The 144179-nt window shown below is 43.6% G+C and overlaps 2 protein-coding genes across 3 annotated transcripts; both read right to left on the minus strand.

Annotated features, from left to right (window-relative positions):
- Positions 1 to 4075: 4075 nt before the first annotated feature.
- Positions 4076 to 44855, minus strand: LOC124551319. Of its 2 annotated transcripts, none has more exons than XM_047126330.1 (4): positions 44622 to 44855; positions 20561 to 20647; positions 7925 to 8160; positions 4076 to 5655 (listed from the first exon to the last, which is right to left on the minus strand). In XM_047126330.1, exons 1-4 carry the CDS (start codon positions 44751 to 44753, stop codon positions 5028 to 5030), a joined length of 1083 nt encoding a protein of 360 aa, XP_046982286.1. In that variant the 5' UTR covers positions 44754 to 44855; the 3' UTR covers positions 4076 to 5027. The 2 variants fall into 2 exon arrangements, with proteins under 2 accessions (XP_046982286.1, XP_046982285.1); XM_047126329.1 differs by lacking the exon at positions 44622 to 44855 and adding an exon at positions 30753 to 30941.
- LOC124550731 lies at positions 44771 to 100449 on the minus strand. Its single transcript, XM_047125452.1, has 4 exons — positions 100397 to 100449; positions 48270 to 48320; positions 44877 to 45615; positions 44771 to 44779 (listed from the first exon to the last, which is right to left on the minus strand). Exons 2-4 carry the CDS (start codon positions 48317 to 48319, stop codon positions 44771 to 44773), a joined length of 798 nt encoding a protein of 265 aa, XP_046981408.1. The 5' UTR covers position 48320; positions 100397 to 100449.
- Between the last annotated feature and the right edge of the window lie 43730 nt (positions 100450 to 144179).

Here is a 144179-nt window from a genome sequence, read left to right on the forward strand (position 1 = left end):
CAAAATCATTGAACGCTTCTCTCATTGCTCTCCTTACGCTCATTTTCGCTTCGTTCAGCTTTTGTTTGTCAGCTAGGTTTTTACTTCTCTTGAATTTGAGATGAAGTTCTCTTTGTGTACGTAGCGCTTTTCTAACACGGCTATTAAACCATGATGAATTTTCTCCATCCCTTAAAACCTTACCGGGATATACTTGTCTAGAGCATATTGAAGGACACCTTTGAATCATTTTCCGTTTGTTCTCCACATCTTCGTCCTCATCACAGAATATTTGATGCTGACTGCTGAGATATTCTGAAATTTGTATCCCATCCGTCATAGATATTGCCACAGCCTTACGAACACTGATACCTTCCTCTGTCTTAACTGATTCGATACGTTCAGGTCTGTTTGTTGCCAGGAGGTCTAAGACGTCACCCTCACGAGTTGGTTCTCTATCTGCTCAAGGTAATTTTCAGACAAGACATCCAGAACAATGCCAGACGAATCCCTGTCTCTGCCACCAGTTTTGAAAGTATAACACTCCCAATCTATACCGGGCAAGTTGAAGTCCCCCCCCCCCCCTCCCCCCTATTACAACGACCTGATCAGGAAAATTACTAATGCTATTCTGCAAGTTCTGTCTGAAGCGCTCTACAACTATACTACCTGACACTGGTGGTCTATAAAAGCATCCGATCACCATTTTTGACCGTTCTTTGATACTCAGTTTCAGCCAGATTACATCGCATTCCGTATCCGTGATAATTTCGCTAGATTTTTTCGAATATTTTTACTGCAATAAACACGCCGCCACCATTGGCGACTAACCTATCCTTACGATAAATATTCCAATCCAAACTTAGAATTTCGTTGTCATTGACGTCTAGTTTAAACCATCTTTCTGTTCCCAATACTATCTGTGCATTATAACCTTCAGTAAGCGATACTAATTCTGGGACCTTTCCTTGGATGCTCCTGCAGTTTACTAAAACCATAATAATCTTTTCTATCTCTGATCTGCGAGGACCAAGATTCTCTGAGGTCACTATGGGTGATTTAACAGGCAAATCGTCTTTGATCCCAAGGGAGGAGTTCTGTAACCTTTCATAAGCCACTTAAGGTCCACCCTAGACTACACCTAATGCAAAAGAAACAACTAATTTACTCAAATTGCCTGGATTGGATGATGTGTGCAATGTGTAAATTTTGACCTTGTACTGCAGGACAGATACAGTAAACCCATTCTTCCAATAGGTAGACAAATGATCATGAGACCAAGGACTATCTAAATTACTTAACTCATTATTTCTGTGCCCAACAGAACCTGACATATGACGCTCTGCAAAATCTCGTTTTAGCTGGTGGCTTTTTGGAACATATTGATAACGTGTGCTATTGTGCACCGACTGATGAAATGAATCACAGCAGTAAAAGGAGACCTGTAACAACCAGAGGTAGCACAACCGCGAAAACAAGAATTTGGGGTAGAATATTCAGGAATGAGCAGTTATCCAGGAAGTAAAACCAAAGACGACTTAAACTACTTGCTCATGCTGAAGAAGTGACTGTAATATGGTGGCAAGGAAAGGGCAAAAGACAATTCAGTAAGGTCTAAACGTGAATAATAATAATGACAAAACTGTCTTCAGTCGTTACATGTTTATTGTTGCCACTATTTAAAATGAGCTAAGCTACGTTTTCAGCTTTACTGTATTCGTTCAGGTGAACTGGCTTTCGAACCTCCCACTAATTTAAAAATATAATAACTTTCGTCAAGGAATTCAAAGCTACCATTGGAGAATGACAGCTGATGGGTGTCGCCAAGGTTAGTTTACGGAACCGTAATTTCGCAATACTAAAAGGACCAACGAGCAACAGACAATGTAGTTTTCTACACTTGCACTGACAAGCCACTACGAGACTGATTGCTGACTGGTGGCGTTTTACAAGTGAAACACAGTAAGGAAAGTATATGAGAAGAATAGTGACGAACGAGGATTCATTCCATCGATGAAAGCGATGGAATCTTCCATCCTAAACCTCAACATTCACAATTATGCTTCTCTAACCACTGCAGCGCGATTTTTGCCTTGTGACATGAGATAATGAATGTTGACATTTTGGCCACCAAATTCGTTCACTCTGAAGTCGGTGGAACACATATGGGGTGGTATTGGACGCCAGCTCCACACCCACAGAGCACTGGCTCTTAATTTTGCGTAATTCGTGACTAGATATTTGGTGCCACGTTGTTGTCGTTGTGATCTTTCTCCTGTAGCACCACTTTTCAAAAGCTCTCACTCCGTTCTCCTCTGAACTGCTTATCTAACTAGTTTCACTTCTGCACAAGGCTACAGTCCAGACAAATACCTTCAGAAAAGACTTCCTAACACTTATCCCTTTCAGACTCACTGATGCAATTGTGTAGATTAAATTTTGCTGTCTCTTCGTTGCAACAGAATAATTTTTTTCCTACGTGGAAACCTCACTAACACTTTTGTGAATGTTCAGTCTTTTTATCATGTACAAGTACTGCCAACTATTGGTCTTCACTGTAAAAATCTCAACAACGCACCGTAGTAGTGCACAGCAACTTGTGGCCGCCAGAATACACAGACGTGTTTTGTTACTTGTGTTCTACAGTGTAAATGAATATTATTATTGTTATTTTGCATGGTAATTCTTGAATGATCAGTTTATTTATTACAGCAGTGAATATTTCAAAATTAGTTATTTTAGTACATAAAAAGAAGAAGTGACAAAGTACTTTTTGGAAGTGGATACATAATTTTGTATAAATCTTGCATCTAAAATGACTGAAAGATCACCTAAGAGCGTTACAGCATAAAGAAATTTTTTCTTCGTCCAGAAGAAATACAGGTGTGAAAGGTTTAAGCTGATATTAGATGTTAATAAACTCCCCTTTTTTTATAATACTTCTCTTGCTATTGCCAGTCAAAATTTTGTATCCTCTCTATTTCGGCCACCATCAGTTATGTTACGACCCATAGCGCAAAAATTCTTCTACTATTTCTAGCGTCTCATTTCGAAATCTCATTCCCTCACCATTCGATCACAATCCTTTACCCTTGTTTTGCTTTAATTCATGTTCATCTTATATACTTTCAAGACACTGTTTATTCCGTTGAAATGCTCCTCCAAGCCCACTTCTGTCTCTGGCAGAATTCCGGTGTCATCGTCAAACGGCAGAGATTTCATTCCTTCTCCCTGAACTCTAATTCTCTTCCTGTATATCTCCTTCGTTTGCTTCACTGCTTGCTCGATGTGCAGATTGAATAATATTGGAGATACCTACGATCCTGTCTCACTATCTTCTGAATCACTCCTTGCCTTTCATGCACCTCACCTCTTATAGATGCGGACGGATTTCTGTACAAGTTATAGATACCATTTCACTCCCTGTATTTTATTCCTACTCTCTTCAAAATTTCAAAGATTATAGGGCACTTAACATTGTCAAAAGCTTTCTCTAAATCTATAAATGCTATAAACATAGGTTTTTCTTTCTTCAATCTATCTTCTTGGATAAGTGGTACGATCAGGCATCTGTGTTCCTGTATTTCTCTGAAACCCAAACTGATTTTCCACATTGTTGCCTTTTACCAGTTCTTCCACTCTTGTGTAAATAGCTTGTGTCAGTATTTTGCATTGATGACTTATTAAACTAATGGTTCGATATAATTCACAACTCAGAGCGACTGCCTTATTTGGAATTGCAATTATTACGTTTTTCCTTAAGTGTGAGTGAGTGTATTTCCCCAGTATCATATATCTTGCACACCAGATGCAATAATTTTGTCGTGGTTAGCTCTCGCGCCGGCCTCAGTGACCGAGCGGTTGTAGGCGCTTCAGTCTGGAACCGCGTGACCGCTACGGTTGCAGATTCGAATCCTGCCTCGGGTATGGATGTGTGTGATGTCCTTAGGTTAGTTAGGTTTAAGTAGTTCTAAGTTCTAGGGGTCTGACGACCACAGATGTTAAGTCCCATAGTGCTCAGAGCCATTTGAACCATTTTTGAAGTTTCCCTTGTATAGACATTCTATATGTTCCTTCCGCCTTTCATTGTCTCCTTTGCTTAGTACCTGCAAAACTCTTGATATTCACACAGTCGCTTCTATTTTCTTCAGAGGTCTCATCCGTCCCCTAGTTCTGCATACCATTCCTGCTTACCTGTTCTGCACTTTCTGTCAATTCATATTTTATACATTTGTATTCTCTTGCTGCATTTTTATATTTTCTCCTTTCATCATTTAAACTCAGTTATTCAGGGACTTCTACTAGGTCTTGCTTTTTTACCTATGTGATCGTGTGCTGCCTTTACTATTTCATCTCTGAAAGCTATGCATCCAACTTCAATCGTATTCCTTTCACCTGTTACAGTCCAGTGTTTCGCGATGTTCTCTCTGAAACTTTCCTTCAGCCACATAGTCTGGAAAACTACCAAACAATTATCGAACGCATGTCAAGCACATTCGCAGCTGTATTGCGTTCCAATAGTGGAGGAACACGCTATTAAGCACATGGTAATTATGTTTTGGCTCAGCAGTATATGCATTTGCTACAACAAAGCATTTCTGGGTTAGCATCTGATGCTGATTTCAATTGTTTTGATGGTGGCCAATGGTGCCTAATTGTACTTAATGATGCAAAATATTTTCTGAGATCACATAAAAAAATTTGTACAATTCAAAAAATTAACTCTTTCATACCCAGCAGCGAAGAACCTGTCCATAGCTACCAAGGTGTGCGTTTTGTGAGCCAGTCTTTGGTGAGTCAGTAGCAGAGAGAACCACCGTTCCCATTTCTGGAGGCTTCATCTTTGCTGAGTTACAGAACTCTATTTAACCCGAAACAACAGCCACACTGCAATACTCACGTCTGGTGGTCACCATTCTTCACTCAGTCTCTTTCCTGGTGTATTCAACTACAAGTGTCCAACAATTGCTCCAGCCACTCGTCAAACACACACACTATTTGTACATCCAAGACATGAGGTCATCACACATATCTTACCAGATGGATCCTCACAGGTTACCTGCGCCCAACAAATGTTCCAGCTCTCTGTAAATGTCGCCCAATATTTTCACATAATCCCTCTGATTACACAATAGGTAGAAATTCTCCACAAAGCTTATGTCCTCATGGACTGCCTTCCACACCCGTTCGTTTTTAGGGTTGAGCTTGTACAGGTCACCACCAGCCTCTAGCAGCTCCAGACCTGGGACACTGCCCACATCCTGGCGCTGAAACAAGCTGAGGCTACTGTCATCGAGGCAGATGTTCGTCAGCAAGACGCATGTGACTCTGCCGTTCACCAGTGACTTGTTAATTTTTCTGTAGGAGGTGCAGTACTTGCTGAGACTGAAGTAACCGCCGGAAGTCTGGGTCAGCCACATGCGCCTGGCGATGGTCATCCTCCTAGCGGTTATGCGTCTGACCTGGACGAGCAGGGCGTGCACCTCAGAATGTTCCTCGCGTCGCCACACCAGCACCACATCGCCGAACTTGCCTGCATCGCGATTGTTGGGAGACAACTGGAAGAGAAGCCCACGCCTCAGGCAGCGGAGGAGGACCAGGGCCAGCACACGCTTCTTGTACGATCCTCCAAATTCTGCAGTGAGTGCTCCCTTCTTGTACTCCATAGCAGCAGACCTACAACAAGCAGGATGATGATGATGATGATGATGATGACAGTGGTGGTGGTGATGTTGGTTTTCGGGTACTCAAGTGCGAGGGTAGCAGCACCGTTTCTGAATATGAATGTACTTATTTAGTACGAAAGTAAGTCAAAAAGTATCTACACAACACCTTTCTAATATATTAGAACACCATTATAAAATCTACAATGGCACAATTTCGCAACATAGACACCGTACCCTGCCTGCCAACATCTTCTCTCTATCGCTGCATCAGTTTTCCAGTACCTTTAGAAACAAGTTTCTCAGTTGAGCAGCATGGGATGTACTCGCCACTCCCTTCCAAAATCTCTTTCTTCACTGGAGGAGAACTGACATCCTTTTAAACTAGAGGTGCTGTCTGGGCTCCAACAGGGTGGGCAGCTCCGTCAAAAATTTAAAATTAATACCAATAGTTTGGTGTGGGGTTCCTTACAATCTTGCAAGACGAAGACTTAATTATTTTGAATGGACTGCTTGTGCTAAACACATTCACTTTTCAAACTTCTCTCTCCATCAGGACAAACTCCGAGTGGTTCCCAGACAAACGAATCGTACATGAATTAGCATAACCAAAAGACTTTTAAAAGAAGTTTTAAATGACATTCAGATGAGTTGGTATCCAGCGAAAGTCGATTTCTTCCGTTCCTCATTTCATCCCAAAGTTGGCTCCATAAGGCATCAAACATTGTTCCCCTAATATCACTGCTGTGAAATGACGTACTTACCCCTTATAATCGCAAAGAACAGTGGAAAATTGAAATATATCAGAAGACGGATTCGAACCTTCATATTATAACACAAGGCTCAACGATTTGACACCACTGAGTAATGAAAGTGACGTCTCAAAACAACTAAGTTAACAAGGTATTATAAGAAGCTTGATGAGAACAACGAAGTAAAACAATCGATTCAGTGGTTTGTTAGAAAACATTCGACTTACTCGTATTTGGTTGTAGTTTGATGTATCGATTGAATGCTTCATTCATCCTTTTGAGTGAAACCAGTCTACGGAGACAACTGAAAGGAAATAATTGATTTAGCTAGCTGCTGTTTTATGGCCATTCATTTCTTTTGAGAGAAACCAGAAACCGAATGAAAACAGGGGGTACATTCTGTTGTAGTTATACATATTGACTAAGTTATTCGTTCTTTCTTTTCAAGTGAAACTATTCTGTAGTCTTTCTGTTGGCCACCCGTTAGATTAACTGTTGTTTACCTGTTCATTCTTTTGAGAGCAGTCAGTCTGTGGTACTTCTATTTGTTGAACCAAAGAACTGGTATACATCGGGCATATCTGTGGTACGAAAACATCTCGGGTGGAGAGGGGGGGCGGCGGGGGGGGGGGTGGGGGGGGGAGGAGTGCGGGGGGTTGGGGCGGCCGGCCGTGGCTGGAGGTACACAAAAGTTAAAATACGATATTGCAGTGCCTGTAGCGTTCAAAAGTACGATGCATAGTTCCTTCAGACTTGCATGCATGATCGAAGAAACAGGTGTTGTAGCGACTACAGCCGTTATGAAAACCACCAGCTGTATATGGGAATGATGACAATGAAAATTTATGCCTGACCAGGACTCGAGCCCGAATTTCTCGTTTTATGTGTGTGGTCGCCGTAGCTGCTTTGGCTATCTGTGTACGACACATGGCCAGAACCAAACTTCCATATGTTGTCGTTTCTGTCGCAAAATATATTCATACACACATTATGTAACTCCCATACCGGGGAGGACATTTTAATTGAAAGTTGCTGCCTGGTATCGGTGGATAAACACACTATTACAGTGTCCGTGTTGTCAAGAATGACACATTCATCCTTTGGATATGCATGCATATTCAAGAAGCGATGGTAGAGGAGATGAATAGAAAGGAAAGAGGAAGAACGGCAAGATCAAGGCATTTAGTGACAGAGATGTGACATGTGGTGAGAGCTGTAGAACCCCGCCACAAGAAGAAGAAGAAGAAGAAGAAATATTATGAGTGATGGATGAAAACTAGCGAAAAACGATACAAAGAATTTCAAAAATTCAAATCAAAAAGTAGTTGTTCATATATTCTAAGTGCAAATTTACAACGGAGAAACTTTGACGTCAGCCGAATATTGATATGTAACGGCAGAAGTACGAAAAAATATTTTTAAGTAAATGAATAAGTGAGACAGTTTAGACCTATAGCTTTTTTACATCTCTTTGAAATGAGATACATTACTTGTGCCTTAAAATTGTCATAATAATGTAGTAACGAGTACCTGGTGCCCTCGTCGCTATCCAGCCAGTGCTCATGCCACTTCGCTGCTTGCCCACAGCCACTGGAGCCTGCTGGAGACCCCACCTGATCCTCTGGCAGGGGTGTGGTGCACCCATCTGCAACGTCAGTGGCACGACAGGGGCTGCTGCTGCTATTGCTGCCATTTCCTCTCTTCTCGCGAAGATAGCTCAAAACTCCTACTGTTCTGAAGTTGTGAGGGTCAATGAAAATGGGCACCTGAAAAATAACACCTGTCTTTAGAATATAATCGCAACAAAGTGATAACGTAATAAGAACAGTAACTGTTTTGTGCTGTCTGCAGTACTAGGCACCCATGCCATGCCTAATTCTCAGGAAAGGAGAAGTATTATAGTGTAGTCAGCTGTTTTTCTTTCGAGGAAATGATTTACATATCGGTATTACGGAGGTTTTTAACATAGTCGGAACTGGAACTTTTTTTATGGCTACTTACAAGTCACCATTCACCTTCCAAAATGCACGTTAAGACAAAAAAAAGTACCACAAAGGAACCATCCGACTGGGATAGAAATGGGTAGTTGTGATGTGCATATACAGCCAAACAAGTGATTGCAATTTCAGGAAAATTGGGTGATATATTCAAGAGAAAGATCTTCACAAATTGGGCAAGTCAGTAAATCGTTGGTCCACCTCTGACCCTTATGCAAGCAGCTTCTCGTCGTGGCTTTGGTTGACAGAGTTGTTGTATGCCCTCCTGACGGGTACTGTCCCAAGCCTGTCCAACTGGCGCTTTAGACACTCAAAATCCCGAGTTGGTTCCTTCCAGTAACGCTAATCTTCTCAATTGGGGAGAGATGTGGCGACCTTGTTGGCCATGATAGGGGTTGAAAGGCACGAAGACAGGCAGCATAAACACTCGCTGTGTGTGGTTAGTCATTATCTTGCTGAAATGTAAGCCCAGGATGGCTTGCTATGGAGGACAACAAGCCTGGCCATAGAACATCGTCGACATATCGACATACCGCTGTGCTTTAAAGGCAGCTCAGTTGTCAACCAAAAAGGTCCTGCTATGAAACGAAATGGCATCCCAGATCATCATTCCTGGTTGTTGGGTGACAGTCAGGTTGGTATCCCACCACTGTCTGGGGCGTTCAAATGGCTCTAAGCACTATGGGACTTAACATCTGAGGTCATCAGTAGAACTACTTAAACCTAACTAATCTAAGGTCATCACACATATCCATGCCTGAGGCAGGATTCGAATCTGTGACAGTAGCAGCAGTGCGGTTCCAGACTGAAGCACCTAGAACCGCTCGTCCACAGCGGCCGGCGTCTGGAGCGTCTCCAGACACGTCTGCGCTGGTCATTGGGGTTCTATTCGAAGCAGGATTCATTACTGAATTTTACTCCAATCAATGATATTCCGGGCCAAATGTGCCCGACACCACTGAAAACGGGCTTGTTCACTTGTGGGTGTAGAGAGGTCAATGGTAGTTGATGCAAGAGACGCCGTGAGCTTAGTCTCCTTTCTGTGAGCTGCGTATTAATGGTCTCTGTGGGTACTGAAGCATCTATTGTACGTACGATGGATGAGAATGGTGAACACAGGGCTATGAGTACCTCTTGACGATTGCTTGGTCGACACATTCTGTCATCTTTCTAGGTCGACCACTTTCTTCCTGGTATTATATTCGACCATAGTTCACTCATTCCTGCAAACGTCGTCGAATAGTTACATCAGGCCCATTCAAATGTCGAGCAAATTACCTATTACTCCAATTGGCTTCTTTGAACTCAACTACACACCTTCTCTCAAACGCAGACATCTGTGTGTATTGCTCATGTATCTGTCTGTGGGGCATAATCACTGTGCATATGAATATACGGAACGAAATTTGGAAAAACTTTATGCCCTGGTATCGACACGACTGTTGTTTACTATCCTTGCCAGCTGTGAGGTGAAACCGCTCTGCAACATCACACATCCATCCATCGGCCGCCAAAGTTTATAAATTTGATTTTCTGTCGATACCTTCATGATTTACAATTTGTGACCAACTTGTATAACTCTGTATCGTTTTCTTTTTCTTAAGAGTGGATTAAAAGTACTCCGTATCACCTGGTTATCCCCCCCCCCTCCCCGTACAAAGTAACGTATGGGCACACTTCGGTACTATAACCCAAAAAAAAGTAATAAGTTTGCATAATCTATATACTGACTGGTTATAGTTAAACTTACCCTATTTAACACGTTATAGGACAGAAACTAATTACCGTACAAGTACCAAACTTGGTAGCATTAATCTCCGGAAAATTAAGTTCACAATTTCCATGCATCACAGCGCCACCGTCCAGTTCCAGCTGTGGCCACCAGGTGTCATGATCAGTCATTGTGGTTCACAGTCTCACAAACCTGACCAGCCGCAGTGCACTTGACATGTCAACATGGCCTTGGACAAAAGGAGCAGGGCATTATTGGTGAAGCTCTATTATCAAAACAACAGCAATGCTGCAGCTGCACTTCGGGAATATTGCTGGCTGAAAGGATTACGGAAGGGTGTTCTTCATCCACGTGCTGTGTGGAGCATTTTGAAGAAGTTTGAATCAACTGGAGAACCGGGCGTCGCTGCGGGAAGAGGCCAACGACCGCTTGCACCACGGGTTGTTGATGAAACCGCTGTTGCTATGGCAGACAAGGCAGCTCAAAATTCTCGATCGTCAGGCAGTACACGTGCTCTGCCACGACAGTTGAACATCCCGTGGTCCACTGTACGGAAGGCGCTTCGAATCATTCTCAAATGGTGTCCATACAAGATCCATATCGTACAGCAGCTTGCACCTCAGGACGCACGACAGCATGCCGATGTCGCTCTCCACTTTCGCGTAAGGATTGAAGTTGACGAGGGCTCGCCCTGGACCATCTTATGGACAGACGAAGCTAATTTTTCTCTGACGGATGAGGCGAACACACAGAATTGCCGAGGGTGGGAATCTTCACCACAATTCATTGTGCAGGAAGTTCCTCTGTATGGTGAACGTGTCAGCACATGGTGTGGCTTCACAGCTACGTTCATCATTGGCCCATTCTTTTTTGAAGAGACTGGCGCTACAGGATGAAAGACGTGCAGTGTGACTGGCCAGCGTTACTGCAATATGCTTCTCCAGGATGTCATACCCGCTCTGCACTAGAGAGACGCCTTGAACTCAACAGTTTTCATGCAGCATGTGACCCCACCGCACATCGCTCGTGAAGTTCACCTGCTTTTCCGAAACACAGTTGGAAACGATCGAATTGTCAGCCCGTCGTTTCCAAATGCTTGATCGGCACCATCACTTGATCTCACTCTCTCTGACTTCTGGTTGTGGGGCTTATCAGTAGGACAGGGTTTACCAGGGGAACATTCACACATGTGCTGGTCTGATGTGCAGCATATCAAGAGAGGTAGCCACCATACCGATGGACATGCTTCGTTCTGCCGTCCAAAATGCAATCCTGCGCTTTCAGACTCTTCTGGACACTGATCGGCGCCATATTGAACAGCTTTTGTAGCAGTCATGATACTGGTTTGTAATGGCATGATGTACCGTAGCAGCGTATTAAAAGTGTTTCAATTGAATTGATTCTGCATTATTTCTCTTCCTTAACATTAATGCCACCAACTTTGGTGTTTGTAGGGTAATTAGTTTTCATGTTATAACGTGTTAAACAGGGAAAGTTCAATTGTAACTATCCGGTATATAAAAAAGAGTGTTCGTTTGATTATTTGTTTGTAATTCAAAAAAACTACAGTTTTATTCCGACCTTCATGATATTTTTCGTACTTTATCTTCAAGACAAGAGGAAGATCATTTCCAACATAAGATTTCTGACTATAAATATATACATGTGTAATCTATAAAGGGGAAAGGTGGTTACCAAAAATCTCTAAAAAGTTTTTGGCCGATTTACTTCAAATTTCGTAACGATACTCTAGTGAACATGTGAGCGGACATAGACTACCCCTCTCTCTCTCTCTCTCTCCATAAGTATACAAGTTGAGTCAGGAGGTAAGGTACGTGCTTTGACGGGCGATACTACTGGTGATTCTGAATAAGAAAACTTCTAATAAATATATGGCATTTTCTTAACCGTCTCTGGGTATACCAATGAAAACAAAATGGTTCAAATGGCTCTGAGCACTATGGGACTCAACTGCTGAGGTCATTAGTCCCCTAGAACTTAGAACTAGTTAAACCTAACTAACCTAAGGACATCACAAACATCCATGCCCGAGGCAGGATTCGAACCTGCGACCGTAGCGGTCTTGCGGTTCCAGACTGCAACGCCTTTAACCGCACGGCCACTTCGGCCGGCCCAATGAAAACAGCTAGGAGCAGAAAAGGTGCAGGTGACGGAAAATTAAGACACTTTTATGTTATGGTTTGTTTAATTGTGTACGTTTCCTCACAGAAGATGTTCAAACAGTCCATCGTCAAATTCAGTGCATGATGCTGCTCTTGTAGACAGGTGTTGCGTCGACGATCGGAGCTCAGATTCGCTTTCCTTTACCTGGGCACAAGCACGTAAAATACGAGCTAGAAGTTCCTCTCTTGTGTCCACTCTGCTCTTGTAGACTTCACTCTTCAGCCAGCCCCACAAACAGTAATCCAATGGGGTAAGATCGGGTGACCTCGGTGGCCAAGCAATGACTCCACGGTGACAGATCCAACGACCAGGATACGTTGTGTTGAGATACTGTGTCACTGGCAGTACGGAATGTGTAGGAGCTCCGTCATGCTGAAAGTACACATGGGCTCGTGTTGCCACAGGAATATCCTCCACGCATTCAGATAACACATTTTGAAGAAACTCAAGATACCGTGTCCCAGTAAGACAGTTATCTAAAACAACTGGACCCATGAGTTGGTCATCAATAAAACGGCATCACACGTTGACTGAGAAACGTCGTTGAAATCTCGTTTCCACAGCAGCGTGCAAATTTTAATTTGCCCATACATGATAGTTGCGCGTGTTGTTGATTCCGTTGCGGGTAAATACTGACGTATCAGTGAACTGAATACGTGGAATTAATCGATCGTTGGCAATGATCCATTTACAGAATTCTTGCCGGGCGGCAGCATCATCTTCATGCAGATGTTGTACACTCTGCCGATGAAAGGGATACAAACTGTGCTCGTGTACTGTGCGTATCACTCGTGTCTGTGGAATACCAAGCTGGGTAGCAATTCTTCTAGAGCTAGTAGTAGGGTTGCGTTCCACTAATGAAGAATGTTTTCAGCTACATTAAGAGTTTGTTGTACGGGACGTTGAGAGACAACATTTACGCTGGGAAGCGTACCACGCTCACGGAATCCGTGAAACACCCAGCTAAACCCCCTGCTATCTGGCCCTCTGCGATTCGGAAATCGTTGTTGGTATTCTCGCACATCACCTCTTTAATTCCCATTGGACAAACCACAGACAAACAACATGTCAGCATACTCTGCATGTGTGAAGATCCGTGGCATTTTCACCACACAAAACTGTATTCGTTGTTCACGCAACAACACTGTAGTACCTTTCACTACGACAAGCACTGTCGGACTGAGACTTGAGGTAAACAAATGCACTATGCACAAGTGAACTGCGTACTGACATAGTAAGGATGACGCTACACGTTTCCCTTTCCTAGTAGTTTTCATTGGTTTACTCGGAAACGATTACGAAAAGGGCACATGTTTATTAGAAGTTTTTTGTTCAGAATCACCACTTGAATCACCCCTCAAAGCATGTACCTTTACTCCTGACTCACTCTGTATATACACTCATCAAAAAAAGTTTTGCATCACCTCGGTTCCGAGAGTTCCGGAACCTGTACAGAAAATTGGAATGCAGATCCACATAAACATCATTGCACGCCTGTATTCGTTGTGGCATACTATCCACAAGTTCATCAAAGCGCTTTTGGTCCAGATTTTCCCACTCCTCAACGGCGATTCGGCGTAGATCCTCAGAGTGGTTGGTGGGTCACGTCATCCATAAACAGCCCTTTTCAATCTTTCCCAGGCATGTTCGATAGGGTTCATGTCTGGAGAACATGCCGGCCACTTTACTCGAGCAATGTCGTTGTCCTGAAGGAAGTTATTCAAAAGATATGCACGATGGGGGCGCGAATTGTTGCTCTTGAAGACGAATGCCTCACCAATATTCTGACGATATGGTTTTACTATCGGTCGGAGGATGGCATTCACGTATTGTACAGCCGTTACGGCACTTTCCATGACCACCAGCGGCGTTCGTCGGCCCTACATAATGCCACCCCAAAACAGCAGGAAACGTCCACATTGCTGCATTCGCTGGACAGTGTGTTTAAGGCGTTCAGCCTGACCAGATTCCCTCCAAACACATCTCCGACGATTCTCTGGTTAAAGGCATATGCGACAGTCATCAGTGAAGAGAACGTGATGCCACTCCTGAGCGGTCCATTCGGCATGTTGTTGGGCCCATCTGTACCGCACTGCATGGTGTTGTAGTTGCAAAGATGGACCTCGCCATGGATGTCGGGAGTGCAGTTGTGCATCATGCAGCCTATTGCGCAAAGTTTGAGTCTTAACGCGATGTCCTGTGGCTGCGCGAATAGCATTATTCAACTTGATAGCATTGGTGTCAGGGTCCCTCCGAGCTATAATCCGTAGGTAGCGACCATCCACTGCAGTAGTAACACGTGGTCGCCACGAGCGAGGCATGTCATCAAGAGTTCCTGTCTCTCTGTATCTCCTCCATGTCTGAACAACATCGCTTTGGTTCAGTCTGAGATGCCTCGACACTTCCCTTGTTGAGAGCCTCTCCTGGCACAAAGCAACAATACGGACGCGATCGAACTTCGGTATTGACCATATAGGCATGGCTGAACTACAGACAACACGAGCTGTGTACCTGCTCCCTGGTGGAATGACTGGAACTGATAGGCTGTCAGGCCACCTCCGTCTAATAGGCGCTGCTCATGCAAGGTTGTTTACATCTCTGGGCAGGTTTAGTGACATCTCTGAATAGTCAACAGGACTGCGTTGTGATACAATATCCATAGTCAACGTCTATCTTCAGGGGTTATGGGAACTGGGGTGATGCAAAACTTTTTTTGATGTGTGTGTATAGCCGATTTACTTCAAATTTCTACATGCAGATGAAATACATTATCTGATGATGACTCAATGTGGCACAAGCCCAATCACTCTATGTGGTAGTGACAACCGCACACGTATGAAGCCATCTAAAAAGGATATTATGGAGCTGATTCCCCATCGAAAATGATCATACTCCTTCAGCGCAGCATGACTGCGATATTCGCTCCTGCCAAGTTGTTCGAGGTGCCTGCAGGCAGACAACCCCTCGACACACCTTCTCATTCACATGCCTACCTGTAGACGCCTAGGAATACTTGACAGGTTGAAACTTCCTGGCAGGTTAAAATTGTGTGCCGGACCAAGACTCGAACTCGGGGCTTTGCCTTTCGCGGGCAAGTGCTCTACCATCTGAGCTACCCAAGCACAACTCACACCCCATCCTCACAGCTTTACTTCTGCCAGTACCTCGTCTCCTACCTTCCTGCGAGTTCGAGTCTCGGTCCAGTCCACAGTTTTATTCTTCCAGGAAGTATCATATCAGCGCACACTCCGCTGCAAAGTGAAAATCTCATTCTGAATACTTCACAGGTTGTTTCAGTACATTTTCACGTGTAACATTCTCGGTAAAGATAGGTAGGTGGATTTCGTGAACCGAAGACTCTTAGAGGAATCCTTTGCCGCTCTGTTCACATGTGTGTTAATGTTGCACCCCCTCATCACCAAGCTACAGGAGGATGCGAAACAGGAGGTTTAAAAATCATAAGCACCTTCTGCTGCTTCGAGTCACGTTCAGATTCCATCGAATGGTACTGAGGGGTCCCTAGTGGTTGGTTGGGTTGTTTTGGGGAAGGAGACCAGACAGTGAAGTCATCGGTCTCATCGGATTAGGGAAGGACGGGGAAGGAAGTCGGCCGTGCCCTTTGAAAGGAACCATCCCGGCATTTGCCTGGAGCGATTTAGGGAAATCACGGAAAACCTAAATCAGGATGGCCGGACGCGGGATTGAACCGTCGGGTCCCTAGTGGTGCGAACCTCTACACGAGAGTAAAATTGCCGATCGCGCTGCATTCCGAATGAATGCCATCACGTTCATTAGAGGTGCAACCCCCAGTGTGCTCAGGGAAGGCTTGAAACGTCGAGGGTTGTCAGTAGTGTCGAAGGCTGTGAAGAACTTCGTCCTGTTGCTCATCGCATTCTGAACTGTGTGGATATCAACGCCCCAGGGAAAATGGTGGTTCCATTTATGAACCCCCCCCCCCCCCCCCCCCCCGTAGCCCTTTCGTGTGGATCCTGAGCGGCTGTGTGTGTGAAACGTTTCCCTCGGGCACCCGTAAACAAACCACGTGACTTCAACGCTGGCGTCGCGGTTCTGACCTCCACAGCAGAGGCGTCAAGAGAAGGGGTGAAATGTGGGTAAGAAGGGTTGCGACGACCTTCCTACCGTGTGACACGTCGACGGCGGTGTTGGGAAGAGTTGTAGTGGAATTTGGTGCCAATGTGACACCATTAACCCACCTCACATGAAGTTCTGAGCTTTGGCCTTTTCTTCACATGCGTCGACACGTTGCTGTTTGAAACGCCACAAGGCAAATGCTGGTTGTCACCTTTTAGCCAAATTTCAACCCCGCCTCCGTAGCGCAGCGGTAGTGTTACCGCCTACAGCGCTAGGGGGCCCGGGTTCGATTCCCAGCAAGGGGCTGGGTGTTGTGTGTCCTTCACCATCATTTTCATCATCACTGACACGCAAGTCGCCGAAGTGGTGTCAACTACAAAGACTTGCAATACGGCGGCCGAACCCCGAAGGGGATACCCCGGCCAATAAATGCCATACGCTCATCTCATTTTCAACCCTTTGCATCGCAATTGGGAATAACTGCGGAATGAGGGGATTTCGAAAAAAATAATCCTATAATTCTGTTGCGCAGCGCGCAATATTAGCCAGAGACTTTACCACTTGTAAATAGTTAGGTCAGTAAAAGCTAATTACAGTCCATTTGTCAGTATATTGTACACCGTATTAGGCAACCTTCAATATCATCTTAAGACGGTCATTATTATTGTGCAATATGAAATATTGCGCAGTATGGTCGCCAGTCTATGGGCCACTTAAGGTACGTTTCACATGTAGCGTAGATGAGCTAAAGAGAAATTCCATTGGCTAATTATGTGATTGTCTTTCAGTAATCGTATTAATTCAGTTAAGGACTTGCTGCGTCAAGATTGATTGTTAGATCCACAGTAAAGCAGTAGGTATTTCTAGGCAATCAGCGAGTACTCATGATCATATGTGCTTCTTCTTCAACACTCTGGAGTCATTCATTGTGAGCTAAGAAGGGTTTCACTTACTGGCTAAGATAGTACATTTTTTCAGTGGATGGCTTCAGTCGTGTCGAAGAAGTGACTTCTGTCGTATCGGGATACGTGACTGAATACGAGTTTGCACATTTCATCTGATACTTACACATTTTTTTCGAATGCGCCCTCCTCAGCTGACATGGCCCTTCACTGCCCCAAACTTTTGCCTACTATATTCCTGATTAATATTCTTCAGTCCCAATTTTCACATGCATATGTTGAGTATAAGTGATTTATAGATGCCCGTTTTTGTTTTTCTATATATACATTTGCTCTTTAGGATACCACACAAGGCATAAAATATTTCATGTACGTTTTCAATCCTAATTTTACGTTGTGGGCTTCATTTACGAATCCTCCATCTCACATATTAACACTTCATTTATTTCTTCAACTGTTTCGGTTTGGATGTTTATAATTCTTATTATCTTTGGCAGTATAAGTGAGCACAGAATAATTTGTTTTGTTGCTGATATTGTTGAAGGTAAAGCTAAAAAACTGAAATTTGGATCTTCGGTAACACTTGAACATTTTAAGTGTCAAATTCCTTAAAAAAAACATAAATACAAGGGGAAGTCAGAAAGTAAAGAGATTTTTGAGAAAAAGAAGCCGGCCGGGGTGGCCGAGTGGCTCTAGTCGCGAAGTCCCGAACTGCGCGACTGCTACGGTCGCATGTTCGAATCCTGCCTAGGGCATGGATGTGTGTGATGTCCTTGGGTTAGTTAGGTTTAAGTAGTTCCCAAGTTTTAGGGGACTGATGACGTCAGATGTTAAGTCCCATAGCGCTCAGAGCCATTTGAGAAGAAAAATATTTATTCTGATGACAGAAAATTGAAACACACATTATTTTTCTACACACCCTCCCTGGACTTCAACACACTTTATCCAACGTTTCACAAGTTTTTTGATTCCGTCGGAAAAAAGCTTCCTGGTTGTGCCTGTAAACAATTTTGCACCGCATCAACGACGTCTACATCGGTTTGCGAATCTTCTTCCCCTGAGCGCTTCCTTCACTGGTCCAAACATAGAAACCAGTTGGAGCCAGGCCTCGACTGTATGGCGGGTGTTCCAGCAATTCGAATCCCAACTTCTTTACTGTTCCAGCCCTCCGTTTGGAAGAATGTGGCCGAGCGTTTTCTTGCTGCAGGGTAACAACTTTTCGCAGTTTTCCGCGATGATAACGAGTCAAATTTTTACGAGAAATGACCATCCTTTGCGTCTTACTCTACGCTGGAAGTTATTCGGTACCCATCTTGCACATACTTTCCCAAAGTTTAGCCTGTCGTATAAGATGGAATGTGCTGAACCATGGCTGATATGTAAAGTACTGGCGATTTCGTCCACTGTGTTTTCCATCACCACTCCCTCAACGACTTCCAAATTGTCCACAGTTGTTGACGTCGATGACCTGCCCGATCTTTCCTCGCCATTCCTTGTTTCAAGCGCTCTGTTCATTCGTAGATCTTGCTACGCTATAAATAGCTGTCACCACACTACACTCGTATTCGACGAATAATTTTCACAGGTTTAACGTCTTCGGCAAACAAAGAGCGCAAGACTGCCCTTATATCCTCCTTGGTGCAGATTGACAATGGAGCTGCCATGTTCCACGGTCTGCTACAATACACAACTAGCGCGAGAATAAGACTGACACGTTGTGTAGAACTGTTCCAGACGACACACTTCAGCCCTGGATACTAGCAGTGTTACCAAGCCCTTCGGTGGCAAACTGCAAAAGTCCCTTTACTTTTTGATTCCTCCTCGTTGTTGCCGAAAGATTTACAGTGAAGCGCCAAAGAAATTGGTATAGGCATGCGTAATATGGAGATTTGTAAACAGGCAGTATATGGCGCTCCAGTCGGCAATCCCTATATAAGACAAGCGTCTGGCGCAGTTGTTAGATCGGTTACTGCCACTAAAATGGCAAAATATCAAGATTTAAGTGAGTTTGAACGTGGTGTTATAGTCAGCGCACAAGGGATGAGACACAGCATCTCCGAGGTGGCGATGAAGTGGGGATTTTCCCGTACGACCATTTCACAAATGGACCTTGAAATCAGGAATCCGGTAAAACACCAAATCTCCGACATCGCTCGGTCGGAAAAAGATCCTGCAAGAACGGGACCAACGACGACAGAGGAGAATCGTTCAGTGAGACAGAAGTGCAGCCCTTCCGCAAACTGCTGCAGATTTCAATCCTGGGCCATCAACAAGTGTCAGTGTGCGAACCACTCAACGAAACATCATCGATATGGACTTTCGGAGCCGAAGGCCCACTCGTGTACTCTTGATGACTGCACGACACAAAGCTGTACGCCTTGCCTGGGCCCCTCGACACCAACATTGGACTGTTGATGACTGGAAACATGTTGCCTGGTCGGACAAGTCTCGTTTCAAATTGTATCAAGCGGATGGACGTGTACGGATATGGAGACAACCTCATGAATCCATGGACCCTGGATGTCAGCAGGAGACTGTACAAGCTCGTGGAGGCTCTGTATTGGTGTGAGGTGTGTGCAGTTGTATTGATATGGGACCTCTGATACGTCTAGATACGCCTCTAACATATGACATGCACGTAAGCATCCTGTTTGATCACCAGCATCCACTCAAGTCCATTGTGCGTTCCGACGGACTTGGGCAATTTCAGCTGGACAATGCGACACCCCACACCTCCAGAATTGCTACAGAATGGCTTTAGAAACACTCTTCTGAGTTTGAACACTTCCGCTGGCCACCAGACTCCCCAGACATGAACATTATTGACCATTTCTGGGGTGCCTTGCAACGTGTTGTTCAGAAGAAATCTCCACCCCTTGTACTCTTACGGCTTTACGAACAGCCCTGCAGGATTCATGGTGTCAATTCCCTCCAGGACTATTTCAGACATTAGTCAAGTCCATGGCACGTCGTGTTGTGGGACTTCTGTGCGCTCGCTGGGGCCGTAGATGATACTATGCAGGTGCACCAGTTTCTTCAGCGTATTTTCGAAAGGAAATCTTATAGTTCTACTCAAACCAAATACTTAAATTTGCAATAGGCGTGAACCACTGAACAATCGAATTACAATATCATAGTGCAATAACGCAATCAGAACACCTCCAAATATTTTCATTCAGAAAAATTTCACAGACCTTAATGTGACACCTCCCTCATAGATAAAGCATCAGTTGTTATTAAAAAAAATCATCATACTTACCCATACGTGTCCTTGCTCCCAGGCCTTTTCGGCGATGAGACTGAGACACTGTCTTGGGATATCTTCATACATCAGGTTTACAGCAGACTGAAACGTGAGACTATGTCAGTAGGGATTCTATTTTTAATGATCTTACTTGTGATAAAACAAAACAATAATCACTAAGAAGTTATTGAGTTTTTCGATATGACTACATTTTGTGTCACATTGAAAATACTCTTTCGTCCCAATCTTGTCACAAAGCACTCCTGAACTATTAGTGTCGGCCGCGTTTGTACGGTAAACATCGTAGAGTTCTGGATGGTAAAGTGACCAGTGTGATTTTTTACATTAACTACAGCAGCGCAGATACATCGAAAATGATGTAACATATTCACATGTTAACCTTGTCAAAGTGTGTGTACTGTTCCATAGCTCTGTATTTTAATCACTTCACTCAAATTCCACATTTGCACTTCGATAATGAATAAAGGAAGCACCTACAGAAACACATCACCTTCTGTTTTGGGAAACATGAGTCTATAAGCAAGTGGTAACATACAATGTTTCGAGCAAATGCTGGGCTTTTTGCCAAGTAATAACTCATTTATGACTCTTGTGAATCTGATGGATATATTAGTTATCCATTACACTGTAGTGTGTATTTTGTATTGAACCAGGGACCTACAAACGACGGAGAGGCTTCGTCTCGCCGTAGCTCTCAGTGGGTTACAATCCCCCAAAAGGCCACAGCAGTCCATCCACCCCACCGCCGCCCCACACCGAACCCAGGGTTATTGTGCGGTTCGACCCCCAGTGGATCCCTCATGGAAACGTCTCATACCAGACGAGTGTACCCAAGAAATTTGCGTGGTAGAGTAATCATGGTGTACGCGTACGTGGAGACAGTGTTTGTGCAGCAATCACTGACATAGTGTAACTGAGGCGGAGTAAGGGGAACCAGCCCGCATTCGCCGAGGCAGATGGAAAACTGCCTAAAAACCATGCACAGACTGGCCGGCACACCGGACCTCGACACTAATCCGCCGGTCGGATTTGTGCCAGGGACCGGCACGTCTTCCCGCTCGGGAAGCAGCGTGTTAGACTGCGTGACTAGCCAGGCAGGCCAGCTACATGTCCTTCTGTAGTCTTTACGACCATTAAGAGAAATTTGTGGCACAACTTGACTAGAAGAAGGGATCGGTTGGTAGGGCATATTCTGAGGCATCAAGGGATCACCAATTTAGTACTGGAGGGCAGCGTGGATGGCAAATATCGTAGAGGGAGACCAAAAGATGAATACACTAAACTGATTCAGAAGGATGTAGGTTGCAGTAGGTACTGGGAGATGAAGAACCTTGCACAGGATAGAGTAGCATGGAGAGCTGCATCAAACCAGTCTCTGCAGTGAAGACCACAAAAGCAACAACTTCCAAGCATTGACTGCACATATAAACTGAGTTTGAAAGTTAAATGATCTTGATAGGTCGCAGAACTGATTCGTCTTAGAATTTTAGAGGTACTTTTATTCGACTGCAGCCGTTCGTCACAGGGTGCTTCTCTTGTTGTAAATAAAAGGCGGTAACGTGGAAAAGCGAAATATGTTTGTAGAAAATGAAAAAAGTCGCTAAATATTTTTTCTGATGAATGTACAATTTTCTCTCATCGAAGGCGATTATATTCCGAATATCCCTCGAATGTCGCCAACAATACTGAAATGAAACTGCATACAAAAACCTAAAACTGCAAGGTCCATACTATATTTCACTAGTCAAGGTAAGAACTGAAGTAAATTGCCACATTATTATATAAATTAAAAAGGGAGTTAGACTATGAGCTACACAGGAATGGCATACCGTATCTGATAGTTAATGACATGTATACATGTTGCCGTTCTTAGGAGTCGTCAGTCGCGTTTTCTGTGGCATTTCGCTAGTTATTTGCAAATTTCTTTTTTTCCAATGTGTAGCTGGAGTCAGCACAGACAAATGCTGCTCATCACTTTTGTAAGCGACGCCAAACGTCAATGGAAAGCGTAAGTTTATTTGCCATTACAAATAAAGTTTTATGTGCCCAATCGGCAGAGCGGTAGAAAATTAGTCTAGTGTGATATTCCTTTTATCGATGTGTATTAACGGGGGCAGTAAAACACGAAGAATAGCCAGTACCCCAGCACCGCTATGGCCCACTGCGTTTGCTACTGCGTGCAGCAGCACTTCTTAGTCGCTGCTGTAGTACTGGTTAATCTTCGTGTTTAACTGTTGCTGTTACGAGAGTCACTCCAAAAGAAATGCGCACTATTTTCCTAAAAATACAGTTTTCATTCTGCATGTGTGAAAGTTTCACAGTGTGTAGATACGTCATTCCCGCTTGTTTTCAAACTTAGTTCAACCTGCTCCCGTGAGTGGCGCCGTCACGGCATGTCTTCAAGATGGCTGCTACACTTGACGTTCGTCAGAAGCAATGTGCTGGCATAGAATTCCTGTGCTGTCAAAACGAGACAGTGGGAAACATCCACAAGAGGCCGAGAAAGGTGTATGGAGATGCTTCTGTCGATCGCAGTACAGTTAGTCGGTGGGCAAGCCGGTTACGTGATGAAAGCGGGCACGGCAATATTTAGGATTGTCCTCGCAGTGGCAGGCCTCGTACTGCACACACTCCAAACAATGTGCAGAGAGTTAACGAATTGGTGACTGCTGACAGACGCATCACAGTGAACGAATTGTCACGCTACATCTGGATAGGGGAAGGAAATGTTTGCAGAATACTGAAAGTGTTAGCGTTATAAAAGATTTGTGCCAGGTGGGTTCCCAGGATGTTGATAGTGGCTCACAAAGAAACAAGAAAAACGGCATGCAGCGAACTTTTAGAACAGTACGAGAATGGTGGAGATGAATTTCTTGGAAGAATTGTGACAGGTGATGAAACATGGCTCTATCATTTTTCACCAGAGACGAAGAGGCAATCAATGGAGTGGCATCATGCAAATTCGCCCAAAAAAAAAAAAAAAAAAAAAAAAATTTCAAAACTACACCTTCTGCTGGAAAAGTTACGGCTACGGTGTTTTTCGATTCTGAAGGACTCTTGCTTGTGGATATCGTGCCAAGTGGAACCACCATAAATTCTGATGCATATGTGACGACACTGAAGAAACGTCAAGCTCGACTGAGTCGTGTTCGACCACATCGGCAAAAGCAGGATGTTTTGCTGTTGCACGACAATGCACGGCCACATGTCAGTCAAAAAACCATGGAAGTGATCACAAAACTCGGATGGACAACACTGAAACACCCGCCTTACAGTCCTGACCTGGCTCCATGTGACTATCATCTCTTTGGGAAACTGAAAGACTCTCTTCATGGAACAAGATTTGAAGATGATGACTCCCTTGTGCACACTGCCAAACAGTGGCTCCAACAGGTTGGTCTAGAATTTTACCGTGCGGGTATACAAACGCTGGTTCCAAGATGGCGTAAGGCCGTTGAGAGGGATGGAAATTATGTGGAGAAATGAAAATATTGTTCCTAAAGGATGTATCTACACACTGTAAAACTTTCAAACATGTAGAGTAATAGATGGCTTTAAAAAAAATAGTGTGCATTTCTTTTGGAGTGACCATCGTAATATGCACGAATAAAGCAGTAGACTACTCTAGGTCACGTAAAATTTCATTTTAAAGTCATTCCATTTGTAACAGGAAACAAACCTACGCCCCCCGTCGACGCTGGCCATCGCGTGAGACACTTGATGAGCAGCATTTGTCTGGGCTCACTCCGGCTATACCTTGCAAAAACTAAACTTCAAATTCCTGTCGCAACAAGAGAGAAATAGCGCCTGATGAACCATGGGAGACACATCCAATATGCGGGGTGTAAACGGTATAAGCTGCCAAAAACTCATGGCAGTAGATCACAAGTAATTAATTTAAAAGTCTAGTAACATGATTGTCCCTTTCCTGCGGTGGTCCCAGGTCACTGTTTTTGGACATGTTGACATTGGACAGCGCACCCGGATTAGATGTGACTTGTGGAAACATGACGCACCGCGGTCCGCCTGCTTAGCTGCGTGGTAACGTGCCTGCCTCCCATGCAGCGGGCTTGGGTTCGATTCCCGGGATTGGTTGGAGATTTTTCTCCACTCCTCACCATCGTTTCATCCTCATCACCGGCACACAAGTTGCCCAATGTCGCGTCGACTGAAATAAGACTTGCACTTCGTGGCTGAACTTCCCCGGTTGGGGCCTCCCGGCCAACAATGCCTTACGATCATTTCATTTTTTCTTTATGCACAACAGACTGGGAGAGTTCATTAAACAGGATCAAACCTTTACGAGATTGCCTGCTCCACCCCCTCCTCCAACACAGCCGCACTTATGTACGCATCGGTTCGTGCGAAATAAATTGCTCACCTTCTAGCAGTAATTTATCGTAGATCGCTTGAGCCACGAAAGGTTCGTAACGACAGGAAAAAAAACGCAGGTCATTCCCGTTTTTAAGAAAGGCCGTAAGACAGATCCACATGATTATAGACTTATATCGCTGACGTCAGTCTGTTGTAAAATTAGGTAACATGGTTCATGCTCAAGAATCTACATCTATATCCATACTCCGCAAGCCACCTGACGGTGTGTGGCGGAGGGTACCCTGAGTACCTCTATCGGTTCTCCCTTCTATTCCAGTCTCGTATTGTTCGTGGAAAGAAGGATTGTCGGTATGCTTCTGTGTGGGCTCTAATCTCTCTGATTTTATCCTCATGGTCTCTTCGCGAGATATACGTAGGAGGGAGCAATATACTGCTTGACTCCTCGGTGAAGGTATGTTCTCGAAACTTTAACAAAAGCCCGTACCGAGCTACTGAGCGTCTCTCCTGCAGAGTCTTCCACTGGAGTTTATCTATCATCTCCGTAACGCTTTCGCGATTATTAAATGATCCTGTAACGAAGCGCGCTGCTCTCCGTTGGATCTTCTCTATCTCTTCTATCAATACTATCTGGTACGGATCCCACACTGTTGATCAGTATTCAAGCAGTGGGCGAACAAGTGTACTGTAACCTACTTCCTTTGTTTTCGGATTGCATTTCCTTAGGATTCTTCCAATGAATCTCAGTCTGGCATCCGCTTTGCCGACCATCAACTTTATATGATCATTCCATTTTAAATCACTCCTAATGCGTGCTCCCAGATAATTTATGGAATTAACTGCTTCCAGTTGCTGACCTGCTATTTTGTAGTTAAATGATAAGGGAACTATCTTTCTATGTATTCGCAGCACATTACACTTGTCTACATTGAGACTCAATTGCCACTCCCTGCACCATGCGTCTATTCGCTGCAGATCCTCCTGCATTTCAGTAAAATTTTCCATTGTTACAACCTCTCGATACACCACAGCATCATCTGCAAAAAGCCTCAGTGAACTTCCGATGTCATCCACATGGTCATTTATGTATATTGTGAATAGCAACGGTTCTATGACACTCCCCTGCGGCACACCTGAAATCACTCTTACTTCGGAAGACTTCTCTCCATTGAGAATGACATGCTGCGTTCTGTTATCTAGGAACTCTTCAATCCAATCACACAATTGGTCTGATAGTCCATATGCTCTTACTTTGTTCATTAAACGACTGTGGGGAACTGTGGTGGTGGTGGTGGTTAGTGTTTAACGTCCCGTCGACAACGAGGTCATTAGAGACGGAGCGCATGCTCGGGTTCGGGAAGGATTGGGAAGGAAATCGGCCGTGCCCTTTCAAAGGAACCATCCCGGCATTTACCTGAAACGATTTAGGGAAATCACGGAAAACCTAAATCAGGATGGCCGGAGACGGGATTGAACCGTCGTCCTCCCGAATGCGTGGGGAACTGTATCGAACGCCTTGCGGAAGTCAAGAAACACGGCATCTACCTGTGAACCCGTGTCTATGGCTCTCTGAGTCTCGTGGAGCAATAGCGCGAGCTGGGTTTCACACGACCGTCTTTTTCGAATCCCATGGTGATTCCTACAGAGTAGATTTCCAGTCTCCAGAAAAGTCATTATACTCCAACATAATACGTGTTCCAGAATTCTACAACTGATCGACGTTAGAGATATAGGTCGATAGTTCTGCACATCTGTTGACGTCCCTTCTTGAAAACGGGGATGACCTGTGCCCTTTTCCAATCCTTTGGAACGCTACGCTCTTCTAGAGACCTACGGTACACCGCTGCAAGAAGGGGGGCAAGTTCCTTCGCGTACTCTGTGTAAAATCGAACTGGTATCCCATCAGGTCCAGCGGCCTTTCCTCTTTTGAGCGATTTTAATTGTTTCTCTATCCCTCTGTCGTCTATTTCGAATTATGATGTTTTTGCAAAATGAACATTTCCTCTATAAAAATGAAAATGGATTCCGCAAACAGAGACCCTGCGAAACTAAGCTCGCTCTGTTCCTCCATGAGATCCACAGCGCAGTGGACAACGACGCTTAGGATGAGGCCGTGTTCCTTGATTTCAGTAAGGCATTTGACACCGTCCCGCATTGCTGTTTAATGAAAAGAATACGAGCTTACGAAGTATCGGAGCAGACCTGCGACTGGATTCAAGACTTTCTTGCAGATAGAACTCAACACGTTGCTCTTAACGGAACTAAATCGACAGATGTAAAGGTAATATCCGGAGTACCACAGGGAAGTGTGATAAGACCGTTGCTGTTTACAATATATATAAATGATCTAGTAGAAAGCGTCGGCTGCTCTTTAAGGCTATTCGTAGATGATGCAGTTGTCTATGCCAAAGTAGCAACGCCAGAAGTTAGTTAGAATTTGCAGAACGAGCTGCAAAGAATTGATGAATGGCGCAGGCTCTGGCAGTTGACCCTGAACGTAAATAAATGTAACATATTCCGCATACATAGGAAAAGAAATCCACTATTGTACAGCTACATTATTGATGATGAACAGCGGGGGACAGCGTTTGCCGTAAAATATGTAGGAGTAACTCTCCAGAGCGACATTAAGTGGTACGACCATATAAAACATATAGTGGGAAAAGCAGATACCAGACTCAAACTCATAGGAAGAATCTTAAGGAAATGTAACTCATCCGCGAAAGGAGTGGCTTATAAGGCGCTTGTTCTCCCGATTCCTGAGTATTGTTCATTTGTCTGTGATACTTATCAGGTAGGACTGATAGACGACATAGAGAAGATCCAACGAAGAGCGGCGCGTTTCGTCACGGGATCGTTTAGCTGGCGAGAGAGCGTTACGGAGATCGAAACTAACTCCAGTGGCAGACGTTACAAGAGAGGCGTTGTGCATCACGGAGAGATTTACTATTGAAATTTCGGGACAGCACTTTGCACGAGGAGTAAGACAACATATTACTTCCCCTTACATACATCTCGCATATTGACCACAAGGAGGTAGTTCGAGAAATTAGAGCCAATACAGAGGCTTACCGACAACCATTCTTCCTTCCCCCGCACTGTTTGCGAGTGGTCAGTGTTGGAGGGATCAGATAGTGGTACCGAAAGCACCCTCTGCCACACACCATTAAGTGGCTCGCGGAGTATGATGTAGGTGGAGATTTTCCGCTGCGCGTGTTGAAATCGCGAGCGTGAGCCGCAAACATGTAGGCAACGACGGCCTGCGTGGTTGAGTCACTGCAATGCTCCAATCCTGGGCAGTCGCCATGTTACCTGTGTTGACGTTATTTCAGCTCTGTTAAGGGGGGAAACCACATTAGTAGGTTAAAAATATACGATTTTTTAAAATTGCATAAATCGGAAGGTTAACTATCTAAGAATACCTGTCAAAATTTCAAAGCGAAATTCGCATTCGTTTAGATTTTCTGAGCATAGAACCGAGTGCACATCGGGTCCAGAAGGAAATTCTTCCAATATATTAAGATTTAGCAAGGGATGAATTACTGGAGAGATGTTTAGGTGGCCACACTTCAACTGCGAATGAAAGTTTTAATTCTACCTCCTAAACACTTGCACTCCGGACTGAAAGTCGTTGAATTGGCATCGTATGTAGCAGCGGGCTTATTCAATGAAGGAAATTCATCCCTTCTGATGGTCATGAACGAGGCAGGAATTGTAGTAGGCACACGAAGCTTCAGTTATGCCGAACAAATGGATAACCAGCGCGTGAGCCGGCAGAATCGACGTAGTTAGATGGAATCGAAGGAAGGTCGGAAAGCTCGAAAGCACTGCTGCAAGTGCAAAACGAAGCCTATCACGAAGACGAAGGATTGGTATATGATGCTGGACTCGCAAATTAATCGATAAGCATTTTACCCTATTGTTAACTTCTTTGAATTTCTAGTTTCCGCGAATTTATTTTTCAAACGCGTTTATCTCGAAATGACTTTTTTCACATTTGCGTGCAGTCTAACTCAAAAAGTGTAGAACGGATCATCATGAAAATAGATAGTATGATTCTTTACAAAATTACGAATTATATGAACTAAATCTGAGATGATATCATGATTTTAAGGGTATTTTTATTTGTATACTTAGAAAAAATATAGCGAAAATCGAAGTAAACTATTCCAACGCCTGCAAAATGTTTAATTTTCATTATTTTCACCTGAATTGAGGTTCATATTCTTAGAAAATAAGTAATTAATGTAAACTCAAAACCTTTTTGATTTCAGATGAAAATCGGAATGACTATACGGCACGCAATTGAAGAACTATACTCACAGCCTTCAGCGGACATCACAACGTAACTTTGTTATTTTTGACTGGAATTATTGAGAAAATTCGCAAAAACTGTTCGAAATATGAATAAAATGATGTCAAAATTTGATTAAATTCTAATTAATTCTTACTATCCAAAAAAATCCCAAAAAATCTGTGTCAAACAGCCGCCTAATGTGGTTAGGGTGGAAGGGAGATTTACTGTCACTGAACCATGCAACATTTATTTAATTTATGGCGAGTTAAAAGTGTTGCGAGGGCAGCTATACGAGATTGTCGAGAACGCTCCCCACGACGAAGAGTTCCCGCACGATTGTTATTTGTTGATATGCACCAAAGGTTTATATCATCATGAATCTCTACTTTTAGTCGATTATTTTGGTTGGTTGGTTGATTTGGTAGAGAGGAGCAAACGGTGCTTTAGGATTAGGAAAGGGGAAGGAAATCGGCTGTGGCCTTTCAAGGAAGCCATCCCGGCATTTGCCTGAAGCGATTTAAGTAAATCACTGAAAATCTAAATGAGGATGGCCGGATGCGGGACTGAACCGTCGTCCTCCCGAATGCGAGTCCAGTATGCCAAAAACTGCGCCACTTCGCTCGGTCGATTATTTTGCAATTCATTGGTAACACAGTACACCTGTTATCAAACTGCCCGTTGGCTTCTGTCTCTGGTTCTGCGGCCTTTGTTTGTTTGATGATTTTTCTGGCGTTTCGCAAGCTCTAATGGCTGGCATTGTCTGAGCTTCATCCTCCATTTCTGGTGGTGGACAGAAGCCAACAGACAGTTTGTCAACAAGAGGTCACAAAAACTGTAACAATTTTGTACAGTAGTTATCTTTACTTTTTCATATTTAAGTCTGTACGCGAAACCGATTGTCTGCTCTGATATGCTTCCGTTTTATTATCAAATAAATAATCACAGAATACAACTTATAGTACCTACTTAATTTGTGTAGATTGAGAGATGCTGCTTTTTACTACCCCACGCAGAAGGCAGAGGCCCACAACGCGAAGAACGTACGTTGGAGGCTGAGGAACAAATTCTCGACTGCATCCACGAAGATCATACTCAGGGTATTAGAAGCACAGACAAATATTCTTATGTACTGAGCTACCGAGGCACGACTTCCAAACCACTCTCACAACAACACTTCGTCTCTCCTACTTTCTCAGCTTCACAGAAGACATTCTGCATAACTTTTGGAACTAGTGCTCCTGGGAGAAACGAAGGCAGAACACACTTCGCTGCAGAGTGAAAATTCACTTTGGAAACAATCTCCTCAGCTGGGGTAAGCCATTTTTTGGCAATATACTTTCTTCCGAGAGTGCTGATCCCTGGTATGCTTCCAAACTTCAGTGGAGTTTGGAAAGTAGGGGAGAGTACTGTCGGAAGTAAGGCTAGGAGGGTGGGGTGCGAGTCATGCACACCTGAGTCGGTAATAGCATTTGTCTGCAAAGGCTGAGGTTCCAAATAAGGTTCATAGCCGGCAGTACTGGATTAGTTACATGTAATGCACGGTACATCTTAATTTACCTCTAATTCTTCTCCCACCATACAGATGTTGGTGTCATTCTGTAAGCGACGTTTCACCTCCACGATGTTCCGGTACAGGGCCCGGCATCCGCCCTGCTCGAACACGGCCTGCAGTTGTACGGGGTCGTGCTGCCCCGCCTTCACGACCCCCAGGTGGCTGAATTCACTTCCCGCCATCAGCAGCACTTCCACAGCAGACCAGCATTTGCTCTCCCAGGCGTACCTCACCGGCGTCCACCCGAGCAGGCCGTCCTCTGCAGACAGTGTGCCCTCCCCCGCGCGTCTGCACAGTTGCCGCAGCAGAGGGAGCGACCCGTGGGCCACCGCCAGGTGCAGCGCGTTGCGCCCACACGCGTCTGTCTGCCTCCAGTCGGCACCCCCGGCCAGCAGCGCCCTCATCTCGCCCTCGTCGCCACTCGACAGGGCCTCCAGCACCGCCTCCAGCAGTGGCCGGCCCCTCACTGCCCTGCGGTCGAAGGACTCTCGAAAGAAATCCAGTCTCTCGTTGAGGTAGGCCTTACGGCACACCACCGCACGGCTCCGATCTCCGTATCCGAGGAAGCACCACTTGGCGAGGAAGTGTTCGGCGAACGTCCTGTGCAGGAACTGCGGTCTGTGGATGTACTCGTACACGATTCCGGCTTTCACGAAGTCACCCCTATCGTACCATGACATTCCCCGTACGTCTCCGATGTGCAACAGAACCCACGCCGCGAGGAGCATCAGCTGTTCTTCGTGCTTCTCCTGCGCCTTCTCGACCTCTCTCCTCTTCCCGGGAGCGGAAAAGTTGTCACCCCATTTTTCCTCGTACAGCCTCCTAAATTTATTTCGGAAGAAAGCTTCGTACAGAGTCACAACGTCATACGCCTCATCAATTTCCTGCGACAGATTTACAAACATTTCAGCAAACAGGGGGATCCTCAGAAGATTCCTCAAGTTCTTGTTGAGAACACTGACGGCTGGGATGTTTCCCTTCGAGGAATGGCTCGTGAAGAAATATTCTAGCTCCGATTCACTGAAAGGCTCCAGCGTGAGTGCCGACTTTCTCCTCCGAGCCTGTAAGAAAAACACCGGTTGTGGCCTCGTCGTCACCAGTAGCTTTCCCTTGCGTGGAGACAGCAGAGGCAGCACCTCGAGGCACTTGTGGAAATAGTCCGGGCACACCTCGTCGAAGCCGTCCACGAGACAAACGACTTGCGTGGACTGCAGCAGGCAGTGTCTAAGCAGGGTGTACTCCAGTTCACCTAGAACGCCCTCGTTAAACACTGTCCGCCTCAAGATGTCTTCCGCAGCACTCACACCGTTCTTACTGTGGTCTAAAACTGCGTAAAACTTAAATAGATTAACTCGCAATAGCCAGCAGGAAGGGACCTTCTCTTTTATTTTTTCCGCCACGTGTGACAGCATCTTCGACTTGCCCACTCCGGGCTTCCCCTTCACAATTATTGTGTTGCTGCCGGTACCTTTGGAGTGCTCTTTCTCTCGCATCTTAACCAGAGTGGAGAAAAACTCTTCCGTCAACACCCGCTGGTCCACGAGCTTCCTGGGCACGTAGTGCGCGGGCAGTGTTTCCAGCTCCTGGCCCATCCTCAGAGGCTGCGACAGCTGCGCCAGAGCCAGCAAGAGTGCCGGCTCGCCGTCCAGCAGTGACTGGAGGGCGTCGACGTCCGCCACCAGGTCCTGCAGGCGGCATCCGTAGCGGTCCCCGTTTAACGCGACACTAATGTTCAGGAAGTTGTTCCAGCTGTCGCCGCTGATGTCAGCTGTGCGGCAAGTGTCGCTGAAGCAGTGGCTGCCCCTCCACGACACAACGACGAAGCGGCGATGACTTCGGTGTTCACTTTGCATCTCGTTCGTAAGCTCATCCAGAATCGCAGAGCTATCTTCAGTCTCATCATCTACAATCACCTGAATATAGTTGAAACAGATCAGTTAGACACAAATATATTCAAAAATGAAACTTCCTGGCAGATTAAAATTGTGTGAAGGTAGGAGGCGAGGTACTGGCAGAAGTAAAGCTGTGAGGACGGGACGTGAGTCGTGCATGGGTGGCTCAGTTGGTAGAGCACTTGCCCGCGAAAGGCAAAGGTCCAGATTTCGAGTCTCGGTTCGGCACACAGTTTTAATCTGCCAGGAAGTTTCATATCAGCGCACACTCCGTTGCAGAGTGAAAATCTCAATCTCTATATTCAAATATCTTTTTTTTTAAAATACGGCTTGCATAATTATTTCAGAATTTTCGCGTACTGAAATTTACACTACTTATTCACAACATAAAACAGCTTTAAACGTCTTGTTTCTCTTCAGAAGAATCAATTTACACATTTTTGTTCTATCTCTATATGATTCCATTTTCACTTCGTAGTAATTAAACTTGATAAGATCTATTGGCACTAAGAACCACCATTACTCCCAGGGAACTAATACACTATGTGGTCAAAAGTATACGGACAAAAACATACATTTTTCATGTTAGGTGCATTGGGCTGCCACCTGTTGCCAGGTACTCCATATCTGAGACCTCAGTAGGCATTAGACATCGTCAGAGAGCAGAATGGGGCGCTCTGCGGAACTCACGAACTTTGAACGCGGTCAGGTGATTGTCACTTGTGTCATACATCTGTAAGCGAGATATCCACACTCCGTAACATCCCTAGGTCCACTGTATGCGATGTCAGTGAAGTGCAGATGTTGTGTACATAGTTCCGCGTAGTCAGCGCGTACACAACTTTCCCACTAGAGCGAGCGCTGCTAATCACAACAGCGCAGGCGCAGCGCTCGTCCGTCTCCGCACTACGAGATGGCGCTGTCTGAGAGACGGACCAACTTCTGCTTCCGCCGATCCGCGTATTAATACGTAACGCAGCCAGTGAGATTGCTGCTAACGTAGAACCTTTTCTCCTTGCAGATCACACTCGCGCAGTGATACATGAACGCGCGAGGTATTATAACGAGTGTACAGACCTCCAATTAGTCAGTCTGCATTTGTCTGCCCCTGTCTGTACCAGTCTGCGTTAGTCTGTACCAGTCTATAGTAAAGTTTCAGTCTGCGCCTAATAAGATTACCATATTCCTGTACATAGCCATGAACATACAGGGCTATTAGAAATGACTGAAGCGATTTCATAAATTCACTGTAGCTCCATTCATTGACATATGGTCACGACACACTACAGATACGTAGAAAAACTCATAAAGTTTTGTTCGGCTGAAGCCGCACTTCAGGTTTCTACTGCCAGAGCGCAGTGAGACAAAATGGCGACAGGAGCCGAGAAAGCGTATGTCGTGCTTGAAATGCGCTCACATCAGTCAGTCATAACAGTGCAACGACACTTCAGAACGAAGTTCAACAAAGATCCTCCAACTGCTAACTCCATTCGGCGATGGTATGCACAGTTTAAAGCTTCTGGATGCCTCTGTAAGGGGAAATCAACGGGTCGACCTGCAGTGAGCGCCGAGTGTGGGAGGAACTTGATTATCGGCTTTATGTCTGCCGAATCACTAAAGGGGCACATATCGAACATTTGTGAATGCCTAAAAAAACATTTTGAGTTTTTGTATGTGTGTGCAAAGCATTGTGAAAATATCTCAAATAATAAAGTTATTGTAGAGCTGTGAAATCGCTTCAATCATTTGTAGTAACTCTGTAAATGTATAGATATATGTATGTATCAGATATATATGTGAGAATAGGATTAACGTACCAATACCAAAGGAACTTCAGATTGTCAATTGTAAATAGCATCCAGAACCAAGTTAAGTAATTTTTATGCTTGTTATTATTTTAATAAATGTGTGTGAAAATTAATCAAGTTCTGTTTAAAGTTGGTCACCGTCAATCTGCTACTCTAAGCGTGCAAGTGGCATTTATATCGTCTGATCTAACGGCAGAAGATAAACACGCCACGATAAGACCACGAGACATATTGCTGACACTCCTCTACTTCGTTAGAGCGACAAGTCAAATAATCTGATGGTGTGTGTAGTGAAGGCCTTACAGTACGCACACCACAGGAGACGTGAAGGGACACGTACAGAACAAACGCGTATAGCCCACCCTGACAGAGGCCGCCGACAATTCAAGAGGGTTGGAATGTGTAATAAGCAGAAATCTATACAGACCATCACACAGGAATTCCAAACTGCATCTGGATCCACTGCAAGTACTATGTCAGTCAGGCGGGAGGCGAGAAAACTTGTATTTCATGGTCGAGCGGCTGCTCTTATACCACACATCACACCGGTAAATGCCAAACGACGCCTCGCTTGGTGTATGGAGCGTAAAACATTGGACTAATGAAAAGTGGAAAAACGTTGTGTGGAGAGACGAATAACGGTGCACAATGTGGCGATCCGATGGCAGGGTGTGGGTATGGCGAATGCCCGGTGAACGTCATCTGCCAGCGTGTGTAGTGCCAACAGTAAAATTCGGAGGCGGTGATGTTATGGTGTGGTCGTGTTTTCCATGGAGGGGGCTTGTACCCCTTGTTGTTTTGCATGGCACTATCACAGCACAGGCCTACATTGATGTTTTAAGCATCTTCTTGCTTCCCACTGTTGAAGAGCAATTCGGCGATGGCGATTGCATCTTTCAACACGATCGAGCACCTGTTTATAACGCACGGCCTGTGGCGGAGTGGTTACACGACAATAACATTCCTGTAATGGACTAGCCTGCACAGAGTCCTGACCTGAATACTATAGAACACCTTTGGGATGTTTCGGAACGCCGACTTCGTGCCAGGCCCCACCGACCGACGTCGATACCTCTCCTCAGTGCAGCACTCAGTGAAGGATGGGCTGCTATTTCCCAAAAAACCTTCGAGCACCTGATTGAACGTATGCCTGCGAGAGTGGAAGCTGTCATCAAGTTTAAGGGTGAGCCAACACCAAACTGAATTCCAGCATTACCGATGGAGGCCGCCACGAACTTGTAAGTCATTTTTAGTCAGGTGCCCAGATACTTTTGATCACATAGTGTAGATTTTGTGGGGGACAAAAGCACTGAAATAGTCTGTGTTAGGCGAAACAGTTTATTGTAGAAATATTCCATTCAACACCTATTTTAGTAATACTGTATGTTTCTAGCACTAGTGCTGTTATAACACTCCATAAAATCAGTATCTTGTAAACGTGATTTAAATGTTCAAGGAAGTCGTATTCTGTGACTCAATAAACGACGCAAAAATATCTTACACTGTTTCAGTGCTAACTACAATGATCGTTTCACTGTGTAGTATTTAATAATAGTAAACAAGAAAACAGCTCTGCTTCGTGGGCCATAGACAACAGTAATGCTAAAACAACTTCGGTAAATATGAAGCAGTTGGAGGTCAAAGACATACTGCCCAGAATATATTCGTTTTGAATCTATTACTCAGAAATCAAAAATGTATCCTAGGCGATTAGTTTTCACCTTCGTAGACTTTAAATAAGCTTATGACCCAGTGGACCGTAACAGCCCCTTCAAAATTCTAAAGGAGTTAGGCCTAGACCTCAAAGTCAGTGCACTTATTAGACAAATAGATTGTGCAAAATCTAACGTAAGGTTCAGGGAAAATTTTCAGCATACAGGAATATGACAACATGGTGGAGTGCCTCCATTAATTTCCGTCTGTCTCTCTCAAAAATTATCGAAAACTTGAACAAATCAAAGGTTAAAATGGAACAAAGACTCTGGTTAAGAAGAGCCATTACCATGGTAGTCAGATCAGCTCTTGCATAATAACCTATCATTCTGATTTGATACATTCCAACAGATCAAAGCGAGTACATATTCTTAAAGAAACAAAAGAAAGGGAAAGAATCCATACCTCGTCATAAAAGGAAATGTAAGTGTTTGGCATCCAAAAAAAAGAGAGAGCTTCTCTATTTTTTGGCGAAATCATTTAAGACACTAGCATATAAAATATTGTTTATGAAATTCAGTACCACAAAAACTGAAACAGCACTTAGACTTACAGAAGATATTTACGATAAAAGATGCATCGGAGAATGCACAAAGCTAAGAGGTTGTAATATGATAATCAAATACTAGTGTTTTATGGAGCTGAAACGTTCATTTTAAACAGATGCACTGAATAAATCCAAAAACATCTGGGGAAGCTGTGGAGTTCTGCAAAACTCGCAACAAAGCTAAATCTGGAACAATGTTATTGATCACTGCAGTAAAAGAGGCCTGTAAGAAGAAGAGGTGACACAACGGGAAAGAAAATTTTGTAGCAGAAAATTCATGGCCACGTAGTCAGATAGTCGTTAGGTGTTTATTGCCTAATTTTCAGCTTTCCCGTGTTTATTTCCAGATGAGATGGCCTTTGGAGACCTTCAGTAATTTAAGACTGTAGTAATTTTCATTAAGGAATTCAGTGCTACAGATGGAGAGTTCGCTTAAGGAGCTGTAATGTGACAACATTATGAGGAGCGATGAATTACAGACTATACAAGATGGTCAGAAAGAATCTGAGAAACTTTTCAGGGTGTTGCATGGTAAGGTGTGCTGAAAAATTATTGTTAAGAAAAAAATTCGATACATTGCGACGTTTCAAAATTAATTAGCATTTAAGTTAGCAACCCGTTGCTTGTGCAAAGCCAAACGACCCGCCATAGACGGTGTTGCCAAATGTGTTCTTCGTTTCGTTTCCTAAAACCAAACAAGAGAGCGATACAAAATTTGGACATGACGATATTAAGGGCCGAACCAGAGCCAAATGCTGAGCTATCGCGTGCGCTATCACCAACAATATGAGAATAACTGACACTAAGCGTAAATGACGGGGTGCCTGAACTTCCGCTCAGCTTTCTGGTTGGCTAACTTCAATGCTGATTGACTCGGATACGACGCGACGTATCCAAGTTTTTTCTTGGCAGTTATTTCGGATCGCACCTACCCTTACAAGCTTTACAGACTGTTCCTGACCGCCCTCCGTATGAGTCAAAACATTATGACCATTGCCCACAGCGAGACTGAACGCCGAATGATGACGCTGCAGTCATATGACAGGCTGAGCAAAGTATACTAGTGCAACAGAGACTAATGGGGAACTATCATATCGACGATACAAACGGCAGTTGAGGTAATCCACAGATGTAAGCGACCCTGACAAATAGCATGTTGCTATGGCCCAGCATCTGGGAACGTGTATCTCGGAAATAGCGAAACTTGGCTATTCGTAACTGCATCTATGGAAAATGGTTAAACGGCGGTGGAACCACGAGCAGGCGCCAAGCTGACTGACCTCCACGCCTCGTCACAGAACGTGGAGGGCAAAGGCTTGACCACCCAGGACAGAAATGATGACAGAGTACAAGGCTGGTGCAGGCACAAGTGTTTGGAAGCTCACCATTCAGCCACGTTTTTGAACACGGAGCTTCGCAGCACAGGACCCCTATGTGTTATCTGCATCTACACTACTGGCAATTAAAATTGCTACACCGAGAAGAAATGCAGACGATAAATGAGTATTCATTGGACAATTTGGGTGCATAGGTCCTGTGAAATCAGTACCCAGAACAACCATTGGGCATTGAGTCAAACAGAGCTTGGATGGCGTGTACAGGTACAGCTGCCCATGCAGCGTCAACACGATACCACAGTTCATCGAGAGTAGTGACAGGCTTATTGTGAAGAGTCAGTTGCTCGGCTACCATTGACCAGACGTTTTCAATTGATGATAGATCTGGAGAATGTGCTGGCCAGGACAGCAGTAGAACATTTTCTGTATCCAGAAATGCCCGTACAGGATCTGCAACATGCAGTCGTGCATTATCCTGCTGAAATGTAGGGTTTCGAAGGGATCGAATGAAGAGTAGAGCCACGTCCAATGTTCAAAGTGCCGTCAATACGAACAAGAGGTGACCGAGACGTGTAACCGATGGCACCCCATACCATCACGGGGGGGGGGGGGGGATACGCCAATATGGCGATGACGAATACACGCTTCCAATGTGCGTTCACCGCGATGACGCCAAACACGGATGCGACCATCATGATGCTGTAAACAGAACCTGGATTCATCCGAAAAAATTACGTTTTGCCATTCGTGCACCTAGGTTCGTTGTTCAGTACACTACCTCAGGCGCTCCTGTCTGTGATGCAGCGTCAAGGGTAACCGCAGCCTTGGTCCCCGACCTGATAGTCCATGAAGCTGCAAACGTCGTCAAACTGTTCGTGTAGATGGTTGTTGTCTTGACTCAGGGATCGAGACGTGGCTGCACGATCCGTTACAACCATGCGGATAAGATGCCTGTCACATCGACTGCTAGTGATAGGAGGCCGTTGGGATCCAGCACGGCGTTCCGTATTGCCCTCCTGAAACCACCGATTCCATATTCTGCTAACAGTCATTGGATCTCGACCAACGCGACCAGCAATGTCGCGATACGATAAACCGCAATCGAGATAGGCCTCAATCCGACCTTTATCAAAGTCGGAAACGTGACGGTACGCATTTCTCCTCCGTACACGAGGCATCACAACAACTTTTCACCAGGCAACGCCGGTCAACAGCTGTTTGTGTAAGAGAACTCGGTTGGAAACTTTCCTCATGTCAGCACGTTATAGGTGTCGCCACCGGCGCCAATCTTTTGTGAATGCTCTGAAAAGCTAATCATTTGCATATCACAGCATCTTTTCCCTGTCGGTTAAATTTCGCTTCTGTGGTGTAGCAATTTTAATGGCCAGTAGTGTATATCTACATGATACTCCACAATCCGCCATAATGCGCGTGGCAGAGGGTGCCCCATACCACTACTAGTCATTTTCCTTCCTGTTTCACTCGCAAACAGAGGGAGGGAAAAACGACTGTATATGTTTCCGTATCAGCCCTAATTACTCGCATCTCATCTTCGTGGTTCTTACACGCAATGTGTGTTGGAGGCGGGAGAATCGTTCTCCAGTTAGCTTCAAATGCCGGTTATCTATTCTCAATAGTGTTCCTCATAAAGAATGTCCTTCCTTCCAGGGATTCCCATTGGAGTTCCCGAAGAACCTCCGTACATTTTCATGTTGTTCAAATCTATCAGTCACAAATCTAGCAACTTACCTCTGAACTTATCTGATGTCTTCCTTTAGTCTGACCTGGTACAGATACCGAATGCTCGAGGTCATCATGATGACTCAACGACATCATCAGTTATGATTCAGTGGTCACAGGGTCACTTAGACTTGACCGTGGGTCAGTCGAAACGTATCTCCTGGTCAGATGAATCTCGCTCCTCACTACACACAATCGGTGGTCATGTCCAGAGATGCCGGCATTCAAGCGAATGCCTGTGCGAAACATTCGCTGTGCCATGCTAGGACGCTGGTAGTGGCAGTATTGTGCTATGATAGAGGTTCCTCTGGACTTCCAGGGGACCTCTGGTGGTAATCCAAACCACTATGAGACCTGTGGACTAGTTACTATTGTGGACCACCTGCATTCCTTCGTGCTACATGTCCTCCCCGAGGGCCGTGACATCTCCAGCAGAATATCGGTTCCTGTCACAAGGACAGAATTGTGCTGCAGTGGTATTAGGAGCGTGTTAGTTAACTCATGTAGATGTTTTGGCAACAAAATGCACCAGTTCTGAAGTAAGTCGATGGGACACATACGAGACGCTATGGGGTGCCAATATATATACATCAAAAAAAGTTTTGCATCACCTCGGTTCCGAGAGTTCCGGAACCTATACAGAAAATTGGAATAGAGATCAACATAAACATCATTGCCGCACTTTTTATTGTTTATGAAAACCACACATTGAATGTTGTACCACCATACAGCGAGACCTTCAGAGGTGGTGGTCCAGATTGCTGTACACACCGGCACCTCTACTAACCAATAGCACGTCCTCTTACACTGATGCATGCCTGTATTCGTCATGGCATACTATCTACAAGTTCATCAAGGCACTGTTGGTCCAGATTGTCTCACTTCTCAACGGCGATTCGGCATAGATGCCTCAGAGTGGTTGGTGGGTCGCGTCGTACATAAACACCCATTTTCAATCTATCCCAGGCATGTTCGATAGGGTTCATATCTGGAGAACATGCTAGCCACTCTAGTTAAGCGATGCCGTTATCCGGAAGTAAGTCATTCACAAGATGTGCGCACGATGGGGGCGCGAATTGTTGCCCATGAAGACGAATGCCTCCCAAATATGCTGCCGATATGGTCGCAATATCGGTCAGAGGATGTCATTCACATATCGTACAGCTGATATGGCACCTTCCATGACCACCAGCGGCGTACGTCGGCCCCACATAATGCGACCCCATAACAGCAGGGAACGTCCACCTTGCTGCACTCGCTGGGCAGTGTATCTAAGGCGTTCAGTCTGACCGTGTTGCCTCCAAACACGTCTCCGACGATTGTCTGGTTGAAGGCATATGCGACAGTCATCAGTGAAGAGAACTTGATGCCAATACTGAGCGGTCCATTCGGCATGTTGTTGGGCCCATCTGTACCGCACTACATGGTGTCGTGGTCGCAAAGATGGATCACGCCATGGACGTCGGGAGTGAAGTTGCGCATCATGCAGCGTATTGCGCACAGTTTAAGTCGTAACACGGTGTCCTGTTGCTGCACGACAAGCATTATTCAACATGATGGCGTTGCTGTCAGGGTTCCTCCGAGCCATAAGCCGTAGGTAGCGGTCATCCACTGCAGTAGTAGCCCTTGGACGGCTTGAACTAGGCATGTAATCAACAGTTCCAGTCTCTCTGTATCTACTCCATCTCCAAGCAAAATCGCTTTGGTTCACTCCGAGATGCATGGACACTTCCCTTGTTGAGAGCCCTTCCTGGCGCAAAGTAACAATACGGACGCGATCGAACCGCGGTAATGAGCGTCTAGGCATGGTTGAACTACAGACAACAAGAATCATGTACCTACTTCCTGGTGGAATGGTTGGAACTGATCGGCCGTCGGACTCCCTCCGTCTAATAGGTGCTGCTGATGGATGGTTGTTTACATCTTTGGGCCGGTTTAGTGATATCTCTGAACGGTCATAGGAACTGTGTCTGTGATACAATATCCACAGTCAACGTCTATCTTCAGGAGTTCTGGGAACTGGGGTGATGCAAAACTTTTTTTGGTGTATAGAGGGAGAGAGAGAGAGAGACACACGTACACACTCATAAGTCATGCTCAGCCTACAGGCGTCACTGAATGCGGATATGGAGGGGCCTGTGGTCAAAGCAACTTATCTCGATGGATTTCTCCATTTACAGCCCATATATTTGCTAGGATGATCCCCTGTCCGTGTCTATTTACATACTTTTGTTACCAAGTCACGCGCTCGCAACACCATTAGGTGGCATCCTACGTCATGTGGTCAGCACACCGCTCTCCTGGCTGTATGTCAGTTTCCAAGATTGAAGCCACTACTTTTCTATCAAGTAGCACTTCAGGTTGCCTTACAAGGGCGGAGTGCACTCAGTTTGCCAACAGTGCATGGCAAACCGAATGGTCAGCCATCTAAGCTTTTTCCAAACTGTTGGATCGGATGCAGAGGACCTGTACCTTGACTGGCCCATTCCCTGGATTTGACGCCTGTAGACTTTATTCTGCGGGGAAAGCTGAAAGATGTAGTCTACAAGGACATACCAGCTACACCCGATCATATGCAATGATATATTACTACAAGCCTGCTGAAATGCTAGCATGTGTGCAGAAGTTTTTCCATACCAGACTGGAAGCAGTATTGCCACTGATAGTGTCGTTTTGAACACAACCTTTGATGGTCAATTGTCTCAATACTGGTCATAATCCACATAACTAGTGTACACACTTGTCTCGTTTAGTGTGTGCTACCACAGGTATCGTACAAGTGTTGGTATGGGGACTTCGCAAAATACGATATCTCATAAACGACTCTAACTAAAATCCTGCAACAAACACCACTGACATTCTGATTTACACTGCTTTTAGTTTGTTAATGTCAATAGGCACTGTTCCATTCAAAACGTACATGTTTGCACAAAAAATTTACTTTCTAAGTAACATTAAAACAGGTTTACTGGCTAGCAATACAAGCCCCTGACTAGCAATACATTCTGTGAAACCCACACATCAATAGCACTTTCCAATTCCGCAATATTTGTGGTGCAAATTTTAGGTGATACATCCTGTATACAGGGTGTTACAAATATGTACGGCCACACTTTCGCGAAACATTCCTCACACACAAAGAAAGAAAATATGTTATGTGGACATGTGTCCAGAAACGCTTACTTTCCATGTTAGAGCCCATTTTATTACTACTCTTCAAATTATATTAATCATGGAATGGAAACACACAGCAACAGAACGTACCAGCGGGACTTCAAACACTTTGGTACAGGAAATGTTCAAAATGTCCTCCGTTAGCGAGGATACATGCATCCACCCTCCGTCGCATGGAAACCCTGATGCGCTGATGCAGCCCTGGAGAATGGCCTATTGTATCACAGCCGTCCACAATACGAGCACGAAGAGTCTCTACATTTGGAACCGGTGTTGCGTAGACAAGAGCTTTCAAATGCCCCCATAAATGAAAGTCAAGACGGTTGAGGTCAGGAGAGCGTGGAGGCCATGGAATTGGTCCGCCTCTACCTATCCATCGGTCACTGAATCTGTTGTTGAGGAGCGTGCGAACACTTCGACTGAAATGTGCAGGAGCTCCATCGTGCATGAACCACATGTTGTGTCGTACTTGTAAAGGCACATGTTCTAGTAGCACAGGTAGAGTATCCCGTATGAAATCATGATAACGTGCTCCATTGAGCGTAGGTGGAAGAACATGGGGACCAATCAAGACATCACCAAACGTTCACAGAAAATCTGTGTTGATGACTTGATTGCACAATTGCGTGCGGATTCTCGTCAGCCCGCACATGTTGAGCGTGAAAATTTACAATTTGATCACGTTGGAATGAAGCCTCATCCGTAAAGAGAACATTTGCACTGAAATGAGGATTGACACATTGTTGGATGAACCATTCGCAGAAGTGTACCCGTGGAGGCCAATCAGCTGCTGATAGTGCCTGCACACGCTGTACATGGTACGGAAACAACTGGTTCTCTCGTAGCACTCTCCATACAGTGACGTGGTCAACGTTACATTGTACAGCAGCAACTTCTCTGGCGCTGACATTAGAGTTATCGTCAACTGCACGAAGAATTGCCTTGTCCTTTGCAGGTGTCCTCGTCGTTCTAGATCTTCCCCAGTCGTGAGTCATAGGCTAGAATATTCCGTGCTCCCTAAGACGCCGATCAATTGCTTCGAACGTCTTCCTGTCGAGACACCTTCGTTCTGCAAAATTTGTCTCGATACAAACGTGCTCCGCCACGGCTATTGCCCCGTGCTAATCCATACATCAAATGGGCATCTGCCAACTCCGCATTTGTAAATATTGCACTGACTGCAAAACCACGTTCGTGATGAACACTAACCTGTTGATGCTACGTACTGATGTGCTTGATGCTAGCTAGTACTGTAGAGCAATGAGTCGCATGTCAACACAAGCACCGAAGTCAACATTGCCTTCCCTCAATTGGGCCAACTGGCGGTGAATCGAGGAAGTACAGTACATACTGACGAAACTAAAATGAGCTCTAACATGGAAATTAAGCGTTTCCGGACACATGTCCAGATAACATCTTTTCTTTATTTATGTGTGTGAGGAATGTTTCCTGAATGTTTGGCCGTACCTTTTTGTAACACCCTGTATATGTATTCCATCTGATAAAGTATTAGTTGATTACCATCTCACACTATTTTCAATCTTTTTGATGATGACCAATAGTTGCTGACAGTGGTTAGTAAAATAAAATATGTTCTTTGATTGCATCAAATGTCAAGTTAAAATAACAATTTTTTACTAGCTTCCATCACTCTGAAACTTACCAGCCATCGGCAGTACGGTCCCCAACAGCGGAGAATCCGGTGTCGCAGCAATCTGAATCGGTCCACAGCCACCATGATGTGCGTTTCATTAGCCAGTGCCTGGTGAATCTTCGTAGCAGAGAGAGCCTCCATTTGCCTTCCTGGAGGCCTCAACCACGCTGGGTTACACGACTCCACGTAGCTCCGAACATTTTCCACATTGCAGTACTCCAGTCTGGTGGTAACTACTCTGCACTCGGTCACTTGCTTCCTGACGTATTCGTCCACGAGTGCCTGCCATGTGCTCCAAGCACTCGTCAAACACGCGCTCTGGTTGTTCATCCAGTCCCTGATGCTCTTGCACAAGCTGTCACACAAGGTTTCGCATAGGTCACCGGCGCCCAGCAATTCTTCCAGCTCCCTGCAAATGTCGCCTACAATGTTATTAGAACTGCTCTGCTGGCACAGCAGGTAGAAATTCTCCACAAAGCTGATGTCCTCATGGACTGCCTTCCAAACCTGTTCGCTGTTCGGTTTGAGCTTGTACAGGTGGCCACCAGTCTCTAGCAGCTCCAGACCTGGGAAGGTGCCCTCATACTGGCGCTCAAGTATGTCGAGGCTACTGTCGCCCAGACAGGCGTTCGTCAACAGGGCGAATGTGGCTCTGTTCGTATCCAGTGTCTGGCTAATTTCTCTGTAAGAGGTGCAGTACATCCTGAGCCCGAAGTCGCATTTCGTGGCCTTTGACAGCCACGCGCCACTGTGTACGGTCATGGCCGTCGAGGAGGTCTTGTGCTTGAGCTGGACGAGCAGGGTGTTCACCTCATTTTGTCCCTCAGGTCGCCATACCAACACCACGTCATCGAACTTCCCAGCATCGCCATTGTTGGCACACAACTGAAAGTGTAGCCCATACCGCACGCAGCGGAGGAAGACCAGGGCCAGCAGGCGCTCCTCGTACCGGTCCCCCTCTCCTGTAGAGTGTGGTCCTTTATTGTATTCCAGAGCAGCAGACCTACAACAAGCAAGATGATAACGATGATGATGATGATAGTGATTATGACGATGGTTTTCGTGTGCTCAAGGGCGAGGGTAAAACACCCTTGCTGTATATGAATGTATGCATATACGAGGGTAATCCCAAAAGTAAGGCCTCCTATTTTTTCATAAGTACATAGACCTGTTTATTTCTACAATGGCTTACGTCAGTTTACAGCTTGGACATTTAGTTATTTTTCGACCTAATCAGCATTCCTGTCGATGTATTTTTGTAGACGCTGTGGCAGGTTTTGTTTGCCCATGTCGTACCAGCTCGCCGCCGTGCTGTTCAGAAAGTTATGAACCTTTTCTTTCACCTCGTCATCGGAGCTGAATCGCTGGGACCACAGTTAACACTGGCAGGTACTGTGAGACTCTGAAAAAACTCAAACGGGCAATTCAGAACCCGAGAAGAGGAATGTTGAGCAACGGCGCACACATTCTCCGACAACGCTCGCCCACACATAGCTCGGCAAACCGTTGCTCTCCTGCAACAGTTTCAGTGGAACATAATCACCCACCCACCCTATAGTCCTGACTTGGCGCCAGTGACTATCACCTGTTCCCTAGGTTAAAAGAACGTTTGGCCGGAAAGCGATTCAGCTCCGACGACGAAGTGAAAGAAGAGGTTCGCAACTTTCTGAACAGCATGGCGGCGAGGTGGTATGACATGGGCATACAAAAACTGCCACAGCATCTACAAAAATGCATCGGCAGAAATGGTGATTATGTCGAAAAATAGCTAAATGTTCAAGCTGTAAACTGATGCAAAACATTGTAGAAACAAACAGGTCTATGTGCGTATAAAAAAATAGGAGGCTTTACTTTTGGGATTACCCTCGTAGCTCAAAGTAACATGAAAAAGTATAGTTTACAGATTTATCATAACAGTATTAAATTTACAATGGTACCATTTTTCTAGATAGGAAGCCTGCTTGTCAGTGCAATCGGTCGATCATTGCACAAGTTTTCCGATACCATTAGAAAAGTAGAAACAAGTTTTTCATTTCAGCAGCAAATGATGTACGAACCACTCACTTGTTCCACCTCTCCCTTCACTGGAGGTAACTGGATGGCCTCTTAAATGACGGCTGCTATCTAGTCTGCAACCTAATGGCTAGCGCCATCAAAATTTAAAATTAAATATTCTGTTGTGTCATCTCCCTTACAGTCGTGCATGACGGAGATGTAAATGGCTTGTTTGGCTGAATCACCTGATGGACAGCTGCGATGAGTTAAGGCAACATTCATCTCTCAGACTTCGATCTCTATCACATCAAACTCGCAGTAGGATCCATAGAAACGCGTGGCGCTTGAGTTGGCAAGACCGCAACAGTTTTAAAAGAATGGTTAACGGAATTTTGGCTGTTTTATATTATTCATTGTACGTTTCATATTAGTTCGATTCCACGAAAAGACGATTTTTACCGCAACTCACTTCATCCCAGTCAGCACCAATAAGACATCAAACATTGATTTCCTAATCCTGGACACACTCTAAGAACATCACTTATGATCACAAAGAACAACTGCAAAATGGCAGTTTCATATTTGAAGTTGAACAAAAAATGGCTTTGAATCCTCTTCTTAGAAGACAAGTTTCAACGATTTGGGATTTTTAATTATTGAAAGTGATGTTTAAGGGCAACTGTGTCAAGAAGATACTATGAATCACTTCCGGAGCTGCGTCATAGTCGCGAATTAAAACAGTGATCCGGGAAGTGAAGAATAAATTCCTTTTTCTTTTATTTTCGTCAATGATCACAAGACTTTTGCCCAGAAATGATCATTTTTATAGCTTCAAAAAATGAAATACAACTAACAGATTACATCTTAAAACAATAAAATTTTCCATAATGAAAAATTATTACTGTCATACATGTGGAAACATGAGCTTAAAATATGACGAAGCATACCTATTTTCTCACATATACTACTATATAAAAAAAAAGCCGTAAAATGTTCACAAAATCAGGTTAGCTTGTCACACATTTAAAATACGGTGTAAACCAACCCACAGTTCCGGCGGAGTCATGCTACCAATAGCGCTGCTTTTCATAACACACTGCAGTACAGTAGCACAACATATGTTTGTCCCATAAGCTCGTTAGCTGTCGCTACTGTACGTCTACAAAGCCTATAAAATTGTAGAGAATGCATTAAGTAAATAGTGCAACAGGTAAAGTCTACAGCAGACTTGCCAAGTGCGTAACTTATTAAAGTGATAAAATGTAATAATTAAAACATGAATAAAGGTAAATTTAAAATTGTTGAAAAGGAAATAATTAATAATATGCGATTCAGAAACGATCTCGTTGTCATTTTAAAGAAGTGCCTGGTGATTAGAACCTGTACACCGCCACCTCACTTTATTAGCCAAATGTTTATTATGGAGATTTCTTCCGCTACCAGTGTATGAATTGGCTCTCTCTGAGCCAAGTGCCACAGCACAACAGCGCCGTACCAGCATTGTCCACAGGGGTAAGTATACAATTGGTGAAACTAGCATCCTCTTACCTTGTAGGCAATGCCCTCGTGTTGGTGTATCAAGACTGCCTGGCAATGTCAATCAGCTGCTGTAGGTACAACAGACCTTTTGCAAATTCCATAAAGAATAAACAGAATACTCACCCTCCATGACCAGATGCCATTGCAGTTACTATGTCCTGTAGCGTAGGCATTCTGGAAAATAAAAATGGGAATATGAACACAGAAATGGCAAGCTGTATTAATTGCATCATGATTTTTTTTTATTAAAAACTATAACCAGATAGCAATCATATGTTCTCACACTCTCTCCAAAGCATGCATGGGCAATATACGAGGGTGAGTCAAATGAAAATTTTAAATATTTTTTAAAATATTGTTTATTGTGCGGAAGTGGTACAGAGCTGTATCACTTTTCAACATAATCTCCCCCACGCTCAATGCAAGTCATCCAGCTCTTACAAAGTGCATAAACTCCTTTAGAAAAAATTCTTTTGGTAGTACTCGCAACTACTCATGCACCACGTGGCGTACCTTTTCATCAGAACGGATCTTCTTTCCTCCCATTGCGTCTTTGAGTGGTCCAAACATATGGAAATCACTTGGGGCAAGGTCTGGTGAGTATGGTGGATGAGCAAGACACTCAAAATGCAGTTCTGTGATTGTTGCAACTGTTGTACGGGCAGTGTGGGGCCTTCCATTGCCATGTTGTAAAAGGACAGCTGCTGACAGAAATCCACGTCGCTTTGATTTGATTGCAGGCCGCAGATGATTTTTTAGGAGATCTTTGTATGATGCACTGATGACAGTGGTCCCTCTAGGCATGTAATGATCAAAACTGACGCCTTTTTCGTCCCAAAAGAGGGTCATCATAACCTTCCCTGCTCATGGTTCTGTTCGAAACTTCTTTGGTTTTGGTGATGAGGAATGGCGCCATTCCTTGCTCACTCTCTTCGTTTCCGGTTGGTGAACCCAGGTTTCGTCGCCAGTAACGATTCTTGCAAGGGAGCCATCACCTTCTCGTTCAAAGCGCCGAAAAAGTTCTTCACAAGCATCAACACGTCGTTCTCTCATTTCAGGTGTCAGCTGCCGTGGCACCCATCCTGCAGACACTTTGTGAAACTGCAGCACATCATGCACAATGTGGTGTGCTGACCCATGACTAATCTGTAAAGATGTTGCAATGTCATTCCGTGTCACTTGGCGGTTTTCCTTCACTATGGCTTCAACTGGTGCAATGTTCTGTGGAGTCACAACTCGTTGTGCCTGACCTGGACGAGGAGCATCTTCCAATGAAGTCACACCATTTGCGAACTTCCTACTCCATTCGTAGACTTGCTGCTGTGACACACATGCATCACCGTTCTGAACCTTCATTCGTCGATGAATTTCAACAGGTTTCACACCTTCACTACGCAAAAACCGAATAACAGAACGCTGTTCTTCCCTGGTGCAAGTCGCAAGTGGAGCGGTCATCTTTATACTGATACTGCGACGGTATGTGTGCATCTGCACTATGCTGCCACCTACAGGCCATTCTGCACGCTCTTTGTAGCAAGTTTACCAACTTACAGGATAACGGTGCGAAATTTCGATTTGTTATTACAAATTTAAGGTTTTCATTTTACTCACCCTCGTATGTATATTCTTTCTCATTTCGTATATTTTCAAACACAAACTGTCTAAACAACAATGTGCTGTCCTGATTTCGTCCTCCCAGTCAATTTTCAGAGGAAGTGGGAAAGTTCACTATGTAATCTGAATTTGCAAATAGCAATAAAAAAAGGCTCAAGATTAGAGAGGGAGGAAGGGGATATACAGAGGGGGGAGGAAGTGATGCACAGGGAGAGAGGAAGAGAAAATTAGAGAGAGAGAGGAGGGAGAAGGAGATGATCCACGTGAGGAGAACGGAGAGATGTACAGAGAGAAAATGGAGAAGGAGACTGGTACATACATCCAATTCCCATACATATTTAGCAATTGCAAAGCATTGGCAAGACCATTAAAACAACATGATAACAGTGCAAATATCGACGGGACGTGCTGTGCGCCTTGTTTGGAAAGAATATTCTTCCATTTCCGCATGGAACTTCTTCTTGACAACAGTAACGCCCACTTTTCTCCATGTCCTCAATCATGCATTCAGCACTGCTTGTTTTTGCTTAGGTTTATTTTCCAGCAGTGTAAAATGTGCATTAACGGTAATGGATAGGTTTACTGCTACCTCGTGTATGAATTCATTGAGTGCACTGAAAGAGCGGCACTACGAACTGTGGTGAAATTTTCCCACAGCGACGGCATCCAAACCATTGTACCATAGGGTCTGTCTGAGAGATATCGCATTACTCTGTTTCGCTTTGTCCTGCTATGTGACGAGCCGCAGGTCCCTTGAACCGAGATATTCAGAAAATATCCCCGCAGAAACTTCGAAATTTTTGCCGGAGGAGTCGTATTTACGCTAAACGACCCCAAAACTGGAACAACGTTGTGATTATTCTCTTTCACAAGAAACTGAACAAGTAACACACATGTCGACCTCATGTTCGTAATATACGTGATATCCATTAAAATTATCACCAGTCACACAGAACAGAACATTAATCAGACAAATTAAAAAGCTGTTTTGAGAAGCTGATATAACACAGAACGTCATTTGCACACCTAACATGGATACTCTGCAAATCACATTTATGTGCCTGGTAGAGGGTTCATCGAACCACCTTCACAATTCTCTATTATTCCAATCTCATATAGCGCGCAAAGAATGAACACCTATATCTTTCCGTACGAGCTCTGATTTCCCTTATTTTATCGTGGTGATCGTTCCGCCCTATGTAGGTCGGTGTCAACAAAATATTTTCGCATTCGGAGGAGAAAGTTGGTGATTGGAATTTCGTGAGAAGATTCCGTCGCAACGAAAAACGTCTTTCTTTTAACGATTTCCAGCCCGAGTCCCGTATCATTCCTGTGACACTCTCTCCCATATTTCGCGATAATACAAAACGTGCTGCCTTTCTTCGAACTTGTTCGATGTCATACATAGGTATTTAGTTGAATTTACGGCTTTTAGATTAGATTGATTTATTGTGTAACCGAAGTTTAACGAGTTCCTTTTAGTTCTCATGTGGATGACCTCACAGTGTTCGTTATTTTTTTATAAATCGTATCGCAGTTTGTTTTGATCTTCTGATGACTTTATTAGTCGATAAACGAGAGCGTCATCTGCAAACTACCGAAGACGGATGCTGAGATTGTCTCCCAGATCGTTTATATAGATAAGGAACAGCAAAGGGCCTATAACACTACCTTGGGGAACACCTGAAATCACTTCTGTTATACTCGATGACTTTCCGTCAATTACTACGAACTGTGAGCTCTCTCACAGGAAATCGCAAATCCAGTCACATAACTGAGGCAATATTCCATAAGCACGTAATTTTACTACGAGCCGCTTGTGTGGTACAGTGTCAAAAGCATTCCGGAAATCCAGGAATACCGAATCTATCTGAAATCCCTTGTCAATAACACTCAGCACTTCATGTGAATAAAGAGCTAGTGGTGTTTCACAGGAACGATGTTTTCTAAACCCATGTTGACTGTGTGTCAGTAGACCGTTTCCTTCGAGGTAATTCATAATGTTCGAACACAATGTATGTTCTAAACTCCTGCTGCATATCGACGTTAACGATATGGGCCTGTAATTTAGTGGATTACTCCTACTACCTTTCTTGAATATTGGTGTACCTTTGCAACTTTCCAGTCTTTGGGTACGGATCTTTCGTCGAGCGAACGGTTGTTTATGATTGTTAAGTATGGAGCTAATGCATCAGCATACCCTGAAAGGAACCTAACTGGTATACAGTCTGGACCAGAAGACTTGCTTTTATTAAGTGATTTGAGTTGCTTCAGAACTCCGAGGGTATTTACTTCTACGTTACTCATGTTGGCTGCTGTTCTCGATTTGAATCCTGGAATATTTACTTCGTCTTCTTTTGTGAAGGCATTTCGGAAGGCTGTGTTTAGTAAATCTGCTTTGGCAGCACTGTCTTAGATAGTATCTCCATTGTTATGGCGCAGAGAAGGCATTGATTGTTTCTTCACATACGACCAGAACCTCTTTGGATTTTCTGCCAGGTTTCGAGACAAAGTTTCGTTGTGGAAACTGCTATAGGCGTCTCGCATTTAACTCCGCGCCAAGTTTCGAGCTTCTGTAAAGAATCGCCAATCTTGGAGATTTTGCGTCTGTTTAAATTTGGCATGATTGTTTCGTTGTTTCTGTAACAGTGTTCCAACCCGTTTTGTGTACCAAGGAGGATCAGCTGCGTCGTTTGTTAGTTTATTTGGTATAAACCTCTCAATTGCTGCCGATACTATTTCTTTGAATTTAAGCCACATGTGGTCTACACTTATATTACTAATTTGGAATGAGTGGAGATTGTCTCTCAGGATGGCGTCAAGTGAATGTTTATCTGCTTTTTTGAATAGGTATATTTTTCGCTTTTCGAGGATTTGGGGATAACAATGTTCAATCTCGCCACGACAACCCTGTGCTCACTAACCCCCATATCGGTTTTGATGCTGGTCATTAACTCAGGATTATTTGTTGCTAAGAGGTCAAGTGTGTTTTCACAACCGTTTACTATTCGCGTGGGCTCATGAACTAACTGCTCGAAATAATTTTCAGAGAATGCGTTTAACACAATTTGGAATGATATTTTATGCGTACCTCCGGAAATAAACATGTATTTTCGCCAACATATCGAGGGTAAATTAAAGTCATCACCAACTATTATCCTATGAGTCAGGTACGTGTTTCAAATCAGACTCAAGTTTTCTTTGTACCTTTCAGCAACTGAATCATCTGAACTGGGAGGTCGGTAAAAGGATCCAATTATTATTTTGTTCCGGTTGCCAACAATGACCTCTGCCCATACTAACTCACAGGAAGTACCTACTTCAATTTCGCGACAAGTTAAACTACTTCTAACAGCAACAAACCCAACCACCCTTTGGCGCACTTCGAGGAATCTGCAGCCTACACGGTCGCAGAACCGTCTGAGCCTCTGATTCAGACCCTCCAGTCGGCTCTGTACCAGAGGTCCGCAATCGGTCCTGTCGACTATGCTGCAAATGGTCGGCTCTGCTTTCATCTTGCAAGCAAGACTGGCAGCCTTTACCATTTCTGTTAGCCGCTCGAAATCAGAGAGAATCTCTTCTGATCCAAAGCGACACACATCATTGGTACCGACGTGAGCGACCACCTGCAGTTGTCTGCACCCTGTGCTCTTCATGGCATCCGGGAGGACCCTTTGCACATCTGGAATAACTCCACCCAGTATGCACACGGAGTGAACATTGGTTTTCTTTCCCTCCTTCTCAGCCAAGTCCATAAGGGGCCCCATAACGCGTCTAACGTTGGAGCTCCCAACTACCAATAGTCCCACCCTCTGCGATTGCCCGGATCTTGCAGGCTAAGTGGTTTCCTCTGAAACAGGACAGGCAAAGGCATCCGGCTCAGCGACAGTGTCAGCCACAGACAGTAGGTGGAACCTGTTTGCCAGACAAACCGGAGAGGCCTTACGTGCGGCCGCATGGGAAGTCTTTCGCCGCCGGCTTCGCCCTGGAGCGACCTCCCACTCGACCGCAGGTGAGGGGTCAGCCTCAGTGCGAGCAATAACTGGGTTGGCCACCGGTGAGGACCGATCGGAGGACTCTGACGCGCTGGACGTCCGTTGGATCCCCACGGCCGTTCCACAACAGTGCTGCCCATCCACTGCAGCCTCAAGCTGTGTAACCGAAGCCATCACAGCCTGAAACTGAGAGCGAAGTGTCACCATCTAGGCTCGCATCCGCTCACGACAATCGCAGTACCTGGCCATATCAAAGACCGTGGAAAACTAAACTATGCAGATAAACGGACTATCGATTCGAGCTACGGAAATCTACTGCAGACCCTGACGAAAACGCATGAACTGTGTCTAGTAATACGCAGATATTCAAGAACCTTACTACCGAAGCACTCAGGTGAAACTAAATATTTTCCCCCTGACAAGGAACTTGTAATATACCACAAAATCGGTTTACTTTCTAACGCAAACGAAAACGCGAAAACTGTGGCTATTAGATTTTAAATTGACACGCAGAAACTCAAGAAACTAAACTACTAAAGCACACAGACAATATAATAAAATTCGCTCCTGGTTAGGAACTCGTAAATGTCGCAAATGCGGTTTACTTATCTGTTGCTGCGTCTGTCGCGTTCGGCTACTACTGCTTGGCTGTACATCATGAACGTAATTATTGAACAGAGCAATGAGTATGAAAGCCCTTCACTTAGTTCAACAAAATCTTTAATGACAACACTTAAGAGCACTGCGCTCGTGCAAGTATACTGACTAAATATTTAGGTTCATACTACGACTTCCATTATAATTGAACAGAGTAATGAGGAAATCAAAACTGGAGACAGTGTCAAAAAAAATGCATGTTCCCTAAACTGTTCTTAGCGGCCCTAGAGAACGTAAGCAGATGTTTAAACTGTGAAAGCGGACACGTGATACCTGTTAGCAGCACAGCTGAAGCACCCTAGGTTTGCTGATGAAGTATGAAAGTTAATGGGAACACTAGAAGGATGCTGTACGTTAAAAAGGAGGTTGTAGTTTATGTGACACTTACGTCTTTGCCGCAAGGAGACTTGTAACTAAGCACATGAGTGAAGTAGATCTCTTTTTATTCAAAGTTTATGTTGGTCTTAGCTAAAGTCACAACTAAGGATTATGTCGGTTGTACCTGACGTCAGTCTTCTTTCTCGCCAATGCTCGTGTAAATTCCGTTTTTGGCGAACTTAATGCGCGGAGGCTGTTTTTCCGCAAGCTGTCGCTGTCTCTTTATGTATGCTGCGATCGCTAATATCCCCTTAATAAGCATAGGGCAGATTATACATGTTGTGAATATTTATATGGATTAGTAAATATGAGAATTCTATACAAATAGGATCATTGGACATAGCTGAAACTTAGTTGTTGTTGTGATCTTCAGTCCAGAGACTGGTTTTATGCAGCTCTCCATGCTACTCTATCCTGTGCAAGCGTCTTCATCTCCCAGTACCTACTGCATCCTACATCCTTCTGAATCTGCTAACTGTATTCATCTCCCGGTCTCCCTCTACGATTTTTACCCTCCAAGCTGCCCTCCAGTACTAAATTGGTGATTCCTTGATGCCTCAGAACGTGTCCTACCAACCGATCCCTTCTTCTAGTCAAGGTGTGCGACAAATTTCTCTTCTCCCTAATTATATTCAACACCTCCTCATTAGTTATGTGATCTACCCACCTAATCTTCAGCATTCTTCTGTAGCACCACATTTCAAAAGCTTCTATTCTCTTCTTGTCCAAACTATTTATCGTCCACGTTTCACTTCCAACATGGCCACACTCCATACAAATACTTTCATAAACGACTTACTGACACTTAAATCTATACTCGATGTTAACAAATTTCTCTTCTTCAGAAACGCTTTCCTTGCCATTGTGCCACTGCCAGTCTACATTTTATATCCTCTCTGTTTCGACCATCATCAGTAATTTTGCTCCCCAAATACCAAAACTCATTTACTAATCTTATACCCTCAGCAACACCAGATTTAATTCGACTACATTCCATTATCCTCGTTTTGCTGCTTTTGTTGATGTTCATCTTATATCCTCCTTTCAAGACACTGTCCATTCCGTTCAGCTGCTCTTCCAGGTCCTTTTCTGTCTCTGACAAAATTACAATGTCATCAGCGAACCTCAAAGTTTTTATTTCTTCTCCATAGATTTTAATTCCTACTACGAATTTTTCTTTTGTTTCGTTTACTGCTTGCTCAATATACAGATTGACTAACATCGGAGAAACTTAGTACTAACCTATTTAACTACTATTCTGGCTCCAAATATGTACACTTTTTCCATGCATATTTACATATTTTGACCATTTGGGGACAAACACATGCATAATGTACATATAAAGCACTTTGAGTTTAACTGTGTGTATAATACACATTATTTTCAGTTCAGATGCATATTTTAATGGTTTTGTGCAGACACTTCAGTTTTTATGGTCCTGATATACGCTTCAGGAATTGGGCTTGAAGAAGGGAAAGGAGGGGGGGGGGGGGAGGATAATCCAAATAGAAAGTTAAGATTATCACAAGAGGAAGCAACCCTCTGCAGAACGAGTGTGATAAACAGCTCTATTTACCCATAACCACAACCAGCAAGCCTTTCATTTCATGACAGTGTAAATATAGCCTTCTAAGTCAGGTACCATGGCTGACTTGACAGTGACACAGTAGCAGAGTTGTCTTGTGGAATTTGAACAAACCCTGCCAGAGTGGCTGTCAAGAAATTGGTTGCCTCTAGGTCACACCCACTCCCTGTCAGGAAATTGGACACCTCAAGGTCACACCCACTCCCTGTCACGAAATCGGACACCTCAAGGTCACACCCACTCCCTGTCACGAAATCGGACATCTCAAGGTCACATCCGCTCCCTGCAGTTTGCCAGCACTAAGAGCTGTGATTCACCCATCCCATAACTTAATTAAAAAAGTATGTGTAAAATTTATGATAATTTCAGTTTTAATGGTCCTAAATCTCTCAAAATAAATCAGTCATTTTAAAATAATATTTTGTTTTATAGAGAGATTTTTATTGGCCACTGCTCGTGTAGCTCCTTATGAAGAGAGTCTGCCTGAGTAGCCGGCCAGTGTGGCCGAGCGTTTCTAGGCACTACAGTCTGGAACCGTGCGACCGCTACAGTCGCAGGTTCGAATAGCTCTGAGCACTATGGGACTCAACTGCTGAGGTCATTAGTCCCCTAGAACTTAGAACTAGATAAACCTAACTAACCTAAGGACATCACAAACATCCATGCCCGAGACAGGATTCGAACCTGCGACCGTAGCGGTCTTGCGGTTCCAGACTGTAGCGCCTTTAACTGCATGGCCACTTCGGCCGGCTCGCATGTTCGAAACCTGCCTCAGGCATGGATGTGTGTGATGTCCTTAGGTTAGTTAGGTTTAAGTAGTTCTAAGTTCTAGGGGACTGATGACCTCTGAAGTTAAGTCCGATAGTGCTCAGAGTCATTTGAACCATTTTCTGCCTGAGTTACTGTTACCCCATCAGCCTATCCTTACTAGATGGTGTACTTGATTGGGGGCAGCAATGTTTTATTCTTATAATTTTGGTGCCATTAAATCACTATGAAATAAAATGAATACTTGTATATTTAATTCTAAAGCAAATACTTCTTTCATTGTAGGTTTACTCACCATATGATGCCACACGTATCAGAGTCGAAAAGCAGCATTTGACTGCAAAAATGTGCAGCAGAATGTAATTAACATTTCGACAAACTATTCTAAATTGCCCTCTACAATGAGCCACGTGTCTCCCATAGGCAGACTGAGTACCTGTTGCTGAGGAATTTCAGAGATTCTTCAGTCGTGGCCTAGGGAAACTGGATGATTTCATAATCAGCACCCTGCACTACTAGCTCTTTTGTTTCATAAAGAAGGTATTTTATGGTGAAAGCGTGAAAAAAGAACTTGATCTGAAACTGTCATAAATATTTTCCCACAAATTTGCGCCTATACCTTCTTGTGATATGGGTAGTCGTTTCCTGTCTACATAAATATGTTGACTGACAATTGCAGGAACATCACAGGAAAAAATAGCTATGTTGCCAGTTATTAACCTCACAAAAAGGAGAAGCTTAGGTTAGTGTTTAACGTCCCGTCGACAACGAGGTCATTAGAGACGGAGCGCAAGCTCGGGTTAGGGAAGGATTGGGAAGGAAATCGGCCGTGCCCTTTCAAAGGACCCATCCCAGCATTTGCCTGAAACGATTTAGGGAAATCACGGAAAACCTAAATCAGGATGGCTGGAGACGGGATTGAACCGTCGTCCTCCCGAATGCGAGTCCAGTGTGCTACCATTGCGCCACCTCGCTCGGTCAAAAAAAAAAAAAAGGAGAAGTGAATTAATAAATTGGGAACAAAGATGACAGTGCATATTTTAATGTATTTCAACTTGATATGAAGAGCTACAGACGCGAAATTTAACCGACAGGAAGAAGATGCTGTGATATGCAAATGATTAGCTTTTCAGAGCATTCACACAAGACTGGCACCGGTGGCGACACCCACAACGTGCTGATATGAAGAAAGTTTCCAACCGATTTCTCATACACAAACAGCAGTTGACCGGCGTTGCCTGGTGAAACGTTGTTGTGATGCCACGTGTAAGGAGGACAAATGCGTACCGTCACGTTTCCGACTTTGATAAAGGTCGTATGTTGCCTATAGCGATTGCGGTTTATCGTATCGCGACATTGCTGCTCGCGTTGGTTGAGGTCCAATGACTGTTAGCAGAATATGGAATCGGTGGGTTCACACGAGGGTAATACGAAACGCCGTGCTGGATCCCAACGGCCTCGCATCAATAGCAGTCGAGATGACAGGCATATTATCCTCATGGCTGTAACGAATCGTGCAGCCACGTCTCGATCCCTGAGTCAACAGATGGGGACGTTTGCAAGACAACAACCACCTGCACGAACAGTTGGACGACGTTTGCACCAGCATAGACTATCAGCTCGGAGACCATGGCTGCGGTTACCCTTCACGCTGCATCACAGACAGGAGCGCCTGTGATAGTGTACTCAACAACGAACCTGGGTGCACGAATGGCAACGCTCATTGGAAGCGTGTATTTGTCATCGCCATACTGGCGTATCACCCGGCGTGATGGTATGGGGTGCCATTGGTTACACGTCTCGGTCACCTCTTGTTCGCATTGACGGCACTTTGAACAGTGGACGTTACATTTCAGATGTGTTACGACCCGTGACTCTACCCTTCATTCGATCCCTGCGAAACCCTACATTTCAGCAGGATAATGCACGACTGCGTGTTACAGGTCCTGTACGGGCCTTTCTGGATACAGAATACGTTCTACTGCTGCCCTGGCCAGCACATTCTCCAGATCTCTCATCAATTGAAAACGTCTGGTCAATGGTGGCCGAGCAACTGGCTCGTCACAATAAGCCAGTTACTACTCTCGATGAACTGTGATATCGTGTTGACGCTGCATGGGGCAGCTGTACCTGTACACGCCATCCAAGCTCTGTTTGACTCAATGTCCATGCGTATCAAGCCCGTATTTCGGCCAGAGATGGTTGTTCTGGGTACTGATTTCTCAGGACCTATGCACCCAAACTGCGTGAAAATGTAGTCACATGTCAGTTCTAGTATAATATATTTCTCCAATGAATACCCGTTTATCGTCTGCATTTCTTCTTGGTGTAGCAATTTTAATGGCCAGTAGTGTAGTTTCAGTTAATTAATAATGGAAATCTTTAATCGCCCAAGTTTTCTTAGTGAAAATACACTGATGAGCCAAAAAATTAAGACCACCTGCTTAATAGCTTGTTTGTTCGTCTTTGGAACGAAATGCATCACTGATTCTGCATATCAAGGATCTGACAGTGTGTTGGTAGGTTTGTGGAGGAATGTGGCGATAGATGTCTACGGACAGGTCATGGAGAAATCGGCAATTGCGGAGCACAGCCTCACGAAAAAACATAAAATATTGTTTGATGAAACAAAATTTCTGTCCCATGCCTCCACATACTGGGATTCTCTTATTAAGGAGGCTGTTGAAATAAGAATGAACCAAAAGAACTTCAACCGGGAGAGCGGATACCATCTGAGATGTGCACGGAAACGAGCGCTTGATGCAGAGAAGCAGCAGAGACGTTCCTTCCAAGGTTTACGTTCCAACGGAAGCGGTGGCGCCACAGCGCACACAGTGACATCGTCTGCGACAGCAGTACGTAATCGCCGACCAATCAGAAGCCGTCCACGGGCTATAAAGAAGCTACCACAGCACCAGTGAAGACATCCCCGATGATCCCCAGTTCGATTACTCCCTCTTCCCGGATGTCCGCGATCGATCTGACACCTCTGTCCCTCCCCTCGTACCTGGTTTCCAGTACTTGGACAACATTGCACACACGGAACTCAATGCCCCAAACACTACACAGGATCTCATTGCTACACTCCGCATGAAACGCAACACCGCTCCTGGTCATGATCGTGTCACCTACCTCATCTTCGTGAAGCTCCTGTCTCTTTCCTCTCCACCCTGGCCAGGCACTACAATGTAGTCCTGTCCACCGGTTACTACCCCAACCTGTGGAAAACCTCCCGTATCCTGATGTTCCTTAAACCTGGTAAACCGCCGTCCGCCGTCTCCTCCTACCGTCCCATCAGCATTACCTCGGTCTTCAGCAAGGTCCTGGAATCTATCCTCACCCGCCGCATCCACCAGCATCTCCGCCAGCATCGCCTCCTTCCCGTTACCCAGCATGGCTTTCTTCCGTCCTTCTCTTCCGACGATCTTCTCCTTCACCTCACTCCTCCTTTCCGAACAGCTTAATTCCCGTCGCTCCGCAATTTTCCTCTCCCTGGACTTCGAACGTACTTATGACCACGTATGGCATTCCGGTCTCCTCTTCAAGCTCCAAACCTTCGCCCTTCCCATTAACTACGGGCGTCTGATCGGCTCCTGTCTCTCCCACCGTCCTTCCTACGTCACCATCAATAACACGGATTCCTACACCTTTTTTCCCTCCGCCGGTGTGCCCCAAGGCTCCCCTTCTGTACCTTTTACATATGGCGGACATGCCGCCGCCGTCACCCCCCGTCCACCTTCTCCAGTTTGCCGATGACACCACCTTCCTTGCCCTTGCCCCCACCCTGCAGCACTCCCAACTCCAATCCCATCTTGACCAGTTCACCGCTTGGTGCAACCAGTGGTTGCTCTAGGTCAATCCCTCCAAAACCCAGGCGATCATTGTAGGCAAAACCACCCCTTCCTTCCGCCTCCTTGATTTCTATCTCACCATCTATGGGCCGTCCTATCGCCCTCACCCCCACCCTTAAGTACCTTGGCGTCACCCTCGATCGTGGACTCTCCTGTACCCCCCATCTCCGGACAATCCAAGCCAAGGCACGCTCCCGACTCCATCTCCTCAAGCTCCTTTCCGGCCGTACGTGGGGTCTGGACCCCTCCACCGTACTCCACACCTATAAATCCCTCATCCGCCCTATCCTTTGTTATGCCCATCCGGCCTGGATCTCCGCCCCCCCTACCTTTTATAAATCCCTTCAAATCCTTGAACACCATACTCTCCGCCTCACCCATTGCATCCGTCTCCCCTCCCCCATGTGGAACCTGTACGATCTCATTCCGTTCCCCCACCTCCTCCTTTTCCTTGATATGATACAGATCCTGTACACCTCCCGCAAACTCGATCCTCCTCACCTGCTTGTCTCACCCATCCTCTCCCGCCCCCGCCTGCTGCCGCGCCTGTATTCCCACGTCCCACCCGGTCTCCATCTCTCCACTCTCCTCACCCTCTCCCAAGGTGGCTTCTGGCAGCTCCCTCTCCCTGATGATGCCCTCCTCCCCTCCATCTACCCATCCTACCAACCTTGATCTTCCCTCCCTCTTTGGGCACCCTCTCACCCTTCTCTCCGTCTTCCCTCCTCCTCCATTTCTCCCCACTCCTCCTCTGGGATTCCCCTCCCCTGTCCCTCCCCTCCTCCCCCATCTCCTCAGCCATTGGCATCTTTGTTCTCTTCTTTCCCCCACCTCACCCTTCTTCCCCTCTTGGCAGGTCCCCGGACTTGCACACGCTCAGTGGACACTCGCGCGCCAGATATCATCGCCATCAGTGTCTCGTGTGTGCCGTCGTGTTTAGTGTTCAGAGTTCACCATCACACTCCATCGTTCACCTGTGCCATCGCCATCTTCAGTGTTAGTGCATCGTGACAACAGTTTGTAGTGTGGATTATCGTCGAGTGTGAACGGCTCTGTGTTTGTCTTTATGTGTCTACTGTTTTATTACCCACCGTTATGTCACATCTGTGTATTCTTTCTGTTGTTTATTTATCTACTCTATGGCTGAAGAGTGGCGTAACGTGCTGCTGACAGCCTGCCTGTTGGTACGGGTTTGAAAATAACAATAAAGGGGGGGGGGGAACAGTGAAGACAGTCAGCTCATGACGATGATGATGGAGGTAATCGTCGAAAGCTCGAGATTTTATCCAGAACTGACGCGGCAAGAATAACGAGAATGTTCGGCAAGACTACCGAGAATGTTTTATATACAATTACTTCATGGCGCGTCGTTTTTTTTTTTTTCTTACAGCGAGACCTCCACAGCGGTGCGATCGACTTTTTTAAACAATCTGGCCGGCCGTTGTGGCCGAGCGGTTCTAGGCGCTTCAGTCTGTAACCGCGCGTCCCTAGCCTGCCTCCGGCATGGATGTGTGTGATGTCCTTAGGTTAGTTAGGTTTAAGTAGTTCTAAGTTCTAGGGGACTGATAACCTCAGATGTTAAGTCCCATAGTGCTCAGAGCCATTTGAACCATTTTTTTAAACTATGTGGTGGGCCCTCCTTTGCGAGTAACAAACAAAAAATTTGGGAATATTGTGTCAGTCAACAGCGTTAAAAAAGGTGCATTAGAGAGTCTGGTTGCATGGTGGAGTGGCTAGGATAAGAACCTCCCATGCAGGAGGCTATGGGTAATCATGGGCTGTAATCCTTTTTTTCATTGTTAAATCTTTATCAAAATGACTTTGACCATTTTTATTCAGTTAATTGATTTAAATGTAATTTTTTAAATTCCATTCGTTTGTCACACAATTTTAATCATAATATCTACTTCTTCATTTGCTCCCATTTTTCTTCTTTCCTCGCTTGAAATCTTTGTTCATGTGTTTTTAATTAATTTTATGTAATAATTTTGATTTAAATTCTTTAGTTTTATAACCCTCGTTTTTTCGTCCACATTATTGCGTACATTATATCTATTTGTCATTTTGCTCGACTTTCGTTGCGCTTACTAATCCGTCTCTCATCTAAATTTTCGACTGCGTTATTTTTTCCATAGTGCATTAGGTGTTCAGGATATGTTTTAAATATTTCTATGACGATTATAGTGCAAAAAAAATCGCACATCTGGCAACAAAAATACATTTTTCAGACCATTGCACAACATAAATAGACCATGTCGTCTTTTGTTTTTTAACTGACAGATTGGAACTTTCAAGCAATTGAATATTATAAGAGAATATAATTAATTCATATTCACTACAACTGCGATTGGAAAAAGAACGGTTTAAAGAAAAAAGTGAAACAAATGAAAAAGTTCATATGGTGATGAAAGTCATATAACAAAAGAATAGAGATTACATTTAAACCATTTTATTGAACAAAAATAATGATCATAGTAATTTCGATAAAGATTTTAAAATAAAAAAAGTTACTTCATCTAAGGAGAATTGTGGTGACAACCTCTTGCATGCAAAGCTATTATCCTATCCGGTATACCACACAGCCAGACTACGAAATGGGACTATTTTAATGCTATTGTGTATTACACAAAATTCCGAATTTCTTTCTTCGTCCAGCTGTGCGTCGCTGAAGAGCTCTCCTTGTTAGAGTGTATGAGAATAAGAGAACTTATCGTCTCCCAAAAATAGCTTTGTCTCGTTTTCATGCTTGAAGTCAAATGTTTAACACATTAACTCATTTGTAAAGTGTTTAACACATTAACTTATTTGCAAAGTAAACAGACAATTGAAGCTTTTTAAGACACGGGAGCTAGATTTTTTAAACACTCGCGGGTTTATTGGTCCCTATGCAAATATTTCAACATACACAAGATCATCTTTGGATATAAATGAAGATTCTTAAGAAGGACATCCTATATATGAATGAGAGTAATACACAGGGTCTATCAAAGGGTTCGAGGCAAATAGTAAATCGATCCGTGATTACAGCAACCTTCCTTTTGAAGATGGTAATCAAATACCTTTGTCTCTTCATCGACCATAAGCTAACCTGAGAGGCGCACACAAAATATGTAGCTAAGAAATGCGATATGGTTGTCAATGCAATGAGAGCTATGGCAGGACTCGGTAGGACTTCAACGTCTGCACCAAAATTTACCGCACTATAGTATGTCCATTCACTGATTGTAGAAGTTGTTATGGATCTGCACTTGGCACTCAGCTCAACACATTTAATAAATGCCAATAGAAAGTGCTGAAAGCTTGTTAGGGTGCAATACGCTTCACCTCTGCCGATGCTATCTTGGTCGAAGTGCACGAACCTCCAATCCATCTACGCTGGCCGTACATTTGCGCCAAATTTCGCCTTAAACGGAACGAATATGAATCTAATAACCTGAAACCGATCGCCACAAATCTAACCATGCAGTGCGCAACTGGATGTTTCTGGATCACTAGAGCTCTCCCCCCCCCCCCCCCCTGCCCCTCCCTCCCCCACAGCGCAAATGTATGTAGATAATCAGGATATTTCCGGAAATATCATTAGAGGACCTAGACTAAGTAGTTTTATCATCCCATTTATGGCAAGAAAAAGAGGAGTAAAAGTGAGATAGTGTCAATACTTTCATCCTTCTTTACCTCCTCTGCATTACTGCAGATGACGTGTCACTGAGCACATTTGTAGTGTGCATGCAGTACACGTGAGGTGCCTAGTTGTTTCCACTGCCCTGTGTGGAATACATAAGTTCTTGTACACTTCACTAACCTGCTGTCTTCATGATGATGTCCCCAGCGCAGAAAACAGCACTCAGGTCGTGGATTCTTTTTCTTGAGGCTGAAATTAACTTCGCAAGGAACTGCAACTACGAATAAACTATAACTCATTTGGGATGCCACTCGCGTTTTTATTGATGTAGACATGAGAAGCTATTCTTGATCACAACGTATTGAACATATCTTTCCACAGTCATTATATCTGGCTAAAATAACATGAAATACATCCTGCTACAGACAACATGTCTGTCTGCTGGAACTGTGAGAACTGGAGAATAAAATTACATGAATCAAATACTACTATTACAGACAACATGTCTGTACCTAGCGACGGTCGGAACTGTAGTAAATAAAATTGCATGAAACAAATTCTGCTATAACAGACAACATGGCAGTCTACTGGAACGGTCAGAACTGGAGAGCCAGCAAGGCGTGACCCGAATGCCACCGAAGTGCATCGGCAGTAATATCGTCAGTCTTTTGTTTTAGTAATACTTTGATTATAATAATTTTTAAATGACCGATTGATAGCTGGCTGTTGAGAGATGTTTATTTAAAAAAATGAGGTAATTTTGATGGCAGGTTTAATTAATGATAGCAACTAAAGTTTAACGTTTTGGCGCCCTACCGCCGAACACAGCAGCCAATCACAGAGCAGCAGCATCATGCAGGCGGTCTTTCTCACGGGAATGGTACCGAAAGTAACATCTGTCACCGGTATCTCATCCGACATTGCGTCATCTCTATGCTTCTTGCATCTCCACTGCCCTGGGAATAGCTTCCTGGAGCCTAATATGATGGCTGAAAAAGCCAGATGTATTACACATTTCCAGTGAAACTGCCTAATGTGAACATAATAACTGGCATTGCCTTTGAGAATGAGACTCACATTAATAATAAAATTCTGGCGGCGTTCTTATCACAGTATCCGAAAGCCATATATATCTACACTGGCGCCACCACAACCAGTGATTCTGTCTGAAGCGCTACTGCGTACCATGTTTGCAAAAGTCTGGGCTATTCAAATTACCAACAGAGGCAGTATCCTGATTGCGGCACTTGTTGCGTTGCTAGAAGCACTTCGCTTCCGTTCGCGGCTGCCCACTTCTCTGAATTTCCTACTGCCGTGGAGGAACGTAATGCGTTAGGATAACACCATCCAGTCGTACACGAGAATCACCATAGTTTCACCATACTGGGGCTCTGATGCACTTTCAACTTTTGCGGCGACCCATAACGACGCCATTCGTTGGATTGGCGTTTCAGTTTTGGCTCGCACAATGTGGCCCATGTCTCATCCAGTGTTACGATAAAGCCTCTCCTTCGCGCTCATAGCGTTCCAAGTGCGTCTGAGCAGCGTCGTAACGCATCCATTCCTGCATTTCCGTCAGTTCATGCGGAACACATCAAGATGCATTTTATCGCATGCCCAGGCGTTCCTTCAGGATGCGAAGCACAGTCGTATGCGCTAATCCGGTTTCGTGGGTAATCTCACGAATCGTATGGTGTCAATCAGTGTCCACTAACGCGGCAACAGCATGCACTTCTTGTTCAGAGACGTTGGACGACCTGCCCGACCATTTCTCCCACAGTCTGCCGACCTTCGTTGAAGGCTTTTACCCAGCGTGCCACTGTTCAGTACGCAATGCCGATTCCCCGCACGCCTCTTGAAGACCTTGATGACACTGTCGCGCTGTACGAACTCTGGCACATTCAATCTTGATCCAGCTCCGTTGTTCCTGTTTCGAGAACAAAGTGACACTGTTACGTTAGACCGCTCGCACACAAGTGACTGTGTTTCCCTCGACTGTGCACACGCCGGCGACGTGGGACGGGCGAGTCCATTAGCTGGACGTAAGGTAGATATGTCAACAACGTGTGCTATCAGCGACAATACTAGAATCCACTGCATGGTGTCTCCACAGAAGTGTTGCCATCATTTAAGTTCCATCCCTCGTAAAAGGATAAATTACCCTTCCATGTTGCACAGTGGTGATAAAGGGTCGATATAAACCAGTAAATCGCTTCACTGACAAAGAAGGAAAAGTAAAGGTTTCTTTATTTACGCTTTCTTTTCATATTACTGTGGCATACAACACACTTTGGCCTGAAGCCCAGCCATGAATGTAAAATTGCAGAGTCTGTTCTCACAATGTTATCATATGTTATTCGCAACACAGATTTAGTTGCACTGGTAAATGGAATAAGGGGCCAGTTAAATAGAGTCGTACCCATCCAGTGAAGACCATAACTACATTTATTAGCAATATTTTTCTTTGTCTGACAGCTACTCACAGATACTGACACCCTTGTCACAGGACCTGCAGACTTTCAGATCAATTCCTAGTTTCTCGCAATGCTTCAGGTAAAGCTTTCTACACAGCTTGCTTGCTATTAACAGTCACCTCAGGGACTGAAAGTGTATGTAGTAGAAGTAACAGGTATAAATACGAGATGATACTGCCCTAAATTTTTGTTTTACAGTAAAGTACGACCTATACAGGACGACTGAATGTAGAAGAAGAAATTTTAACTTGCAGTTGTAGATGGACTGATCTTCTGCTGATGATTTTTTGGATGACGGTTACACAACTACACGAGAGACTACACAAGTACAGGGACTAAGGTAAATAATCTGCAAACCTGGACTGCATGTGCATGAGTAGTTAAATTCGGAAGTGAGAAACTGAGTGAGTGACAGGTAAGGGAACAACATGTGTAGTGGATGGAATGGTTCAAATGGCTCTGAGCACTATGGGACTTAACAGCTATGGTCATCAGTCCCCTAGAACTTAGAACTACTTAAACCTAACTAACCTAAAGACATCACACAACACCCCGTCATCACGAGGCAGAGAAAATCCCTGACCCCGCCGGGAATCGAACCCGGGAACCCGGGCGTGGGAAGCGAGAACGCTACCGCACGACGTGTAGTGGATGGACAGTGACTCAGTTGCTAGAATGCAGGGCAGTGACTAGCAGCCAAGTATTTGGAATAACTGAGCTCGAGAGCTGTAACTTGTGTAAAGTTACCCCATGGCTGGTTTCATGTAAAAATAGTAGAGTCGGATTTGTCTTGTAACCTGTAAGTGTATTTACTACGCTACGGAGGTTATTGGTTTACTTCTGTGTGGATACCTGGTGCAGTAATATAACAAACTTGTCAGAATAAGGGATGGGGAGGATGTGCCGATACCTTTTACTAAGTTTATGGTCAATCCGGAAAAACAGAAACAAGAAGAGAGAGAAATTAGAAAAAACGAAAGGGAAGGAGACTTAACCTGATTCTTCAGTTGTATGAGAGAGAAATATCAAAGCTGAACAATGATTAGAGCATCTTCCTTCTAGTCTAATAGTCGGTTTGGTTCAATATTAAATACGGTGGAGGCGCAAGTGACAACTCTGGATGCTTCTGTCGCCTAGTTTATAGCAAAAGAGTAACAGAACTGTGATGAATTTCGCAAATTGCGAACTCTGTCCAAAGTGTTCGAGAAGGAGCCAGCATTATTGAAAAATGAGAGTCACTATCTCCAGCATGGTTTAGCATCATTAAACAAGAAGGTAGTCACAGACAGACGTTCAGATGAGGGATGTAGAAAGGCTGAGAGAGAGGTTAAACTGTTGTTAAATTAACAGAAATAGCAAAAAGGCAACAAAAGATATCAACTAGTTTTCACTATGCCCCACCACAATATAAGGTACAAGACGGCAGTAGTGAATTTGTGGGCCTTGGAAAGCGTATACAAGGGAATACACCAGTAACAAATGGTTCAAATGGCTCTAAGCACTATGGGACTTAACATCTGAGGTCATCAGTCCCCTAGACTTAGAACTACTTAAACCTAACTAACCTAAGGACATCACACACGTCCATGCCCGAGACAGGATTCGAACTTGCGACCGTAGCAGCAGCGCGGTTCCGGACTGAAGCACCTAGAACCGCTCTGCCACAGAGGACGGCACAGAAGTTACATCTAGCAGACTCTTTAAGAGTATAGACCAGGGTGAGGTACATCAAGAAGAATGTGGCAACTCGAAAGAAGTGTTAATGTTTGGTACGGTTAAAGGAATGTACAAAAATTTCTCATATTTAATTCATAGGGGGAAACACATTCAATATTATTTTTAACATCTTTCCAAGAAGGTTATAGAAATATGCGTTTCGCAACTAACCCCTTGCACTTTAGTGGAGTTTACTGAATTTAGAACAGTTTGAATAATATAGTTGATTTGAAATGGATTTGAAAGTAGAGTTTTGCTCGCCAGGTATCTAGACGTTAACAAACAAAGTTGTTGAAATAAATATACTCCTCAATAGTGAATGGAAAGATGTTTCAGTGTTACGTTTTTGTGAGCATTGGTTGCAAAATGAGTATTTTCAGTACTTAAAAATATTACATTTTAGCCTTGCAAACTGCTTTTGTAGTATGGAATCAGAACATGGGGGAACTTGTATATATGTAAAAGAAAATGTAGATTATAAGAGTATAACTTCTGTTTGCAAACTTGGTTGTGAAAGAGACTTTGAAATCTCAGCTGTTGAGTGTCTGAAAACACTTATTTTATGTGGGCATAGATCTCCTGTTAGCAACATAGGTGTTTTTCTCAAAAAATTGGACCTTGCATTAGGCAAACGTAAGACAACTGGGAAAACCGTGGTACTATGTGGTGATTTTAATATTGACTTTCTGAGCTATAGCCCTCACAGGGAAACGTTTTTAAATATTATAAAAGCCTACAATCTTTGTCTTACTGTTAGCTCTCCAACACATGTAACTAAAACTAGTGTCACTCTCCTTGATCAGGTATGTGTAAACGTGGACAAGTGTACATCAGAAAACTTTGATACCGGCTATAGTGACCACCTGTCGCAATTACTGACCATACCTGTAAATCAAATTTCGACCAGTATAGAAAATGTAATCCATAAAAAGATTTATAGCGTGTAAAATATTGAATACTTCCAGTACCTAATCAGTGAACAATCTTGGAGAGAAGTATATGATACCTCTAATACTAACGAAAAGATGGAACATTTTTTGAACATTTTCAAGCATAATTTTGACATAGCTTTTCCACAGAGGAAGATTATTTCCAAAAGCACAGATAGATTCAAAAACTTGATTACACCAGGCGTCAGAGTATCTTGTAAAAGGAAGCAGGAACTTTTTCTGCAGTCAAAAACTCACAGGAGTCCAGAATTTATTAATTATTTCAAAAAATACAAGCTAGTTTTGAAACGTGTCATAACGGAGGCAAAAATTAAGGAAAATGACAAATATATTATGAAGTCATCCAATAAAACTAAGTCCATGTGGAAAGCAGTGCAGGATCTTACGGGGAAGAAGACAACTCACAAAAATATTGTGATATCACATGATGGCAAGAATGTCACTGACCCTAGGGAAGTTGCAAACAGTTTCAATTCTTACTATGCAACTGTTGCTGGGAAATTAGTGAAGGAAAAATTTGGAAATCCACCTAATACAACATGGAAAGAACTTTCATATATCGAAATAAATAATATATCCATGTTCCTCAGTCCAGTAAGCCCAACAGAGCTCCTAAATACCATTAATTCACTGAAGAGTAAGTATTCAACTGGTATTGATGATATTCCAGATTATATTATAAAAATAACAGCAAGACAAATACTTTCACCATTATTGGAAATATGCAATTCATCCTTATCATGTGGTGTCTTCCCTCAGCAACTGAAAATGGCAAAAGTAATACCCCTATATAAGAAAGGTGATCATCAATGTATGGGTAACTATAGGCCTGTTTCTCTATTGTCAGGGTTTTCGAAAATTATTGAAAAAGTGTTCCTTTCAAAACTAATTACATACTTTCACAAGAATAATATTTCTGGATGTCAACATGGCTTCAGACCACAGAGACCAATTGAAACTGCCACTTTCAATCTGATAAACCATGTCTTAAATGCAGTGGACAACCACAGAAACATCTCAGGTTTATTCTTGGACCTAACAAAAGTTTTTGATGTGATTTATCATTCTATACTCCTGAGGAAGCTCGAATGGTATTGTGTAAGAGATGTGCCAAATCAGTGGATTAAATCTTATTTGGAATATCGCTCTCAGGTAACTGAAATTAAGTACACGGAAGGAAATGAACTCCAGGTACACCTTTCAAAACCATGTGGACTAAGTCATGGTGTTCCACAGGGCTCCATTTTAGGTCCCTTTCTTTTTTTGATCTACATTAATGATTTCCCATCACACGTTAGGGATTCTGAACCAGTACTGTTTGCAGATGACACCAGTCTATTAATTGAAGGGAATAATGAAGAAAATCTTACTGCATCTGCCAAAGATATTACAAAAGAAGTGTCTGAATGGTTTACCAGAAACAGGCTAATAGTTAATCCCCAAAAAACGGTACTCATGAATTTCCACACTGATCAAAATAAAAATCCGGCACAACCTGTAATATGTATAGATAATCAAAACATTAGTGCTGTCAATGAAACTAAATTTCTTGGGATTCTTATCCCGGAAAATCTTAAATGGAACACTCATATCACAGCCCTAAATTCAAAACTAGCAAAAATGAGCTATGTGGTAAGAATTCTCTGCAACAGTACTAGTGCAGAAACAGTTAGGGCTGTATACTTTGCTCGTGTACATTCAATACTGAAGTATAGTATCATTTTGTGGGGAAATGTACATCAGGCCATAACAGTTGCAGGAAACAAAAGGCAATTATAAGAATAATGAAACAAGTGAGCATCAGAAACTCATGCAGACCTTTCTTTAAAGATCTAAAGATCCTACCCCTTCCCTGCATTTATATACTGGAAGTAGTCACGCATGTCAAAAAAAGCATACTGAGAAAAGAAAACCTTTTTCCTCAAAACGAAAGTGTCCATGATTACAGTACCAGGTCAGCCAGTGACACACATGTTAATCATTGTAACACCATATTATGCCAAAAAGGCGTATATCATGCAGGAACAAAACTTTACAACAGATTACCAAGACATATAAAATCTCTTACTGAACTACAAAGCTTTAAAAAGTCTGTGACATCCTACCTTTGGAAAAACTGCTACTATTCAATCTCACAGTATCTTATGCAAGAAAAAATGTAATTTGTATCTTTAATTGTAGAAATAAGTTATAAATATACAATATTTCAAAAATTTTTAATTATTAACTGTATAGATCCAATTTGTTATAAAAATTTATAAAATGTATGTTTGACATTTGAAAATCCAATAGCTAAAAAGGTTTTCTGTCCAATGTCCTGTGTACAATATATGTACTTACAGAGATTTATATGGACAAATAAATAAATAAAAAGAAGAAACTGCAGTTACAGTTGTTGGGCCCATAGTTTAAACCGATTCTTGGGGAGGATACTGGAATCTGTGGAGCAGTATGCTGCCCAATCATGAATTTGTGACAATGATGTACCTGAAGCACATTTAATGGAAGTATTAATTAACTGATTACCTGACGCATCTGGAGAGAAGCTTGTTGGGAGAACGTGGAAAAATAAACAAGCTGTATTAGAACTCTTGGATCAGTGAGATTTCCTAACATGTCGGACGAGAACTGTGATAATCAATGTTGATTGGGCATTGGAGGAAGAAGATTATTTAGACCTGCTGAAAAAAGATGTCAAGCGAATAGTGTGCACTACAGAAAAACTGTACGCTATTCTTAAGCATAGTGCTAAAAATACACTAGGAAAGTGATAGATACCTATGGGTATTTTCTTTAAATAATAATAGTACTCGTAGTAATAATAATAACAGTAGAACAATTCTCTGGGGAGGAGACAATATTGGAGACGGAAAGGAAGTAACAAAAGGTGTTGGATGTCGCCACAGGAAAGAGAACAGGAACGGCTACTCGGGCCAGCAACCACCGAACAGGCAAATATAACTGAAACAGAATCTCAGGAGAAAAGGGTTTTATAGTCTGCTTTTATCCGTTACCAAGAAGGGAAATATGTACGAGAAGTCTTAATAGAGGAGGTGGAAATAAAAAAAATAAATAACGAATTTTCTTGTCCTACACTAGACGGGCGGACACAGACCTCTCATCATCTCGTTCCTAAACAAAGCCAATCAGCTGAGTATTGTGTTATCAGTAAGTTACAGGAGGGAGCGTAACAGAGTGAAGATTTCATGGATATTATTTGGTTAACTTTCAGACCAGTTTTCGATTTAGTATCACACTGAACAAAGAACATGCCTCACAACATCCATTAAAAAAGCCACACGATTAACACCAAATAGATGGAAAGAACACATCCTACTACCCACAACGGTCGAACACACGTTTCAGATATGGACAAGAAGACTGAGATGTGATAGTGAGTTGCATTTCACACAACTGGAGGCCACGACGTTCGGATAACGGATTTACTTGAGACGTTGTACATTCTAAACAGTCCATTACGACAACGTAATGCGCAAGTAGTAAGGCGCAGTACTAAGACGATTTCGAGAAAATCGCACGCGAAGCTTTACGCGTCGATGATGTACTGTTGCGTTGTGACCCTGACCACGAACTGCCGGCGGTCATGTTAGCGTTCAAGCTCCGTACACGGTAGATCGCCGGAACGAGACCCACTGCTCTTCCATTTCTTTAAATTTATATGTTTTTAAACGCCAGTCATTATTTTGCACATATTACATTTGAAAGGTAATACGATGAGAATACACGTGTGTTTGCATGACCCTTTTTGAATTTCCAATGTTATTTCACTGTTTACTAATTTTTGTCATTACAAGTTAAAAAACTTTATCCAGCGCCTTCAGACTTGTTCATATTTTATTGGCAACGAACGAGAAATTGCTTCTCGTGAAGATGCTCTCAAAATATATTCTGTCATACATCATCACTATTCGACACCAATATTTACAAAACTGTTGCGTTACTCGTGGTCTGTATCCAAATTGTCGGAAGAAAGAGAAATTTTTCAAAATGTCAGCTAGTTTTGTTTTTTCCCAGAAACTCTGAAGAGTCCTCTTGAACGCGGGAAAACTGCATTCGTTCCACTTGTATTGTATGTAACTGGGGACCTAGAAACGACGGAGAGGCTTCGTCCCCGCCGTAGCCATCAGTGGTTGACAACAGGCTACGGCAGTCCACCCACCACCCCACCACCGCTCCACACCGAACCCAGGGTTATTGTTCGGTTTGCCCCCCCCCCTCCCCCTCCCCCCCCCCCTCTCACCCCAGTGGACCCGCGGGAACGTCTCACACCAGACGATTGTGACCCCAAATGTTTGCGTGGTAATCATGGTGTAAGCGTACGTGGAGAAAGTGTTTGCGCAGCAACCGCCGACATAGTGTAACTGACGCGGAATAAGGGAAACCAGCCCGCATTCGCCGAGGCACATGGAAAACCGCCTTAGAAACCATCCACAGACTGGCCGGCACACCGGACCTCGACACTAATCCGCCGGGCGGATTCGTGCCGGGGACCGGCACGTCTTCCCTCCTGGAAAGCAGTGCGTGAGACCGCACGGCTAACCGGGCGGGTTTCATTCCACTTAGTAGATGCCTCTTTAAATTATATTTTCCGTATCTGTATGAAAAATATCGTCCCGCAACTTGTTATGGCGAAAGTACGTCCGGCGATTAATCGTACATTACCCTCATTTTCTGGCATACTGTAACTCAATGTATACTGAATAAAGTTATTAACACTTTATTTATCGATGTTTGCTATCCAAGGCTGTCTCTTGTTCTTAAAACCTGTGTGTGCAAATCGAAACGTCCAGGTACAAAGCAGTTATCAGTATCTTACCCGACTGCAGGTATAAAGGATTTCGGAAATCACAACAAGCATGCATTTTTAGGAAAACTTTATGCGTTTGGTCGTTTACTTGTCGATAATTATAAACGTAACATTTGTTGTGATAATAAAAATTGGCGAACAACCATATAACACCGGAAGTTCAATACAAGTTCATATGAATGGTTCAAATAGCTCTAAGCACTATGGGACTTAATATCTGAGGTCATCAGTCCCCTAGACTTAGACCTACTTAAACCTAACTAACCTAAGGACATCACACACATCCATGCCCAAGGCAGGATGCGAACCTACGACCGTAGCAGCAGCGCGGTTCTGAACTGAAGCGCCTAGAACTGCTTCTCCACAGGGACCGGCACATATATATACACATGTCTTTTCAGCATATTACCTTTCAGACGTAAAATGCTTAAAATAATATATTAGTGTTGGAGAAAATATTCGTAAATTAAAAAGAAAAAAGAAACATGAGCGGGACTCGACCCAGCGATCCACCGATTACGGAATCCGAATGCTGATCACATACCCGCCACCAGCTCAGTCTCGGGGGTCGCAATGCACCGGTACATCACAGACGCGTGAAACTTTTCTTGCAATTGTCTCTAATTCGCCTAAGTAGTACCCCTTACTACTTGCACGTTATGTAGTCCTAATATATAAAAAAAGTACAAAGTTTGCAAAAAATCCGTGATCCAAACCCCGTGTCTTCCCCTTGTTAGCTATGCGGCATTCTTTGGGTATATAACTATTGTCATCAGGGGCGGTGGCAAGAGGGGGGGGGGGGGATCTATGGGAGTCAATATTTTTTTATAATTATGTAGCAATATAGGTTGCAATGTATTTCAAACACATTTTAACAAAAGAATAAGAGCGGCAGCCGGCCGCTGTGACCGAGCGGTTCTAGGCGTTTCGGTCCGGAACCGTGTGACTGCTACGGTCGCAGGTTCGAATCCTGCCTTGGGCATGGATGTGTGTGACGTCCGTAGATTAGTTAGGTTTAATTAGTTCTAAGTCTAGGGGACTGATGACCTCAGATGTAAAGTCCCATAGTGCTTAGAGCCAGTTGAACCATTTTTAGCCATTCTACAATATATATTCACTGGTTTCTCGTCTTCAGCAAGTAAAAACAGAATAACAGAACATTGTTCAACTAATGCGGACGTTTGAAGCAGACTCGCCACCTTGAAATGTATTTTTGAGGATATAAACAAAACACTGTTGATACATCAGCTGATCAGGGCTCATCCCAGTGATGCCAGCTTAAAGCCATATAAGTACCAGATTTGCCCTACTAACGGTTTTTTCCACAGACCAATCAGGTTTAAGTAGTTTTAAGTTCTAGGGGACTGATGACCTCAGATGTTAAGCCCCATAGTGTTCAGAGCCATTTGAACCATTAAGAGCGGCAAATAGCTTACTATCTAAGCCAATAAATATCATTTAACTTTAAATGGGCATCTTATTATTTATTGTATACATTGTGTGTATATTAATGTACGAGTACCACTTACAATAATCATGAAAGCTAAATATGCCAGCTATGCCTACCAACATTTAAATTACTGACCCCAGACAAGAACTTCGAAATCGCCGGATATCTGGGTCAAATCGTATTACGAGGGTAAACCTATTTTTTGGTAAGAACAGAACTCTGTCTGTGTGGCAGTTGGTCACACTGTTATGAAGAGTGCTTCACGCGCTGTGTGTAAATATGCGCACGCAGCGCTGAGGCGCTCAGTCTTGGCTTGGCAGCCGTTGAGAATGGAGCTCCCGCTGGATATCACCGCCAAGTGCGAAATGCGCGCAGTTATTCGGTTTTTGAACGCAAAGGGCACTGCGCCGATTGAAATCCATCGCTAACTGACGGAAGTGTATGTTGAATCGTGCATGGATGTCAAAAATGTTCGTAAGTGGTGTAGAGAGTTTGCAGTCTGCCGGTAAAGTCATGACAACCGTTTTTTGGGATCGGAAAGGGGTATTGTTGGTCGACTTTATGCCTACTGGACCCAAAATTAACGCTGACAGGTACTGTGAGACTCTGAAGAAATTCAAACAGGCAATTCAGAACCGGAGAAGAGGAATGTTGAGCAAGGGCGCACATATTCGCCATGACAACGCTCGCCCATACATCGCTCGGCAAACCTTTGCTCTCCTGCAACAATTCCATTGGAACATAATCACCCACCCACCCTATAGTCCTGACTTGGCGCCCAGTGACTATCACCTGTTAAAAGAACATTTGGCCGGAAAGCGATTCAGCTCCGACGACGAGGTGAAAGAAGAGGTTCATAACATCATGGCGGCGAGCTGGTATGACATGTGCATACAAAAACTGCCACAGCGTCTACAAAAATACATCGACAGAAATGGTAATTATGTCGAAAACTAGCTAAATGTTCAAGCTGCAAACTGATGTAAACCACTGCAGAAATAAACAGGTCTATGTACTTATAAAAAAATAGGTGACCTTACTTTTGTAATTACCCTCGTATTTTCTCTGGCACACACATTCTGTAGACACGATTTTATCCTGAACTCGAAAACAGTTACCAAAACTACTTTAAGCAACACAAAATTTTCCCAATTTGTGGGTGGAGGACCCCAGCTTTCCCTTTGTTAAACGATATTTCATTCCCCCAAACCCCTCCCCCCGTAACCCCCTCTTGGCCGACTTCTAGAATCGTCCGTGATTGGCACACTACTAGGATACAGAAGCAAGCGAAACATAGTGCACTCCACAAACAAGAGTTACGAAAAGCTTTAATCGGCTCACAAAACAGCCAACTGACGTAAAGATTCACGGTCCCTTGCAGATAGGTAGTGGAATGAATTCAAACATTAAATCGGAAGATGACTGAAACGCAGAGAGCAAAAACTTCCGCCACATTTTAAACAGTGAGTGAAAGCGGTTTGGAAACATTTAATGGTATTACAGCACGAATAAACTGACCTACAGTCATGTGATTCAGTGCCGAGGAAAGTGGCACGAATTCTCTCAATTAAATCGGACATTCATAGGACTACCACATTCAAAACTCCTATAGCTCATGAAGGAAACGATCAGCCTCATTAAAATATTTACATAGCACTCAGAAATATAATACACATAGGAGACATACCCGCTGCTCCCTCCAGACCAATGTACATAATTACCTCTGTGTCCACCCGATGTGTCGCCAAAATATGCGTGGGAGGAAGAGGACTGTTTGAGAAAACAAGTAGGAGAAAGAGTAGTGTTATGTGTTCACAAGAAAAATTATAAAATGGGAAGACAAATTGGGAAATTGAGTTGAAGTTTGAGAACCCATTGCACCAGTCATTGAACACCCAATGTTGGGATAACAATGAGGACCGTACAGTGTGTGCGATTTAAAAAGGTATGTGGCTGATTCGCGCCACGGTGGAGAGCAGTTGTACACAGCACTACGAACTGAAAGTAGTGCTAGCCCGCAACAGCAAAAAAGGAGTCGAGAAGTAAATTTTGAGTCTCAGGAACGAGAAGTTTGGTTGGGATTAGGGTAGTTGTGCAATGAATATAAAACAATGTTAGGGATTCTTATGGGCAGTATGACCGGTCGAAAGGAAATTGTAGCCTATTACTGAAAGTGTCGTCACAGTAGTCTGTTTCGTCTCAATATATTGTCGCAGTGGCTGTATTGTAAAGAATATGTATAAAATGTGTGTTTGATGTTATTATTATATGTTACTTTTACGTATCCTTTCGAACCATATGTTATACTGTACCAGTGCTGATGCGAGGCTGAATTCAAACGTGAGCTTCAAAGAAACCTTTTACAGTGTGCAGGCAGCATGAACGGTTCGAGTGTCAAATATTACTTTGATGGCATTCGGACATGCGAAGAGGAGTCGAAGGCCATCTAAAAATTGAATTAATTGTTAAAAGTAATGGTATCGCTCTACACTTGTCTAGTAAATGGTTGCTAAATGGTTTTACAAAGGGTTACATTAGCAGTGGTTAAAATAATTTTGGACAAGACTCAACTCAGAAGAACTGAACTGGTTATTCTCAGTACCAGGTGACATTTGTATAGTTATTACTAGCTCTGTTGGCACTAATCTCAGCAAAACAGTAGCACTTGCTGAGTGGAGTTTGTTGTATTGGCTGCTGTGGGAATCTGCAAGGAAGGAGAGAAGTTGCAATAGCCGGACAGGAATCCAATCATATGTACAAAACACTCTGCAAGAATAACAGACACTTTATTTCTATAAATAAATGAAAAACAGCTTGCTCCATTACACACTATTACTACTCGCAGAACGCAGGTTACGTATCGTGTTCCTATTACTAACAAGGGAACCTCCTCATCGCACCCCCCTCAGATTTAGTTATAAGTTGGTACAGTGGATAGGCCTTGAAAAACTGAACACAGATCAATCGAGAAAATAGGAAGAAGTTGTGTGGAACTATGAAAAAGTAAGCAAAATATACAAACTGAGTAGTCCATGCCCAAGATGGGCAACAGCAAGGATAACCTGAACCGAGGAGCGCCGTGGTCCCGTGGTTAGCGTGAGGAGCTGCGGAACGAGAGGTCCTTCGTTCAAGTCTCCCATCAAGTGAAAAATTTTTCTTTATTTTCGCAAAGTTATGATCTGTTCATTCGTTCATTGACGTCTCTGTTCACTGTAGTAAGTTTAGTGACTGTGTTTTGCGACCGCACCGCAAAACCTTGCGACTAGTAGACGAAAGGACGTGCCTCTCCAATGGTAACCGAAAATATTTGATCGCAAGGTCATAGGTCAACCGATTCCTCCACAGGAAAACACGTCTGATATATTCTATACGACACTGGTGAGGGCATGTGCGTCACATGACAGGAATATGTTGTCGACCCACCTAACTTGTACACTTGGCGAATGGGTAAAAAGATTCTTCTACATTGCCCGATTTAGGTTTTCTTGTGGATGTGATAATCACTCCCAAAAAAGTGATGAAACCATAAGAGTTTGTCACATAAACAGCAAAAAATGAATGCAACAGTTTCACAGTCGCACACTTGTTCCTGTGCTCTGTCAAAACATATGTTTTTAACGTTTTCAAATTTTTCCGTGTGTAGACCGTCAAATTCTGCATATGTCCAAGCAAATCTGAACATGTCCTGGAATTTTGGAGAGCGAACTTGATTATGTGTGAGTGCCTGAACTTTGATAATTGTCTGAAAATAAAAAATAAAAATTTACTCTCGAAGGAAGACTTGAACCAAGGACCTCCCGTACCGCAGTTGCTCACGCTAACCACGGGACCACGGCGCTGCCGAGTTTAAATCATCCTTGATGTTGCCTATCTTCGCATGGACTACTCATTTTTGTATATTTTGCTTTTTTTTTCATAGTTCCACACAACTTCTTCCTGTTTTCTCGATTGATCTGTGTTCAGTTTTTCAAGGCCTATCCACTGTGCCAACTTATAACTAAATCTGAGGGGGGTGCGATGGAGAGGTTCCCTTGTAAGTATTGATGCTAACGACGTCTGCGACAGAACTGGGCCGACCACCGATGGGAAGCTAATTAAATCAGGGCTGACAGGGGGCGCTGAACTCTTCCTAGAGATATGGTGCTGCTCGCTCTTAGTGGTACTGGCTAAAAAAAATGGCTCTGAGCACTATGGGACTTAACAGCTGAGGTTATTAGTTCCCTAGAACTTAGAACTACTTAAACCTAACTAACGTAAGGACATCACACACATCCGTGCCCGAGGCAGGATTCGAACCTGCGACGTAGCGGCCGTGCGGTTCGAGACTGTAGCGCCTAGAACCGCTCAGCCACCCCGGCCGGCTTTGTGGTACTGATTAACTCTATATAGTCGGAGGATTGATACTGTTTCCCCTAGTGAATTCTTAGTAAACGGTTAAAGAGTTGAACGTTTAACGTAAGGAAAGATATCTGGCTATTTGATAGTGAGGAGTGGGTTAAATATTTATTCGAAGCGAGTGTTACGTTGTGTAGACAGTACGGAGACCAGATTGTAGTCAATAAGTCGTGATTGTAAACGGATCTGATCTCACTGGTTCTCTAAAATCGTATTAGTCTCCCAGTCCGCAAATTCATTTATGACTGAGTGTTGCTATAATCATTTGGGATAGGAATTTGGTTCACATTGATAGAATCGAGTGATCGACGTGGAGAGTTATAGAATTATGCACTCGTCGAGAGAATAGTGTGTTGCGTCATTGTTGTAAAAAGGCTGACTGGTTTTTGCTTTGCGGAATAGAAACCTATCTAGCGACGATTGGTATTTTGTTGGCACTAACGAATTTTGGGACATGATGATTGGTCGTACAATATTAAAATCGTTGACTTATCGACAAGATCTTACTTTAAAAGTCGATTAATAATCAGCTGGAATCTTTTACTTATCACCTTCAAGGCTTTTTCTGTGTGACAGGTGGCCTTTAAAGTAGGAAAAGATAGTTAGTTATTAGCCAACACTGGAAGAGATTTAATTTTGTTCTTATTATTAAGTGTATGGCACAAAATGGTTGTGGCAAGCATTATTTTTTTATTTTCAGTGTCGAACAGCATTCTTGCGGGTTAGCATTACTTTCAATCGTTCATTACCGGACACAGAATTCAAATAAAGTAAAGGTGTGTTAAACTGAAATAAAATACCGACTCTTAATTTCAAAGAAAACTGATGATGATGTTTTGTTTGTGGAGCGCACAACTGCGCGGTCATCAGCGCGCGTACAAAGTCCCAATTTTTTCACAGTCCTATGTAGCCATTGTCACGAATGATGAGGAAGACAACACAAACACCTAGTCCCCGGGTAGAGAAAATCCCCAAGCCGGCCGGGAATCGAACCCAGGATACAGAGGCAGCGAAGCTAGCCCCTAGACCACGATCTGCGGATAAAGAGAAATGAAAATATCCCCACTACAAGAAGTACACTAAAAGACCTTTTTTCTTCCTGATGAAATAAAGGGAATTATACAAAATAAAATAAGATTCATTACAAGGAATAGTACTGGACATTACCGGACAGATATTTTCTTCGATGCTAATATTTGAGTTTGCAAAGTTCAAAGATTTAGCACTTTAACATCATGTTTGAGATACTGTCTGAAAATAATTACTACTGAAGTCCAGAAACTTTCAAAACAGTTCGTTTAGTTTAAAGGCAGGAGATGTGAAGACTATAATTCTGAATTATTTATTTGAAGTCTAAATAGATATGTAGCAAGGACATTAATTTTTTTACGTGAAAAAACAAAACCAATCTGCGGCGATGGAATATTATATCGCAGACTGAACAACCAGTTACATCTCTGGATACTAATTTGACGCCAGATATAATATATGAAATTTAGGCTTCCTTAACAAACCAGTATCGTTAAGTAACAAGTTATCAGTTAAGTCGTTTTACGTCATTTTAAGTCAGAAAACGATGATACAAATTGATCAACGGCGCACGTAGACGCATTTTGTCATCTTAATTATTTTTGAAGGTTTATTTATCAAAAGAATGAGTATGATAAGGAAATTCGTTGAAATTCATTACATTTGCTAGATAACTGCAGATACCTACTGTGAGGTTTTCGTTGTGATAATAACGACAGTGTGGTGCACGCAACCTTGTTCATTATGTGCCGAGAATTCATTTTTATTAGTGATCATCATAAAGGTATATTACGTGCGTAAAATCACAAAAAGTAAGTAGCGTATACATCGACGTGCACGCTTTAACCGTAATATTAGGATCGATTCCAAACTTACGATTTTATGCCTACAAAGAAACTGTGCAAGAACTAATCATAGCGTGTAGGCTTTCACGGCCGGCGTCTTTAGTAATTAAAACTTCCGGGCTAAAAGGCCGTGGTCCAATAGTAGAAATACTTCTCCCTGACGTTTAGTTGCCAGCTGCGGGCAACATCATCTGAGATGAATCTACAACTTGTAGAGTTGTAGACTCACCTCAGATGATGATGTCCGCAGCTGGCAACGAAACGTCGAAGTATTTCTACTATTGGACCACGGCCTTTTAGCCCGGAAGTTTTAATTACTGTGCAAGAACTGTTAATCTTAGTACTGTCGATCCAGATGCGTGCGCATATATGATTGCGAGAGTTTAATAACTTAATAAGTAAAATCATCTTATTCTGGAACGCAGTAACCTTAGACGAATAGTCAGGACATTTCCACACAGTAACAATTTCGTTGTGTGTAGGAATTAGTAGCACATTGGGTCACACGGTAGGTGGTGACTTATAGACTGCTTCTTAAATTATAAGTGGTATTTATTGTAAGAAGCGTACACTGGTATAAATTTTGTATAATTTACTACTGCTTAAAGTAAACTGCTTCCCGAATTCCACTCCAGGTAAAACAATACAAGAAGTGGTTACCGACTAAGATCTGCTCCTAGCTACTGCACAAGGTGTTGGACCGCTGACAGTATTTCTTTACTTGCAGTAGCCCACAAGGAGTAACGTTGCCTGTCAAAATAGTCGCTTCTGCGTATTAACAAATGAAGTAGCGACAATTTAGCACACAAATTTTACTACGCAACTGTTGTTCCGTCACATTGGATCTACGACTGTATTTGAACATGACTCGAATTTTTCGAGCCGTTTAGGCAACAGTCCAGGAAATATCAGATTATGTTCGATCTTTTCATAATGCACTGTGGATTTTAGTTACAAAAATAACTGTGAAACACTGACTGAAATATCTTCCAAGGTGCAGCTCACTCGTAACAACAGCAACTAACAAATAAAAAACTTCAATCATGATCTGTCCAATTCTCGAGCTTTCGCTCGTCCTGCCATCTAGTGAGATGTAATGTACTATCTCCAAGACAGGTCTTGCGGCTGTGATTCATTCTCACGATACAAATTACTGTTACTTTGTTACGATACATTTCGGTTGTTCGGCATTTAATTCTTGATTAACAGTCTCCATTGTTTCATCTGAATGTTGCAGTCTTGTGTTCAAACTGATTAAAAGCTGGTAAAGTTTTTATCTGTTATTCTATTATGTGACCAGGGATTTAACTGCTCACTTACAACCTATCATTACTGCCTCTCATAGACAAATAAAATATTTTAGTGAGCTCAGCCAAGTAATACTTTCTAGAGGACAATAGTTTCTTCTTTGTTACCTTTACTTAAAAATCAACATAAATGTTTATCTATCCTTACAGATCGGTAGTGTATGAGAACTCGTGTTGTAAATTTCTTCAAACACAACAGGAGTTTCTGCAGTGGAAGGATTTATAGCTATTTACTCCAGTGTTTCAAGAAATTGCGAAATTTTAAGCAGAGCCATAGCTTTTTGTTGTGGCTAGTACGTGCTTGCCTCTCTCTTGCATTCACTCTGCGCTAGTCAAATGTCACTGGATTGTTCGAACTAGCTCGATACTGCATCAAACGCTGAGGCGTCTCAAGAAATCTCGAGCCCGTTCGAATGCGAGTATCGTTTGTCCAGCCCTAAGTGCAACAGTATGTTACATAAAGGAAATGCAGTAAGTAGTGACCACTAAATTATGACCACAAAGTAGTTATGAGGAGAGCACGTGGCTAAGAGGAAGCAATGTCGCGACCAGTGGTCAAGGGATATTTAAACAATTATGAAGTAGCCACAGCATTAGATCCAGGAAACGGTTATTGTTTAATTCAAGAAGAGTTATGGGTAAATGCATGTAAAGTGCAGAGGCTAGAGTACTTTGTAACTTCTGTGTGTATTTACAACAATATCTGGAACAAATGCCTGTTAAGTACAGGAAGAGGTTCCAGTAAATTTGTGGACTGAGGATATGCAATATACACAGTCATTACTGTCGACAGTAAACTTCAATGCAGGTGCTTTTGCTTGGTCTAGAGTGGTTTGCAGGGAAAAAAGTTGTAACGATGGTGAACTTAAGTTTTTCTCTTTGTTTTTCAATCTTGGCAGTAAAGAGAGAAGTGAAGGCAAAAATAAAACAATGATATATCGCTGATGAGGTACTACTATGTTTGGGTAATAATAATGATAATGAGTGTATGGCGTTGGTGGTCGGGAGACCCCTCGCGGGGTGAATCGGGCCGCCGCTCCACAAGTTCTTTAACGCCACTACGGCGACTTTCGAGTGAATAAGGATAAAATAATGATGAAAGATACACAAGACCCACTCAACTCGAGGCAGAAAAATTCCCTGCTCCTGCCGGGCATTGAACCTTTTTTTTTTGTAACCATATATATTTATTTAAATATATTAACAACGATACATTTAAAAAAAGACATTTTATTCCATTAATCTATTATATTCCTAGTGATGGTTAATATTACTGCCATTTTATATGTTTTCGTTTTTATATTTTCCTTTTTCGTTTTTCTCTTATTGTTTGTTCTTTAAACCCTTTTACATGGCCATTTGTTGTCTTTTTTTTTTTTTTTTTTTTTTTTTTTTTTTTTTTTTTTTTTTTTTTTTTTTTGAGGGGGGTAGACATTGCAGGACAGGCATAACAGTTTATATTTGGCATCGATCCATTGATTTTGAGTTTATGTTTCTGTATGTGATGCACTTGTGATGCTACAGGCACATTGTGTATTATGGTTTGATCTCTTCCTCTAGTTACACTGTTAAGTGGGACAGTATGAGGGAAACGTCACCATTATAGGTGGAGAAGAAGTGGAAGAAACGTTTTTTTTTTACATAACTACAGAATATACCTAAACTGAAGAAGAGAGAAAATTTTGTCATATTACATAAGAGAAGCAGAAAGGATAGTGTGAGTAATCAATAGAATTTTATAGGCACAAAGTAAAGGAAATCATTTAAAAAAAAATCTAATAATGTACTACTGTGCATACTTTTAACACTGTTTTGGCTGCGAGTATGACAGATATTTGGTGAGGAGCACTTTGTGTCACTGATTTCGCTAAGAAGAAACACTTTATGCTTCTATACTACACTGTTTGATGCGAGAAGAGAAAGCACTTCATCTTTTGTGTTGCACTTGTTCACTACCACTGCACACGTTCTTCTTGTGGTGGGTGTGGTGAGTTGGCTGGTGGCGGTGCTGAGGGTCACAGGCTGGGGAGGACTCTGGCGATTGCTGTCTGCAGTGGAAACTGCAGGAAGTTTTTGAAGTTCTCGTGGTATCGCCTGTGCTGCTGGGCTGTCTTGTTCTCCTCCCAGAGGTCCATCAGGAAGGCCAGCTGGTCGGTCTGCCTCCGCGCTACGATGGCGTGTGCCGTCATGGCGAGGATCCAGAGAGTCGCCAGTCGCTTGGGCCGTGGAAATGGGTTGCTTCCACTGTGATGCTTCCCGGCGCCGTTCTGTTGATGTGGGCCACCATCTGCTGGCACGCTTCCCAGATGTTGATGGCATTCCCGCACGTGAATCGGTGCTCGAGGGTGTCGGTCATGCCACATACGTCACACTTGTCACTTGCGACGAGTTTTATCTCCGCCAGTCTTTGGTTGGTTGGTACCGTTCAGTTAATTATTTTGTACCATGTCTCCTTCGCATGTTTAGGCAACACGTTTTCCGAGACGTGCCCCCATATTTGTTTCCAATTGTATTGCGGGAGTTTTTGTTCAATTTTGTTTTTTGCCGGCTTCCCTCTGAGGGCCCAGTATATTCTCTTGGCTGTTCTGTGGCTGGGGTTCGCCACGGTGTCCAGAACGTAACTTTTGTTGGCGTAGTGCAGCCTGACGTGTCGCATTCTGAAGGGAATGTGTCTCGTGTCGGCCGGCGCTTCTTGTGATCCGGGCTTGTATCTTCCAATTATCTTGGCTGTGACGCTGTCAGGGTTTTTGTCCTGGATGGCGAGCGTTCGTTTCAGTAGAAGGGCTGCACATCTGGTCTTTATATCAACTACTCCCCCTTCTTTCGTTGGCAGCGAGCACGTTGCTTGCGTCACTTTGAATATATTTCGACGCCACAACAGGTAGTACACTGCGCTCGTTAGTGCTCGCGCAATTTCTGTCGGGATGCTTAAGATTGGCTCCAGGTACCAAGCTTTCCACAGGATCATCGTGTTTATCAGTTCTGTTTTCTGGTGGATTGTTAGCTTTCGGTTCGCGTGCTGTCTGGAGAAACCTCTTATGGTGTGTAGCACGTCCCTCCAGTTGTATGCGGCCATTCTAAGTGGACAAGAGTGTATATATGTTCCAAGAACTTTATGGCTTTCTGCTATTTTATACCACTGGCTGTCTGGTTTGAGTCGTTGATTCCCTATCGACAGTAGCACTGATTTGCTGGGGTTGGTTTGGGCGCCAGACGCTTTTTGGAATGTATTCATGATGGTTTCTACTCTCCCAATATCTTCCTGGTCTTCAATAAAGATGCCTAGGTCGTCAGCGTAGGCTATACATGCTACTGCTTTGCCTCCTACGGAGAAGCCTCTGATGTCGTTTGTGAGTTTCCGCAGCAGCGGGTCCAGTGCTATAGCGAATAGAGCCATTGACAATGGACAGCCTTGTCTCACGGATCTGTCCAGTTTTATCAGTTTTGTTTCCCAACTATTGATTATTACTGTCGATCTCGCAGTACTTAGTATCTTCTGGATGATTGCGATGAATTTTTGCCCAAACCCGAGTCTGCACAGTGTCTCTACGAGATATTTGTGGTCGATCCTGTCGAAGGCTTTGTTGAAGTCCACCGAAATTATGGCACCTGCGCTTCTGGTGGTGGCTGCCTGTGCTATTATGTCCCCGTAGGTACATGTGGTGTGCGCGGGAAGCGTGAACGCTGCCGCAAGACCACGAGCCTCTAATGTACTGCAATATGTTTTAATATAATAAGAAAAGTGCTCTGTGTGGATGGAGAGACTTTGCTGTCTGTGCAAGACGTTGTGGGGCGGTGGGTGGAAAATTTCTATATATTGTTGTTGCCATTCTCAACACAGGCTCTCTAACTACAAAGCGGGCAACCAGAAAGTGATTAACAAAAACGTGATGCCTGTAAATAAAGTTCACTGTGCCCACACAATGGAAAGCATATGAATTCTATATATCGTGAGTAGGCTGCTTCCATATAACGTGACTGGCGTTTACTAACAAAGAAAAAAGCAGAATCAATTTTTGAAAGCTATATGTTGTGTACATAGTTCCGCGTAGTCAGCGCGTACACAACTTTCCCACTAGAGCGCGCCCCGCGCCCCGCTAAGGCCGGTATTACACTATCAAATTTCTTTGTCAAATATCTTTGTCCAAAATCTTTGTCAAAGATATTTGATGGTGTAATAGGAACTTTGTCAAATGTCGTCCAATATTTGATCAAATCTAGGGCCTCACTGTAGATTTGATCAAAGAAATCGCTTGTCTTCTGTTCAGTGCAATGTGACATGTTACCACATGGAGCGCTAGCATCGCTGCAGCGTTCTGTCGTCTGTAGTGTTTTTATAAACATTGCTGGTAAATACAATTGGTGCTTGCCGACAACTACAAAATTAATAGAGATGTATGAAGCTGATGAGGCGCTTTACAACATGAGGCACCATGAATACAAAAATAAAATAAGAAGATTGGAGACGAGACCTGACCTAACCTAACCTAACAACCCTCTCCTGTAGCAAGTCAAGGACTCGGAGTGTTACAGTGAGCCTGTCTTCTGAAGATGTAGCAGTTCTTAAGTGAATATTGTGCTTTGTGATATGAGGATACACTTCACTGAGCACATACAAGACTATATGCTCATCCATTCATAAGTAATTGATGTACCACTTGACATCTTCACTGGAAGCTCACGTAAGAAGTTTTGTTGAATGCTTTTATCGTGTCATCGTAAAACCCACGGCTTCACCCAGATTAGATTAGTTTTTCGTTCCATAGATCCGTGCTGAGAAGATTCTCGTGGATGTGGAACATGTCAATTTTTTTAAGCTGAGGAGGAGATTAGTGTTTAACATCCCGTCGACAACGAGGTCATTAGAGACGGAGCGCAAGCTCGGGCGAGGGAAGGATGTGGAAGGAAATCGGCCGTGCCCTTTCAAAGGAACCATCCCGGCATTTGCCTGAAGCGATTTAGGGAAATCACGGAAAACCTAAATCAAGATGGCCGGAGACGGGATTAAACCATCGTCCTCCCGAATACGAGTCCAGTGTTTTTAAGCTGAAATAACAATACTAATAGTATGAATAAATACAATACATCATTTGTTTCTATTAAAAATTTCGTCAGTGGAGTAGGAGTTGGCCACTAGTAAGTCTTTCAGGCTCCTTTTATACTGATCTTTATTTGTAACTAAATTTTTTATGTTTGATAGCAGATTATTGAAGATGAGTGTTCCTGAGTAGTGGACCTCTTTTTGAACTAAAGTAAGTGCTTAGATCATTTTGGTCCTGGTATTGTATGTATGAACTGAGTTGTTTGTTGGAAAAAGAGATATATTATTTACGACAAATTTCATTAACGAGTAAATATACTGAGAGGCAGTAGTTAGTGGACCCAGTTCTTTGAAGAAGTTTCTACAGGACGTCCGTGAATTTACTCCACAAATAATACGTATTACACGCTTTTGGACTCTGAAAACTTTTGTTTGACTTGAAGATTTACCCCAAAATATTATACCATATGACAGTATGGAATGAAAGTATGCAAGCTCTTTCATTTTTATGTTGCCTATGTCTGCTAACACTCGAATTACAAACAGATTTGTTAACGCGTTTCTGCAGTTCTGGGATGTGCTCCTCCCAACAGAATTTATTATCAAGTTGTAATCCCAGGACTTTGAAGACTGTCAACCGCGTATGTATGGTTCCATTTTTCCGCCACTTCTTTTCCGAATGTGTACACAATGCAATTGGGGTACGTACAACTGCTGCAGTTAAGAACAAGTTGTTGTCAGCCATCTTGAACTTTGACGAAAAATTTGATGACAGTGTAATACCCCTTCTAGCGCTACGTCAAAGATCTTTGTCAAATATATTTGAAAGAATATTTGATCACATCTTTGATCAAATCTTTGACAAAGAAATCTGATAGTGTAATACCGGTCTAAGCACAATAGTGCAGGCGCAGCGCTCATCCGTCTCCGCACTATGAGATGGCGCTGTCTTAGAGACGGACCAAATTCTGCTTCCGCCGATCCGCGTATTAATATGTAACACAGCCAATGAGATTTCTGCTGACGTAGAACCTTTTCTCCTCGTGGATCACACTCGCGCAGTGATACCTAAACACGCGACGTATTATAACGAGTGTACAGACCACCGATTAGTCAGTCTGCATTTATCTGCACCTGTTTGTACCAGTCTACATTAATCTGTACCAGTCTATAGTCAAGTTTCAGTCTGCGCCTAATAAGATTATCATATTCCTGTACATAGCCATGAAGAGAAATGTATAGACACTTTGTCAAGTATCAGAGATATGTGAGAATAAGATTAACATACCAAGACCAAGATTGTCAATTGTAAACAGCATCCAGAATCAAGTCACGTAAAATCTATGATTTTTATTATTTTCATAAATTTGTGTGGAAATTAATCAAGTTCTGTTTAAAATTGGTCACCGTCAATCTGCTAATCTAAGCGTCCAAGTGGCATTTCTATCGTCTGACCTAACGGCAGAAGATAAACACGCCACAATAAGACCACGAGACATACTGCTGACACTCGCCTACTTTGTTAGAGGGACAAGTCAAATAATCTGATGGTGTGTGTACCGAAGGTCTTACAGTACCCACACCACACTATATATTTTCAAATTGTTTACAAAACAACCTTATCGCCTTCAAAATACACTCCATTACAACTAATACATTTCCCCCACGGGTGTTTCCACTGTTCAAAACATTTTTGTTGTCATTTTTAGAAATGACTGAAAGGTCCTCCCTCGTTTTTTCCTGACTTCATCAGTGTTGTGTAATCGGTGCCCATTTTTATGCGCAGAAACAAAAAGAAGTCGCAGGGAGCCAGGTCAGGCGAGTACGATGCATCAGCGGAACCATACCACTTTCAGCCAAAACCTGAGAGGGATGGCTGTGTGAATAGGTGCGTTGTCGTGATGGAAGAACCAATTTCCTGTCTCTCTCACAAATTGGGTCTTTTTTTAAGAACACGGAGCTGCAAGATAACCCACTAATCTCTGACAGTTTATCAATTATCTGTCGACGATCTATGAGCACAAGCTCTCGAATTTTTTAATGTTTTGGTCGATTCGGGAGTTGATGGACGTCCAGAATGAGGTTTGCATCGATCGACAAGGCGCCATTTTTAGATCGAGCAAACCACTCGTAAACTTGAGTTTCTCCAGTAGAGTCATCTTGTTAAGTTGTTCTCAACATTAAAACAGTTTCAGCAGCATTTTTACCGAGTAGAAAACAAAATTTCACAGCTGCGCGTTGTTCACTTAAACTTGTCGTCATAAAAAAGTTAAACAAGAACAAAACAGTGTTAACAAAAACAGTCACTGCAGATAAACAGCACGAGCCCGGTGAACACAGGCGGAACTGAACTGGCATTGAGTTGCGCTACACACGCCTCGCAACACGACACATCGCACGCCGAGTCGCTGAGATGTGCAGCCGCGAGAAGGACGTACCTGCACTTGCTAGCGACGCGAAGGGTGTGTCAGATCGCCGTCTGACTGCGCTTGCGCCGTCTGCGGCCCCATCTGGCCCCCCACTTACGACGACCGATGCTATGGTTATGGATTTGATGGACACCGCTCCGGAAACTTTGAAGACAGCGCTGTCTGCTCCGCTCCCCGATTCTGAAGATGAGAGCTCCACCGCCCCTTCGCCACGCGGATGAAGTGGGAAACAGAAGAGGAGGGCAACAGCCGCGACGTCCATTGTTCGCAGCTCGCCGACCGAGAAGAGGGCCAAGCAAGATTTTGCACCTGACGCCGATGGTTTTGTCCCGGCCCAGCGAACTGCAAGACACATGCAGTCCTCGACGACGCTTCTAACTGCCGTCGACAACTCATTCGACGCGCTCGCTGATGCGCCGGACCAGCTACCGCGCGATCCTGCGCCAAAGAAAGACTCCCATCTTCTGCCAGTGGTCTTCCAGTTTCGGCTGCCCTATGGGGAACTGCAGAAGTTGTTGCGCAGCTGGACAACGGCCGTGTACACCGTGAAGCCTGCCGGGCGGGTCTTGTACAGGGTCACACTGCGCACTGCTGATGATTATCGCCGGGTCACTCAGGAGGCGTCTGAGCATGGTATCCCATTCTATACCCACGCTTCTGCACCTGACAAGGTCTTGAAGATTGTAATCCGCGACCTCCCGTTCAATATGGTAGCCGATCACCTGCATCGTGAACTCGCTGACCTGGGCTTCTACATCCGGGCAGTCAAGAAGATGAAGTCGCCTAAATCACGCGATGATATGCCGCTCTTCCTGGTCGTCTGCTCCGACACCGTGGAGAACAGCAAACTCTACCAACTGACGCAGGTCGCCGACGTTCCGGTTCAGACCGAAGATCTTCGCTCCCAGAGAGGCCCTGTGCAGTGCTTTTGCTGCCAGGGGATGAATCACATCGCGCGCCACTGCTCTATGCCAGACAGATGTGTTAAGTGCGACGGCGCCCACGCAGGACGTGCGTGTCCCCATCCGCCCACCGAGAAGCCAACCTGTGCACTCTGTGGCGGTGCTCATGTGGCCAGCTACCGTGGGTGTGAGGTGTGGAAGCGTGCCATCGCTCACCAACGTAACCTAACGCCAGCGCCGCGTCCAAAGAAGCCAGCAATGAGATGTCCTGGCGTCTCTTTCGCGGAGGCAACGTCAGGGGCGCCCTCCGCCGTCCCGGCTGCGTTGGCTGCTCCTGCTCCTGCCGCATCCAGGGCCATGCCGACACCTGCGGCTCCTGCGCCTCCACCACAGCTGCTAGTGGCGGACCCAGGTACTGCCTCTCCCGAGACGTTGGCCGGACCGCGCCCCGCCAACCGCCGGCACGGGGGTCGCCACACCATGGATGCCCAGCGCTCAGCACCATCTGTCGAGCAGCCCCAGGTGGACTCTCACAGCGAAGCAGCCACGCCTTCCCCTTCCAGCGATGGGGCTGCGCCGGCTGCCTCCACCGCTGACCTGGCCAACCTCGGCGCACAGCTCACTGCCCTGGTGACCAGTGCTACGAAGTTGATTGAAGTCCTATCGCAGCAACTCACCGCTGCTGTGCCGATGGCCTCTCCGGCCCCGACCGCTGTCAACACTCACCAGTTGCACCATGGGCAGTGTTAGAGGGCTAACGGTCGTCGCGTAGAATGCCAACGGCGTCCGCACTCAAGCTGGCGAACTTCGCCAATTTCTTCGAGATGAAGCCGTCGACACCTGCCTTATCAACGAAACCCACCTGAAGCCTGGGGTCGACGTCAGGGCGGCCAACTACTCCAGCTATCGCACCAATTGACTGATGGCGGGTGGTGGAACAGCCGTTCACGTCCGTAATGGCATTCGTCAACACGTGATACAACTTCTGCCACTGGCAACGCTGGACACCACTGGTGTCGTCGTTCACACCTCAGCGGGCGCCATCACGTTCGTCGCTGCCTATCGACTGCCGTCTCGTCCACTGGACCCTGCTGACATCGATGCTCTGCTCTCCTTGAGGGGGCAGGTGTTCATCGCCGGGGACTTCAATAGTAAACATGTCTCCTGGAACTCCAGGATCACCAATGCCGCTGGCCACTGCCTGCTTCAGGTAGTGGAACGGCACCATGCGATTATGGTGGGGCCGTACAACCCGACAATCTTCCCTGACCATGGCCTCCCGGATATAATTGACATTGCGGTCGTCAAGGGCATCCCTCATCAGATCTCCACCACGACGAGGATGGCACTGTCTTCTGATCATCTCCCAGTGGTTTTTGATATCGACCTTGCGCCCTCCAACAGCCCAGGAGAGGCATCACCCTTGCTGGCATCGACTGGACAGGTTTCAAGCAGCCGTGACGGACTCACTCGCCACCGCGCCACGCCCTGCGGAAGGTGGAGCGGACACAGCACTTCTGCACTTCGCGGCCACCACGATCGACGCTGCCACTATAGCAACGCCGCTCCAACCTTGCACTCCGCCTGACTACTCCTGACAGCTGCCACCCCGAAAGCTGCCGCCGGACATCCTTGCAGCCATCACTGAGAAGAACTGGGTATACCGGGAGTGGCAGAGGACAAGAACTGCCGTCACCAAGCGCCTCCTCAACAGGATGCATCGGGACATCCGGGCTGCCATTGACAACCATCGCAACCGCGACTGGAATAACAAGGTCGCCACCCTGTCTTGACAACGGCACGGCCTGGCAGATGACGAAGCGTCTCCTATGCCGCACGCAACGTATCCCTCCACTGCTGGTCCATGGTCATGCTGTCTGCGAACCAGCTGCGAAAGCTGATGCCCTCGCGGATGTCTTTGAGGTTGCGTTTACGCCGATCGAAGACCCGACCAACGCTGTCCACGATGACCTAGTTGCTGACTGGCTCCCACACTACCTGGAGACACGTGACGACGATGACATCATTGAAGAGACGACGGCGGAGGAGGTGCCGTCCATCCTGTGTGCCCTGCATCCCAGGAAAGCTGCGGGCCCAGACGAAGTCTCCAACGCCCTACTCCAGAAGTTGCCGCCGGTGGCTGTCACTCATCTCGCCGACGTCTTTAATGTCATCCTCCGGTCCTGCAGTTTTCCTCAGTCCTGGAAGCATGCAGAGATCGTGGCGATTCCGAAGATGGGGAAGGATCTGCGTCAGCCTGCGAACTACAGACCTATTAGTTTACTGCCGGCCGTCTCCAAGGTCTTTGAAAGGGTGTACATTAGGCGGCTGCAGGGCCACGTTGACGAGGAAGGCCTCCTGCCAAAAGAGCAGTTCGGCTTTCGCAGGGGCCACTCATCAGTTCACCAACTCCTTCGGCTAGTGGAAGATGCGTACGTCGCCCTTGAGCAGCTCGAGTTCTTCGGCGTGGTGTTCCTGGACGTGTCGCATGCTTTTGACAGTGTGTGGCACCGTGGCCTCTTATTCAAACTTTTTGAACTTGGGGTCCCGACGTCGCACGTCCGTCTCATCCGTTCCTATCTTGCTAATAGGACCTTCCACGTGCGGGCCGTGCATGGCTTGTCCCCCGTCCGCCGCATCAACGCCGGTGTGCCACAGGGCTCGGTCTTGGGGCCACTCCTGTACTCGCTGTACACTTCTGATGCGCTGAAGATCGACCGTGTGCAGCTCGCCCTGTACGCAGGTGACACGGCTCTCTATACGAAGAGCCTCAATGCCGCCATCATGCGCCGCCGTCTGCAGCTCGCCGTTGACACCCTGGCAGCCTGGGCCGTCAAGTGGCGTCTACAATGCAATGGGGCCAAGACGCAGTTCCTGCTCGTCACCAGGCGACTAGTTCCTGCAGGTCTGCAACCGCTCACCGTCAGTGGCAGCCCTGTCCCGTGGCGTCCAACGGCGCATTACCTCGGCGTCACCATCGACCGCCGACTCACGTGGGTTCCGCACGTCTGCGAAGTGAAGACCAAAGTGCGGAACAGGCTCCGCATCCTGTACCCGGTGCTGAACCAAGACTCCCAACTACCACCGTGGCTGGGCATCACTGTACAAGGCGCTGCTCCGCCCTGTACTCCAATACGCCGCTGTCGTCTGGGGGAACACCGCCGACATGAACCTGAAGAAGCTGGAGACACTGCAGAAGCGCATCCTTCAGCTGGCCTTACACCTGCCTTACGATTTCCCCACCGCTTATCTTCACGACATCGCGGAAGTATCTCTGCTTCGTGACCTCTTCCAGGCGACCGCCCACACCTTTTACGAATGTGGGGCCGGTCACACAACAACCAAATCCGGACGCTGGGCCGCAAACTGCCGCGCAGCGTCACCACCCGCTGGCCACACGTGCTCGCTGCATAGCTAGCACTGCAGAACTGTGCTGAGGAGACACCCAAGAAGACAATCTACACGTGAAGACGCATTACATCAGCATGCATGGGAGGCAAAGCAATAACTGCTGCGAACTCCATCACACATCGGAGGACAGATCCACGCAAGCCCTGCAACACGAATGTGTACTACACAAGCTCCGCCCACGGCAATGTTATTCCGGTTTTTTGGGTACCCCCTCGTTTAAGCATATATCGGCTGTGAGCGTATAAGGTGCTGAAAAGCTTGATTGGTGTAGTACATGAGAGCATCACGGGACCAGACAAAGAAGTATGGGTGCCAGATTAAGTCAGTGTTCTAGGCTTCTAGGACAACTAAATGTAAATATCGTGTGACTAGGGCCTCCCGTCGGGTAGACCGTTCGCCAGGTGCAAGTCTTTCGATTTGACGCCACTTTGGCGACTTGGGCGTTGATGGGGACGAAATTAGGATAACACAAAACCCAGTCTCTGACGGGAGAAAATGTCCGACCCACCCGGCAATCGAACCCGGGCCCTTAGGACTGACATTCTGTTGCGCTGACCACTCATTTATCTAGGACAACTGAGATAGGAACAGCTCCTGCGGTGAGCCAAGACTATGTGATGTAGATGATAATGTTTACTGATGATGCAGTGGGAATTATTTGAGTACACATTGATGAGATGGGTAATTGAAGGGGAGGCAGAAGGCCGTAAGAGTAAGTGAGTAACACGGAGGTTTATACAAATTACTTGGTATTAGTTGGCTGGTACCTGCATTTTATTATTGCGGGACCAGAGAAGCAACACATTTTTGTTTACCGTTCCATGCTCAATGCTCTTCTGAAGTTAGTTTCTGTCACACTCTTGCAGACATTATATCAAAAAAGGATAAAATATGCATTAGGTACTGGCCAGAGAGCTAATATTAATCAAAGAAGGATAGAATTCTACCGCGGCAGTCCACAGTCTTTTTTTTGTGGATGTCACCTGTTTTGACAGTATTAGCAGCCAAATAAAAGAATAAATCATCATTCTGCATGCACTGGAGGTGAAGAATCGATTTCATTGCCATAAATCACTGCACTGGCAAAGAGGGAAGGCGCACTATCAGCTTTTTATAACTTTTTTGTGTTGCTGACCAAAGTAAACACGAAAACGTACAAAAACACAGGTTTTTTGCTATTCGACTAGCACTTAAAAGTTACTCTGGCCTGGAGAGGAGTCAAATGTTAAATAGCACACTGTTATCAAATGTTATTTGTAACATTACATCTAGTAGTTTCGTTAAATAATGATGTATGCGTCCCCCCCCCCCCCACCACTTTGGAGGGGGGATGGGGGACAGAGCGTAATAGAAGGGGGGCGCTGGCTTTCATTGAAATCTTTGGATTTCATATTACAACGGACATCCGCCGAACAAATATTGTTAGCGTCAGATTCTCCTTCCATGAACCAAGTTAGGAAGCTGCCGCATCGATAAATAAATGTCGTGTGTCTAGGGCCTCCCGTCGGGTAGATCGTTCGCCAGGTGCAAGTCTCTCGATTTCACGTACTTCGGCGACGTGCGCGTCGATGGGGATGAAATGATTAGGACAACACAACACTCAGTCCCAGAGCGAAGAAAAATCTCCGAGCCAGCCGGGAATCGAACCGCGGCCCTTGGGATTGACAGTCTGTCGCTCTGACCACTCAGCTACCGGGGGCGGAGACAGCATCAGCAATTCGCTGATCTATTTCGCAACAACTGATCAGTAGTTCCTGTCAGCAGGAAACCTGAGAATCAAACCAAACACGCAGATATGTAGTTGCTTACCAAGCATTTACCAATCACCAATGACAATAAACCACTGGACAATGTGATTGCCACTTCTTTACAGCGCTGACTTCAATAGCAGATTGTTAATCATAGTACTGTGACGGTCCACACGATTTCAGCCAAGCTTCCGAAACCAGTCGAAAGGTAGTACGTAGGCTAGAAGCTGAGTACTAGTGCATGTTCATTGGAAGCAGTCAATTGGATTTAAAATAAAGTAATCCAAGTTCCTCCATTGCCATGGATAAATGAAAGATTCGCAGTGGGGACAAGAGATCCCACGGTAGGGATTTACCGAGTGCCTTCTCCTTCGAAAGTATGCGATTCTAATAAGGAAAAAGATTCGAATTTAATCAAATTCACGAATCTTGTGTGTCTTCCCCTGTTCTTATCAGCGATGTTAGTTCTAAAGCAAAGTGCTAAACATCAAGTTGATAATCTGGCACTACAGTTTAGCAGCACCAGTTTGAATAACGAGGAAGATTGTAATGTGTTTTTTATTTAGCCAACAATAGCTTGTAGAGGGTCTAACTAAGGAGACATCTGGAAAAAAAAACATCCAAATCGTATGAGTGAAACCCTCGAATTTTTACAGCGTAATTAGCTATAACTAAAACGAAATTTCAGATTCCTCAAAAACCAAGTATTAGTTTCTACGAAAGCATTACGAGCATTCAAGATTTATCGTACTTAATTGCAACATGCAAATCAGCACCCATTGTTTGTAAGAAATTACTTCTTCCCACAGCCGTCGAAATACACGGAGAAAGTGTGGTGTCACCGCCAGACACCACACTTGCTAGGTGGTAGCCTTTAAATCGGCCGCGGTCCGTTAGTATACGTCGGACCCGCGTGTCGCCACTATCGGTGATTGCAGACCGAGCGTCGCCACACGGCAGGTCTAGTCTAGAGAGACTCCCTAGCACTCGCCCCAGTTGTACAGCCGACTTTGCTAGCGATGGTTCACTGTCTACATACGCTCTCATTTGCAGAGACGACAGTTTAGTATAGCCTTCAGCTACGTCATTTCCTACGACCTAGCAAGATGCCATATTCAGTTACTATAATTACTTCAAGAATGTATTCTGAACAGATAATATAGCGAACCATTTACCGTCAAGACCGACGTTCATCATTAATGGATTAAAGTTAAGTATCAAACTAATTATGTCCGCTTTCTGAATTCTCATTCCTTGTCCTGTTCCAGACCTCACGCCAGTATAGTTCTTCCCTCCTCACGCCAGCCTGCGTGAGCTAAACCGCGTGCATTTCTGCCTCCACTCGTAACACGGTGTTGGCTCTTCTGCTAACACAAAAGAAAGGTTTGGCGCGAGTCTGAAATCGATACCACTCTCAGATGATACCGTGATCGTCATATTAATGCTATAACGTGACATGAAAAAGTAATTCAAAATTCCCCCTGCGACTTCATGACACCGGAAATCTTTCCCAGCTTCTTGTTTCAGTACGCTAGTGTTACGACCGCGAAATACTCGAGGACGGTCTATTTTGTAAATCTCTGAAAGGGGGGACCGCAGGCGAAGATAGTTTCTTTTCTGTAAATTACTTTTTGCTGACAACAATCTGTGATGGACAAATTGTGTTGTTACATCTAACGATGCGGTGGCAGCGTTTACTGGAACTGAAAAGGGGTTCAAGGAAGAGTGCGCCCTTTCTGCTTCTGTAAAATTCACATATTTTACGGTACACAGGGATGCATTGTCTTATAAAGTAGTACGAACGGAATTAATGAAGTGCTGAACGATGCAGCTCGAGCCTTAAACAGTAGGCCATTTTCCGTCTTTGTGAGGAGACGGGTTCTAACCATGATCGCTTATATCGCACGCGGAAGTACGTCGGTTGTCTCGTGAATTACTCTTCGTCGCGTTGTGGATCTGAAGGATAATGTTCGTCTTTTCCTGTTGAACAGCTGAACCGACGTTTAAGAGAAACTGAATGATCTTAACATATCACTTCAAGATCAAAATACTAATATATTTCTAAACGATAAAGTGCTTGCGTTTAAGAGAAGACTTGGACTTTTGAAAACACAGATGGAGAATAGCAACTGCGAGATATTTTCTCTGAATTCGTCAAGAGGAAAGGGCTTCCATCTAGGCAAAATTAGTAGAATTGGCTTACTATCTCAAAAACCTTCGTCAACGATTCAAGGACAGATTTCCAGAACCTTCATTTGAGTACGACTTGATCCACAACCCGTCAGATCCTATCATACTACACCATTAACCACACTTAAAACAATAGAACATGAGGAGTTAACAGTACTCTGAAGTAATAAAAAATTTGGAAATAAATTTATAGCAAAGTTTCTTAAAAACTTCTAAATGCAGATTCGGAATGATGAAGGGCTGTGGACACGTTATTACCCTTCGCATTAACTTACATGTGTGAGTCAACATTTTTCGCAATGGTATTACGACGAAATACAGGCCTCGAATGAGGCTGGAAAGGGATCTGCGAGTTCCTGTTTCAGAGATACGCCAAAACTGGTTCTGCTTTCTTCAGAAATTCACGTATACACATCACAGTAAACGTGCAAATTAAAGAAACAGCCTGAATTTTCATCGAGTGCATTTTTGCTCTTATTTCCTTTTTGGATGATCAGTTTGAATACAAGAGAGTTTTAATTGGCATTTAAATGTTGACTGTTCTATCGTCATTTGTACGTCGTAATATTTCACATAATAAACCGTTTTAAACCAATTAGAAATGAAGACTTTGTTCAGATCTAATAACACACACAGTCGTGGTTATTTATAAACTGGAAGTAACCGTTAAGTTTCATCTCCTTTGAATAACCCTAATGTGTGGTAATTAAAAAAAAATGTTTGATATGTTTGAAGGGCAGTCTCTAATTTTTATTATTATTGTTATTGTTGTAACTGTTAGTTGCAAAAATTAGAGCGCAGTAAGTGGACTATTTTTGTGCCAAGGACGAGAAATGCTGAGGAGGATAGAAAAGTAGGAGGGGGAGGGCAAAATAATTTTCTGTTTCAGAAGGAAAGCACGACGGAAAAAGTTTGAGAACTCCTGGTTGAGCCGACTAGTCTCAGAATATTGGAATCTGTACTGCTCTTAGCGAGTAGTCTACAGTTATATGCAGGTATAGTTACATGCAGGCATAGAAGCACGTAGAATGACGTGAAAAATCATAATCCACCCAGCGAACTTACGTTTGGAGATATCGGATCTTGCCGCGTGACACTAACTGCGAACTCACACAACGGCCGCCCCGCCCGAGTCTTCGTCATCGGCACTCCGCGCATGCGCGGTGCGGTTTTCCTCTTCGATGCTGATTCCTGCTACTGCGTGGCGCGAGGCAACAGCAGCGGCAAGTGTTTTTCCACGGTGACGCAGCGGCTCGCGGAATTGGCGTTCCCATCTGGAAGCGGCGGAAGATAGCGGTCCGCCGCTGAGGTACGCGCCGTGCATTTGATTAACTGTACCGTGAATCTACAAGAAGAAAGAAAATGTTGGGTCAAGACACAGCAATTCTTTACTTTCTTTACGACGTACTCTTTCACACATTTCATTATTCGTGTTTCCTTATTTCACCATAAACAGATTTGATGATTAACGTTCATGGTTGTTCACTGTCTCATTTAGAAAACCGATCGCCCCAGAACAGAAACTTTTTTTTTTCATACCAGCTTTTAGTATTGGAAATTGCAGTGCCTAGACGCAGTTTACTATAACGATAGCACGTTACCTGTTATGTGGTAGTCAGGTATTTATAACTGAAAATATCTGACAGTTGATCCTCGGTATTTTCTACGTTAAGATCATGTATTTCAACCACTCTGTGAGTGTTAGCTATTGAAACTGCCAATGAAGTAGTATCACAAAACTCAGCTCCATCTCTGAACTGCCAATAACATTATCATTACCGAGGCAGACATAACGCTAACATTCACACTCTAGCGTTAAAAGGTTTTTTTGCTTTTCACATTTAACCAAATATAACATTGATGATGATAATTTATGGCAATGTTTGCCGACAAGGTAAAGAATGCCACCTTTAACACTACATTGCGTACTCACGGCAGTTCTCCTTGGCCGTTTTTTGGTACGACTTGGAAAGAGAGAAAAATTAATGAATGATCGCTGATGCGTCGGTTCTCGATTGTGTTCAGGAGACGTACAGATTGATTGCGCGAAACTAGTTTCTCAAATGACCTCTTAACCCGGATTGCTTTCACGCAATCAGACTCTTCAATGAAATTACCTAAGGGACCTATTTGAATAATAAAAAAAATGCAAAACAGTGAAATTTTGTAAAAAAAGTTGTCAGATCGGAAATTGAACACATTAATGGTCTCCCAAATACAATCGAGACACCGCGATAAAGAGCGAACCTGTAACAAAGTTCATTTAAACATAAACATTATTTGTGGTTAATTTAAAGAAAAGAATAAGCATAGATTTTCTGTACAGTGAAGCATCAATATATTCTCAAAGAACAAATGCGTTAAACTATAAACATTAACAAATTTACAATGAATAAAAAACTTACACTTTTATGTTTTTCTCATACGTGGAACAGTCCAACAATCGCTGCTTTTGTATGTGTGATATTTTGTAAAAATTAAATGTCCTGGCGTGCGCGTAAGTATTTTTTATCGTCACAAGGTTTACAAAAGCGTTTTCTTTCTTGATGATAACGTGGTTTTTCACACTAAATGAAATATAACTTGTAGCGGTGCTACACAACACGTCTTAACAAGTCGGCAACCAAACATCAAAGGTAATGAAGTACATGTTAACATATCGGCGACCAGAAGTACAACTAACTATAAAGACTCTAGAATTTTCCTAACAAATGATAAATTGTTCTTTCTTCTGTTTCGCAGCTTCTTGCTATCAAGCGCTGCGGCAATGATTTTAAATATCTGCGCCCAGCGAGTCAGTGTTTAAAAGTACCTTTTAAACGCTGGCCGTGCGTCTTGGTATAGGCGCATGTTATAAACAGATTTCGTTTCTTTACTCTCACGTTGTCATGCTTAGTATCATTAAAAACTACAGCTCGATGGCTGTCCTTTTCTCATATGCAAAATGTCTGAAATCCAATAATATCACATTGCTTTCCGCGTGTGGAGCGATGACTCCGTCAGGATCATCGCGACTCACGCGTAGTCGTGATATTATTGCTTTCGTGAAACAAGTTGGTATTACTTGCAAAAATTCTTTACAATAGATTTTACACACTACATCAGCAAAGTGGTTAACATACAGAGTATCAGGTAAGTATATTCGTACGACTGAAATTGATAGTAATTTTTCCATAGGGTAACTACATGACAATTGAACTGTGCCCTTTCTAATGTTTTGTACAAGGATAACAAATGTTCATTTCTCGGTAAAAGATAATGAAATTAAAATAAAGATACTCATACATAGATACATTATACATGGCATAATAAATATTAAAAAATAACAAAGAAATAAATTGCTTGACTTCGCAGGAAGTCTGGGTGCTGTGTGCACTCGTGGAAAAAATATGTTACAAAAAATTGACACTCTTGTTTTACAATTAAATATTACAGGAATATTTTTGTCGTTGTTTCGTCGAAGATTTCTTGCAGTAAATACGTAGCACTTTACTTACTTGTGGCTTTCATGGCCTGCAAAAAAAAACAAATGTTTCACTACACTTGGGTAGGTATGAGTTGCACTGGGAGTGGTAGAGCTTCGGGTATAAATGATAGCACTGCACTTGAGTGGGGAAATTGATTACACTTTCACAGTGGAGGAAAAGTAGGGCATCACTTTCAGTGTGGAGGTTGGAGTAGTTGTCGGGGTGTGATGTTGCGTTGGAAATACGTCGTGGGTCAGGAACTGGAAGATTGGTTCTGCAACATGTTGAGCCGTGTGGTGGCGGTCTCTATTTCACTTGACACATGTCCGTGCTTCCATTTATGTTTTCGTACATGAAAAATACAGAAAAAAATCTGTATTAGTATGTGCTTACTTACTAATAACTTAGTCTAAAAGAAAATTGGATTAGGTAAGGATAAGAATTGTTTATGTACATAAGGTCTCATTCCCTTAGGAATGCTGAGTTCTCATATTTATCTATTTTTCTGGTTTTATTTGGTTTGACACGTTTTCGTCATTACTCGGCCTGGTCAGTAAATTCGGTAGCAATTGTCAAAATCGAGCTTAAGACTCTTCCGATTAGTGCTTTATAATTTCACAAGGTACATGAGTGCTTAATTCATTGCTTTATCATATTTTATTTTGAATGCATTTCAAACACATTTGGCATCCGCGCTCGTTGTGCAAAGAAAATTTGATTGTTGAGCGCACAGCGTACACAGTGTTACGTCCGTTGGTCCCAATCACGTGATAATAACCTGACAGTTCCACAATGCTAGCTGCAGTATTCTGCGAGAAGCAGAGCGTTTGGTGTCTACTAGCTGTGGTGTGAGTTTTTATACAGTTTTTCATCGACTCTGGATTACAGAAGCAGCCAGATGCGGCGACTCCCGCAACTGTTTCGAAGAATGTGTCCGTGGAAAGGCGTACAGTACCGTTTGTGGTAAGTACAACACTTATTCACTTTCACTCTTCGGCTTTCTACATCGTGGTTTCGTGGTACAAGTACTTATAATATTACTTCACACGCGGTATTTCACACGTGTCCTTGCAGTTATCACCTTTTCAGTTCACACGTTATTATTAATTCGTGTTCACATTTATTTGGTCGTCATGTTAAGGTTCACACGCACCACTTTTATACGTGTCCATTAATTACTTGTCTGTTGTAGGTTCACACGCAGCAGCATATACGTGTTCATTTATTACTGACTGCATTATTACTACAAAGTACAGTTAACATTTAGTATATATATCATGTCTAAAAATTATTTACAAAGAAATATATAGTCTCTGTGACTACAAGGCCTGACGAAAAGCGTGTCTCTTGTTCGTAGTTTGTGCTTCCAAGGCACTTTAGGTTTACACTTTGTTCGAAATCTTGTTATTCTTTTCTTTTTACAATAGTTACTCTTTTCTCAAGTTCAACTCTTTTATTTTCTCTCTATTACGTCGTTAGTTTGAAGACATAGTCAATGTGGCTTCGTTTACATGATGACCAGTTCGTGTTCAAACTACCATTAGGGAAATTGGGAAGCTTGGTGTTCCCTGTCGTGCAATTGCACATAACAAATCTTAATTGAACTCGCAATTTGCGGAGAATAATCATAGCCCGTCGACAACCAATGTGTCACGACTATCCATTCGTATAGCCTGTATGTATCAATCATGCAACCAGCTCGTAAAATTCACTTCTCTACTGGATAAGGTAGGATGGTAAGGATACTGGTTAGAGGAAAACACAAAAGACTTTTATGAAGTGAAGAGATTTGAAGGCAGAGTGTTAATGACGTATGATATGGTGAGCTTAACATAAATTATTATCACCTTAGTTTTTCATGACAAATAGTATAATTAAATCGATACAGCAGTTTCAGTGTCATCTGATCCAGCTCTCTAAACAATTTTCTATACATATCTAAAATTACTTAAACCATGCATTAGCAGTGAACTGTGTCTGTTAACTATCTTCTGTTCCATGTATCGTAAAATTGGTTTTCTAAAAAAAAAATCGTCATACCTCGAGGACCTGAAATAGATATTTCTAGTACTAAATTAGTTTATTTATAAATGATCTTTGTAAGTATTTCAGCTGCACTGTGCCGCAAAATTCTTATGTGCGTATACGGTTTTCTCCGTATTATAATAAAATAATTGAGTTGCGCACTTCTTTCCTGCTACCTGGATCGTTATTGACTTACTTGATTCTTATATGATAAGCTGCTGCTTTTTTGCCTGCTGCGTTTCATAGGTGGTCTCATAAAATTTGTTGTCACACACTCCTTAAGCATAACATAACATTTACCTCATTAGAGTAAGCGACCTTAATCAAATTTTTTTTTTTAACCTACGAGCAATCATTCTGGTCTGAATGACCATTTTAATTTATTTCATTCAAGAGGAGAGAGCTTCGCTATACTTAAAACTAATGGTAGCAGGTGGCACTTAGCACGTCCCTACTATAATATTTATTTGTCAGCTCTTTCGGCTGTGGCCGTTCATGGCTCAATTAACTTAAAACTAACTTACATCTAAGGCAAATCTTGCTCTCCTACAATAAATGTGTTTTACTTAAGGTGCTCATATAAATTACTTATCTTGTTGTGGCAGGTCGACAGGGTGTTAGTCCTGTGCATTACTCTTACATACGTTGGTACTTCACACATAGTATGACAACTTATAGTGTGTGTATATTTTATTTTAGCAGCTTAACAGATATTTTCAGTGGTTGACTCGGTATTTCTTCAAGTCTGCGAGATGAAACAACCCATTTATTCGTCCAGATACAGTGTCAGCTAGTAGATAGCAACCAATGTGCGGCTTTCTTAATATAATATATGGTCCTTCATACAAGTGCTGCCACTTGCGATTCTTATGATGAATCAAAGATGGTTTGAAGTGGGTCTTTAATAGCACTCGTTCATTTATACGATACGATAAGACTTCGCTAATGTGTTTGTCATGCGCCTTTTTTCTTAGGTTGGCATGAGTGGTTAAAGATATGAGAGCTTGTCTTAACTTGTCGTCTAATGTTACTTCAGGGTGTTGTAATTTCGGTCTGCAGCTTCCCCGTGGAGGCATAAAGAAGCTACTAATGGTTTTCCGACTGGGATGGAGCTGAAATGTCAGTTATTTTTACTTGACTAGTATTTTGCGACCTACCAGGTCGAAAATTCGCGTTCGTATCCCATACGACTTGTGCATCACTTGATTGCGTGTTATTTGACATCGCGTTTGGTGCTTGGTTCGCCTGTGTGTAAAAAATAGTCGGATTTCCTTGGCTATTATGACCGGCGGTGTCAGGAAAAGCATCCGACGAATTGTCCTGACTATTGTTCCTGAACTGTTGGTTGGGTTGGTGAGAAAATGTCGCATTTTTCGGCTGTGAAAAATTTATTTGCTGAGAGGGAGTGAAGTGACTCGGCTGACTGTACTGTTGTGGTCTGTTATAATTGTTCCATTTCTTTCCCTTGTGACGATTTCCATTATTCGTCTTGTTGTGATGGTACTGGTAACTACCGTTGTGATTTATCGGTGAATTACCGTATTGTTGCTGTGTGTTTTGATAAATCGGATTGTATCTATTCTGGTGTGGGTGTTTGTTATATTGTTTTCCATTACGGCCGTTGAAACTGTTATGATTACCGTAAGGCTGAGCGTTTGGTTGTCCCGTGTTATGTTGGTACGACATTCCATTGACGCAATTTGTTATGTGATGCTGCGGAGCGGGCGGTCCATTATCATAATTATTCCGTGCGCTCGCACGCGCATCCTCATAGATCATATCCAAATTGTCAAGAACAGACAGAAAGGCTTCTAGGTCTTCTTCACTCACATTAACTAGTTTTTCTCTTATTGACACAGGAAGTTTTGACTTTAAGATCATGATTACATCTTTGGTTGAAATGGGCGTGTCCCAATACTGAATTTTACGTAGATATTTTTCAAAATAACGTCTCAAACCTCCTCCTTTGGTGTTGAAAGGTTCGGCGTTGTAAACCTCCTTTCGGAGTTTTTGTTGTATACCTGAACTCCAGAATTTATTCAAAAAATGCTTTTCAAAATCTGCATAGGTGTGGCATTTGTCTATAATTTCTGTAGCCCAAATTGATCCTTCACCGTGTACATAGCCTAAAATGAACTGTATCTGCTGCCTGTCGTTCCATGATTCTGGAAAAGCACCTGTGAATGATTTTAGAAATACCATGGGATGTATATTTCGTTTTTCAGGTAGAAAAGGCTGAAAAACTCTGTGTTTTAGCACACTCCCGTCTCGCATTAGTTCGAGTGTTAGTTGATCGGCATGACTACGTGACGTAGAAGTTTCGTCACGTGTATTATTTACTGTTGGTGAGAATTGTACCAGACACTCTGGATATTGACGATTATCGTGTTCTGGCGGTAGCGAATACTCACTTTTATTGTCACCTTGCAATTCCGTAACTTGTCGTTTCAGTTGATCTATATAATTGCTTAGCTGACGTTTCCATTCCGGAAGATCGTGGCTAAATGCTCGTCTGATTTCACCTAATTCATTGGTTGAAGTGTCACCAGAAGTACCGGGAGCAGTTAAGATTTCTGCTGTAGCAGATTTAACCGTAACCTTTAGTTCAGCGTGTACCTTGCTGACAATGTACTGTTCTTTGGATTGCATCCACTCTTCAAATTCCCTATTAAGTATATTGCTTATACCGGTGTTGACATCTGCGATCTTTTTGTCAATATTGACATCGGATATTTGCTGAGCAAGGTCTTCAACTCGTTCGCCAACGTGGTTGACACCTTCTGTCAATTGGCTTACTCTCTTTGAAACATCACTGTAATGTTTCAAAGAGTCACTCGCAGTTGATTTACACACATCTATTTGGGCCTGCATATGTGTGAACTTGCTACCAATATTGGTCTCGGCGGATTCCACCATCGAAAGAACACTATCAATTTTTGCGTGTACGCTTGCGTTTAGCTCGCTTGCGTAAGCAGTGGTAGTGGCTTTAATTTTTTCCTCCATGGTGTCATTCGAATTTTTGATTTGTGCTTGGATGTCGGTAATAACAGAATTTATATTGTTCATTCGCACTTGAGTGCCCTCTATCCTTGATTCTAAACTGTTGAACCTGCTGTCACTTTGATTTGCTAACTGACTGATCTGCGTTTCAATATTGTCACTTTGGTTTGCTAACTGACTGATTTGCGCTTCAATATTGTCACTTTGGTTTGTAAGCTGTGCCATGTTTGCTTCAAAACTGGTTTTCATATCAGCAAACAATTTTAGTATATCTGACAGCGAGCATTCACGTGACTGCGACGCGGTCTGTGGCGCCAACAGCTCACGTGTCACTTCGTCGTCTGTTGTTCCCTCACAACGAGATTCAAGTTTCTTTACACCCGCGCGCGGTCTAAGTTGCCTTGGTTGCTCATCAGCCATCGTAAATTTAAAATAGTTACACTGCACGAGCTAAAAAAGATAATTTTTGTTTTAAATTATGATTTTCACTTGTCAGGTGCGCCAAGGATTTCGCGTCCTGATTTCACAGATATTGCTTGCGCGTTATAAACAATTGAAACTCTGACACACGAAAATGCCAATATGGCAACGGGAGTGATAAAATAAATGAAAAACACCTATAGAGCACTGAAACTGGCACAGATAGCGGCCATTGTGATTTACTAAAATGCACAACAATGGAAATTCTTGCTAACTATTTCTAACTATTGTAAGCGAAATGATGAGATAGAGGCGGATCTAATAGCAAAAGGAAACAGAAATTTGGAAATTAAATTGCTTGAGGAAAAGGAAAAAAGCGTAGAGAGTGAATGTCACGAGCCGACTGAATGCTCGGTACGCAAAGCTTCAAACGTAATGAAAAATCGTACTCACATTAGTTGTCTTGCGCGCTGTTATTTATTGCTGTTGTGGATTCTTACTGCGATTTTCTGCACATGCGTCCTTTTTTTTTTTTTTTAATCACTGGTTTTGGCTTCCAATTTTCTCCAGATGGTAGCATGAAAATAAAAAGAACAAATTAGTTTTTTAGTCAAGTCCCTGTTCGGGCGCCACATCTAGCGTTAAAAGGTTTTTTTGCTTTTCTCATTTAACCAAATTTAACATTGATGATGATAATTTATGGCAATGTTTGCCGACAAGATAAAGAATGCCACCTTTAACACTAGATTGCGTACTCACGGCAGTTCTCCTTGGCCGTTTTTTGGCACGACTTGGAAAGAGTGAAAAATTAATGAATGATCGCTGATGCGTCGGTTCTCGATTGTGTTCAGGAGACGTACAGATTGATTGCGCGAAAATAGTTTCTCAAATGACCTCTTAACCCGGATTGCTTTCACGCAATCAGACTCTTCAATGAAATTACCTAAGGGACCTATTTGAATAATGAAAAAAATGCAAAACAGTGAAATTTTGTAAAAAAAAAAGTTGTCTGATCGGAAATTGAACACATTAATGGTCTCCCAAATACAATCGAGACACCGCGATAAAGAGCGAAGCTGTAACAAAGTTCGCCGGCCGCGGTGGCCGTGCGGTTCTAGGCGCTCCAGTCCGGAGCCGCGCTGCTGCTACGGTCGCAGGTTCGAATCCTGCCTCGGGCATGGATGTGTGTGATGTCCTTAGGTTAGTTAGGTTTAAGTAGTTCTAAGTTCTAGGGGACTGATGACCATAGATGTTAAGTCCCATAGTGCTCAGAGCCATTTGAACCATTATTTTTGTAACAAAGTTCATTTAAATATAAACATTATTTGTGGTTAATTTAAAGAAAAGAATAAGCATAGATTTTCTGTACAGTGAAGCATCAATATATTCTCAAAGAACAAAGGCATTAAACTATAAACATTAACAAATTTACAATGAATACAAAACTTACACTTTTATGTTTTTCTCATACGTGGAACAGTCCAACAATCGCTGCTTTTGTGTGTGTGATATTTTGTAAAAATTAAATGTCCTGGCGTGCGCGTAAGTATTTTTTATCGTCACAAGGTTTACAAAAGCGTTTTCTTTCTTGATGATAACGTGGTTTTTCACACTAAATGAAATATAACTTGTAGCGGTGCTACACAACACGTCTTAACAAGTCGGCAACCAAACATCAAAGGTAATGAAGTACATGTTAACATATCGGCGACCAGAAGTACAACTAACTATAAAGACTCTAGAATTTTCCTAACAAATGATAAATTGTTCTTTCTTATGTTTCGCAGCTTCTTGCTATCAAGCGCTGCGGCAATGATTTTAAATATCTGCGCCCAGCGAGTCAGTGTTTAAAAGTACCTTTTAAACGCTGGCCGCGCGTCTTGGTATAGGCGCACGTTATAAACAGATTTCGTTTCTTTACTCTCACGTTGTCATGCTTAGTATCATTAAAAACTACAGCTCGATGGCTGTCATTTTCTCATACGCAAAATGTCTGAAATCCAATAATATCACAACACCACGGTGATACAAATGGTTCAAATGGCTCTGAGCACTATGCGACTTAACTTCTGAGGTCATCAGTCGCCGAGAACTTGGAACTAATTAAACCTAACTAACCTAACGACATCACACACATCGATGCCCGAGGCAGGATTCGAACCTGCGACCGTAGCGGTCGCTCGACTCCAGACTGTAGCGCCTAGAACCGCACGGCCACTCCGACCGGCACGGTGATACAGGTTTACATGCCTACCTACACCACAGATGATGAACTGATTGGAGCAATGTACGATAAAAGAGATTATTCAGATAGTTAAGCGAGACCAAAGTTTAAAATGTGATGAGAGATTGGAATTCGTTTGCAGATGTGGAAAGAGAAAATAGTAGGAAAGGGTAGAGCTTGGGGAATGGATGAAAGGGGCAGCCTCCTGATTGAATTCTGCGCAGAGCACAATTTTATCATCGCCAACACTTCGCTTAAGAATGATGAAAGAAGGATGCATATTTGGAGCAGAATTTTCGAAACTCGATTTTAAATTGTAATCCATTTCCCATAGCAGACGCTTACCGAGGATATTTTATTGGCTATGAAATGCAGTTACAATTAAAGAGACCGTAAACGATAGCAAATTGAGGATATGGAACCTGAATAATTTAAGACCCAGCGTTTTTCGATAATCTTAAAGGGACCATTAGGCCACGACTAACTGAAAAAGAGGAAGGAATCCACTACAGTACAGTTGAATATCTTTGAGAGAGGAAGTGGTGAAGGCAGCAGAGAATGTAAATGGGAAGAAGTTACAATAGAAATCCTTGGATAAAACGCGATATATTGAATTTAATTGTCAACAGGGGAAAACATAAAAATTCAGCAAATAAATTAGGCCATATGGAACAGAAATGTCTAAAACATGGCATTGATCGAGAGTCCAAAATCGCAACTGTGATTTTGCGCTTGGAAAATATATATGCTGCAATTAAATAAGATCAAGAGGGAACAAAACTTTGTTCAAGAGAGAACTGTCAAGAGGTCATTTGCCAAGCCAGACCTAAGCAAAGAAGAGAAGGCTGGAAGGTGGAAGGCGTACTCGTATTTAGAGAGGGGAGGGAGAGGGATTATACAAGCTAACATTGGCTCAATGTTAGATTCCTGCGAAATGTCTGAACACGCTAGGCAATACTAATATTGCCACTTAGCTTATTAAACAGACTAAACAAAGGGAAGCTTGTGTTAATGGTATTTTTATGTTCAGAGAAATGTTATGACAGTCTTAACTGAAAGACACTCTTCGAAACTCTGGAGGTATCAGCTGTAAAACACAGAGACACAAGATATCTGCAACTCGTACAGAAATCACACTGCAGTTGTAAAACTTCAATGACTTTAAAGGGATACAGTAATTGAGAAGACAGAAGTAGGGAGGATATAAAATGCAGACTGCCAACAGCAAAAAGAGCGTGTCTGAAAAAGAAAATTTTTTGACATCGTATAGATATTTAAATGGTTGGGTAGTAGTTTATGAAGGCATCTGTGTGGAGTGTAGCCTTGTGTGTAAATGAAACTTGGCCAATGAACAGTTCTGTCAAGAAGACAATGGACGCATTCAAAACATGGTGATAAAGAATAATGCTGAATATTAGGTATGTAGATTGTATAACTAAATAGGTACTGAATTAAACTGCGGAGGAAAAGAAAATTGTGGCACACCTTGTCTAAAAGAGGGAATTATTGGCAGGCCATATTCTGGGGCATTAAATTGCAGAGAGAGAGACCAAGGCTGGCCAACGGTAAGCAGATTAGATTGGCTGCAGGATGCAGTAGTTAACGTAGAGACGAAGAGGCCTACACAAGGGAGAGTATCGTGGGGGCACTGTACCAACACAGTCTTCAGGCTGAATCTCACAGCAAACGAAACAGTGAGACGAATCGTACTTCTTGTTAATGCAACCCAGTAGCAGTATTTATTGTCAGAATATTTCTTTAATATAGCCCCTAGCACATATCACTTGTGATGTATTTATGTATGCACCTCTATTCCCCATTACAAACAGCTTTGTGTTAGGGAAAAGTTACAACTTGAACGCAATTTTCTTACGGCGACTATCAACAAATGATAAAGTTGAATTACTGTTTTGGCCTCTCTGACCAACAACCAATGATCGGTTACGTATTATCCATGATTTTCGAATCCACTGGCAGTTCTCGAACAGTGTAGAAGTCATCGATGACAAATGTATCGTAATGCAGTACTGCATATGCCGCCATACGTTTTTTGTGAAGTGGAAACTTTTCCGCTGACTTCAAATATCATGTGACCTTTCTCAGGCATATTAAAGGATGCATTAACGTCGTATAAAATTATTTTTAATTGCTGTTTGGGTTGGTAAAGCAAGTTAATCAAAAAATGAATACAGCATTTTGGTAACCAAATATCGAATCGGAAATTTGATCATAACATCTAAAGTAGTAACTATGAAACCAGTTATTATGACTGATCCTTCGTATCTACTTGCAGGACCGGAATCGATGAGACTTTAGGGACACTGAAGATGACGCACAGAATATTATATTTGGTACTTTATACCAAGGTGTTTGACACAAAGATTCGATTAGGGATTTAAAATCGTTCGGCAAAAGAAATCAACAAATCAGAGGCAGTATATTCTGTCTGTGAAGACTATTTCAGCCATGCTGGAAAGATTAATTGGCAATCTGGAGTTACTACATCTAATTATGAAGTATTCTAAACGCTGCAAATAAACAAAATGTCTTAAGGCAAAACGAAATAATTAACAAGTTTGTTTGCGTGGCCATAGTCCGCAGCAACACACAGAAATATTCGCTTTTTAAATAACAGACGCTTCTTTCTTGCTGTAATATATTTTATTTGCTCCAGACGCTTTTGCCTTTTACTTTAAGGCATTTTCAGTGGAATCTCTGCGATATTTGCGGATTGTAAAACAGTTCACGTCTTATTTTTGTACGTGAATAAGTGACTACGTGAGTATGGCTGGCATCTGCGTTTCCTCTCATCTGGTCGCAGGCTGGAGTACGGGACATAAGCACAAGCTCACGTTACAAACATTTTTCCCCCCTGTTTTTCACGTTCTCTCCTTTAATTGGTGTGGAACACTGTTATTCTTCTGTCACTAGCTGAGGGTATTTTACCAAAAACTGATTTTAAGTCATAGCTACTGTGCCTTCGATTTATGTCTCTTCTTATTTGGTTTGTTTGTGTACACATTGCCAACCAATGACAACCTAAGGAAGAATATGCTGAAGTTCATTTCCGTTCTCGTCTCTACATCTGTGTGTGTGTTTGTGTGTGTGTGTGTGTGTGTGTAGTTAGGGAGAGTTGAAGAAAGTTGAATGTGAACGTAATAGCTGTCAGATAGTGGTTGAAAGTTTTCGCGTTCAGCTGATCTGAGTTTTGGTTTAAATGTTTTGTGGAGGGGTTCATGTAAGATTGAGGAGAAAGGGGTTGGATACTAATGTTCTGATAATAATCATCTGTTGAAGTGATATTCTATCATTTTATTTATTAATGTAAGCAATGAGTTTACTCTTACATGAACCCCCCACCCACAAAAAAATATATATATAAACCATAACTCAAGTAAGATGAAAATCAAAACTTGCTGTCACATCCAACTTTCTACATCTCTAACTGACTATCCACACACACTTACAGATATGAGGAGAACAGAAATGAACAGATGTTACTTTTCAGCATGTAATTCGTTAGGTTGTAGGTTGGCAACATGTAAAAAACAAGCCAAATAGTAAGAGATATAAAGTCTACACACTGTGGTTACAACTTAAAATCACAGTTTTCTGTAAAATGTATATGGCTAGTAAAGCAAGCACTCCGTCTTCAGGCCACAAGTGGCCAATCGGGACTATCCGACCACCGTGTGATCCTCAGCTGAAGATGCGGATAGGAGGGGCGTGTGGTCAGCACACCCCTCTCCCGGTCGTTATGATGGTTTTCTTTGACCGGAGCCGCTACTATTCGGTCGAGTAGCTCCTCAATTGCCATCACGAAGCTGAGTACACCCCTATATAGCTAGTGACAGACGAGTAATAGCGCTCCACACCAATTAGCGCAAAGAACATGAAAAAGGAGAAGAAAAAATTTCGAACGTAAAAACGTGATTTCGTTTCGTACACTATGTTATCAAAAGTGTCTAAACGCCCATAAAAACATACGTTTTTCATATTAGGTACATTGTGCTGCCACCTACTGCCAGGTAATCCATGACGGCGACCACAGTAATCATGAGGCATCGTGAGGGAGCAGAATGGGAACTCGCGGACTTCGAACGTGGTCAGGTGATTGGGTGTTACTTGCGTCATACGTCTGTACGCGAGATTTCCACACACCTAAACATCTCTAAGTCCACTATTCCCGATATGATAAGTGGAAGCGTGAAGGGACACGTACAGCACAAAAGCTTACAGGGCGACCTCGTCTGTTGACTGACAGAGACGGTCGTCAGTTGAGAGGGTCGTAATGTGTAATAGGCAGACGTCTAAACTGCATCAGGATCCACCGCAAGTACTACGATAGTTACGCGGGAGGTGAGAAAACTTTGATTTCATCGTCGAGCGGCTGCTCATACGCCACACATCACGCCGGTAAATACCAAACGACGCATCCCTTGCTGTAAGGAGTGTAAACATTGGACGATTGAACAGTGGAAAAACGTTTTGTGGAGCGACGAATCATGGTACACAACGTGACGATCCGATGGCAGGGTGTGGGTATGCCTAGTGCCCGTTGAAAGTCATCTGCAAGCGTGTGTAGTGCCAACAGTAAAATTCGGAGGCGGTGGTGTTACGGTGTGGTCGTGTTTTTCATAGGGCTCACACTCCTTGTTGTTTTGAGTGGCACTATGGTTCAAATGGCTCTGAGCACTATGGGACTTAACTACTGTGGTCATCAGTCCCCTAGAACTTAGAACTACTTAAACCTAACTAACCTAAGGACATCACACACATCCATGCCCGAGGCAGGATTCGAACCTGCGACCGTAGCAGCCGCGCGGTTCCGGACTGCGCGCCTAGAACCGCTAGACCACCGCAGCCGGCGCGTGGCACTATCACAGCACAGGCCTACATTGATGTTTTAAGCACCTTCTTGCTTCCCACTGTTGAAGAGCAATTCATGGATGGCGATTGCATCTTTCAACACGATCGAGCACGGTGGCGGGGTGGTTACACGACAGTAACATCCCTGTAATGGACTGGCCTGCACAGAGTTCTGACCTGAATCCTATAGAACATCTTTGCAATGTTTTGGAACGCCGACTTCGTCCTAGGCCTCACAGACCGACATCGATACCTCTCCTCAGTGCAGCACTCAGTGAACAACGGGCTGTTATTCCCCCAGAAACCTTCCAGCACCTGACTGAACGTATGACTACGAAAGTGGTAGCTGTCACGAAGCCTAAAGGTGGGCCAACACCATACTGACTTCCAGCATTACCGATGGAGGGCGCCACGAACTTGTAAGTCATTTTCAGCCAGGTGTCCGGATACTTTTGCAGGGTGTCCACGACCCGGGACAACCGGGGGATCCGGGAAAAACCCGGTAATTTTTTCATCCGGGAGAAAACCGGGAAAAACCTGGGATTTGTTTAAATTCCGGATAATTTTTCATTATTTTTGCTCTTAGTTAAATTTCTGTAATTTAGACTGGTAAGAACCAGTACTCTGACAAAGGATATTACTGTATCCTGCTACTGCAGAATAATACTACAGCAATAAAATATGAACGAGAGAAAAAACTGAAATAGAACTTAAATTGCAAAGGAAATGCGCCATATACAGCAACTAAACACAGTGCTCATACAAGCGTCTGCCAACAGTAAAATGTGTCACAGGCTTTAGGAAGACTATGCAATGCTTCGTAATAACAAACTGCCTCCGACGAGCATGACGTCACAACTGTTTGTTAACATTAGATTTGTTTTAGCAGTTACGAGTGGGATCATGCGATCATGCGCATGCGCAGTCGCGTAGTACCATCTTCCGCTTGTAGCTACAGAAACGTTGCTGTTGGCTGTGTAAGCAGTCGCAGGGGGAAAAAAAGCAGCTAGATGTTACCGTGAAAAATTTTACTGGCGCGCCCAAGCTCACAGATTGCGCAGCAGCCCTGGATCTAGGAATGAGTGTGGGGGCGGGGGGGGGGGAATTCATTGAACAATGTTGAACACATTCTAAGTTGATTTCTGAATGAATCATTAGTTGATTTGTGAATGCGTGCAGGTCTATTCTGGAAGTAGCGCGGAAAACGCCTAACCCGAGAATAAGTGCGGGATAACTAAACTGGTGATTCTGGAAGAGTTAGTCAAGTTAACCCTGCGAATAAGCTTTGACACTGGCAGGAATAGATACAGAATTAGTGATGACAACAATGTTTGTTAGAACGAGGAAGGAGAAGAAACTTAAATTATGGAAGTATACGACGATTCCAAGTTTATATAAAAATTTCTGAGTTTGGATTCCGTAGAAACACTGGAACACGTGAGGCAATACTGACCTTACGACTTATCTTAGAAGAAAGATTAAGGAAAGGCAAACCTACGTTTCTAGCATTTGTAGACTTAGAGAAAGCTTTTGACAATGTTGACTGGAATACTCTCTTTCAAATTCTAAAGGTGGCAGGGGTAAAATACAGGGAGCGAAAGGCTATTTACAATTTGTACAGAAACCAGATGGCAGTTATAAGAGTCGAGGGATATGAAAGGGAAGCAGTGGTTGGGAAGGGAGTAAGACAGGGTTGTAGCCTCTCCCCGATGTTGTTCAATCTGTATATTGAGCAAGCAGTAAAGGAAACAAAAGAAAAATTCGGAGTAAGTATTAAAATTCATGGAGAAGAAATAAAACTTTGAGGTTCGCCGATGACATTGTAATTCTGTCAGAGACAGCAAAGGACTTGCAAGAGCAGTTGAATGGAATGGACAGTGTCTTGAAAGGAGGATATAAGATGAACATCAACAAAACCAAAACAAGGATAATGGAATGTAGTCTAATTGAGTCGGGTGATGCTGAGGGAATTAGATTAGGAAATGAGGCACTTAAAGTAGTAAAGGAGTTTTGCTATTTGGGGAGCAAAATAACTGATGATGGTCGAAGTAGAGAGGATATAAAATGTAGGCTGGGAATGGCAAGGAAAGCGTTTCTGAAGATGAGAAATTTGTTAACATCGAGTATTGATTTAAGTGTCAGGAAGTCATTTCTGAAAGTATTCGTATGGAGTGTAGCCATGTATGGAAGTGAAACATGGACGATAAATAGTTTGGACAAGAAGAGAATAGAAGGTTTCGAAATGTGGTGCTACAGAAGAATGCTGAAGATTAGATGGGTAGATCACATAACTAATGAGGAAGTATTGAATAGGATTGGGGAGAAGAGAAGTTTGCGGCACAACTTGACCAGAAGAAGGGATCGGTTGGTAGGACATGTTCTGAGGCATCAAGGGATCACCAATTTAGTATTGGAGGGCAGCGTGGAGGGTAAAAATCGTAGAGGGAGACCAAGAGATGAATACACTAAGCAGATTCAGAAGGATGTAGGTTGCAGTAGGTACTGGGAGATGAAAAAGCTTGCACAGGATAGAGTAGCATGGAGAGCTGCATCAAACCAGTCTCAGGACTGAAGACCACAACAACAACAACATAAAAATTTCGCGCTACTACTTTTTGCTCTCATGCTTGAGAAACTGTAGCGTATGAATAAAGTGTAAAACTGTTTCCTAACGTAAAGCTTTTTGCTTGTAGTAGGCCTAATAGGCATTTGATATTGGTACTTTGTGAATTATATTCTGCCTTGTTATAAAAATGACCATTTCTGTCAAAACAGACTCGTTTAGTTGGCATGTGTTACAATTGCTGCAGTATTATAAAGGCCTATTTTGTTTTATCCCGCAGACAGTGACAAAATATAGGTAATCAGGTCGAGAAACCACACCAATCTTGGGCCTATTTGTAATTACAGCTTTTTCAGTATTAGACAGCGACATTTCGATTTCTCATGTAGCAAAATGTCTGACGAACTTTGATTAGGTAACAGATCCTTTCGCAGGAAGAAAAGCATGCCATGTAAAGCTGTAGCAAGATTAGACAGAGAAAAATTCTAGGAGCTAAGGATTGAAGAAATGTGTACTGTCTTGCTTGTCTCTTCTCTTTACTGGTTTAATGTATCATATACTTAATTTTATGTCACACAAAGCAGCAAGTTGGTAGCTAATAGGGAATAAAGAGTGCAAATTGTCTCAAGAGTGTTTTTTAAAAAAAAAAAAAAAAAAAAAAAAAAAAAAAAAGAGGCAGGATATTAAACCGGCCAACTGGAAGCACGAGAGGCACCATAGGACATTTGTCCGTAAAATACGTATAAAAGTTGAATAATAAGTTTATTTTACAAATATTCAGGTATTACAATATGGTCTCCTTCAAAGTAATCGCCCTGAGACGCGATACACTTCTGCAAACGCCGTTTCCACTGTTGATAACATTGCTGAAAGTGTCCAGTTGTGATCTTGTTCAGTTACCGTGTCGTTTCCGCCTTGATGGCTTCCACATCTCCCAAGTGCCGCCCCCAAAGCACTATTTTGCATTTCGGGAACATGAAGAAGTCACACGGGGCTAAATTGGGTGAATAAGGCGGGTGGTCTGTCACGGTGATTGAGCCTCGGGCCAAAAACTCGCGCACAACGAGCGACGTGTGAGCAGGCGCATTGTCGTGATGAAGGATCCACCTGCCCCCTTTTGCCAACTCCGGTCGAACTCGGGCCACACGAGCTCTGAGACGTGTCAGAACTTCAACGTAAAAATTTCCGTTCATTCTCTGGCCGGGAAGGACAAATTCCTTGTGAACAATGCCTCTAGAATAAAAGAAAACAATCAACATTGTCTTCCCATTGGACCTTGATTTTCGCGACTTTTTTGTTCTCGGTTCTCCTGCTAGTTTCCATTCCCTACTTTGAGATTTGAGCTCCACATCGAATTCTTAAAACCAGGACTCGTCTCCAGTGATGACTCGGTTGAGAAAGTCCCCTCGTTCCTCTGCTTCCAACCAATCCTCACAGCACTCAACCCTCTTTGCTTTCTGTTCTGGCGTCAAGAGCTTCGGTACGATTTTCGCACCCAATTTCTTCATTTCAAGTTTTTGTGTCAGGATTTCGTGAGCGATTGTTTTGGGGATTGACAGCTCGTCAGCAATCATTCTGACTGTCATTCTACGGTCTTTCAGAACACAAGCCCGAATTCGTTCAACATTTGCATCGGAACTCGATGTCGACGGGCGTCCTGGGCGAGGGTCATCGTTCACTTCTTCTCGGCCATCCCAGAACCTTTTTAACCACTTGTTCACGGTTGGTTCCTTCAGAGAATTGTCTCCGTAAACTTGTTTCAAACACTAAAAAATCTCACGGCCATTCTTGACTAACTCTGCAAGAAACTTGATGTTGCCAGGCTGTTCCTCAATCAGAGAGAGCTCCATGCCGACGGCAGGTGAAAAAGGGTAACTGTCAACAAGCTGCCGCACTCTCCCACCTTCACGCAGAGTGCTCTGATCGAACTGAGCGTTGATGGGATTGATCACAGCAGTAGTCCCACCTAGCGGTGACTGCAACCTGTAACATAAAGACATTATTTAACTTTTATACGTATTTTCCGGACAAACCTCGTATAGTTTGATGGCTTCCAGTACAAAATATACACGTTTCAATTCCACAGACCGAAATACAGTGTCGTGCGATAGAAGAATGCTGTGTGAAGAGAAGTGGCGCAGACCTTTGGCACTCTTAAGATCAAATAACATGTCTTACAATTCCTTGGACACATATGTTTTATGTATCAGAGTCTTCATAAAGATGTACACTACAGAATGAACGTATTTTTGAAAATTCGATTTTTTTTTAATTTTTGACGTCCTTTCTCAAACTTTCGAGGGACGCCACTATCTACTATTGCCCCGGTTCGGAAATATCGTTGATACGAGTCTGATGCACAGAGCAGTCTGAGTTATAATAGGGAAGCGAGTAGTCTCCACATGACCCGTGTTTACGTTTAGTGATTTTGCTGTTTCCTGTTTGTCTACTGCTCTCAAGTCAAATGAAAACAAATTTGATTTCTTTGGCCGGGAGCTATCATGTGAATTAAAATACATTCACATAATTACGGAATGCTAAAATACGTTATTAGTTTCAGATTTCATTTTATTTCCACCTTTCTGACAGTCAAGTATTAATTTCCATGCAGAACAAAGAAGTTATTTTTATCGGTTTGCTGAAGAAATTTTCTTTTATTAATCTTTTCCGCTGAGGCAGTCTATATATTTGAAACAAAGGGTTTAATTTCGAACTATTGGCTAGTTTCAACTGTTCACTGCATTTCAAGTGTGCATTTTCATCTTCTACAACGTATGCCATAATGCCATAACAAAGAACCAGACATGAGATAACAAAGTACTGGCACCCGAGGAAATTAACATCCCGAAACCACATTGAAAAGTTAAATATCAGGTTGATGCCTACTTCACTGGGAATCTGGGACTCATTTAAAAATCAGCTCTTTGATGACGAGCCATGTAGAAGAATTTATAGCCCAGAGGATCACACTTTTATGTAGTTATTAAAAAAATTACTGGGAAATTTGAGTGATATATCTTAAAATGTAATACATGCATGAATGACCAACATTATATGTGAAAGATTAGCTTGTATTGGCCTTAGAGACCAATATTATATGTGAAAGCTTTGTTTTTCTTGTAGCAACATTATATATATTAAATTAAACCATTAACTTTTCCTGTTCATGTGTCCGCGCTACTTAACAGTGATGTTGCTATTGGCTCACTACACCACGTGTCTGAAGCTCTGAATATCCGCTGTCATCGGCTGGCGAGATCACGTGACATGAGCTATGACTGGCTTACAAATACGCATCACAATCACGATTTCAATGCTTCGGAAAGTAAAATGCGGTGTTTGGTGGAATTCGAATTTATACTTTCGTACTACAAAAATATGGAGCGAATATGTTACTGCACATCAAACATCTTTCCAAAAGGTGTTCCGTTTTCTAAAGCACCGGGAAATTCTACGCCCATGCATTAAACCATAACCATTCAAAGGATTGATAAATTATACAGTTTCAAGAGAAAATATACCGTCAATTAACAGGGAAAAACTGTTTCCACCCGGAATAAAGTGTATTTTTAACCGGGAAATCCGGGAATTTTTTTTCCTTGTCCACGTATACACCCTGTTTTGATCACATAGTGTAAGTTAAGTTTTAGTGCGACCTCCAGCATGTGACCAGATGAGAGAAACACAGAGGTCAGCCAAAAACTCGATTAACTGTAAGTAATCACTTATTTACATAAAAATGAAGATGCGAACTGCTTTATGATCTACAACTATCGCATATCAAAGCAAAATTGAAACAGTGTAGATTGCACTGAATATGTCGTAAAGCAAAAGGCGAAACGAAGTAAATAGATTGCAGCAAGTAAGTTGCGTTTGTTACTTACAAAACGAAATAATCAATAGCTGTAGATACTTAGCAAATTACATGTTATGACTCACCAGCAAATTAGTTTCGGGTTAACTTCTGTAGACCTACATAGTATATTGTAAATATTGATGTGGTCCATGTCACTGCAATCCTCATTTCATATGCTATTAAATGCCACTTTAAAAAAGTTCATCGATCCATTGAGAAAAACTATAGTTACTTTCAAGTCTCGATAGGTGAATAGATTTTGCATACTTACAATGCGAAAAAATACGTGACTCTTTACGAGCTATCATTTGAAAAAAAAAGTTTTCTATATCTGGTACCGTTTAAGATATTTGGGGCCGATACAGCCACATGATATACGACGTGCAGGGCGAAGTATCGGTCGTATCGCGAGCGCCCCGCGCGGTGCGTCCGCCGATATGTCATCCAATATCTCCATAAGGGTGATAGCTATCGATCTGTTCTCAAATTTAAACACGATTTCGCTATGTTGACTAAATTTCATACACAGTAATATACCACCTAAAATGAACTATACGCAAGTGGACGTAATGTGTTTTTACCTCTGCACACTGAATAAAATTTCGTCTAGTGGTTTACATAAAAGTGATGCAGCAAGTAACAACGACGAATAAGCAAAACAAATTCAGTCCTTTGTCGAGCGAAAATGTCAGGCTGTATGATGCTGAAAAATCAATTTTTTTCACGAAATAGTTTGCTTGAAATGGGATGGTACACTATGTGATCAAAAGTATCCGGACACCTGCCTGAAAATGATTTACAGGTTCGTGGCACCCTCCATCGGTAATGCCGGAATTCAATATGGTGTTGGCCCACCCTTAGCCTTGATGACAGCTTCCAGTCTCACAGGCATACGTTCAATCAGGAGCCGGAAGGTTTCTTGGGGAATGGCAGCCCATTCTTCACGTAGTGCTGCACTAAGGAGAGGTATCGATGTCGGTCGGTGACGCCGGATACGAAGTCGGTGTTCCAAAACACCCCAAAGGTGTTCTATAGGATTCAGGTCAGGACTCTGTGCAGGCCAGTCCATTACAGGCATGTTACTGTCGTGTAACCACTCCGCCACAGGCCGTGCATAATGAACAGTTTCTCGATCGTGTTGAAAGATGCAACCGTCATCCTCGAATTGCTTTTCGACAGTGGGAAGCAAGAAGATGCTTAACATATCAGTGTAGGCCTGTGCTGTGATAGTGCGACACAAAACAACAAGGAGTGCAAGCCGCCTCCATGGAAAACACGACCACAACATAACACCACCGCCTCCGAATTTTACTGTTGGAACTACACCCGCTGGCAGATGACGTTCACCTGGAATTCGCCACACCCACACCCTGCCATCGGATCGCCACATTGTGCACCGTGATTCGTCTCTCCACACAACGTTTTTCCACTGTTCAATCGTCCATTGTTCTACATCTACATCTACATTGATACTCCGCAAGCCACCCAACGGTGTGTGGCGGAGGGCACTTTACGTGCCACTGTCATTACCTCCCTTTCCTGTTCCAGTCGCGTATGGTTCGCGGGAAGAACGACTGTCTGAAAGCCTCCGTGCGCGCTCTAATCTCTCTAATTTTACATTCGTGATCTCCTCGGGAGGTATAAGTAGGGGGAAGCAATATATTCGATACCTCATCCAGAAACGCACCCTCTCGAAACCTGGCGAGCAAGTTACACCGCGATGCAGAGCGCCTCTCTTGCAGAGTCTGCCACTTGAGTTTATTAAACATCTCCGTAACACTATCACGGTTACCAAATAACCCGGTAACGAAACGCGCCGCTCTTCTTTGGATCTTCTCAATCTCTTCCGTCAACCCGACCTGGTACGGATCCCACACTGATGAGCAATACTCAAGTATAGGTCGAACGAGTGTTTTGTAAGCCACCTCCTTTGTTGATGGACTACATTTTCTAAGCACTCTCCCAATGAATCTCAACCTGGTACCCGCCTTACCAACAATTAATTTTATATGATCATTCCACTTCAAATCGTTCCGCACGCATACTCCCAGATATTTTACAGAAGTAACTGCTACCAGTGTTTGTTCCGCTATCATATAATCATACAATAAAGGATCCTTCGTTCTATGTATTCGCAATACATTACATTTGTCTATGTTAAGGGTCAGTTGCCACTCCCTGCACCAAGTGCCTATCCGCTGCAGATCTTCCTGCATTTCGCTACAATTTTCTAATGCTGCAACTTCTCTGTATACTACAGCATCATCCGCGAAAAGCCGCATGGAACTTCCGACACTATCTACTAAGTCATTTATATATATTGTGAAAAGCAATGGTCCCATAACACTCCCCTGTGGCACGCCAGAGGTTACTTTAACGTCTGTAGACGTCTCTCCTTTGATAACAACATGCTGTGTTCTGTTTGCTAAAAACTCTTCAATCCAGCCACACAGCTGGTCTGATATTCCGTAGGCTCTTACTTTGTTTATCAGGCGACAGTGCGGAACTGTATCGAACGCCTTCCGGAAGTCAAGAAAAATAGCATCTACCTGGGAGCCTGTATCTAATATTTTCTGGGTCTCATGAACAAATAAGGCGAGTTGGGTCTCACACGATCGCTGTTTCCGGAATCCATGTTGATTCCTACATAGTAGATTCTGGGTTTCCAGAAATGACATGATACGCGAGCAAAAAACATGTTCTAAAATTCTACAAGAGATCGACGTAAGAGATATAGGTCTATAGTTTTGCGCATCTGCTCGACGACCCTTCTTGAAGACTGGGACTATCTGTGCTCTTTTCCAATCATTTGGAACCCTCCGTTCCTCTAGAGACTTGCGGTACACGGCTGTTAGAAGGGGGGCAAGTTCTTTCGCGTACTCTGTGTAGAATCGAATTGGTATCCCGTCAGGTCCAGTGGACTTTCCTCTATTGAGTGATTCCAGTTGCTTTTCTATTCCTTGGACACTTATTTCGATGTCAGCCATTTTTTCGTTTGTGCGAGGATTTAGAGAAGGAACTGCAGTGCGGTCTTCCTCTGTGAAACAGCTTTGGAAAAAGGTGTTTAGTATTTCAGCTTTACGCGTGTCATCCTCTGTTTCAATGCCATCATCATCCCGTAGTGTCTGCATATGCTGTTTCGAGCCACTTACTGATTTAACGTAAGACCAGAACTTCCTAGGATTTTCTGTCAAGTCGGTACATAGAATTTTACTTTCGAATTCAATGAACGCTTCACGCATAGCCCTCCTTACGCTAACTTTGACATCGTTTAGCTTCTGTTTGTCTGAGAGGTTTTGGCTGCGATTAAACTTGGAGTGGAGCTCTCTTTGGTTTCGCAGTAGTTTCCTAACTTTGTTGTTGTACCACGGTGGGTTTTTCCCGTCCCTCACAGTTTTACTCGGCACGTACCTGTCTAAAACGCATTTTACGATTGCCTTGAACTTTTTCCATAAACACTCAACATTGTCAGTGTCGGAACAGAAATTTTCGTTTTGATCTGTTAGGTAGTCTGAAATCTGCCTTCTATTACTCTTGCTAAACAGATAAACCTTCCTCCCTTTTTTTATATTCCTATTAACTTCCATATTCAGGGATGCTGCAACGGCCTTATGATCACTGATTCCCTGTTCTGTACATACAGAGTCGAAAAGTTCGGGTCTGTTTGTTATCAGTAGGTCCAAGATGTTATCTCCACGAGTCGGTTCTCTGTTTAATTGCTCGAGGTAATTTTCGGATAGTGCACTCTGTATAATGTCACTCGATGCTCTGTCCCTACCACCCGTCCTAAACATCTGAGTGTCCCAGTCTATATCTGGTAAATTGAAATCTCCACCTAAGACTATAACATGCTGAGAAAATTTATGTGAAATGTATTCCAAATTTTCTCTCAGTTGTTCTGCCACTAATGCTGCTGAGTCGGGAGGTCGGTAAAAGGAGCCAATTATTAACCTAGTTCGGTTGTTTAGTGTAACCTCCACCCATAATAATTCACAGGAACTATCCACTTCTACTTCACTACAGGATAAACTACTACTAACAGCGACGAACACTCCACCACCGGTTGCATGCAATCTATCCTTTCTAAACACCGTCTGTACCTTTGTAAAAATTTCGGCAGAATTTATCTCTGGCTTAAGCCAACTTTCTGTACCTATAACGATTTCAGCTTCGGTGCTTTCTATCAGCGCTTGAAGTTCCGGTACTTTACCAACGCAGCTTCGACAGTTGACAATTACAATACCGATTGCTGCTTGGTCCCCGCATGTCCTGACTTTGCCCCGCACCCGTTGAGGCTGTTGCCCTTTCTGTACTTGCCCAAGGCCATCTAACCTAAAAAACCGCCCAGCCCACGCCACACAACCCCTGCTACCCGTGTAGCCGCTTGTTGCGTGTAGTGGACTCCTGACCTATCCAGCGGAACCCGAAACCCCACCACCCTATGGCGCAAGTCGAGGAATCTGCAGCCCACATGGTCTCAGAACCGTCTCAGCCTCTGATTCAGACCCTCCACTCGGCTCTGTACCAAAGGTCCGCAGTCAGTCCTGTCGACGATGCTGCAGATGGTGAGCTCTGCTTTCATCCCGCTAGCGAGACTGGCAGTCTTCACCAAATCAGATAGCCGCCGGAAGCCAGAGAGGATTTCCTCCGATCCATAGCGACACACATCATTGGTGCCGACATGAGCGACCACCTGCAGATGGGTGCACCCTGTACCCTTCATGGCATCCGGAAGGACCCTTTCCACATCTGGAATGACTCCCCCCGGTATGCACACGGAGTGCACATTGGTTTTCTTCCCCTCTCTTGCTGCCATTTCCCTAAGGGGCCCCATTACGCGCCTGACGTTGGAGCTCCCAACTACCAGTAAGCCCACCCTCTGCAACTGCCCGGATCTTGCAGACTGAGGGGCAGCCTCTGGAACAGGACAAGCAGCCATGTCAGGCCGAAGATCAGTATCAGCCTGAGACAGAGCCTGAAACCGGTTCGTCAGACAAACTGGAGAGGCTTTCCGTTCAGCCCTTCGGAATGTCTTTCGCCCCCTGCCACACCTTGAAACGACCTCCCACTCTATCACAGGTGAGGGATCAGCCTCAATGCGGGCAGTATCCCGGGCAACCACAGTCTTAGTCCGATCAGGGGATGCGTGGGACGAGCTGGCCGTCCCCGACAAACCCCCATCCGGACCCCCACAGTGATGCCCATTGGCAACAGCCTCAAGCTGTGTGACCGAAGCCAACACTGCCTGAAGCTGGGAGCGAAGGGATGCCAACTCAGCCTGCATCCGAACACAGCAGTTGCAGTCCCTATCCATGCTAAAAACTGTTTTACAAAGAACTTCTGAACTAATCTACAGAGAGGGCAAACAAATCGACAAAATTTAAACGGTTATTAAAATACAAGATTGCCTAGTAAATGCAGTAATGCTGCTACTTGCGCACTGCTGACACTGCTCGGCGGCGGAAGGAGACTAAGCGAAATTACACTATTCAGGTACTAAGACGCGATGCTACACTCTCAAATACTATAATACGCCCGAAATTTATGAATTAAACAATGCAAGTACCAAAAACACGCAAAGAAATTAAGAATTAAACTATGTAACAAATGAGTGAGCTAGGAGTATACGACTTGCTGTTCAGCTGCTTATCCAACGGCGGCAGGGAGCACACCGACTGTGACCAACCGACACTGGCCGTTCAAAACAAAAACAGTAGACAAACGACTACGCGAATTTACACTATTCAGGTACTAAAACGCGATGCTACAACTCTCAAATACTATAATACGCCCGAAATTTATGAATTAAACAATGTAAGTACCAAAAACACGCAAAGAAATTAAGAATTAAACTATGTAACAAACGAGTGAGCTAGTAGTATACGACTTGCTGCTCAGCTGCTTATCCAACGGCGGCAGGGAGCACCTTACGTCAAGCAATGCATCGTTAGGCATTTACCGGCGTGATGTGTGGCTTATGAGCAGCCGCTCGACCATGAAATGCAAGTTTTCTCACCTCCCGCCTAACTGTCATAGTACTTGCAGTGGATCCTGATTCACTCTGGAATTCCCGTGTGATGGTCTGGTTAGATGTCTGTCTATTACACATTATGACCCTCTTCAACTGTCAGCGGCCTCTGTCAGTCAACAGACGAGGTTGGCCTGCACGCTTTTGTGCTGTACGTCTCCCTTCACGTTTCCACTTCACTGTCATATAGGGAGCCGGCCGGTGTGGGAGAGCGGTTCTAGGCGCGTCAGTCTGGAACCGCGCGACCGCTACGGTCGCAGGTTCGAATCCTGCCTTGGGCATGGATGTGTGCGATGTCCTTAGGTTAGTTAGGTTGGTTCAAATGGCTCTGAGCACTATGGGACTTAACTTCTGAGGTCATCAGTCCCTTAGAACTTAGAACTACTTAAACCTAACTAACCTAAGGACATCACACACGTCCATGCCCGAGGCAGGATTCGAACCTGCGACCTTAACGGTCGCGCGTTGTTAGTTAGGTTGAAGTATTTCTAAGTTCTAGAGGACTAATGACCTCAGATGTTAAGTCCCATAGTGCTCAGAGCCATTTGAAACATTTTTTTCATAACGGGAAAAGTGGACCTAGGGATGTTTAGGAGCGTGTAAATCTCGCATTCAGATGTATGACACAAGTGACACACGATCACCTGACCACGTTCTAAGCCGGAGCAACCCATTATGCTCTCTCACGATGTCTCATGATTACTGAGGTCGCTCATTTGGAGTACCTGGCAGTAGGTGGCAGCACAATGCACCTAATAACGAAAAACTTGTATTTTTTGGGGTGTCCGGATAATTTTGATCACATAGTGTACGTATTTCATAGCCGCTGCTGCGTCCGCACCAGCGTTTCGGCAAAAGTTCGTGTAGCGGGGGGTTGCGTACCTGACGTCACGCTTAGCGCGTTCTGTGATTGGTGGCGCGGACCTGCAGAGCGGCACGTGGCAGCTACAGCGGTTCGAGATGGGAAAACCGCGACGCAGCGCCGCTGATGCCGTTTCCATGGAAACCGAGGCTGTGGTGCGCGTTGTGCGGCAAGCCTGCAGGGATCCGGCCTTAAAGCCGTCGGCACACGGACCGCGCTGTCGAACGTTAACGTTGAGCGTGCCGAGTTCAAAGTGCAGCTGAACGCTCAGGAACGATGCGACTTGTGCATACGGTACGTGGACCCCTACGTGGTATACGCGACCGCAACGCACTCCAGCGGCAGTTGAGGGATATTTCTAGTTCGTAAATCACACTGTTTACTCAACGGGCGCGCGTAAAATTCCCACGTTAGCTCTATTAAAAGGCACATTTCTTCCATCGTCCACGAAAAGTAAAGTACCATGTCCAATCAATAAGGACACAGGCTTATAAAAGTTCCATTACAAACAGCGCGTTACAAATATGGAATACTTCTCCGCATAAGATAAAAATTATTTCATCATCCCACATTTTAGTAACACCCCAAGGTCAGTCTTACTTGATCACTGTTCCTAACCAGTAGCAGAATCTTTGCAACATGTCAATTACGAAGCGTAAAAGAAGAAGGAGCAAAACATCTTTATACAAGTAGCGCAAGCTGTCCTTTAGATTAAGCCAATCGAACAGTCACCCCTCCAAAAAAGGTGAAATTGTATTTACATAACATCAAATATTATAGTCTATACTTATATTAAACTAATAATAAAGTATCAGAACGTAATAAAAACGGGAATGTTAGGAAAAAAAATTGGTTGTGTCAGGACGCGAACCACCGCCCCAACAAAAGAACTCACAATGGGACAGGGACGCTATTCATTACGCTTTTTTTTTTTAATCTCATTTTGTTGGATTTTGTTCGTTGCATCTGCCCGGGGCGGACGTCGTAAGACATCCGTTTAAGTTCGTTGTTGATCGATTAACTCAGTTACACACTGAGCTACCGTGCCGGCTGTTACGCTAAACGAACATAAACACCTTTCGTATCTAATCATTGTATCTTACCGCTTGCTAAAACCGTTAATCGTAGATATGTTGCTAACTGAAATTTAATTATAAGAAATTGTACCAAGAACAATGCGTTTTGGATGGATCTGGAGTGTGTAGCTGCCTTCAAATAGCCTACTCTCATTATATGCAAGTTACAAATAATTCTTTTTCCACGAGTATGATGTTTCTCCCGACCGTGCTATTCCACGCTGTGACGTCAGAAACTCGGCACGCTCAACGCTCAACGTTCGGATGCGCGGTCCGTGTGCCGACGGCTTAAGGCTTTGCCACACAGAACGCGGTCTGCCCGCGAGATCTGTGACCTGCGTCGTTGAAATGCGCGTCGTTGCATCGTGTCTATCACACACAGAGGGCTGTCTTCCTGCCGCGGGGACTGGCCAGCCGAAGGCGCGAGCGCGTCTGTCTCAAAATACAGATTCGCCGCCGCGGATGGCGGCTGTGAGCGCCCACAGGCGCAATTTTTGCCGTGTTCTCACACCGACGGCTGCGGCTGAGTCAGCAGCGGCTGCAGGCAGATCCTTGCTATCAGTGAGCGTGTGGAAATGATGCAAACAAACTTATCGAACAGTCGAGGAAGTACACCATCTTCTACGGTACAGGGGATGCAGATTATAAGAGAATTCTGAAGGCCGATGCTAGGAGGAATATGACTGATAAACTGGTTCAAAATGTAAAATATTTTTGCAAAAAGGTTAATTCACACATGCAGTCAGTTACACAAAATGAAGTACAGTATAGTGTTACGTACTGGAAGTTATATAGTTTATTACATCTTAAAGCATCTGAAAGATATTACGGCTAGCATGCAAGCAACCATGTGATCAAAACTGAAAGCACTACTTAGAAAATCTAACTCCATGTAAGAAAAAGCCGGCCGCTGTGGCCGAGCGGTTCTAGCCGTTTCAGTCTGGAACCGCGCTGCCGCTACGGTCGCAGGTTCGAATCCTGCCTCGGGCATGGATGTGTGTGATGTCCTTAGGTTAGTTAGGTTTAACTAGTTCTGTCTAGGGGACTGATGACCTCAGATGTTAAGTCCCATAGTGCTTAGAGCCAGTTGAACCCTTTTTAGACATTCCACAGTGTATATTCACTGGTTTCTCGTCTTCAGCAAGTAAAAACAGAATAACAGAACGTTGTTCAAGTAATGTGGACGTTTGAAGCAGACTCGCCATCTTGAAATGTATTTTTGAGGTTATAAACAAAACACTGTTGATACATCAGCTGATCAGGGCTCATCTCAGTGATGCCAACTAAAGCCATATAAGTACCAAACTTGCCGTACTAATGGTTTTTTCCACAGACCACTTTGTCTCTTTAATTATTGAATGACCCTCATACAATTTAAAGCAATGGCTCCTGTCCTACGAGAAATTGTATACTTAACGTATGTAGTCAGTAAAGAGTTTATCTACTCTTTAAAATTGAACAAAGCCCCAGGACCCGATGGAAACCATCAGATTTTATATTGCAGTATAATTACCCCCCTTTTAAATGTAATCTGTCGTAGATCCCTCTAAAAAAACCGTGCCCAGTAATTGGAAGGAAGCATAAGGTCACATCCATCCACAAGAAGGTTAGGAGAAGTCAGCCTCAAAGCTAGTAACTAATATTCTTCACGTGAATTTGTTGTGTCACGGAACACGTTCTGAGCTCAAACATAAAGAGGTACCGGGAAGAGAATGACCTTCTCCTTGCCAACAAGCACAGATTTCGATCATGTGAAACCTAACTCACTCTTTTGTGATATGACATACTGAAAGCCAGTCAGGTAGGTGTAGTATTTCTCGATTTCCGACTAGCAGTTGACTCAGTACCACACCTACGCTTATTATCAAAAGTATGATCGTATGGGCCGGGCGGAGTGACCGTGCGGTTCTAGGCGCTACAGTCTGGAACCGCGAGACCGCTACGGTCGCAGGTTCGAATCCTGCCTCGGGTATGAATGTGTGTGTTGTCCTTAGGTTAGTTAGTTTTAAGTAGTTCTAAGTTCCAGGGTACTGATGACCTCAGAAATTGAGCTTCATAGTGCTCAGAGCCATTTGAACCTTTATGATCGTATGGGATATCAAGTGAAATTTGTGACTGGACTGAGGAGTTTTTGCTAGCGGAGATGCAGCAAGCTGTCTTGGATGGAGAATCATCAAGAGATGTTGACGTTAATTCGGGTGTATCCCAGGTAGTGTTTCGAGACCCTGTTCATGTTTGTTTTTGTTACCTTACCAACAATATATTTATAGTAATATCATTTTTGCAGATGGTGCTGGTATCTGTAATGAAGTACTGCCTGAAAGAAGCTGCCTAATTATTCATTGAGGTATTGCTAAAATTTAGATGTGATGCACATTTTCAGAAATGTAAAACTGTGCCCTTCACAAACGTCCGAAGAACGATGTCCCGTGACAAACCTGGTGCCTCGCCACGCGACGACAAGTAAGTACAATCGCAGCCAGATGCAATGACGAGCGAGAGACACCAGCGTAGACACACCCTCAAGAGTTCCATACGTCGCCTCTATAGAATGCTGGGCCCAACGAGGTATAGGGGCCATGTGAGCCATGTGACGTACGGAACAGTGGCAATAGAGGTTTTATGATTTGCAGGGACCGCCTACAGCGGGAAGCGAGTTACTATTTCAGACCACTTTGATACTTCGTGGCTGTGTGTTTAAATAGACTCATGCTTTCGATGCCATACGACGTATTGATTTCCAGCTTGGCCCCAGACGTAACCGTGCGTTCACGATGTACACTCTAAGACAAAAAGAATGGCACGCCACGGAGGAATTATCCGAGTAGGACGAAGATCATGCACAGAGAAGCAAATGATAATTTCAGAAAAATTGGACTATTTATCCAAGAGAAAAAGCTTCACAAATTGAACAAGTCAGTAACACGTTGGTCCACCTCTGACCATTGTGCAAGAGGTTATTCGGCTTAGCATTGATTGGCAGACTTGTTGGATGTCCCCCTGAGGGACATTGTGCCTAATTCTGTCCAACTGAAGCGTCGGATCGTTAAAGTCCTGACACAGTTGGATGGCCACGCCCTTAATGCTCCAAACATTCTCAGTTGGTAAGAGATCCGGTGACCTCTCTGGCCAAGGTATGGTTTGCAAAACACAAAGACAAGCAGTAGAAACTCTCACCGTGTGCGAGCGACGATTACCTCACTGAAATGTAAGACAGGCATGGCTTACCACGAAGGGCAACAAAGAGCCGTGTAGGATATCGTCGACATAAGGGTGATGTCGCCCGCTATACAGAAGGGAGGCTGATATTAACGTCTCGTTGACATTAAGGGCATTAGAGATCACGGAAAACCTAAATCTGGATCGCCGGACAGAGATTTGAACTGTCACCCTCCCAAATGTGAGTCCATTTTGTAACCACTGTGCCATCTCAATCGGTCCCGCCATGCAGCTTGACAAACAGGAGTGATGATACGCACTGCCATTTCATTTCATGGCAGCATGCCTTTGGTGACCGATAGCCCACTGGTACGTCGACGATATTCTGTTCCCATTTTGTCGTTTTTCATGGCAGGCCATCCTGGGTTTTCATTCCAGCAAGATAGTGCCTGCCGACACACGGTGAGAGTTTATACTGCTTATCTACGCGCTTTCCTAAATCCTACCTTGGCCAATGAGGTCGCCACATTTCTCGCCAACTGAGAATGTTTGAGGTATCCAGGGCAGGGACTTCCAACTATCTTGGAATTTTAACTATCTAACGCGCCAGTTGGACTTAGATTGACACGATGTTCCTCAGGAGGACATTCAACAACTCTGAATGAAATTTTCACTCTGCAGCGGAGTGTGCGCAGGTATGAAACTCCCTGGCAGATTAAAACTGTGTGCCGGACTCGGGACCTTTGCCTTTCGCAGGCAAGTTCTCTATTACCTGAGCCACCCAAGAACGACTCACGACCCATCCTCAAAGCTTTAATTCCGCTAGTACCTCGTCTCCTGCCTTCCAAACTTCACAGAAGCTCTTCTGCGAACCTTGTGTGAGGACTCGTCGTGAAACGTGCTTGGGTAGCTCAGTTGGTAGAGCATTTGCCCGCAAAAAGGCAGAGTTCCTGAGTTCGAGCCTCGGTCTGGCATACAGTTTTAATCTGCCGGGAAGTTTCATCCAACAACCCTGTCAACGATTGCCAAGCCGAATAAATTCTAGCATGAGGGCAAGAGGTGGACCAACGCATTGTTGACTTGCTCAATTTCTGACGCCGTTTCTCTGGAATAAATCATCCACTTTTTCTAAAACTGTAATTATTTATTTGTCTCTACACATACATCACATCTACTGCTTTCCATCCCATTCTGGTAATTTCTGAGTGATGTAACTTCTTTTTGTCTTTGAGTGGTAATCGGGCAAGTCAGCTAGTATGACGTCAAAAGTTAGTTGCGGAGAACCATATTTCCCAGGGGCACCACGCAAACGCTTACTTACAACACAGTGGAGGCCACTCACACCCCACTCTGCACACATCGTCTCACTACAGAGCCAGCAATGCCAGAGTTGCATTAGTCAGAAGTATGTAGCAGAGTTTATAGTCAACTGTACTTAAAGAGAAGAGACAATTATCTCGTCCTGCATCAGGTGATACTATAGTATTCAGTGACATTCGCAAATAAGTTTGACATTCCAGTGGCCATAGATTGTTTCAGAGATAAGTATTGCATCTTTTCGAAGTTATCATAAAGTGATCTAATATTTTGTATGTGCTGCAGTAACAACTGGGACACCTCCAGAAGTAAATCTAAGAACCCATCACAGCGCCAACGATTGTTTTGTCGTCCAGAAGAACAGATATGACGAAAACTTGTAGCACTATTTCGCTGACTTCTCCATTTTCAGTTACATTCTGTAGAAAATGTAACAAAATATGTTTCAGTAATTACAACAGACACACTATGAGCTACGGTACATACCAAGAGTATGGCAGAAAGAGTTGTACTAAAATGTGCTCACGATCGGTTTCTACGTTCTCAGTCTATGCAGTGTGAGTTATGACTTGCTACATCAGCCGGCGAAAATTCAGGCCAGGCGCGATCCTTAACGTCAGATCTCGGGCGTGTCAGACGGTTTGAAGCGGATATGATGGAAAATGTGGTGCAATAAGAGAGCTGCAAATGCTGATAGCATTTATCTTATCCGCACAGACCTCTGGCCGCAGCCTTGCCAATTGTAGCTCAACTGACCTTCCGGAAAATAATTTTTAACAAAGAATTTCATGTAACTAACCAATACCTCTTGCCAGGGACCACAAAAACAGAGTAGAACTGATATTTACATTGTTTGTAGATGAAGCACTCCACGAATAGGATACGTTCTTGCAGAGCTTTTTTATTGTTACTGGAGAGGACATCGGTTCGATCATGAAATTTGAAATTTCACTCTCCTTTTTCTCTTCTAGCATGAAAAATTGTATTTTCTTTTTACAATCTTTTTTTATAGTAGCTCTTGCAACCCACGTCCGCAATTATTAGCTGGATGTATTCCAATCTCTGTCTTTCTCTACCAGTTTTGCTCTCTACAGCTCCCTCTAGTACCATGGAAGTCATTCCCTGATGTCTTTACAGATGTCCAACAATCTCACTGTCGCTTCTCCTTGTCTGTGTTTTCCACATTCTCCTTTCCTCTCCGATTCTGCACAGAACCTCCTCATTCCTTACATTATCAGTCCACATAATTTTCAACGTTTCTCTGTAGCACCACGTCTCAAAACCTTCCATTCTCTTCTGTTCCGGTTTTCCCACAGTCCATGTTTCGCTACCTTATAATGCTGTGCTCCAAAAGTACGATCTCAGAAATTTATTCCTCAAATTAAGGCCTGTGTATGATACTGGTAGAATTCTCCTGTCCAGGAATGTCCTTTTTGCTAGTGCTAGTCTGCTTTTGATGTCCTCCTTACTCCGTCCATCATTGGTTATTTTGCTCCCTACGTAGTAAAATTCCTTACTTCATCTACTTCGTGACCATCAATCTTGATGTTAAGTTTCTCGCTGTTCTCATTTCTGCTACTTCTCATTACATTCGTCTTTATTCGATTTAATGACAGTCCATATTCTGAACTCATTATATTGTTCAGTCCAGCAACACGTCCCATAATTCCTCTTCACTTTCACTGAGGATACCAATGTCATCAGCGAATCGTATCATTGATATCCTTTCATCTCGAATTTTAATTCCACTCCTGAACCTTTCTTTTATTTCAGTCATTGCTCCTTCGATGTACATACAGATTGAACAGTAGGGGCGAAAGACTACATCTCTGTCTTACACCCTTTTTAATCCGAGCACTTCGTTCTTGGTCGTTCACTCTTATTATTCCCTTTTGGCTCTTGTACATATTGTATATTACCCGTCTGTCCCTATAGATTACCCCTATTTCGAACATCCTGCACGATTTTACATTGTCGAACGCTTTTTCCAGGTCGACAGGTCCTATGAACGTGTCTTGATTTCTCTTTAGTCTTGCTTCCATTATCAACCACAACGTCAGAATTGCCTCTCTGTCGCTTTTATCTTTCCTAAAGCCAAACTGATCGTCATCTAACACATCCTCAGTTCTCTTTTCCATTCTTCTGTGTATTATTCTTGTCAGCAACTTTAATGCGTGAGCTTTTTAGCTGATTGTGCGATACTTCTTGCACTTGTCAGCTCTTCTGAATTGTGTGAATGATATTTTTCTAGAAATCAGATGGTATGTCGCCAGACTCGTACATTCTGCGCATCAACGTGAATAGTCATTTTGTTGCCAATCCCCCCCCAATGATTTTAGAAATTCTGACCGAATGTTATCTATCCTTTCTGCCTTATTTGATCTTAGGTCCTCCAAAACTCTCTTAAATTCTGATTTTAGTTTTGGATTCCCGTTCTCTTCTAAATCGAGTACTGTTTCTTCTTCTGTCACCTCAGACAAATCTTCTGCCTCACAGAGGCCTTCAATGTACCCTTTCCACCTATGCGCTCTCTCCACAGCATTTAACAGTGGAATTCCCGTTGCGCTCTTAATGTTACCACCCTTGTTTTTAATTTCATCGTAGGTTATTTTAACTTTCCTGTATGCTGAGTTAGTCCTTCCGACAATCACATCTTTTTCGATTTCTTCACATTTTTCATGCACCCCTTTCGTCTTAGCTTCCCTGCAATTCTTATTTATTTCATTCCTCAGCGACTTGTATTTCTGTACTACTGAATCTCTGTGAACATTTTTATACTTCCTTCTGTAAACGATCAACTGAAGTATTTCTTCTGTTACCCGTGGTTGCTTTGCAATTATCTTCTTTGTACTTACGTTTTTCTTTCCAACTTCTGTGGTTGCCTTAATAGATATGTCCATTCCTCTTTAGCTGTACTGCTTACTGAGCAGTTCCTTATTACTATATCTACAGCCTTAGAGAACTTAAAGCATATCTCATCATTCGTTAGTACTTCTGTATCCCACTTCTTTGCACATTGGTCATTTCCTGACTAATCTCTTGAATTTCAGCCTACTCTTCATCACTACCACATTGTAATCTAAGTCTGTATTTGCTCCTGGGTACGATTAACAATCCAGTGTCTGATTTCGGAATCTCTGTCTGACCATGATGTAATCTAACTGAAATCTTGCAGTATCACTCGGCCTTTTCCAAGTAGTTGGTCCTCCTCCTCTCTTTTTCCTTGTCCCAAGCCCATATTCTCCTGTAACCTTTTCTTCTGCTCCTTCCCCTAAATCTGCATTCCATCCCCCATGACTATTAGACTTTCATCTCCATTTATGAACTGTATTACCCTTTCAGTATCCTCATTTGCTTTCTCTATCTGAACTATCATTGTAGGTGTTGATTCGCCGTCGATTCTGATAAGAACAGTCTTATAACTGAACTCCTGACAGCAGCACAGTCTCTGCCCTACCTTCCTATTTATAGTGAATCCTACTCACGTTATACCATTTTCTGCTGTTGTTGATATTACCCTATACTCGTTTGACCAGAAATCCTTGTCTTCCTTCCATTTCACTTCACTTACCCCCGCTACGAGCGTGGTTTGAAAAGTTCTCGGAATCACCACGAGAGGTCAGCGCTAGTGCAATGAATTGTTCACGTGACATTCATTGTACTGTTGTCTGTAAGCAAGGGTCACGTCAGTGCTCTTGGAAGACAGCTGTGGCAGTGACGTGGCTCTGTTGTTCTCACCTAGTGATTTGCGAAGATGGAAAAAATCGAGATTCGAGCAGCTTACATTAGATTAGATTTGTTTTTCGTTCCATAGATCCGTGCTGAGGAGATCCTCGTGGATGTGGAACATGTCAATTTTTTTTAAGCTGAAATAGTATGAATATATACAATTCATCATTTGTTCCTATTAAAAAATTCGTCAATGGAGTAGAAGGAGTTGGCCACTAGTAAGTTTTTCAGGCTCCTTTTAAACTGATCTTTATTTGTAACTAAATTTTTTATGTTTACTGGCAAATTATTGAAGATGAGTGTTCCTGAGTAGTGGACCCCTTTTTGAACTAAAGTAAGTGCTTTTAAGTCCTTGTGCAGATCATTTTTGTTACTGGTATTGTATGTACGAACTGAGCTGTTTGTTGGAAAAAGGGATATAGTATTTAGGACAAATTTCATTAAGGAGTAAATATACTGAGAAGCAGTAGTTAGTATACCCAGTTCTTTGAAGAGGTTTCTACAGTACGTCCGTGAATTTACTCCACAAATAATACGTATTACACACTTTTGGACTCTGAAAACTTTTGTTTGACTTGAAGAGTTAGCCCAAAATATTATACCATATGACGTTATGGAATGAAAGTGGGCAAAGAATGCAAGCTTTTTCATTTTTATGTCGCCTATGTCTGCTAACACTCGAATTGCAAATACAGATTTGTAAATGCGTTTCTGCAGTTCTGTGGTGTGCTCCTCCCAACTGAATTTATTATCAAGTTGTAATCCCTGGAATTTAAGACTGTCAACCTCTTCTATCTGCTCTTCTTCGTACTTTATGCATATGCTGGGTGGAAACCTCTTACAGGTTCTGAATTGCATATAGCGAGTCTTTTCGAAGTTTAATGTCAGTGGATTGGCTTTAAACCATTTATTAATAACCATGAAAATATCATTAGCAGATCTTTCTAGAACTACACTCGACATATTATTTATTGCAATACTCGTGTCATCTGCAAACAAAACGAACTCTGCTTCTGACAGTGTAACTGATGAGAAATCATTAATGAACACAAAAAAAGTAATGGCCCTAAGATGGATCCTTGTGGGACACCACATGTAATTTCTTCCCATTCTGATGATGACTGATGACTTAATTCACTAGTCTCTTGCACTGACACCCTTTGTTCCCTGTTAGTGAGATATGACTTGAACCATTTTGCAGCACTGCCCGTGATACCATAGAATTCTAATTTACTTAAAAGGATGTTGTGGTTCACACAATCAAATGCCTTTGACAAATCACAGAAAATGCCTGCTGCTTGTAATTAAGTACTTCACAAAGAAAGGTATGAAAGCAAAGCACATTCATGCCTTTTTCCAGAATACACTGCGGGACTCTGCTCCTTCACATTCAACTGTTGCCAAGTGGGCAAACAAATTTAAATTTGGTCGGGAGAGCTTAGATGATGAAGCTGTGTCACTACACCAGAAATCACTGCAAAAGTGCTCAAAATGGTCATGGAGGATCGCCAATTGAAAGCGTGTGAAATTGCTCACGCTTGCCATATGTCATCTGAAAGGGTATATCACATTTTAACTGTAGAATTAGAATTGAAAAAATTATCTGCAAGATGGATGCCGCGACTTCTGATGCTGGATCAAAAAGGCAGGAGAATGGTCACATCTGAACAATGTTTGGTCCGTTTTAGAAGAAATGAACAAGATTTTTTGCGCCGGCTTGTGACCACAGATGACACTTGGGTGCACTGCTGTACCCCAGAGACTGAACAACAGTCAGAGCAGTGGAAAAATGCTGATTCTCTGCCACCAAAGAAAGCAAAGACAGACAATTCCTTTGGTGGGAAAAGTCTTGGCATCAGTATTCTGGGGTGCGAAGGGGATTCTGTTTGATTATCTCCCCAGTGGGCAAACAGTTACTGGATGATACTATGCTAACCTCCTGGACAAATTTCAACAAGAGATACGCGAAAAAAGGCCAAGTTTAACAAGGAAGAAAGTCATCTAACATCGAGACAATGCGCGCCCGCACACATGTACCGTCGCCATGGCAAAATTACACGAACTAAGGTATGAATTGTAGCCACACCCGCCTTATTCACCAGATATGGCTCCGTCAGACTTCCATCTGTTACCAAAACTGAAAATTTTTCTTGGTGAACGAAGATTCACTTCAAATGAAGAATTGATAGCCTGAGTTGACAACTATTCTGCAGGCCTGGAGGAAACTCATTTTAGAGATGGGATCAAGGCACTGGAACATCGTTGGACCAAGTGCAATAATCTACAAGGAGACTACATTGAAAAATAAAAAAAGTTTCAGTGATGTAAGTATTTTTTTCTATTCCGTTCCGAGAACTTTTCAAACCACCCTCGAATATCTAGACTGGGACTTTTCATTTCCCTTTTCAGATTTCTTAGCTTCCCTACCATGTTCAAACTTCTGACGTTCCATGCCTCTACACGTTGAACATTATTCTTTCGTTGGTTATTCAGTTTTTTCCTCACAGTCACCTCCTCCTTGGCAGTCCCCTTTCGGAGACCCGAATGGGGGACTTTTCCGAAAATTTTTGCCACTGGCGATATCATCATGACACTTTCTCAGTTACAAGTTCTATGGATACACGGTATGTGTCTTTAATGCAGTGGTCTCCATTGCCCTCTGTATTGCTGATTCTTACGCATTTAGGTGCAGTTTCCGACCCCTAGGACAAGAGTGCCCTGAACCTCTGTCCGCTCCTCCGCCCTCTTTGGCAAGGGCGTTGGCAGAATGAGGGTGGCTTCTTATGCCGGAAGTCCTCGGCCGCCAGTATTGATTATTAATCAAAATTTAATAGGTAGCGGGTTTCGAACCCGGGATCTAGGACGTTTTCATTTGTAACCAAAGACGTTTCCCCTTTTTTAACTTTATTTATTCACACCAACGATATTACAGAGCTTGACCACCTTAACAATGTTACAACTCATACCATTAAAGTGAAAGTCGTTCAAGAGTGGCCAACAGCAGACTGCCTACACTTTTGAAGACGTACATGACATTCTGTGGTGTCACCGCCAGACACCACACTTGCTTGGTGGTAGCCTTTAAATCGGCCGCGGTCCGTTAGTATAAGTCGGACCCGCGTATCGCCACTATCAGTGATTGCAGACCGAGCGCTGCCACACTGCAGGTCTAGTCTAGAGACACTCCCTAACACTCGCCCCAGTTGTACAGCCGACTTTGCTAGCGATGGTTCACTGTCTACATACGCTCTCATTTGCAGAGAAGACAGTTTAGCATAGCCTTCAGCTACGTCATTGGCTACGACCTAGTAAGGCGCCATATTCAGTTACTACGAATGTATTCTGAACAGATAATATTGTGAATCGTGTACCGTCAAGAGCGACGTTCATCATTAATGGATTAAAGTTAAGTATCAAATTAATTACGTTCGCTTTCTGAATTCTAATTCCTTGTCATGTTCCAGACCTCACGTCAGTATAGTCCTTCCCTCCTCACGCCAGCCTGCGTGAGCTAGAACGCTTGCAATTCGGCCTCCTCTAGTAACACGGTCTTGCCAACACAACACATTCATTATTCATTCTATTATTTCATAGTAAGATCGTAACCGCTGCAGCAGATGTGCAGTTTCAGGCAGCTTCTTACGGGCAGCCGTCGATCAGGTAGGTGTTGTATCCGTGTGAACTGTAGCCGCGGCCCTCTACGCGCGCCTTCGCTGCACGAGAAATCCCAGCTCAGTGACTGCTTCAAGTTGGTCTTCTGAAATGGTAGTTTCTTGGTTTTCCTTTGGTGTCAGGTATTTATCCACACCCTGGTTTCCAGAATTTGGGTTTTTCTGTTCATCTTCTCTGAACTCTCAGCGTCGCGCTCTGAAAGATCCTTTGTCCCAGCTTGGGTGTATCAGAATATGAGGAGGGTGTCACATTAATGCAGTGGATTTGTTCTTTTAATATCCTAATGAATGTTGCGCATGAATGCTATTCACAACAAACAAAAGTACAGAAAAGGAAGGAAAGTTGCTTCTTCTGTGATGGTAGGTTCTGACCATTTGGAAATGCAATTTACTTCGCAGCAATATGTAACCGTGAGTTTAAAATAAAGAAAATAAAAGCAAAGAAAAGATTTGACCATGGATGCATCCCTATACAGCACTATCGTCGGAAAAAAAACGTATGTAATTACCGTCTGTCAAGAGCAATACGTCTTATTGGATGTATATATGAAATATCTGCAGTTCCACCCATTACTCACCCTGTATAACATGCACACAGCAAGTTCACGATTACACCGCTGAACAAGAAAATATTTTATTTTTTCAGTTACGAGAACAACACGTACTGTCTCTGTGAGACAATCTCCACCTGCACCAGTTTCAGTGTTCCTGTACTGGGCGCGACGAGGCGGCCGTTACTTCGAATAATGTTGGTATAGCAATTCGCTCTCTGTCACGTGGACGCTAAAGAAACAGAAATGTAAAAAAACTATCACTGGCAAAATGAAGATAGTAAATGTTATCTAGAATAAATGATAATTAATTGAAACCCTCAGCTGCCGACAGGTGTTGTTGATATACCTCTTCCAGAGAAGCTGCACGGCCATCAGTGGTACCTGTTCTTTCGAGAACATTTACTATCTTCATATACCGAGTGATCAAAAAGTCAGTATAAATTTGAAAACTGAATAAATCACGGAATAATGTAGATAGAGAGGTACAAATTGACACACATGCTTGGAATGACATGGGGTTTTATTAGACCAAAAAAATACAAAAGTTCAAAAAATGTCCGACAGATGGCACTTCATCTGATCAGAATAGCAATAATTAGCCTAACAAAGTAAGAAAAGCAAAGATGATGTTCTTTACAGGAAATGCTCAATATGACCACCATCATTCCTCAACAATAGCTGCAGTCGAGGAATAATGTTGTGAACAGCACTGTAAAGCATGTCCGGAGTTATTGTGACGTATTGGCGTCGGTTGTTATCTTTCAGCATCCCTAGATATGTCGGTCGATCACGATACACTTGCGACTTCAGGTAACCCCAAAGCCAATAATCGCACGGACTGAGGTCTGGGGACCTGGGAGGCCAAGCATGACGAAAGTGGCGGCTGAGCACACGATCATCACCAAACGACGCGCGCAAGAGATCTTTCACGAGTATAGCAACATGGGGTCGAGAACCATTCTGCATAAACATCGTACGTTCCAGCAGGTGTTTATCAGCCAGGCTGGGGATGATGCGATTCTGTAACATATCGGCGTACCTCTCACCCGTCACGGTAGCAGTTACAAAACCAGAAACACGCATTTCCTCGAAGAAAAAAGGCCCGATAACAGTAGATGTGGTAGATCCAACCCATGCCGTGACTTTCTCGTCGTGCAATGGAGTTTCCACGACAGTTCTACGATTTTCGGTAGCCCAAATTCTGCAGTTGTGGGCATTGACAGACGCTCGGAGCGTGAAATGAGCTTCGTCGGTCCACAACACGTTACTCAACCAATCGTAATCTTCCGCCATCTTTTGAAACGCCCACACCGCAAATGCCCTCCGCTTCACTAAATCGCCAGGTAACAGTTCATGATGTCGATGGATTTTGTACGGATGCATCGGAGGGTACGCCTAAGTACCAACCAAACAGTAGTGTATGGAATGCCAGTGCGACGAGCGGCAGCACGAGCGCTGACTTCCCCGTGCATAGACGAACCTGCTACAGCCTCCATTTCTTCATGAACTGTCTCAGCAGCATTATGCCTTGTGCTCGGTCGGCCACTACGGGGTCTATCGTCTAAACAACCCGTGGCTTCGAACTTCGAAGTCATTCTCGCCACAGCTGCATTTGCAACGGACCTTTACCCGTTCGAATCCCCTTCCTATGGCGATCGGATCGTAACGCTGAACTAGCACATTACCCATTCTGATAATATAGCTTCACTAAAAGCGCCTTTTCAGGTAACGTCAACATGCTGCGACTGCTGGCGCATCTGATTCTCTCTCTCATTACAGCTTCTTTTATACACGATTGGCATGCACAGTCACTGACGTTTTGCTGTCCAGGGCCATCTGTCGGACATTTTGTGAACTTTGTTTTTTTTGGTTCTAATAAAACCCCACGTCAGTCCAAGCATGTGTGTCAATTTTTACCTCTCTATCTACATTGCTCCGTGGTTTATTAAGTTTTCAAATTTATACTGACTTTTTGATCACCCGATATACAGGGTGTTACAAAAAGGTACGGCCAAACTTTCAGGAAAC

This window comes from Schistocerca americana, chromosome 9 (assembly GCF_021461395.2).
Source record: "Schistocerca americana isolate TAMUIC-IGC-003095 chromosome 9, iqSchAmer2.1, whole genome shotgun sequence".
Lineage (NCBI taxonomy): Eukaryota > Metazoa > Arthropoda > Insecta > Orthoptera > Acrididae > Schistocerca > Schistocerca americana.

What these genes read in the sequence shown, in the direction of transcription:
- LOC124551319 (XM_047126329.1), bottom strand. Translation starts at nt 30,929, where the DNA reads ATGGCGGGAAGTGAATTCAGCCACCTGGGGGTCGTGAAGGCGGGGCAG. An exon ending in TGGTGGGAGAAGAATTAGAG is followed by an intron (nt 20,648 to 30,752) that starts GTAAATTAAGAT and finishes CTCACGTTTCAG; the next exon opens with TCTGCTGTAAACCTGATGTA. An exon ending in GATAGCGACGAGGGCACCAG is followed by an intron (nt 5,656 to 7,924) that starts GTACTCGTTACT and finishes TGCTTGTTGTAG; the next exon opens with GTCTGCTGCTATGGAGTACA.
- LOC124550731 (XM_047125452.1), bottom strand. Translation starts at nt 48,319, where the DNA reads ATGCCTACGCTACAGGACATAGTAACTGCAATGGCATCTGGTCATGGA. An exon ending in ATGGCATCTGGTCATGGAGG is followed by an intron (nt 45,616 to 48,269) that starts GTGAGTATTCTG and finishes TGCTTGTTGTAG; the next exon opens with GTCTGCTGCTCTGGAATACA.